Here is a 144,179-nt window from a genome sequence, read left to right on the forward strand (position 1 = left end):
CTGCGCTGTTGGATTCGCGCTCCCGGGCCGCGCAGCCCCCTCCGCGGAGCCTCTTCCTCTGCCCGAGCCCCTCCGAGCTGCTCCCGGGGCCGCGCAGCCCCCTCCGTGGAGCCGCTGCCTGAGCCCCTCCGAGCTGCTCCGGGTCCCGCCGTGCGCGCTGCAGCCCTTAGGGAGCTCGGCGCACTCTCCTGGGCGCAGTTGCTCTGTTACTGTCCCAGGGAACCCGAGGGCATCCTCGCCCTTCTGGGTCCTGCTCCACCTCCCTGAGAGCCCCTTTCCGCCCGGGAAGGTCGGTGCAGCTCCTGCGTCTCCGGGACGGGGCTCTCCTGTCCTGGAGACACTTGCCCCGGCCTCAGCCCGGCTCCTCGCGGGGCCCCTCCCCCTTGGAAGCCTCTTGTTTCTTTCTTTTTCCCCGTCTTCCTACCTTGATAGAAGCGCAAACTCTTCTCACTGTAGCATTCCAGCTGGTCTCTCTTTAATTCTCAGACCGAATTCATAGATTTTCAGGATAATTTGAAGGTTTTCTAGGTAATTTGGTGGAGACAGGTGATTTGGAGACCCTGCTCTTCCGCCGTCTTGCCCCTCCCACTCAGCATTGTGTTTTTTATGTTGCCTCCCCATGCAGACTGCTGTCTCTATGGGTGGTGACCCAGCTATTGACCACCACCACCCCCAAGCTCCTCCAGTACTAAGTCAGCTGACTTTTAATGATCCAGGCTCCAAGTCTCACTGGTTTTACAAACTCACAGAATTCAGCCCCTCTGGTTTATGTAGGATGAGGTGAGCTCAGGATCCTCCTGCTCTCCCATCTTCCCAAGTTCCCATCCATGCCAGTCTCTTTGGATGAATTGCTTCCTGATAATCCAGATGGGTTTCAGACTCTGTGTCTGAAATATCAGGCTTTTTTTTTTTAATGTCAGGCTTTTGAACAATAACTGCACACATTCTGATCCATGTAGCTCTACTGCTCTAGCTCTATTATCTTTTACTATCATAGAAACCACAGGCTAGTATCTCTCAATGATAAATGTACTCTGAAAAAATTCTGTCTGCCCATGAACACCTTCTACAGAAGCTCCTGTTCTCTGAGAAGCATGCTTTTATAAGCTTTCCCAAATTTAAATGGAAAAAGAATATTTCTTAAAGGTTATGGCCTGAAGATGTCCTCATTCGTTAGAAATTGTTTTTCCTATGATCTTGTTGTCAAATATGTCTCATTCAGCATCCTGCCTCCTGGGTTAAAAGTTCTTTTACACTGCCAGACATAAATCAAACAAAATTATGTGCTTGTTCACCAAAGACATGTGCAAGAATGCTTATAATAGCTTCATTCATAATATCCTCAAACTAGAAACAACCCAAATGTCCATTAACAGCAGAATTGACAAACATATAGTATATTCATATAATGGAATTCTACACATTCATGAAAGTAGACAGCCCATAGCCACATCAAACAACATAATGAATCTTACAAGTTACTAATGAGCAAAAGAAGCCAGATACAAAAAATATGTAAAGTACAATTCCATTTATGTAAAATTCAAAATTAGGCAAAGTTACTGTAGAGTTTTGAAATGGTTCACTTTGAGGTAAGAGGGAGGAATAGTATTTGGAAAAGGGCACGAGGGGGACTTCTGGGCATGCTGGTAACATATCTTGACTTGTTTCATAGCTATGTTCACTGGGTGACAATTCAGTAAGCTACTTATTTATGATCTGTGTACTGTTTTTAACTAAAAAAGGTTTTTCTGAGTAAAGTTCCCCATTTCCTGTGCTGTCAAGGTTTTTATGAAGTCCCACTTCCTCTGGAGAGCTGTTCCATACCAGGAAATTCCTAGGGGATGACTGGGTGGGGAGGTTTGTTTCCCCGAAAACCTGGTAATAGTGTGTACATAGCAGGTGAGGGGTATGGAATTGTACTCCTATTGGGGGGAAAAACAAGGTTGAAGGAAGGCAGACCCTTCCCCCAAATTTGAGGCCATAATTAGGCGATGAAAAGGAGGCAGAAATGGACAGGCTCAAAATCCAGAATGTATGAGAGGTTGTAGAGTGCAGTGGTCACCTGTGGACTCTATTTTCAGAATCCTTGGGTTAATCACCCAGATCCATTAATGTCTATTTCACCTCAGGAATGTTACTGAATCTCTCTGTGCCTCAAGGCTCTCATCCAGGAAATGCACAAAAGAAGTCAAAGTGTGATACTTGCCAAGCACCCCAAACCGTTCCTGTCCCAAGATGGGGACTCAACACATCTTGTTAGAGCTGTTACTGTGCCTGCATTAATTTTCCTTCTGCCCTCCATATGCTGGAGGATGGCTGCCCACAGCTCCCGATTTTTATAAGAGAGCAGAGAGACCATTCTGTCTCTCCCAGTGCTAGTTCTAGAGTCCACACATCAGATACCTGCCCTTGACATAAAAGCTATGAGGTCAAACTCTGCTGTAAAAATGATCACCCAAACCAAACTATAGAGATCGGGGTTATAAATTCAATAAAAAGGGGGGGTTGCAGGTCAGTTTTCAGAGAAATGGAAGCAAGGCATGACTTAAGTGGTAACTTAAGATGGCGTGCGGATGGCCCATCTTCATTCAAAAGTAACCCATCTCTATGTGCAGTGTCAGAGCGTACATTAATATGCCCCAGTTTTAAGTCTGTACTTGGCCAGATCAAGATGGATGTGTCTTCAGTTACAGAAAAACAAAAATAGGGGGCTGGGGCAAGATGGTGGAGGAATAGGGTCCTCAACTCACCTGGCCCCACCAACTTACCTGATAGCTTTCAAACCATCCTGAACACCTACAAATTCGACCTGAGATTTAGAGAACAGCTGGAATGCGACAGAGAGAAAGGTTTTTGCTCCTAACAAGGTAGGAAGGTGGAAAAAAAAAGAATCAAGTGGGGGAGGGCCCCCGTGAGGAGTGAGGCTAAGTGGGGCGGGGGGTGGGGAGGTGAAAGCCTGGAGGACAGGAAAGCCCAGCCCCGGAGACGCAGGAACTTTAAGTATTTTTTTTTTAATTTTTACTTATTTATGATAGTCACAGGGAGAGAGAGAGAGAGAGAGAAAGAGAGAGAGAGGCAGAGACACAGGCAGAGAGAGAAGCAGGCTCCATGCACTGGGAGCCCGATGTGGGATTCAATCCCGGATCTCCAGGGTCTCGCCCTGGGCCAAAGACAGGTGCTAAACCGCTGTGCCACCCAGGAATCCCGAAGCAGGAACTTTAAAAAATCCGCACCGGATTCTTCCCAGATGGAAAGGCGCTCAACAGGGAAATCAAGCAGGATTACAGGAGGGGAGTAGAGCCTCCAGTGTCCTGGGGTCACTAACAGAGGAGGGGCGCTCCGGGGGAGAGCGCACCGCACACCATGGGCTGAGCTCGGTAAAGGGCTGGAGCGCACTGGCGGGGCCTCAGGAGAAGCCAGTGGGTCCGGTGGGGGCTCTGTGGGGAGGGGGCTGCGCCCTGTTGCCTTCGAGAGCCGGGGCCCTGGGAGCGCGATTCCAGCAGCACAGGCCCCGGAGCCCAGGGCGCCGGGGAACACAGCCCAGGATCCTGCGCTCCCCCGGGACAGGCGGAGGCGGGAGGGCACAAGACAGTGAGGACTCTTCTGTCCCCGGGCGCCCCTGAGCTGTGCAGATCAGTGCCTCTTGCCCCCCGGAGCATCCAGGCAAGTGTGGACGGGGAGACCGCGGGAGTTACTGCAGGAAGCTGACTCCAGGGCTGGAGAGCTGGCCGCTGCCAGTGTGGTTGTTCCTCCCGGTGTCACCCTGTGCCTGGAATGGAGTGGGGCCACCAGGGAACAGAGGCCTCCGGGGTAAACAGCTCCCACTGAGCCATGCACCTTGCAGGGGGCGGGGCAGCTGAGAGTGCACACACCTGAGAATCAGCACAGCAGGCCCTCCCCCAGAAGACGAGCTGGAAGGACAGGGGAAGAGCAAATTCTGGGCCGAGCAGCGCTGGAAAGTTCCAGAGGAAGTCGAGAGATTTACAGTATAAAGAACCAGAGGATACCCCCTCCTATTTTTTTCTTCCTTTTTTCCAGTACAACTCGTTATTACATCAGACTAAATTTCCAATTTTTTCTCTTTTCCCACCTTAAATGATGATATTTTACCACCTCTTCATTTTTAATATTCTTCCTTTTTTGACTTTCATATTTCTACTATTACAGGTACTAGATATATTTTCCACTTCTAGATTCCCTTTAACAAACTCAACTTAATTTTGGGAGATATATAAAGTATGTTTTATTGTTTTGTGTTTATCTTTTCTCTGCCTCATTTTGTTCTACAATGGTAAAAATTAATACCTTCTAAAACATGACCAGCATGCACCCAGAACCAAGTGGTATACCATGCTGGTTCATTCTGTGAGACTCCTCATTCCCATTCTTCCCGCCCCCTCCGCCTTTTATCTCATTTATGTTTTGGTTGTCAGTGTTGGGGCCCTCTACAAGTATTTCTGGTTTATATAAATTTGGGACTGAGCATCTTCTAACATACGGAACTTAATAACTCAGAACCAAGAGGATCACCCTCTAGGACTCCTCAGGTAAACTACATTCTCCCTCCACTACAACTTCATCACCACCATCTCCCAGTCCCCCCCCCCCCCCCTTTTTTTCTTCTCCTTTTTCTTTTCTCCTCTTCTTTGGGATTCTTGGCCTTTTATTTTTTACTACTTTGTTTTAAGATTTGTTTTTCACTTTAGTGGTCCTTTCGTTTTATTTCATCCTGATTTTTATTTTCAATTTTTGGTCTCCGACCTCGGCAGAATCATCAAGGGTGAAACTTACTTAGGCTGTGGTTGGTATTCTTGACTCAATCCTCTCATACAGCCACTCTGAACTGAGCAAAATGACTAGAAAGAAGAACTCACCACAAAAGAAAAAAATCAGAAACAGTACTCTCTGCCACAGAGTTACAGAATTTGGATTACAATTCGATATCAGAAAGCCAATTCAGAAGCACAATTATACAGCTACTGGTGGTTCTGGAAAAAAGCATAAAAGATACAAGAGACTTCATGACTGCAGAATTTAGATCTAATCAGGCCAAAATTAAAAATCAATCAAATGAGATCCAATCCAAACTGGAGGTCCTAAAGACGAGGGTTAATGAGGTAGAAGAAAGAGTGAGTGACATAGAAGACAAGTTGATGGCAAGGAAGGAAGCTGAGGGAAAAAAAAGAAAAACAATTAGAAGACCGTGGGGAAATAAATGATAGCCTCAGAAGGAAAAATCTATGTATAATTGGGGTTGCAGAGAGCGCCAAGAGGGACAGAGGGCCAGAAAGCATATTTGAATGAATCATAGCTGAGAACTTCCCAAATTTGGGGAGGGAAACAGGCAATCAGATCCAGGAGATAGAGAGGTCCCCCCCCAAAAAATCAATAAAAAACTTTCAATACCTCGATATTTAATAGTGAAACTTGCAAATTCCAATGATAAAGAGAAAATCCTAAAAGCAGCAAGAAACAAGAGATCTCTAATTTTAATGGGGAGAAATATTAGATTAACAGCAGACCTCTCCACAGAGACCTGGCAGGCCAGAAAGGGCTGGCAGGATATATTCAGGGTCCTAAATGAGGAGAACATGCAGCCAAGAATACTTTATCCAGCAAGGCTCTCATTCAGAATAGAAGGAGAGATAAAGACTTTCCAAGATACGCAGAAACTGAAAGAATATGTGGCCACCAAACCGGCTCTGCAAGAAATATTAAGGGGGAACCCTGTAAAAGAAAGAGGAAGCCCAAAGAAATAATCCACAAAACCAGGAACTGAATAGGTATTACGACAACACTAGATTCATATCATTCAATAGTAACTCTGAACATGAATGGGCTAAATGATCCCAGCAAAAGACATGGGGTTTCAGACTGGATAAAAAAGCAAGACCCATCTATTTGCTGCTGTCTACAAAAGACTCATTTTAGACCTAAGGACACCTCAAGCCTGAAAATGAAAGGTTGGAGAACCATTTACCATTCAAATGGTCCTCAAAAGAAAACAGGGGTAGCAATCCTCATATCAGATAAATTAAAGTTTATCCTAAAGACTGTAGTAAGACACAAAGAGGGACACTATATCATACTTAAAGGGTCTATCCAACAAGAGGACCTACCAATCATAAATATTTATGCCCCTAATGTGGGAGCTGCCAAGTATATCAATCAATTAATAACCAAAGTAAAAACATTCTTAGATAATGATACACTAATAGTAGGAGACTTCAACATGGCACTTTCTGCAAATGACAGATCTTCTAAGCACAACATCTCCAAAGAAACAAGAGCACTAAATCTTAAAGCTTTAAATCCACACAATGGACCAGATGGATTTCACAGATATATACAGAACTTTGCATCTGAACACAACTGAATCCACATTCTTCTCAAGTGCACATGGAACTTTCTCCAGAATAGACCACATACTGCGTCACAAATCAGGTCTCAATCGATACCAAGAGATTGGGATTGTCCCCTGCATATTTTCAAACCATAATGTTTTGAAACTTGAACTCAATCACAAGAAGAAATTTGGAAGAAATTCAAACATGTGGAGATTAAAGAGCATCCCGTGAAAAGATGAATGGGTCAACCAGGAAATTAGAGAAGAATTAAAAAGATTCATGGAAACTAATGAAAATGAAGATACAACCATTCAAAATCTTTGGGATACAGCAAAAGCAGCCTTAAGAGGGAAATACATGGCAATACAAGCCTCCCTCAAAAATTGGAAAAAACCTCAAATACACAAGCTAACCCTGCATCTAAAGGAACTGGAGAAAGAACACAAATAAAACCTACACCAAGCAGAGGAAGAGAGTTAATAAAGATTTGAGCAGAACCCAATGAAATAGAGACCAGAAGAACTGCAGAAGAGATGAACAAAACCAGGAGTTGGTTCTTTGAAAGAATTTATAAGATAGATAAACTATTAGCCATCCTGATTAAAAAGAAAAAAGACTCAAATTAATTAAATCATGAATGAAAGAGGAGAGATCACCACCAATACCAAGGAAATACAAATGATTTAAAAAACATATTATGAGCAGCTATATGGCAATAAATTAGGCAATCTAGAATAAATGGATGCATTTCTGGAAAACCACAAACTATCAAACTGTAACAAGAAGAAATAGAAAACCTGAACAGACCAATAACCAGGGAGGAAATTGAAGCAGTCATCAAAAACCTCCCAAGACACAACAGTCCAGGGCCAGATGGCTTCCCAGGGGAATTTTATCAAACATTTAGAGAAGAAACAATACCTATTCTACTAAAGCTGTTCTAAAAGATAGAAAGGGATGGAATACTTCCCAACTCATTTTACGAGGCCAGCATCACCTTAATTCCAAAACCAGACAAAAACTCCACCAAAAAGGAGAATTATAGACCGATATCCCTGATGAATACAGATGCAAAAATTCTCAACAAGATACTAGCCAATAGGATCCAACAGTACATGAAGAAGATTGTTCACCATGACCAAGTGGGATTTATCCCTGGGATGCAAGGCTGGTTCAACACTCATAAAACAATCAACATGATAGATCATATCAACAAGAGAAAAAACAAGAACCATATGATCCTCTCAATAGATGCAGAGAAAGCATTGGACAAAGTACAGCATCCATTCCTCACCAAAACTCTTCAAAGTGTAGGGATAGAGAGAACATTCCTCAGCATCTTAAAAGCCATCTATGAAAAGCCCACAGCAAATATCATTCTCAATGGGGAAACACTGGGAGTCTTTCCCTTAAGATCAGGAACACAACAGGGATGTCCACTCTCACCACTGCTATTCAACATAGTACTGGAAGTCCTAGCCTCAGCAATCAGACAACAAAAATAAATAAAAGGCATTCAAATTGGCAAAGAAGAAGGCCAACTCTCCCCTTTGCAGATGACATGATACTGTGTATAGAAAACTCAAAAGACTTCACCCCAAGATTGCTAGAACTCATAAAGCAATACAGCAATGTGGCAAGATACAAAAGCAATGCCCAGAAATCAGTAGCATTTCTATACACTAACAATGAGACTAAAGAAAGAGAAATTGAGTCAATCCCATTTACAATTGCACCCAAAAGCATAAGATACCTAGGAATAAACCTAACCAAAGAGGTAAAGGATCTATACCCTAAAAACTACAGAACACTTTTGTAAGAAATTGAGGAAGACACAAAGAGATGGAAAAATATTCCATGCTCATGGATTGGAAGGATAAATATTGTGAAAATGTCAATGCTACCCAGGGCAATCTACACTTTCAATGCAATCCCTATCAAAATACCATGGACTTTCTTTTTTTTTTTTTCATTTATTTATGATAGTCACACAGAGAGAGAGAGAGAGAGAGAGGCAGAGACATAGGCAGAGGGAGAAGCAGGCTCCATGCACCGGGAGCCTGATGTGGGATTCGATCCTGGGTCTCCAGGATCGCACCCTGGGCCAAAGGCAGGCGCTAAACCGATGCGCCACCCAGGGATCCCCTTCTTTTTTTTTTTCCCATGGACTTTCTTCAGAGAGTTGGAACAAATAATCTTAAGATTTGTATGGAATCAGAAAAGACTCCGAATAGGGGAATATTGAAAAAGAGAACCAGAGCCAGGGGCATCACAATGCCGGATTTCAAGTTGTACTACAAAGCTGTGATCATCAAGACAGTGTGGTACTGGCACAAAAACAGACACATAGATCAATGGAACAGAATAGAGAACCCAGAAATGGGCCCTCAACTCTTTGGTCAACTAATATTCGACAAAGCAGGAAAGTCTATCCACTGGGAAAAAGATAGTCTCTTCAATAGATGGTTCTGGGAAAATTGGACAGCCACATGCAGAAGAATGAAACTAGGCCATTCTCTTACACCATACACAAAGATAAACTCAAAATGGATGAAAGAGCTAAATGTGAGACAAGAATCCATCCAAATCCTAGAGGAGAACACAGGCAACACCCTTTTTGAACTTGGCCACAGCAACTTCTTGCAAGATACAACTATGAAGGCAAAGGAAACAAAAGCAAAAATGAATTATTGGGACTTAATCAAGATAAAAAGCTTCTGTGCAGCAAAGGAAACAGTCAACAAATCTAAAAGACACCATACAAAATGGTAGAAGATATTTGCCAATGACATATCAGATAAAGGGCTAGTATCCAAGATCTATAAAGAACTTATTAAACTCAACAGCAAAAAAAACCCAAACAATTCAATCATGAAATGGGTCAAAGACATGAACACAAACTTCACCAAAGAAGATATACACATGGCCAACAAGCACATGAGAAAATGCTCTGCATCACTGGCCATCAGGGAAATACAAATCAAAACCACAATGAGATACCACCTCACACCAGTGAGAATGGGGAAAATTAACAAGACAGGAAACAGCAAATGTTGGAGAGGTTGTGGAGAAGGGGGAACTGGTACAGCCACTCTGGAAAACTGTGTGGTTTTTCAAAGAGTTAGAAAATAGAGCTACCCTATGACCCAGCAATTGCACTGCTGGGGATTTACCCCAAAGATGCAGATGCAGTGAAAAACCAAGACACCTGCAACCTGATGTTTCTAGCAGCAATGTCCACAATAGCCAAACTGTGGAAGGAGCCTCGGTGCCCATTGACAGACGAATGGATAAAGAAGATGTGGTTTATGTATACAATGGAATGTTCCTCAGCCATTAGAAATGACAAATACCCACCATTTGCTTTGACTTGGGTGGAACTGGAGGGTATTATGCTGAGTGAAGTAAGTCAATTGGAGAAGGACAATCATTATATGGTTTCATTCATTCTGGAAATATAAAAAATATAAAAAATAGTGAAAGGGAATAAAGGGGAAAGGAGAGAAAATGAGTGGGAAATATCAGTGAGCGGGACAGAACATGAGAGACACCTAACTCTGGGAAATGAACAAGGGGTGGTGGAAAGGGAGGTGGGAGGGGGGTTGGGGTGACTGGGTGATGGGCACTGAGGGGGAACTTGACAGGATGAGCACTGGGTGTTATGCTACATGTTGACAAATCGAACTCCAATAAAAAAATACAAACAAAAACAAAAAACAACAGGTCATGCCTCACGAAATCAACACTTTTATTTTATTTTGTATCTCACTAGGTTTTTATTCTGCTGCTTTTATCTCTATGCTGTTTCTCGGCGTTTTATCTCAGAGTTTTTGAATGCTCTCCTCTAACCACCAATAAAAACACAATAAACAGCGTAACAGTGAAGAACCTTGATATAGACGTGGAGGCACATTAGCAGCAAGGCATCCAAGGACACCGAGATAAAGCGGAGAGAAGCATGAAGTGGCTGGCAAGCGGGGCTCAGAATGACAAATTTACAGTGGTGGAGACTGTGGAGTAGAGGGTGGGTAGGCTGTGACCTAAATTCAGTCTGCTAAATTTCAGATGTTCTTGGACTACCAAATAGGTGTGTTCATATCCAGTTACAAATATAAGAAATGCTTAGGATGGTTTCTTAAACGGAGTAAATGTTAAATGCATATTCTTCAAACAAACCAACGAATGAACAGAGGAGAAATCAAGTATCTGGTATCAGCATATAGAAATCATGAAATCTTCTAATTTAAAGGGGACCTGTAAAGTCCCTTTGTCTACCCCCTCATGAGTGATTTCAGCTTGAGCACCTCAGAGTTGCAGGATTGAATTAGAAGCCAGTTAAGAAAGACAGAAAAAGGAGCCAACACTGATACATAAATTTTTCTAAGGAGTACAAAGTGTTTGAGAATAACGGCTAGCTGAAGGATGGGTTTTAGCAAAATAATTCTCTCCTATCAAGGGAGAACTGGAAAGGACCCCAAAGAGATCATTCATCATGTCATCTCTCCTCTGGCTGTAAAATACAGAAGTTACTAGTTAATACCAACAATATTCTGTATTTGTATAGTACTTTCAATTCTCAAAGTGCATTCCAAGACATGATCTCCATTAATCCTCGCAAGGCAGTAGGTATTATTTCCTGAGGTCAAAAGAAGGAACTAGTCCAGAAGTGACGGTTGCCTGTTGACTTATAGAAATTCAGTGACCTCATGTTAGAAGTATGGAATGCCCTAATTAAAGATTGTTCCATAAAAGTACACATTCATTCATGGAATGAATATATCATGGGGAGAGTTGTTGAGAATTAATGGATACCTTGCCTCTTTGAAGCTGTAATTCATCAGTATTAATTTGGATAGTATCTTTCTCTCTTCCTCCCAGGATGATAGCAAGGACAGACACAAAGGTGCTTCCAGACAGTTATCCAAGTGGGGAGGAGAGGGAAAGTGGAGAGTGGCTCTTCCTTGGCGATGATTTCTTAGGTGTGGGGTGCCTATGTGTTCTGGGCTATGCCTTGCACCTGTGCACTACTTGTAGGTAATGTTTGAGGACAGGCCTTAGATAGGGTTGCAGCTGTCAGGGGCCAGAGTGATGGCTGTGAGAGGGAGAGGGATAAGCCCACGCTGAACAGCAAGCTAACTGGTGGTGAAAGACTGGCCCAAGGGACACCTGGGTGGCTCAATGGTTGAGTGTCTGCATTTGGTTCAGGGCATGATCCCGGGGTTCTGGGATCAAGTTCGACATCAGACTCCGTGCATGGAGCCTGCTTCTCCCTCTGCCTATGTCTTTGCCTCTCTTTGTGTGTCTCTCATAAATAAGTAAATAAATTAATAAATAAATAAATCTTAAACAAGAAAAGAAAGACTTGCCCAAGAGCCACAGTGGACAGCATAAAAAACAAGGGTATAAGGGCCAATGGTCTTTCACTTCCATTTCCCTCAACCGCATAACCTCATAGCTCTGGGATTTGGATACAGACCATAGGAGATGAAAGGATATTTTAAAAAATAATTTTAAAATATTAGACTTGTGGCAAATTTTGATAAGTGGATATTTGATTTGATTTAGAAATATAAACACGTGATGTTTCTTGCACTTGGGGTGTCAAGGGGGCAGTTGTATGTCCGTTAGGCTCTAGTCAATAAGTATTTGCTGAGTACCTACTAAGACAGGTGTTGGGGATGTAGCAAGAAAAAAGGCAGAAATGGTTTCTTTGAATAGCTTGTTACATCTGCCAGGGAAGACAGACAATTAAACAAAGGATAACAATGCAATGTGCTGAGTGTTATAATAGAGAACTACAGGGATCTGAGACATCGGAGAACAGGGGTACATAACACGGTCTAAGGGCCAGGAAGGCATCCCCACAGAAGCCACATTTAAGCTGAGATGTGAAGCCTTCCATCCTGTATCACACAACACTTCATTTTCAACACTACTAAGTTATGCACATAATACAGCTGTGCGGGATTTGCTTTTTTTTTTAAAAAAAGGTTTTATTTATTTATTCATGACACACACACACACACACACACAGAGGCAAAGGCATAGGCTAAGGGAAAGGCAGGCTCCTTGTGGGGAACCTGATGCAAGACTCGATCCCAGGACCCGGGGATCACGCCCTGAGCCAAAGGCAGACCCTCAACCACTGAGCCACCCGGGCACCCTGAGAGTCACTGTTTAAAAATCTTTCACTCAACACTGAGCTCCGGGAGGTCTTGGAGCATGGTGTAATTTATTATTATTATTATTCTTTTCTTAAGATTTTATTTTTAAGTAATCTCTACACTCAACAATGGGGCTCGAACTTACAACCCCAAGATCAAGAGTTGTGCGCTTCCCGGACTGAGTCATCCAGGTACCCCTAAATTACTATCATTTTAAAAAAAGGGCTGTGTCCCCAACATCTCTTGCCAAGCTTCTACAAATAGTAGGCTTTGAAGTGAAAAAAAAAAAAAAAAAAAAAAGAACGAATGAATGAAGGTATATACGGCGGAAACGCCAGCGCTCATCTCAAAGGACTCAGGTTAGATGCTGCATCCTAGGTAACAGGGCCACTGCAATGCCCACTTGCGCGCAGCCAGGTGACAAACACCTGCTTATTGAGGCTACACTGCCCCTGTGAGGGCAAGCCAGGTAATGCCAGGTTGGGCCCGACACCAATGCCCGCTTGGCGCTGGCTCCAGGCTGCTGAGCGCTCTAGCCAGGCGGGCTCCCGGATGAAGAAGAGAAAGTCCCCGCATCCTCACGGTCTCTTTACTCAGGCAGCCACCAGCCTTACTGCAAAACAGTTTTCTCTTATAAGTGGCAGGTCAGTTGAGAAACTGAACTGCATTTTCACGGCATAACTGTAGGGATGCAGAGAAATTGTGTCACATCCCTTTCCTCATAACTAGGCTAGAGAGGAGGGCTCTGGCCCTGCCCTCCTGCTCCCATAGCCCTAAAGTAGCCTCGTGTTGTCAGTTAGGGCTACTGTAACAAGATGCCAAGGATGAGGCGACTTAGACAGCAGAACTTTGGGGTGCCTGGGTTGCTTAGTGGGTTAAGCGTCTGCCTTGGACTCAGACTCCTGGGATAGAGCCTTGTGTCAGGCTCGACGGGGAGTCTGCTTTTCCCCTCTCTCTCTGCATCCTGCTCATGCTCTCTCACTCGCTCTTTCTCTTTCCCTTAAATAAATAAATAAAATCTTTTTTAAAATGCAGAAATTTCTTCTTCACAGTTTTGGAGGATGAAAGTCTAAGATCAGGGTGCCAGCATAGTCCTTTTCTTGGATTGCAGATGATCATCTTCTTGCTATATCCTCATTGGAGAGAGAGGGAGAGAGAGATGATCTCTTTTATGTCTCTTTTTCTTTTTCTTTCTTTCTTTATTCTTTTTTTTTTTTTTTTTTTTTAGAGAGACAAGGGAGGGGCAGAGGGAGAGAGAATCTCAAGCCGGCTCCACACTAGGTCACTAGGTGTGGGAGACATGGGGCACAATCTCACAACCCTGAGATCATGAATGGAGCCAAAATCTAGAGTCAGACATTTACCCAACTGAGCCACCCAGGTGCCCCTTAGATCTCTTCTTACAAGAGTACTAAGCTCACTCACGAGGGCTCTAGCTTCATGACCTAATCAACCTTCCCAAGGTCCCAGCTCCCTTTTTTTTTTTTAAGATTTTATTTATTTAATTCATGAGAGACACAGAGAGAGAGAGAGGCAGAGACATAGGCAGAAAGAGAAACAGGCTCCCTGCAGGGAGCCCAATGTGGGACTTGATCCCGGGACTCCAGGATCACACCCTGAGCCAAAGGCAGATGCTTGGGCAGCCCGGGTGGCACAGGGGCTTAGCGCCTGCCTTCCCGCCCAGGGTGTGATCCTGGAGTCCCAGGATCGAGTCCCACGTCAGGCTCCCTGCATGGCACCTTCTTCTCCCTCTGCCTGTGTCTCTGTCTCTCTCTCTGTGTCTCTCATGAATTAAATAAATAAAATCTTAAAAAAAAAAAGAGGCAGACGCTTAACTGCAGAGCCACCCAGGCGTCCCTAGGTCCCAGCTCCTCATATCACCACACTGGGGAACCACACTGGGGATTAGAGCTCCAACATATGAATGGCGGGGGGGCGGGGGGGGGGCAGGGCGGTGGACACAAACGTTCAATCCCTAGCAACCATCTTGTATGAACACTGTGTTGATGCACCCAGCTCTCACAGAGTGTGGACTCCCTTGCCTGAGACCTTCTCATCAGTGTCACTGCTTTTCTCCCCTCCCGGGGGCTTTCAACTGGTAAGCTCTGTTAGACCCTTGGAAGGGAATAATGTGCCAGCACCCAGGGCCCCTTCCTCACTGAGTGTTGCAGCCAAAGTCCCCCAAACTTCTGCTCTGACCATGGTGCTGTGGCTTGATAGGAGCCAGAAGAACTGGGTTCTAACCCTGCTCTCCTGATTCTATGCATTAGACCTCAGGTTAGTTGATTAATTTCTTGGGACCTCTGTTAGCTCATCTACAAAATAAATATTAGAATATCTTATCCATCTTGCAGGACTGTTGAAAGAATCAAATGGCATACTGAACGTACTTTGTAAACTTTAAAGCCCTATACACGTGCAAAGTATTTTTACCAAGTGCTGCATGCTCCAACACATATGAAATTATGATTCCACAGAAATGTCCCTTTATGCTATGGAATCCTTGTCTCTGCTTGCCAAACCACCTACCTGGGGGAATTACTGGCTTGTGTCCCTTTCACCTCATTCCTTCATTTCCTTCTGATTAGATCATCCAAACATCAGTGATGAGCAAAATTCAACATCAGAAAGTATTTATCTAGCACCTTCCATGCGCCAGGAAATTGTTCTAGGTGCTGGAGAGAGCAGAGATAGAGGTAGCTAAATCCCTGCCCTCATGCTCTGGGACTGGAGCAAGGGGGTAAAACAGACAGTCCCTGCCCACTCGGAAGGGACTTACAGTCTAGTCAGGAGGCAGGAATTAAACAATCATGCAAAATGTAACTCACGTTAAGTACACAGCAAAGAAGGAAAATGTTTCATATTGTCAATCATTTCTATCCTTGTGCTCTTACGAATCCCCAACTACTAGTCAGTGGGAACATTAAATGTCCAATATCTTTAAACACCTCCAAACCCAATATTTTAAACAATGCTCACTTTTCCATCAGGCCATTCTCAGAATTGCCAGTAAAATGCTCAGCTTTTGAGATTGTCCTCTCCTCCCTCTGCTTGGGTTTCAAAACAGGTGCAGAGGTGCAGGATGTGAGTGAGAGGGAAAGAGTTGAAGTCCTCAAGCTGCGTGTCCTCTCCCTCTTTCATCTTCAGATGAATGTTTCTTATCCTCCTGTGTGCTGCCAATGACCAGGGCTAGTGTCACTCTGACTCAGGTCTTTCTCTTGTTCCGTCAGACCCTGGAATTAACCCCTGGCTGGCTGGGCCTCCCCCCTCCCTCTGCTAGCTGCAGACCCTGGGTCTGGGCCACATTCTCTCTCCAGCCTATTGGCCTGACAGTCTGCTCCTGATTTCTGTTGTGAGGGTCACCCCACCCTGCCATGGCTGACCCACTGGAAGACCCACTGGCTTCATACTTAGTGTCCATTCAGCATGAAACAGAAAGGGCTCTGGAAAGTTCAACATCAAGACCTCTCTCTGCTTGACCATACCACACTACTGGATTTATGAAACCTGTCCCAGAGACCTAAATGAGAAAGGGCAGTAAATACTCTCACTGACCTAATGAGTCATCTCCAGTCCAGCCACAAATGAAGACACTCGGGACATGTACATATTGTTCTCCTCTTACTCTCTACCTTTGCTTCTTCCCACCAATGCTCAGGGCTGAAAAATGGGTGGTTTTTCTTGTACTTTCCATATATGATATATGCCTAATTTTACTGCTGGTGAGTCTCACGGCTTCACCAAACATCCTTCCTGAGAACGTGGATGCTAAGTCCCTGCCCCTTGTGAATTCTCTATTCCTGCCGACCCCCTGGACTCCTGCCACCACCAGGCTTCTCCACACTGCTTTCCACGTGTCTGAACCCCAACCCCTCTGCCTCGCAGCCTAAAGCACAACTAGCCATGCTTCTTGTGTGGAACAGATTCTTCCTGAATGATAGAAGATGATGACAAGGGGATGAGGCAAAACACAAGATGGGAAACAATATGAAATCAAAAGGTCAAAGGCACAGACTTTAAAAACACTCTGCTGTCCCTGCCACAATGATTATTTCACTTCTGGACATTCTCAGCTTTTTAAAGCAGCTCTGGTTGCCATCATTTCCTAGACTTGCTTCATCTCCTCCCAGACAAGTGTTTCTCTCAACTCTATCAGCATCAAACACACTCATTACCTGTCCTCCAGGCAGCTGGTCTGTCAGTCTGTTATGAAGAGAAATTTAGTTCTCCTTTTATCTGACACTAAGCTAAGAAGTAGCACAGGGTAATGATGGCAATCAAGGGTTTCAAAGGCAGTCTGCCCCGGTTTCTTTTTCTTTTTTTCTTTTTTAAATTTTATTTATTTATTCATGAGAGAGAGAAAGAGAGAGAAAAAGAGAGAGTAACAGAGAGAGGGAGAGGCAGAGACACAGGCAGAGGGAGAAGCAGGCTCCATGCAGGGAGCCTGATGCAGAACTTGATCCCAGGACTCCAGGATCAGGACCTGAGCCGAAGGCAGACACTCAACCGCTAATCCACCCCTGCCCCAGTTTCAATCTGATCTTCACAGCTGACTAGCCGTCCGATCTTAAGAAGTCACTCACTCTCTCTTATAATTGTCCCATCTGTAAACTTGGACTAATCACAGCCCCCAGTGGCTGCGCTGATCATGAGGGTAATATGAGGAATATATGCGTGTAAGATGCTCACATCTGCTCTTGGTCAAAAGTTAGCACCCAATGAAAGATAGGTGTTATTCTCTCTCAACTTCCTCCTTCCTAGACTAGCCTAGAACAGCAGGTCTTAAACTTTAACACACATCAGAATTATGTGGAAGGCTTATTACGTGACAGAACTGAGGGGACCCAATCCTAGAGTTTCTTAATCCACAGATCTGGGATGGGGCTGCAGAATTTGCATTTCTCACAAGTTCCCAGAAGTTGCTTTGAAGAGAGTCCAAGAATCATACTCTGAGAATCACCAACCTGTTATTTTTTTCCACTTAAAAAATACTATTTATTTTCTTAACATAAGAGCCATCAATCCTTGCTTTCCACCCTTAGGAATAAGTAGAAGTTTCAACTTGTATTTTGTACAAAGCCTTCCTTGATCAAATTCCACAAGCAGAAGAGAATATATTTACTATGCTCCCTGTTCTGTAAGAAAGAAGAAGAAACACAAATTTAGACACATATCTCCACTTTTTGCAAAAAAGAAACTTAGGAAGGATAAACCAGAAACTGATAGAATTATTTACCTCGAGTGATTTGGAGAGGACAGTAGACAGGGTGACATTTCTCTGAGTATATTTTTGCGTATACTTTTGACTTTTGGAAGCATGCTAGTATATTACATATTTAAAACATTAAAGTCAATCAACAAGTTTGGGGAGAGAAGCCTAGAACCGAATAAAGACAGAAACAAACAAAACTAACAATATATCAAGTGGTTGACAGAACTACACAGAAGACGAAAAAGGAGAATAAATCCAAGTCAGCTGGAAGACAGAACTTAGATATATACCTTGAATCTAAAGGGGAAAAGAAATACAAATGTTTTGATAGTGCTATGGTGCAGCAATTCTGAGGCTATTTTGTGTATATTTTAGGATTGAGCAAATGAACAAATATAATGATGCTTCTGGGGGCCAGATTTTTCACTGTGGAAAAAAGGTGATACAATTTATGGAATAGGGGGGAAATTAGGTAGAACCTATGACATTTGCTTAGCAGGTACCAGGATGAAATCATGATTAAAAAAAAAAAATTAAAAAGTAGGTAGGGGCATGTGGGTGGCTCGGTTGGTTAAGCATTGACTCTTGATCTTAGTTCATATCTTGATCTTTCAGGATCGTGAGTTCAAGCCATGCATTGGGTTCCATGCTGGGTGTGGAGCTTACTTAAAATACACACACACACACACTGGAATATTACTCAGCCATTAGAAATGACAAATACCTACCATTTGCTTCAACATGGATGGAACTGGAGGGTATTATGCTGAGAGAAGTAAGTCCATCAGAGAAGGACAAACATTATATGGTTTCACTCATTCAGGGAATATAAAAAATAGTGAAAGGGAATAAAGGGGAAAGGAGAGAAAATGAGTAGGAAATATCAGAGAGGATGAGAAACCATGAGAGACTCCTAACTCTGGGAGACGAACAAGGGGTGGTGGAAAGGGAGGTGGGTGGGGGGTAGGGGTGACTGGGTGAAGGGCACTGAGGGGGGCACTGGATGGGATGAGCACTGGGTGATATACTATATGTTGGCAAATCGAACTCCAATAAAAAATATACAAAACAATAAAATAAAAAGTAAATAAAAAATAATAAAAAATTAAAAAGTAATATATGTGTATGTATATATATTTCCTTGCCCTGCATGCTGAAAGTGTCCTGAAGTAAAGTTACCCCAGTAGCAATTGAACAATCTAGCACTAGAGCTTTTTGTGTCAATATCACTCCCTGTTTAGAATAAAAATAGCTGATTTTAAAGTATGAGATACGATTAGAACGTTTTTTTTGTTCCAGAAAATAATGAAATGCTTAAAAAAAAGGGAGGGTGGGGAGGGTCAAAAAGACAGAGGAAAAATACCTGAAGGGAACTATTAGCCAAATCACTGACGATTTGAGCAAAAATAATACGAGAGAATGACAGAAATGAATTATGGCACTGGAGGAAGAAAACACAAAATCTGTGAGTCCTTAATGATACTTAAAAAGGGGGAAAAGAAAGAAACATTTAAGGATGACAGAATAGCTTTTCTTTACAGTAGAACACCAACTAATAAATATAGAGGTAATAATAGAGTTAGAAAATCACCATTTTGGGGCACTTGGGTGGCTCTGTGGTGGAGTGTCTGCCTTTGGTTCAGATCGTGATCCCGGGGCCTGGATCCCTGCTAGGAGCCTGCTTCTCCCTCTGCCTGTGTCTCTGCCTCTCTCTGTGTGTCTCATAAATAAATAAAATCTTAAAAAAAAAAAAAAGAAAATCACCATTTTAAACCATTATAGTATTATTTGGTTCAGGTAAGAATCATCAAGGGATACTAAAACCATTAGATGAAAGTTTGTTGGGGATGAGCATATTTACAGTCTGACAATTTGTTCTCCTAGATTCTTAACTACAAAGGGAAAGAAAGTACTTTTACAGTAGACAACACTGTAGCTAAATGATCACAGACCAACTGGTATCATGTTTTCTGAAAAGATACTCTCAGAAGGACAAAACACCACTTATGTAACATTCTTGCCAAAAATGTATAATCTGAATCTACATAGTTGACAAACTGTTCTGTACTTTTCAAAAATCTCAACCTCAGAAGAGACAAAGAAATGCTGGGGAACCATTCCAGATTAAGGGACACTCAAGAGCTAAATGCAAAACATGATTATTGATTGGATGCTCAATAGGAAAGAAAAATCCAACATAACTAAAAAAGATATTATTGGAACAAAAGAAAAAAATCTGTAAATGAACTACATATCACATAATACTATTATATCACCATTAAATGTTCTAAATGATGAGTGCTCCCTGTAAAAGAATGTCTCTTTTCTTAAAAGATAGATGCTAAAGTATTTAGTAGTGAATGGACATGATGTCTGCAACTTATTCTCAAATGATTTAGCAAAACTAATGACAATGACATAGTAATATATGGAGAGAGATGAAGCAAATGTGGTAAAGCATAGCAATTGGTCAGTCTCAGTGAAGGCTATACAGAGTTCCGTGCTCCAATTTGCAATTCTTTTGTAAGTTTGGAACTTTTGCAAATTAATGATGTGAAACAAATTTTTTAAGTCTATAGGTGAATTTCTCTTCCTAACTAGCTGGCATAAAAAATTATTCTTCCTTTAAACCCAGTATTATTTTATCATTACCTTTTTCTGTTATTATTAACATGAGAGAGGAGCTCAAAGGAGAGTTCTAGGCTAAAGAAATGGGATTGTTGGAGTACCTGGATAGCTCAGTGGTTGAGTGTCTGCTTTCAGCTCAGGTGGTGATCCAGGGTACTGGGATTCAAATCCCATATCGGGCTCCCTACAGGGAGTCTGCTTCTCCCTCTGCCTTTGTCTTTGCTTCTCTGTCACCTCATGAGTACATAAATAAAATCTTAAAAAAAAAAAAAAAGAAATGGAATTGTCAGATGGTGTTACCCCTTTGAGAATTTTGGGAGGAGCTTAGAAAATAAGAGTGACACTTATGAAGGACACTAAGAGTGAATGGTGGGAGAACCCAGAGGAGCTACGTCCTAGAAGAACCCAGAGTGGGTGGGGGGTGGCGGCGAAGGACAGAATTTCAGTATGCAAGCCATGGTCAAGCCATGGATGTGAAATGCCTCAAGGAGTAAAGCAGACACCTACAAAATCCACTGAATTTGGTAAATAGGTGGTCCTTGGTGACCTGTGCAATAGTAATTTCCAGGAGACGTGAGCAGGGTCAGTGATGAAACCACACTGTGCTGCATGAAGGGGTAATTAGTAGGGAGTGAAATGTGTTGAGTCCACTCTTCCTATAAGCCTATTTTGAAAAATAGGAGAAAATGCAATAGCATCTGTCACAACAGTTGGGCAAAGGCAGAGTTTTAATTTTTGATTTTAAAAAAATGTTTATTTATGAGAGAGTGAGCATGAGTATACACACACACACACACACACACACACACACGGGGAGAAGGGCAGAGGGAGAGAATCTTCAAGCAGACTCCCTGCTGAACGTGGAACCTGACAGGGCTGGATCTCACCACCCTGAGATCATGACCTGAGCCGAAACTAGGAGCTGGATGTTTAACTGACTGAGCCACCGAGGGAAATGTGATTAGGTAGCTTTCGTTTTTCATTTCATTGTTGTTGTCGTTGTTGTTGTGTGTGGGTTTGCTTGTTTGTTTTGGTCCGCTTGTAACTATTGTGGCAAAGATTCATTTAGCAGTTATTCATCAAAGGCGTACCACGTGGCAGATCCTCTTTAGGATGCGGCAATGTTCCAGTGACCAGGAGACCCAGCTGTGGCCAAGAATGTTCTCTACAGCTGCTGGTAGGGGACTGGGCAGCTACACAGGATCACGTGGGTTTTCCTGTTTGGGGGCAGGGGGGTGGGATAGCCCATCCACACAGACATCGTGGACTCTGGCTGTAGTTTGAATTGTAAAACATGTCAATGGAAATCAGTTGGCAAGGATCACAATGAGATAGATCCCTGTTGAGAACAGTTTTATCGGAATCTAATTTTCCACTAGGTGACAGCAGAGCCCGTTGCATTATTTTAATCATTCCTCTTGAACAAATAGTGTTTGAGAACCTTCTGAAAGAAGAAAATCCTGTCTTTCTGGAGAGAGTATTTATTGCTAAAACTGTGATACAGGCCCTGAGATGTCATTGTTGCTCTCTCGAGATAACTAAATCCCAGATTTTTAAATGGATTTTAGTTTTTGACATACTAAGTCACTTGAATTTATAGACAAAACTACTAACATTTATTAAGCATTTACTATGTTCAAGCACTGTTATAAATGTGCAGACACTGTTTCTTAGAGATGTCCTCTAGTGAAGGGCTAAGGCTTCCCCAGGCCAGCTCCTGTAACCATAGCTCTAACTACATGAATATGTGCTCACGGCTTAACCGCACTGCCCAGGAGAGGAGGAAACTGATAAAGCATAGGCATGGTTTAGTCAAGGGCCTTTTACAGGGTTTTATTTTATTTTATTTTAAATATTTTATTTATTTATTCATGAAAGATACACAGAAAGAGGTAGAGACACAGGCAGAGGGAGAAACAGGCTCCCTCCGGGGAGCCTGATGTGAGACTCAGTCCCAGGACCCTGGGATTACCCCCTGAGCTGAAGGTGGATGCTCAACCACTGAGCCACCCAGGTGTCTCTTACAGGGTTTTAGAAACAATTTTCGGTTCCAATTGGCCTTTTTTTTTTCAGTGCATTTATCTTCTTTTTTAAAAAAAACTTTCTTTCTTTAGACTCTATTTTACTTTTCCCATTGGTGGTTCACTTATCTTGGGAACATCTCATGAGCTTCTGGGTGACCCAAAGTAGTCTTTTTTTAGGGTCCAAGACTGAGAAGCCAGGTAGACTGAGTGTGATCATCACAGTACAGAGTCTTAACCATCAGAGGTCAGTAGGAATTAGAGCAAATGGTGGGCATAGGACTCTGTCTCCAGGTCCCTAAAGACTTGCCTTGATCCTGAGCAGAGCAAGCCAGAGGAGTAAAATAGCAGGGCTGTCTGAAACAGGCTGATACATAGGCCTGCTTAGTTTTTTCCTGTCACAATGTTACATAGAAACTGGGATGCCTGAGTAGTTCAGTGGTTGAGAGTTTGCCTTTGGCACAGGTCGTGATCCCAGGGTCCTGGGATCGAGGTTCACATCAGGCTCCCCTTAGGGAGCCTGCTTTTCCCTCTGCCTATGTCTTCTCTCTGCGTCTCTCATGAACAAATAAATAAAATCTTTAAAAAAGCAACAACAAAACAATGTTGCATAGATACCAGAGAGCCATTCTAGCTGGTTCCTACACAGCTCTTTAAATTTTTAAATTTTTTCTATCTCTGAAAGAAGGCTATGAGAAGAACATAAGCAAAATTTCAAAAGGGCATATAGTTAAAAAGTAAGGTTTCCCTCCTATACCTGTTAACAACAGGAATCCACTGTAACCCAGTTACCGGTTTCTAATGCTGCCCAGCTTTGATCCCCAGTGTATCAAAGGTATACTGAGTATGCTCTGCTTGGTGGAGCCTCCGTGAAGTTGCTGTCTCCTGACACATAGCTCAGGTAATGGAATTTGTTAAGCATGTGACACCTCTTGATCATTCTCAAGGGCCAGGAAATCATACCATGTGGGAAAATGAGCCATGGAAAATTGGCAATTAATGACAAGGTGGCCTTATTGGTGGTACTCATAGACTAGTGTGGCCCAGGGAAACTCAGGGTACTATTATTATAGAAATGGCATATGTTCTCAGATGAAAGCTTAAAAATACAGGTAAGTATATCTCCTCAAGTAAGTGCATATATGTGCACAAATATATATGTGTATGTGTGTGTGTGTGTGTGTGAGAGAGAGAGAGAGAGAGAGAGAGAAAGAGAGAGAGAGAGAGAGAGATACAGTTTTTCCTTCTGTATGGAGCCCAAGCTCCAGTCTCCAAGTCTTAGAGCAAGCCAAGTATTAGCAAACAGTATCTCCATGAGAGAGAAGCTGAGACTCCTAAGGTCACCCAGAATCATACCCCACAATGTCAGCTGGGACCATAACAAGAAGCCACCATTGCAGTGGCAGTCGGCCTCAGCCAGCATACCCCAGTCCTTGGCCCTGGCCCAAAGTGCATTCACAAGAGAGCACGTGTGCTGGTTGACCCAGAAAGTCTGAGTTGACATCGGGTATGCTTATTGTCAATAAATTATATCATCACACTAAATATGGTTCCTCTGTGCTTCAGCTCCCCTAGCACACCTTCCTTCAGGTGGTCAAACAATTACAGACCTCTGAGCTAGGATGGGCTTTCTCACCCTGGGGCTTCTTCTGGATCTAAAAGACCCCCTGTTTCTCAGGCCATTGACCACAAAACGGCCAATTTCACCTTCAGTCCGGACAAGGGAAGTTCCTGGGCCTCCCTTCTAAGACTGTCTGCCCTTAATCCCTACCTTCCCTTTCCACAAACAAGATCAGCACTCAGTAGCATGAAGGTAGTTACCACTGAGAAAGGTAATTTCTCAGGATAATTATTTTGGCCCCTCTCTCATCCCTACAATATCATCTGCAGCACAAGAAAAAGAGGAAACTAACACTCCCTCATAATCCCCAGTTAGAGATTTCCAGTGGTTAATATTGTTAAAGCATATCTTCTGGATAAATGTGTAAAATCTTTCACTGGAGCTAGCTGTTTTTCACTGGAATTTCATAGCTTTCTGGGAGAGACAACCTGGGTTTGCAACTAATAATTACATTGACACTTGTCTGATACTTATTTATTTAATCTTTGAAATATTCTTAGACTCTAAAACTTCTAGAATAAAATTGAATAATAACTGATAACAAGCTTATCTTCCTCCTGATTTAGTGGAATGCCTTGAGTAGTTTGCCATAAAAAATATCTTAGGATAGGAATTTGGGTGAAGGGAGTATCCTTCTAAGTTTATCAAAATAATTGTTGTATTTACAGGATACATTGTCAGTTTTTTTATTTTCGCTTTGTCCAGATAAATGACACTGGTACTAGACTTCACTCAAATGCTCAACTTCTTTATCTCTTTCTCTTTTTACCTAACATAAAATATTAACTCCATGAAGAATAAAAAGAATTAGCTTTGGAATAAAACATGCCAGAGTTTAAGCCTGGTGTGGGACTTTGTTAACTGCTCTGGATTTCTTTAGCTGCAAATGGAAATAATCATGTTGATTCTGCAGCATTGCTACATTAGTTTATCACATTGCCTAGAATGTAGCTATTACTCAATAAACATGTTGTTATTATAGTTCTTGTTATCCTTCAGTAGATTACAGAATGGAAAATTTCTTTAGAAATTTAGAAAAGTCTTTAGAAAAGACTTTTGAATGAATTAAGTGTTAAGTCCAAGACTGTCTAATGATAATTCTAATCTAAAGTCACTGCTCTTTTCTTTAGAGGTGGTAGGATGAGCTGCAGTCCTCAGTTGACCAGGGTGGAGGGGCTTCTCAAGATAAGGCACTTCAGTACTAAAGGTGGGAAAGTCCTGGGGAATCAAGACAAGTTTGTCACCCTGGACTGTGGTGTTGGCTCTTTGCCTGCTTTCTTCTGATCAGTCAGGCTTCTCTAGAAGACAAAGATAGACTTCAAAAAAAAAAAAAAATCATTAAAGCTCTGCTGATTGAGCAGATGTTATCATCATCATTCTCGTTCTCACCCTAATCATAATGACAATAATTTAAAAACCCTCACATTTAGGAGGGAGCTCCATTTCTTTAATGCATTTGCTAGCAAATCAAGGAAAACACGACTGGGATGGTTTTAACAGAAAAATTAGAGCACTAAGGATTGGCATCAGGAAGCTGGCTATTCCAGTGGGGAAGGAGGTAGGAAAGAGAAGCTGGGCTGCTTGACATACTTCAGGTAGTACAAACCTGGTACTCCTAATCCCCAGAGGAGAGTGTGGAGGCGGCCAGCCCCACGTGAGGCGTGAAAGGAACAGAAAGAGGTGTGCTAGTGAAGTATCTATTCTCCTTGTAGAGGGGTTGGAACAAGCCTGGAGGGGATACTGTCTTTAGCCAGGACAGTTGCTGCCCACCTGTGCCCAACCTGGACCCAGACAAGTCATCCCCAGACTACTCTGATGGGTGGGAGTGACACTAGTTGAGGAGACTCAGAAAGGTCAGGGTCAGATATCGATTTCTGGGCTATGGCACTGCTGGGAACAGAGGGTGAGGAGCCAAGATCAGAGGCATCGTGGGCCATAGGGGTCACAGCTGGGTAAATCCAAAGGGTTTAAGACACAGACTATGGATGTGGCCAAGGTACCAGGAACTTATTCTTACCGGGTGTTAGGCAAGTTGTGGTGGGAGTCAATCAGATAATGCAAATAAATGCATAGTGTTGTTCATGGCATACAGTTAAAACTTAATATATGGAAGCATTTTTAGGTTTTTGCCCCTTGAAAATCAAGTAATTAATTTCCCTTGGGAGAGAAGCAGGAGAATAAAAGTCAAAGATTTCTTTACACATGTTTGTGTTATGTTTGTCCCACCATTTTTCATCTATGAAAACATGTAGTATGGAAAGATAAGCATTTGTGCCCACAGTGGCTATTAGAACAAGCAATGATATCAAGAGCATGTCTTCCAGGAAAAATTTCTAAATGTTCTTTTTTTTTTTTAAGCTTTTATTTATTTATTCATGACAGACACAGAGAGAGAGGGAGAGGCAGAGACACAGGCAGAGGGAGAAGCAGGCTCCATGCAGGGAGCCTGATGTGGGACTCGATCCTGGGACTCCAGGATCATACCCTGGGCTGAAGGTGGCGCCAAACCGCTGGGCTATTGGGGCTGCCCGAAAAACTTCTAATGACCCTTTACAGGCCTCCCAAGATGGGATCATGACCTCAGTATATACCCATAAAGACCAAGAATGCTAATTTTGTCCACCGATGGAGATAAAACTTATCTCTAAGGATTAGTTCCATACATTAATCAAATTTACTAGAGAGATACAAAAAACAGTGTATCTTTTATTGGTAGCTTTTAATTTTAATCATTTTTATTTGTCTATAGTGTAATAAAACACTGATAAATAGAAGGCCAAGCATGGACCAATGGTGACAGTGTGTGTCACTAAATGAGGATATTGCCAAAACAATTAGCAGTGTCTGCTCCAACAGGGTGTTCATTAATTTCTGATAAGAAATTACTATCTAAATGCTGGAGTCCTTATGATCAGTACCAAACTCTGTGAAGTGTCCTGATCAAAACCAGAAGCCTGTTAGTCCACTCACAAGCAGAAACTACTGCTTAGGGACAGAATGCAAAATTCCATTTGATCAACAGAGTCATCTTAAGACAGAAGCTTAACCATAAACAAAAAGGTGGCTCCAAATGCAGAGCATGGGAGCTAAGGGGAAAGTTGACATCAGGTCAATGGCATTGAGTGAAGAATGCCTCACTCCCAGAACCAGAAATACTGGCCAGGTCACTGACTCTTGTAAGGCTGAGATGGGTGTTGCTAATATCTGCCTTAGTGACTTTTTCTGGTTGCTTTTATTCCCTATGTTTTGTTAGCTGACAAAATCTTTTTCTCACATATGCATTCTCTGTTTGGCCAAATTAATATATTCATTCCTGTTACAGATAAGTTTTATATGGTCATAGGTCTCTTTGCCCTAGAAACAGCTGTGTAGTGTGGAGCTGCTTCCCTATCCTGTATTCTTACTGCTTGTTGTTTGCTTACTGTAACATTTATGTCTGATATTTGCTTAGCACACCTCTCCATCTGTTTCTGAGCACTGTAAAGAGGAAACAGTTCGCTGAGTGACAACACCAGGTACTTAACTCTTCCTCTGAGTTTTCAGAACCAGAGCTGTTGTGCAGCACAGAATCTATGACTGATGTGTTAGCAGTGCTCTTGGAAAATATAATGCACTGTTAAAACTAAAAATATCTGGATAATTTTCCTTTATTATTGGGCAGGTGGCTGCTTAAATGGTCTTGGAAAGAGGATGAGTTTCAAAAAGCAGCGACTTTACCAGATCCACAACTCCTCCAAAAAGTGAGGATATTGGCTCATGCCATTATGTCCCCGTGAACAGTACCAGAGATGTGGATCTGCCTTGCTTGAATAAGGGATGAGAGTGGCTCTCTGGGCATGGGCTCTCACATTGGAAGGAAACCAGTGCTATGAGTGCAGTGGCCAATAACCGACTATTCAAACTGGGACACCTGAAACAATAGAGTAAATTGGGACTATCTCTGGCAAATCAGGACCTCAGAGCATACATGGGTGATCCACTGGGGATGGAGTCAGCAATAGCCACTTCTTTCAACTCCAGGTGACAAAAGAGAAGAAGTGAGTCCTGAAAGCAAGTACAGAGATACTTTGATGTGCTGAATTAATCCCAAAGTGACTGATTGGGATGAATCCAATAGATCCCTGCTCTGAGACTTAATGTAAGAGCAGCCTTCTCAGAAGAGCAAGTCATGCTTTGCAGTGACTGAGAGTCAGTCCTCTCCTATCCCTGTGATGATGGGTAGGCATAGCTCTGCCTGAACTGGGGCTGCTACCTGAACTATATATTCCCAGAATATATAGTGTACACTGTACTTTCCATCCCTGCCACTTACTTATAATTAGAATTTTATACTTCTTAATCCTCTTTACTTATTTCACCCATGCCCTCACACTTGCTCTCTTCTAGCAACCATCAATTTATTCTCTATATTTATGAATCTGTTTGAATTTTGTTGTTGCTGTTTGTTCATGTGTTTTCTTTTTTAGATTACACATATAAGTGAAATCATGTGGTATTTGTCGTTCTCTGTCTGACTTATTTCACTCAGCATAATACACTCCTGGTCCATTCAGGCTGCAAATGGCAAGATTTTACTCCTTTTTATGGCTGACTTATATTTCATTGTATATATGTACAACATCTTCTTTATCCTTTCATATGTCAGTGGACACTTACATTGCTTCCATATCTTGGTGATTGTAAATAATGCTGCAATAAACATAAAGGTGTATATATATATATATATTTATATATGGTATGTATGGTATATATTTATATATGGTATATATAAACACTAATTTGAAATATATATATATGTATATATATATATATATTTAATAATAATATATATATATATATATATATATATATATATATATATATATTTCAAATTAGTGTTTTTGTTTTCTTTGGATAAATACCCAGAAATAGAATTACTGGATTATATGGTACTTTTATTTTCAGTTTTGTGAGCAACCTCCATACTGTTTTCCGGAGTGGCTGTACCAATTTACACTTCCACCAACAGTATACAAGGGTTTCTCTTTTTCCACATCCTTGTCAATTCTTGTCATTTCTTGTCTTTTTGATACAAGCCATTCTGACTGGTGTAAGGTGATATCTCATTATAGTTTTGATTTGCATTCTCTGATAATTAGTGATACTGAACATCTTTTCATGTGTCTGTTGGCCATCTATATGTCTTCTTTGGCAAAATATCTATTCAGGTCTTCTGTCCCTTTTTAAATCAGATTATTTGTTTTGTGTTTGTGCATGTGTTGAGTTGCATGAGTTCTTTATATATTTTGGATATTAACCCCCTATCAGATATATATCGCTTGTAAATATATTTTCCCATTAAGTAGGTTGACTTTTAGTTCTGTGGGTTGTTTCCTTTGCTGTTTGCAAAAGCTTTTTAATTTGTTGTAGTCCCAACTGTTTATTTTTTATATTGTTTCTCTTGCCTGGGGACATATCCAGAAAAATATTGCTAAGGCCATATTAGTGTGTGAGTTTACTATCTATGTTTTCTTTCAGGAGTTTGATAGTTTTGGGTCTCACATTTAGATCTTTAATCCATTTTGAGTTTTTTTGTGTGTGTAAGACAGCTGTCCAGTTTCATTCTTTCACATGTAGCTGTCTAGTTTCCCAGCACCCACTTGTTGAAGAGACTTTTTTTGCCCATTGCATATTCTTACCACCTTTGTCATAGATTAATTAACCATTTAAGCATGGGTTTATTTCTAGACTTTCAATATTGTTTCATTGATCTATGTGTCTATTTTTATGCCAATATTATGCTGTTTTGATTACTATAGCTCTGTAGTATAATTTGAAATCCGGTATTTCCAGCTTCGTTCTTTCTCAAGATTGCTTTGGCTATTTGAGGTCTTTGTAGTTCCATACAAATTTTAGGATCTTTTTTGTTTTAGTTATGTGAAAAATACTATTGGAATCTTAATACGGTTCGTATTGATTCTGTAGATTGCTTTGGGTAGTATAGACATTTTAACAATATTAATTCTTCTGATCCATGAGAACTGTATATCTTTCCATTTATTTGTGTCATCTTCTATTTCTTTCATCAGTGTCTTACCATTTTCAGAATACCTTCTTTCACTAAGTTCCACTTGGATAGATCTACTCTCAGGTAGTTTATTCTTTTTGATGCAATTGTAAATAAAATTGTTTTCTTTTTTTAAGATTTTATTTATTTATTAGAGAGAGAGTGAGCATGAGCAGGGGGAGAGGCAGAGGGAGAGAGAAAGGGAGAAGCAGACTGTCCACTGAGCAGGGAGCCTAATACAGGGCTTGATCCCAGGACCCTGAGCCAAAGGCAGATGCCTAGCCAGCTGAGCCACCCCAGCACCCCTAAAATTACTTTCTTAACTTCTTTCTCTGCTATTTCATTATTAGTGTGTAGAAGAAACACAACAGATTTCTCTATACTGATTTTGTATCCTGCAACTTTACTGAATTCATTTTTTAAAACCCAGTTTTATAGGGTTTTTTTTGGTGGAGTCTTTAGGGTTTTCTATATATAGTATCATGTCTTCTTCAATAGTGACAGTTTTATTTCTTCCTCATCAAATTGGACACTATTATTTCTTTTTCTTGTCTGATTGCTATGGCTAGGACTTCCAGTACTACATTGAATAAAAGTGATAAGAACAGATATCCTTGTCTTGTTCCTGATACTAGAAGAAAATCTTTCAGCTTTTCACCATTGGCTATGACAAAATAGCTGGAGAAGAATTTGTATTTCTAACAAGTTTCCAACTAATGCTGCGGCTGGTGGTCTGAGGACCACACTTTGAGAACTACTGTTATAGAATATAGAAATTCCATCATGCTCTTTCATATTATCTTCTATAACAATGATTTTTGAACATTAATGTGCACACTAATTACCTGTGTTCTTTTTCTTAAAGATTTTATTTATTTATTTATTTAGAGAGAATATGAGTAGGGGTGAGGGGGCAGAGGAGAGGGAGAGAATCTCCAGCAGACTCCATACTGAGCATGAAGCCCTGATATGGGGGTCAACCTCAAATAACCCCAAAATCATGATCTGAGGGCAGCCTGGGTGGCTCAGTGGTTTAGTGCCATCTTTGGCCCAGGGCCGGATCCTGGAGACCTGGGATCGAATCCCATGTTGGGCTCCCTGCATGGAGCCTGCTTCTCCCTCTGCCTGTGTCTCTGCCTCTCTCTCTCTCTCTCTCTCTCTCTGTGTGTGTGTGTGTATGTCTCTCATGAATAAATAAATAAAATCTTTAACAAAAAAAAATCATGATCTGAGCTGAAAACAAGAGTCAGACACTCAATGGACTGAGCCACCCAGGTGTCCTCCTGGTGTTCCTTTTAAAGTAAAATTCTGATTTATTAGATCTGGAGTCTGAGATCTGCAGTTTGAAAAGATAAGGATGCTCTTGGCCCATGGACCTGACTTTGAAAAGTCAATAGAAAGTGATACTGCCCAAGCTCTTTTACTGTCCAAGTAATGAGGCATCTGTCTAGGAAGAATTCTGGGAAGTGTTACTGTAAATTCAGAGTTTGCTAGCAAAGTAAACTGTTTTCCTTTGTAGGTCTGGATAAGCACATATAAAATTTCACACAGAATTCATGTGAAGGAAGGTTTCTGCTGACATTTTCTGTTAGGCTAACACAGACTTGAGTAAGAGTCTATAATCTTTTCTTCATATGATTTAGGCTAAACCTTGTAGTCATCCCAACAAAAGCTTATACTCATTAGCTGTGTGTGATAGAGATCCAAAATACAATGACTTAAGTAAGATTTCCTCTCTCATAAAAAGTCCAAGATGAAATAACCAGTTTTTTTTTTTTTAAAGATTTTATTTATTTATTCATGATAGTCACAGAGAGAGAGAGAGGCAGAGACACAGGCAGAGGGAGAAGCAGGCTCCATGCACTGGGAGCCCGATGTGGGATTCGATCCCGGGTCTCCAGGATCGCGCCCTGGGCCAAAGGCAGGCGCCAAACCGCTGCGCCACCCAGGGATCCCGAAATAACCAGTTTTAATCTAGGAAATGATCAAGGGCCCAGGTTCATTCTGTTCTGTTGACTCACCATCCCTAGAATGTCTCCAGGGCAAGACTTATATGTTGCACATATTCTTTGATCATATCTCATTGATCAGAGTCTAGTCATATAGCAGAGATGATGAGACTGTCATGTGTAGAGCTAAAAGTTGTATTTCAAGAAAAGAAGGAAAGAGACAATGAATAGTCTCTGTTATAGCAGAAATCCAAGCACTAGCCAGTAACACCAATTCCTGAAAGGCCAGGGAAAATTAGGGCAATTTGCTTGAGGAACTATCACTTAAGGCATAAAGATATGGTTATGCATTACTCTAGACATGGTGGAAAGATTCTGTTGCAAGGCACCCCATTTCCTGGTTTGTATTTCTTTCTCAACAGTAACAGAAAATAGCTACAAGGATGATAGATGTTTCAGCAACAAATTATTAAAAACACAGTTAAAGGGGTTTCAAGAGTCCTGCAAGGAAGGAGCCTATCCCTGTGAATAATAGCAGTTAACAATATGCTCTTCCATTGGTTTGGACCCAGTATATAGGAAAACAGCCTTTTTTTTTTTTTTTTAATTCTTTGATCACTTAGTTAAATAATCTGGAATTCAGCCCAATTTTGGCTAGAAGCTTCAGGGCACACCCAAAGAAATCAAGCTGTGAAACATGCATAGCAATTATATATTAATAGCAATTACTATTTAATGCAGCATGAGGCTGTTATTTATGGTCAACTCCAGGAAGTGCCCTCTTCTGTGTGGAAAACCTACACTCTTCCACCTCACCCCATGAATGGAAAGTCCACTCTGTCTTCATCTCTACTGTCCTCGTCCAAGTCCATGAAGGTATGAAGCCAGGTAAATTTTACCCAGAAAGCTCTGCATTGCAGAATCAAGTTTTGGCAATTCAGATTAAAATAAAATATAAATTAGAGCTTTATTTAAAATATCCTAAATATTATGATATAAATAACTTTGTTTTTTATTTCCTTAAAGAGCCACATTTGAATGATCTCTGGTGAAGATAAGGTCAAACTTGTTAGATGATAGGGATGCCTGAGTGGCTCAGCGTTGAGCATCTACCTTCTGCTCAGGTCGTGATCCTGGGGTCCTGGCGTCCAGTCCCGCATCGGGCTCCTTGCAGAGAGCCGCTTCTCCCTCTACCTGTGTCTCTGCCTCTTTCTGTGTCTCTCATGAATAGATAGATAAAATCTAAAAAACAAACTAACAAAAAAGCTTGTTAGATGATAGAGAGTCTCTTGACACAACTACTGGAGGAACAAAGGATAAATTAGGGACCATCTATATCTATCTATCTATATATATTTAAAGGATTTTTATTTATTCATGAGACAGACACACACACACACACACACACACAGAGAGACAGAGAGAGAGAGAGAGGCAGAGACACAGGCAGAAGGAGAAGCAGGCTCCATGCAGGGAGCCTGATGGGGGACTCAATCCTGGGGCTCTAGGATCATGCCCTGAGCCGAAGGCAGACGCTTAACTGCTGAGCCACCCAGGCGTCCCAGGGACCATTTATATTATGCAAAGTGAATTCTTCCTTGGTCAATCTCTCACTTCTCTGACTTAATGTAATAGCCCATTTTTAAGTAGTCAACCAATGATCTAAATTATTATAAAAAGGATGCACTCTATTGACAAAATAAAGTCAACACGCTTAGATATTTTCTTGAAAGATCAATGAGCAATTATGTGTTATTATGACTGAAAAAACAAAATTGATAAGAACAGTACCATATAAACAGAGAATCATGTGACTGTCTCCCTGCCTGGCCTTAAATGAAACAGGTTGGTGACATTTTCTTTTTAAAATGGTACCTTTTTCCAAGAACTTGTTGTCTTAATAACTTCTGAGCACATGAGCTAGAGTGCAGTCCTCTAGCTGGAACTTCTGAGTAGAACATTCTAACTTCCACGTCACTCCTGTTTATTACCAGAGAGCAGGTTATATGGCTAGTGTTTATTTCCTCTAACAAAGCCCACTGGGGACTGACATCTCTTAGGCAAATTTCCTTAATGAGAAATGGTTCTATTCCTCCCCAACGTGGCTGGTATCACTCAACAGTGTCATTTAGTTGTGAGCAAGTTCCTCAAATCACCATGGAAAGTGTTCCAGGTAGTAGGAATTCTAAGATTTCTTATGTATGACATGTGTCTCAGGTGACCTACTAACCATAAGTAAGTCTTTCACACTCTCTTTCAACTGTGATGAAAAGTAGGCTATACAAAAGCTACCAGATACAGCCCGTCGGATTAAATCTCAAACCAACCTTGATGTTAAAAGCCTGAAACAAAGAGGACTTACCAAGTTAAACTTACATGTGAGGATCATGAATACTTAGTGTCCTGAGAAAACTAGGCTTTATACTCAGCGTGACAATAGTTTCATTAGAAGACAAATCAAGTTGAATAATTTCCATGTAGGTTAATGTATCACCAATACGTAGTACTTCAATGGAAAGAAGTGAATTTTTGGAAGGACTTTTTTCTTTTGAGATTGTAGAAGTACACTTGGGATTTATTTAAGCACAAGGTTTAAAACCTTTTCACCATTGAAGTTAAATAATAAGAGGAACAAATAACATGTGGGAAAATACTGTGTGCTTCTTAGCACTAGCCATAAGTCACTTTTTCTATCACCCTTCAAAGAGTAATATTTTCAAAGGACAGTGTTAAACTTGTTGGTAGTGACATTTATGTCAGAATTAAGGTCCAATAGAGAAGCTCAACTGCCTGATTTCATGATGATTTTCCTAATCTCTGATTAGCTATATAAGAATGGATAGGCAGACACGTGCAATGCTCTAATGACTAAATCACACCACCAACCAGTGGTCAGCAGTCTGCAATGGCACCCACAACCTGCTAGCTCAGGAGCTTAGGTCAAAAGATTGTGAGGTAGAGTGGTATAGAGCATATATCCAAGAGTCATAAGTGAAGTTAACTACCAGCTGTTGGATTTTGGGCAGGTTGCTTAGTCTATCTAAGTTTGTTTTCTCAACTAAAAATTGAAGTAGGTGCTCCTGGGTGGCTCAGTTGATTAAGCATCTGCCTTTGACTCAGGTCATGACCGTAGGCTCCCTGCTCAGCAAGGAGTAGGCTTCTCCCTCTCCCTCTTCCCCTCCCTACTGCTTGCTCTCTCTCTCTCAAATAAATAAATAAAATTTTAAAATCTTTTTTAAAAATAAAATAATATAACACCTACCTCACAGGGCTGTTGTGCAGGAGAAATAAGATAATTCTGAATCACACTTAGCATGGGGATTGACTCAATGAAAGTTGGCTTTCTTGCTATTATAGTCATTATACTCTTAGTACTTTTAACAAAATTAACTAGACCACTCTGATGTGAAAATTCTTATCTCCTTTCCTTTTCTGTATGACTAATAAGAAAAGGTGAAGAACAAGAATCTCATTAAGGGGACTAATCTGAACTAAACTAATTCTGCTCTTACCATTTTACTCTGTTTTTAACCCTCATCCCTGCCTCACTGCCAAATGGCAGAAAAATGGAGCCTCGATGGACAATTTTTCCCAGATAATTTATAGATATGATGGCACAGCCCTAGGACAGTATACCCTTAGTAGGGTTCTCCTGGGACTGGCCATGGAAGAGAAGATGAGGGGGAGAAGGATTATAGAAACTTCTGTTCCCAATTGGCCCTGAAGAAAGGGGAAGGGGCTGGAGATGATAGATGGCTATGGAAGGTGAGGTAACATATGACAGGGGCCTCTCTGTTGGCACCCTCATACCTCTTCATTTGGCATGCTTTATGTTTATGGTCAGAGGGCTTTGTGTTTGGCCAAAATCAGGGCAATAGCTGCTTCAGTAACTGCTGTTCTCCTATCAATTATTGGCCTGTATAAATAACCATCCATCACAAAAGTTATTGATGTGGTCATGAAAGCTCATAGGACTCTAAGATTGGAAAACTTTCTGGGATGGGAATGTGATTTCTCATTGCCTAAATAAATGTTTCTGGAGGCAGAGTAGTTGGATCTTTAGCAACCACTTAACTTCTCTCAATCTAGATTTCTTCATTTGTAAAATGAAAACACTACTTGAAATTGTTTTATTTTTTTAGAGAAATAAATGACATCACGTATGTGCATTTATAAGGGTCTATCTAGGAAATGGCACACACACTCACACAAATTGTTAATTGAGGGGCGGCCAGGTGGGGGAACTATTTTCCAATGAGATGGGCAGGTTTTTAGGAAAATTAACAGGGATGAACGGGCAGTGGGGAGAAGTATTCCTGCCTCTAGGCATGTACAAGCAATTGGAAGGAGTGTTTGGAGGAACCCTAAGGAGGGCTGCCCCACGGAAACTGTGGCTTTCATAGAGGGATGAAGCCAACTTGTAGTGATGCAGTAAGGAGGGCACCACAGGAGTGAACTTCTCAGCAGCTTGACCTCTTCTGATCTCCTTCCACTACCTTCAACCAACACACCTACCTAGAGGCCAGAGCTCTAGAAGTCCATTGAAGCATTCTGTACAGAGTAGTTTTACAGAGCCCAGAGAAAAAAGGAAAAGAAAGGAAAGTAGATCTGGAGGGTAAAATGGGAGACAACTAGAAAACATTATCACGTAAATAGTATTTTGCCTGACAATAGATAGTAATTGTAATTACTGCAATAAAGGAATAAATATACAGAACACATTTTAAATTCTAGTTCCATCTTTGGGGGTTGGGTAGCAGATCATTCCAGAGCTTTTTAGAAATGTTCAAAGCTTTATAAGTATAAAATTTCTAAACATTTTATAAATATGTTTCAGTCTGCTTATCCTCTAGAGGATTTTTCCAATAATATTGTTTGTATGCTCAGTTGTACATGTTGCAAGTACAAGTTTAACAGTTGTGCTCCAAATTACTGAGGAAAAAGAAAACATTAAGTGTGTTAAGTCTGGGAATAAATGTAATTCTGTCAACCAGTTCTTCAATTTAACTTCCTTTTTCTCTGGAGTGTCACACTTCTCTAGAGAACCCTCCTCAGGTCAGTCAGTGAAACAAATTAGCATTTCAAGTCAATGCTTTTAATAAATGTCACATTGTGTGGAGAATTTAGCTTTTCCTAATTCAAATGAAAAAAAAAGACAATTTATAATTGGTGATGAAATTTTGCACATAAATAATTTTAAAGAGGGATGGAGTAGTGTTTGGATAAATTAATATATTTTAAGCCTACTTCTTATAGGTCAGGAATCCATTAACAAGAAGGTTCCCTCTTATTTTGACTATAAAACTTCAAAGGACTTTTTAGAAAGTCTGCTTTATTCACAGTCTTTCTCAGTCATTAAAACTTTAAGTTCTGATACTGTTGTCTCTCTAGTCATAGGGCTGGTGGCATTAAAAACAACTACACAGAGGGGTGCCTGGGTGGCTCAGTTGGTTAAGCATCTGACTCTTGATTTCAGCTCAGGTCATGATCTTAGTGTCATGGGATCCAGCCCTGAGTTGGGCTCTGAGCTAAGCACAGAGTCTGCTTGTCTCTCTCCCTCTGCTTCTCCCCTTTGTTCTTTCTCTCTTTCTCAAATAAATGAATAAAATCTTAAAACAAAACAATCCAACTACACATGGGGAAAACATAGGCATATTGAATTAATAAACTTCACATTATATATGACTTTTGGGATACTTGACTTAATCAAAATTAGTAACTAGCAGGGACCATGGCTTTTTCTCTTTTCTTTCTTTCTTTCTTTCTTTCTTTCTTTCTTTCTTTCTTTCTTTCTTTCTTTCTTTCTTTCTTTCTTCTTTCAAGATTTTATTTATTTCTTAATGAGACACACACACACACACACACACACACACACACACACAGAGGCAGAGACACAGGCAGAAGGAGAAGCAGGCTCCATACTGGAAACCTGATGCAGGACTTGATCCCAGGTCTCCAGGATCAGGCCCTGGGCCAAAGGCAGACGCTAAACCGCTGAGCCACCCAGGGATCCTGGCTTTTTCTTTTTTTTTTAATTTAGTGTTTATTTTTATTGTGAACTTAAAGAATCAAATAAGACATAACAAAAAACAACTTCTGGCCCCTGTTTCAAGAGGCAATCAATCACTTTGAACCTTTTTTGGTAGTTTCATTTGGTACTTATCTCCATATTTTTAAATAATATACTTATAGAACTATTAATTTTTCAGTTTTAGAAACTATGTTCTCACAAATATGAAGGTGACAATTTAGTATTTTGCATCACTTCTTACAGAGCATTTCTCTCTGCTCCAACCACATCTTCAAACAGAACTGTAACACATTCTCTGTTATAGTTATATTTAATTTTTTTAGTATTATAGTTGCGTGTATTATTGATTGCCAAGGAAAATGGTGCATGGACTATACCTATATTTCTTTTAATAAATTTTTTCTTTTAATAATGTTCTGTTTATGGAGTATCCCTTCCTGGTACCTTCTGTCTTCCTGTTCCAATTTTAACTAATTGTTCTCCTTGGCCATCTGCACAAGTGTGATACTGGAACTTCTTTTTGGGATCCTCTTGGGACTTCTCTCTCCTATGTTAAATCCCTGGTTTTTGGATCCCAAGAATCCTTATTTCTAGGTTTACTCCTTAATTTTGATAGAGCATTTCTCTACTGCTTACTTTATTTTTTAAAAAGATATTATTTATTTGAGAGAGAGAGTGAGCAAGAGAGAGAGAACATGAGCACAAGTGGGGGGAGAGGGAAAAGCAGACTTTCTACTGAGCAGGGAACCCATTGAAGGACTTGATCCCAGGACCTTGGGATCATGACCTGAGCTGAAGGCAGATGCTTAACTGACTGAGCCACCTAGGTGCCACCTAGGTGCCCCAGCCTCTACCACTTTCTGAGAAAAGGAACATGAGAAGTAAACAAAACTTTTGTATAGAGCTTATATAAAGCTCTTTTGAGCTCCCATGTATCTTAAAATATGTTTATTTTACCCTTTTACTTGATTGACAATTTGGCTAGATACAGAATTCTAAGTTGGACATGTTTTCCTTCAGAAGTTGTAATGCAATGCTCCATTATCCTCTAGCCTCTGATGTTGCTACTGAATTTCAGTATCAAATTGAATGTGAGGGGATCCCTGGGTGGCGCAGCGGTTTGGCGCCTGCCTTTGGCCCAGGGCGCGATCCTGGAGACCCGGGATCGAATCCCACGTCGGGCTCCCGGTGCATGGAGCCTGCTTCTCCCTCTGCCTGTGTCTCTGCCTCTCTCTCTCTCTCTCTCTGTGACTATCATAAATAAATAAAAATTAAAAAAAAAAAGAAATTTTATTAAAAAAAAAAAACAAATTGAATGTGAGCCCCCTCCCTTTTATTTTTTTTAATTTCAAGAAGATTTTAGGATATTCCTTTTATTCTCAGTGTTCTAAAATTTTATAATGGTATGTCCTGACACACAGAGAGACAGACACAGGTCTGTTTTCATGTTGTATTGGTCATTGGTCATTCAGTGGATCCTTCTATTCTGAAAACAAATGTCCTTCAACTCTGAGAATTTGTACTATTGTTGTACTATTACTTTGTTTTACTATTACTTTGGTTTTTTCCCCTTCTCTCTCTTAGCCCTTAAATTTCTGAATTAAGATCTTAGATCTGCTGGATGGATCCTGTAATTTTCTTATTTCTTCTATTTTCCTTTCCTTTGCTTCTTTGTTCTGCTTTCTGTTCCCTAAACATTTTTCTATGGCATTCTATTCTTGTTTTATGTTTATTAATGTTTATGTCATGTTTCCTCAGTTCATTAACAGAATGGAGAAGTCACATTTAAGCAGATTTTTTAAAAAGATGGTGAGAGGCTTGTCTCCATATCCACTGAAAACATAACAAAGTAAAACAGCCTGAAGATACATGATGAGTAATAGTTTACATAAAGGGGAATCAAAGTAGGGTGGACACCTAGGGTTTGGTCTGCTCACCCTTCTCCTTTTGAAAACTATTCCCCTTTCTACAGTCATTCACATGGTTCCATCAGTACCTACCATGATATATGACTTTCTCCACCTCTTACTTTAAACTAGTCTGGGATAGGGACCTGAGCCAAGGTAATTCAATCACAGTTTTTCTCTGGGAAAGTTTTAAATTAAAACCAAGAAAAAGAGACCAGTATTTTTCTGGACACCTAAACCATAAGATATAGAAATTCACAGTTCTTAGGAACCATGCTTCCTGCCATGTGAACCTGAGAACCAGAGGGATTTTGTAGCAAAAACTAGCACAGATGCACAAGCAGATACACACAGAAAGGCAATTAGTGGAGAAGGAGTTAGAGTCTCAGAGGCATCAGGATCTGCTGTTCCTGAGCGAAGTCACATCTCTGTCCTGGGGATCTCAATATCCTCATTAAATTCTCCTTTGGCTTAAGCTAGTTTGAGTTGACCTCTCTTTCAATCATAGCAAAACCTTCCGAACTGATATGCCCTGTTTATTTGATGCTTTCTATGAACTAGACAATGTATTAATATTTCTATACTTTGTCTCATTGAATCTTCACAACAACCTGTGAAGTTGGTAAAGTTATTTTACACATGAAGAGGTTTACAAATCCAACTACTGTGTAAGAGACACCACTATCTAGATGTTCCCTGGTATAAATCAGCATGTCAAAAACATACCATTTCCCCATCTATAACATGGGGAAAACTGTTCTCACTGCCTGAACTGCTCTTCTCCCTACATACTCCCACCCAACTCCTTCTATCTTGAGGTGTCATCTTAAATATTCTCAGAGAAGACTGTCCTGCCTACCCAATCTAAAATAGATTCCTCAATAACACCTTATTTTCTTCACCAACAATGTAATTATGCCATTAGTATTTTGTTTAGTTCTTTTTGTTTACACTCTCCTGTGCTAGACTTTGAAGTCCATGATGGCAGAGACTATACTAACATTGTGTGCTACCATAGCCCCTGCATCTAGCATAGTCCCTGGCACATGGAAAGTGTTCCATAAATGTGTTTGGATACATTAAATATTTCTAAATATTTTCTTTTATGTACCTGTGAAGCAATAGTCAACAACTTTCAACATCTATTCTTGAGTGAGTAGAACATGCAGGGCACTCTGCCAGGGCCTACTGAAACAAAGATACAAACAGAGATATGGTTTCTGTCCTACAGGGGTTCACAGTATAGCGAGAGACTCAAGTAATTATAATACAAGGGGAGAAGATTTATAATAGAGATATGAACAGGAGGAAATAATTGGGATATAATCCAGGAAGTTAAAGTGAGGAAAAGAAAGAAAGGAATCTCCAGAGTTGCCATTCAAATGGTTACATTCTTTATGTTTCTATTCTGATACAGCTTTTCCCCATAACCCCTTCCAATTTATAATATCTGGAGCAGAAGTGACAGTAAGTATCTTCTCAAGTAGTGGTATATGAAAATCAATTTTTTTTAAAAAAAGATTTTATTTATTTACTCATGAGAGACACACAGAGAGAGGCAGAGACATAGGCAGAGGGAGAAGCAGGCTCCCTGCGGGGAGCCTGATGCAGGACTTCCATCCCAGGGCCCTGGGATCACGACCTGAGCCAAAGGCAGCCGCTCAACCACTTAGGTGCCCCCAAAACCATAATTTTCTTGAATCTTATGATTATCCCTATCATTTGGCTTGTCTTCGTATCACTGTGCAAAGACACTGAGTCTAGCTGCCTGTGGTGGCTCAGGCTTCTCCAAAGAAGCCCGGGCCTGTATTATAGGTCAGGCTTTTTTTTTTCCCCTCCACACTACCAGATCCGCTTTCCTGATGCTGAGATTAGAGGACAATGGCTTTTGATCCCTTTTAGCACTCAAATAATAATGCTCTGTTACAACAGTGTCCCAAGTATTCTCATTACAATGTGTGGTTTCATGGACAATTACCTGTCTGATGCCTGTTTGCTTTCCCACTCATCTCTAACCCAGTATTCCAGAAATGCAGATTAGGGAATATCCCTTTAGCTATGATCTAGAATAGAATTCTTCTCTATCTCCCCTACATCTTTGTTACTTCTCAGGGACATTTCAAATCAAATCTTTCTTTGGGATTGGCATGTGTATGTGTGTGAGTGATCGGGGTTGATGTGAGGGAAAACAAATGGTTTTAGCAAATTATCATTATCACTAGTAAAAGCTACAAAAGATGCAACAGGAAGAAAAATGTAGATAATATGTAACTGTGACCTTTTTAATCTCAGAATTTTAAATATTTAATATCATCATCATGTAGTTTTATCACTGGTCCTAGAAATGAGACCCCCTCCTCAAAAAAAAAAAAAAAAAAAAAAGACTTTCCTAAAAAGACCCCACTGCAATGGAACAGACCAATAGAAAAAGTGTTGTCTAGTGTCCCGACTTCAAAGCACTATGAAATGAAAAATAAATGAAAGCATTTTCAAAAATAAAATATTTTCCTTTCAACCCCAAAGCTTGCTTCATTTATTGATTCATCAAATCTTAATTGGTACACACTGAAGAGGTCAGCTTTGTATATTGGTTGAGAGCCCTAGCTCTGGCTGCAGATAGAATTCCATCTTTGCCATTTATTAGTTCAATGTCCTTGGGCAAGTTACTTAGCTTTGTGTGCCTTAGTTCCCTTACCTGTAAAATGGATATAAATATTAGAATTATCTCACAGGGGACGCCTGGGTGGCTGAGTGGTTGAGCATCTGCCTTCCGCTCAGGGCGTGATCCTAGGGCCCAGGGATTGAGTCCTACATCGGGGGGCCTGCTTTTCCCTCTGCCTGTATCTCTGCCTCTCTCTGTGTGTCTCTCATGAAAAAGTAAATAAAATCTTAAAAAAAAAAAAAAGAATTATCTCACAGGATTTTCATCAGAATTATGTATAGTGCATAAGAATATTTGACACCACATCAGTATAATTATCCTTAACCTTAATTTTCTTTCAGCCCTGAGGTCAATATCCAGTATCTTTGGAGAGCACTGAAAAATCCTTGAAGTGAAGCTATTTGATTATATTAAATCCTGAACTCGAGTGCATCCTGTATCCCAGGAAGCGGCCGAGGAAGGTGGCCAGCGTAACCAAGGAGTCCGAACTCCAACACGGTCAGGGACGACCCTCCTCCGCATTCTCCCGGAGCCCCGCCGAGGGCTGAGGTCTTGCAAGCAGACGCCGCCGCAAATTGCAGCTCGTGTGGCCTTTAAAGTCCTCCGGGGGAGCTGCGGGCCTGGGGCCCCGCCGGACTCTCAGCCCCTACCTACCCCGGGGATCTGCAACGCCCCTGGTCCGCGGTTATCCCGCCCTCTTCCGCGGGCCCGCGGGTCCTCCCGGGTCTCGTCCCGGCGCCGCCGCCCCCGCCCCAGCGCCCCGCGAGCCCCAGGGGAACGCCAGCCCCGGCGGCGAGGCGGCGCGGGCCGCGGCACTGCGCATGCTCCGGAGCGCGCGGGTGGGGTGCCGGGCGGGGGCGGGGGCGGGGCGGCGCTGGGCGTGGGTCCCGCGCGGCCGGGAGGCCTCCGCCTGTCGCGGGCCACGCAGCGGCGGGGGAGCGCGCTCGGGGCGGCGGCGTCCTGGAGACCCCCGAGGGATGGAAGCGGCGGCGCCGGCGGCGGCCGAGGCGGCGGGGCGCGAGGAGCTCGGTGGGTGCGGCCGCCGCGCGGGGACTGGGCCGCGGGGTGCGGCGGGTCGGGGGCGGGCTCGGGCTCGGGCTCGGGCTCGGGCTCGGCGCCGCGGCCGAGGCGGGGGAGGCGGGGGAGGCGGGCGCATCGGCGGCCGGGCCCGGGGGGGGGGTGGGCGCGGGGCTGTCGCGGTGCCCGCCGCGTCCTGGCGGGGGCCTCGGGGTGGCGGGGCGGGCACGGCTTTGAATGGAAGGCCCAGCGGAGCAGCCGTGCCGGGACGGGGCCGAGCCGGGCGGGGGCGGGGGCGGGGGCGCGGGCGCGGGCGCGGGGCCTACGGAGGGCGGCGGCGGGGGCGCGTGCGCGCGTGCCGGGCGGGGTGCGCGGGGTCCACGGCGGGAGGGAGGGAGCCGCGCCCCGCCCCGCCCCGCCCCGCCCCGCCGCGCCCGCGCCCACCGCCCCTCCCCGCCGCCCACCGCGTCCTCCGCAGGGCTCGCCGCACGCCGCGGCCCCCCGGGTCCCGTGCATCCCCGCCGGAGCCCGACCCCGAGCCGACCCGACCCCGGCCCCGACCCACCCGGGACTGCGGACCCGGCGAGACGGACCTGCGGCTGCCTCACGCGCGAACTTTGTCTTCCTGCTTCCTCCGCTTTCTGGTCTCCCGGGGACGGGGAACGCAAAACGTCGTCTAGGGCTTCGTGCTGTCGACAGGAAAACAAAAGCAAGGATGGGATCGGGGTAGTAATGTCATTGCGGGTCGCTCGCCCCGCCCGCTATACGCATTATATTCAGGAATATTTTTAATTCGATGCTGAAAGATTAAATGAAATTTTTTAAGTTGAGCTTTAAAGCAGCACTTCATTATAGTGACTAATATGTTGGCGTTCCTCTAATGATGGGCAGGGCACCTTGCAGGTAGTTTCTCTCAAGTCGTAATAATGGTAGAAATAAACCTGGCATTTAATTATTTGTTTACTGTGTGTCAAGCAGCGCGCTAATTGCTTTACTTATGCATTGTTTCCTTTAATCCTTAAAACGATTGGGTAAGGTAGATTATTATTATTATCCTCATTTTATAGACTCAGTAATTCTAAGTTAATTAATGGCAGAACCCAGAAATGAAGTCAGGTGTATCTGACTGTTTCGAATTCCCTAATAACACATCTTAGGATGTGGGGAGCTGTGCATTCTTATGTGTTGCTGGTAAGAGCAATATAATGTACTTATTCTTAAAAATGCACATATCCTTTCACCCATCAATTTTACTTGTGGAAGATTTCCCAAGGAAATGAGTTATGTGACAAATACTTATCTCAAGAGGTGTTCACCATGTTATTTGTAGTTGAGAAAAATCTGGCAACTGAACATCCAGTTAAAAGAGATTGTTTAGGTGAATTGTGATATAGCCGTATAGTCTTGTACTTCATAGCCATTCAAAGTCGTATGGGAAGATGTTTGCCATATACATTTTTATTAACTGAAAAAAGATTCCAAATTATTTTTTAAAAGTTATGTCTGTTCATTCAACACATAAACATTAAGCTTCTCCTGTGTGCCAGACACTGTTTTAGGCACCTTGGAATACATCTGTGAACAACACAGATCAAGACTCCTGTTCTTGTGGGGCTTGTAAGAGGAGGCAGACAGTAAACAGGAAAGACAGCAATCTGTTATTTAGATAGCATGTTAAGCAAAAAATGCTATGGAAAAAAACCAGCAGAGTAAGAGAAATCAGAAGTCAGGGTGGGGGCTGGACAGTTATAGTATTTTATAAAATGGTCAGGATGGATCATATTGAAGAGATTTGTGTAAAGACTTGGAAGACACAAGAGATTTAGTGAAGTGGATATCTGGCGAAAGACCATTCCAGGTAGAAAGAACAGCCTAGATTAAAGACAAATGGCAAGGAGGCTAAGGTGGCTGAAGCAGAATGATCAAGGTTGCAATGAGGCCAGGTCATAGAAGATCTTGGAGGTCATGTAAAGCTTTGGCTTTTATTCTGGGAGAATGGGGAGCCAGTTAGGGATTCAACACAGAAGTGACATGATCTGACTTACTTTCTAAAAGGATTACATGGGCTGCTGTGTGAAGAATAGACTGCAAGGGGCAGAAGTAGAAGCAGAAGGTATTTCTGAAATGCAGAAAAGAGACGTACATGTTCCTCACAGGAGTATGGTTGTAGCAATGTGAGTGGAGAGAAGTAGTTAGACTCTGGATATACTTGAAAGTTGAACCAGTATGATTTCCTAACAGAATGGATAAGGGTTGAGAGTAAACCAGGAAACAAAGATGTCTCCAAGGACCTGAGTATCTAGAAGGATGAAGTTGCCATCAATTTGGATGTTATGGTGGTTTTATAGAATGTCTACAGATGTTTTTGATGCTTGTCTCTTCAAGAAGAAGAGCTCGATTTTCTTCCTTTGGAGTGTGGATTGGATTTGATAACTTGCTTCTAATGGATAGAGTATGGTGGAAGTGATGGTGGGTGACTTCGAAGCCAGATCCTAAAAGATACTGTGCCTTGCTCTCTCTTTTTTTGATAACTCACTTTGGGAGAAGCCAGCTGCCACGTTGTGAGGATACTCAAAGAGATGTTGAGTAGGCAATTAGATTTATTTCCAGAGTTAGCAAGAGGCCTGTTCTAGAGATAGAAATTTGGAAGCCATCGGCATGTAGGTAGTATTTAAAGCCCTGGGACTGAACTCACACAGGAGTGAGTGTATTGTATATACTCTAAAGTATCACCAGTGTCTATTTTTGGGTGGTGAGGTAATTTTAATTTCAAAAATGTTGCTTAGTTATATATATTCTGATTTTCTAAAATGACCAAATATTATTTAGCTTTAAGAAGACTTTTAAAAATTGGATGTCTATGAAAAAGGCACCAATAGAGATGTAAAGATACAGGTTTCCTTAAACTATATAAATAGCCATGTGTATAACTTAAGATCTACACTTCATTTCATAGGCAGTACAGACCTCTGGAAGGTTTCTTGTTGTGCATATCTTTACCACTTCAGAAATGAGTAAATGAATAAGATAGTTACTGTTTCCATCTTACATAATCATTTGTAGATTTAGACAGCTACATTATGTTATATCAAAAAAAGAAATTATTTTTACTTAGTTTTAGTTTGTCCATTGTCAAAATATAAGTGATTTCCTTTACTTTGCTATTATAAAAGTAATGCAAGCTTATTAGTTTCTTTTTCTTTTTTGCATTTTCCAGAGAAAGACAGTAAAAGGTATTTAAGATCCCATTGCACAACCCTATCTTTGTTAACTTATTCCCATTTTAAAAATATATATTTGTTTTAGAGAGAGAGAGAATGAGCAAGCAGGAGGAGGAGCAGAAGGAGAGGGAGAGAATCTCAAGAAGGCTCTGCACCAAGCGTGGAGTTGGACTCAGGGCTTACTCTCACCACCCTGAGATCATAACCTGAACTGAAATCAAGAATTAGGCACTTAACCAGCTGAGCCACCCAGGTGCCCCTTATTCCCATTTATGATGTATTTCCTTGCTTGCATTTTAAATTAACTTTTTAAAACATCATTGAATTCATACTTTGATTATCCAGCTTTTTCACACTCAGCATGATACACTTTTCCTTGTTTTACTCAAGACTTCAAAACTATAATTTAACGTCAGCATGTTTTATAAAGTGGAGGTCCAGTAGTTAATTTAGCAATTTCCTGATTGTTGCGCATTTAGGTTGTTTCCAAATTTTCAACATAAATAATGTTTTAGTCAACATCTTTGTGCAGAAATCCCTTTTTTTCTACATACTAACTTGTCAGAAGTGGAATTATGAGGTGAAAAAATAAATGTTTTTAAGATTTCAAGACCTATTGCTAAATTAATGTGATTTTCTTTCATTCTAACTACAACGAGAAATTTAGGTTGATTTTAGGTTGGGAGATTGAGGTTGAGACAATTGTCTGGGCAGGATAAGAGATGATACAAGTATTGCCTAGTTTAAGAATGTTATAGTTTTATTTACCAATAATGTGTATGTATCGGTATATCATGCATGGTGTATAATACTGAACGAAGCCAGTGTTTCTTATTCATCTATAATCTTTCCATTTGTAAACAAATAACTGTGTTTAGGTAGTTTGATATCCATTGCTTAGTAGTGTAACTTTTAATTATGTTACATCAGTGTTCTGATTTTATTCCCTACCTTCTTAACTTTGTTAAAGCTTTTACCATGTTAGGTTTTTGGGTGTCTCTCCATCTAGTCTCCATTTCCTCCTGGCTGGCATAACACATTTTGCCTACTCAGTATTATAGCACAGTTTGTAGCTCATAAATGCTTAGAATTATTCATTGTTGGTAGTAAATTAACTAATTTCTTGTCAATGATTTATATTTAGAATCCTATGCAGCATAATTTGCTTCTAGTATGTCATTGTGGGGTGCCTGGATAGGCTCTGTTGGTTAAGCATCTGACTCTTGGTTTTGGCTCAGGTGGCGATCTCAGGGTGGTGGGATTGAGCCCATCAGCAGGCTCTGCACTGAGTGCATTCTGCTTGAGATTCTCTCTCCCTCTGCCCCTCCCCCACCGCCTACCCTGTGCCTGCTCGCTGTTGCTCTCTCTGTCTCAAATAAAAAATAAATAAACAATAATCATTGTGTAGAAAGGGGCAGAATGAGAAATGAGAAGATAATAAATGCTAAAAAATTGTATACTAGTATAAATACTATAAATATAAGTACTATAAATACTATATAATATAATACTATTTTATAAACTATAAAATAAGTACTATAAATACTAGAAAACTAGTATTTATTGATGACTTCCATGCCAAGGACTAGGCTCTGTGCTTCCTAAATGTTATCTCATTCCGTTATCATAACACTCTTATTAGGTAGAAGTCACTACTCTCATTTTACACTTGAGAAGGTAGGCCCACAGTAATCCTGGTTAAAATAGGAATCAGATCATAATCACTCCTCTGCAGAAAGCCCTCTATTGCTTTGTTGTCTTTAGCCATATGTGCTTTGGAAATGTGGTTTGTCCAAATGAAAATATGCTGTAAGTGTAAAATACACACTGGATTTCTAAGACTTAGTATGAAAAATAGAATGTAAAGTACTTTGTTAATTTTTTATGTTGATTGCATTTTGAAATGATAATATTTTGCATATATTGAGTTGCAGAAGATACTAAATTAGTTTTACCTGTTGCTTTTCTTTTTTTAAAAAAATTGTAACTATTAGAAAAATTCAAGTTATATTTGTGGCTCACGTTACATTTCTGTTGTTCAACAGTGTTGTAGGTGGGTCTCATATCACTCAGAATGGTCTGCAGAGCTGTATACCATCTGTCCTCTGTTACTTTCAATCTCTCCTACTACCTCCTCCTTCATCTCTCCTCTCTGGTTACTCTGGCCTCCTTCAGACTGAAGTACACCAGGCTATCTACATCCTCAGTCTTTGTCTTCGCCTTTGCTGTTCCTGCTGCCTCATTGCTGTTCCCCCAGATAGCCACGTTATTCACCACTCTCCTCCTTCAGGTCTTCTTTAAAATCCTTCTTTCTCAATGGGCCTAATTTTGTGCTAACTAAAACTACAGGCTGTCCCCTGCAATCCCTATTTTCCTTCTTAGCATTTACCAATAGCATACTCTCTATCTTACTTATTATGTTTTTCCTTTACTAGAATTCAACCTCCATGAGGGCAATAATTTTTTTTAGTTTTAGTAATTGCTTTATTCCCAGTATCTAACAATTCCTGACACATATTGGGTGTTATATTTGTGAAACTGAATGAAAAAAGATTGCAACCTCTTGTACGAGTACATTCAATCAGAAGGCCTTTCGTGATGGGGTCTCCTGTTGATAAATGTTGGTGAGAGGCCATAACAGTCTATTTTTTTTTTGTTTTGTATTTGTTTTCTTTTTGTTTTGTTTTTTTTTCATAACAGTCTATTAACAGAGGCACTTGAGAAATCCATGGGAGACTCGGGCATCTGCATAGCTCCTGCCATGTGCTCTGCCTGTAGGGCTGCTGTGCACAAAGCTGTCTTAGCACTTGCCAGTCTCTCCTCTAGTAGATCCAAAGGCAGGCCATCAGAATTTATTGTGCAAAGAAACACAACTCCTGTGTCTTACTCAGCTCAGGCTTTTATAACAAAATACCTTAAGTTGGCTGACTTAAACCACAAACATGTATTTCTCATGGTTCTAACAGTGGGGAAGTCCGAGAACCAGTGCCAGCTGATTCACTTCCTGGTGAGAGCCCTCTCTGGTTTATAGATGGCCATCTTCTTGCTGTGTCCTCACATGGTAAAGAGTGTCCTCTCCTAATAAGGGCACTAATCCCATCATAGGGGTCTGCCCTCACAACTTTATCTAAACCTCATTGTATGCCAGAGGCCCTACTACCTCCCAGCACTATCCCATTGGAGGCTAGGCATTGTTTGTTTGTTTGTTTGTTTAGGCTAGGGGTTTAATGCAGGAATTTTAGGAGTACACAAGCATCAGTCCAGAACATCCTACTAACTGCATCCACGTACACATCTCTCTGGTTTCCTGCAAGGGAATGGTTGCAGGAGAGAGGAGAGAAGATGAACACTAATTTTCTCACTGCCTCCATCTCTCTGAGTGGGAGTGAACACTCAGAGTAAACAGTGGGAAGATTAGTAGGAGATGAGGTCACAGAGGAACCAGTGACACAACAGTGTGAAATAGCCCAGGGAAAAACACGGTCAGTGGTGCATCCTTGAACCTAAGCCAGGAACTGCTCACCAGGAAGGACTTGTAGTTCTTGACAACTTTAATCTTTTGTTTCCAATTTTAGATATCTGTTGTACCAAACTCAGGAGGCTTTGATCATTCCTTTTCGGTTTCTTTCACCAACTTTTTACGTGAATTTAAAATGTTAGTGGATCCCCATTATTCTGTCTTCGGCTCTGAGTGACCTCACATCCTACCTTTTGATCCCAATTATTAATTACTTACATTCTGATGTAATTCTCAAATCTTTATATTTAGCCCCAAATTTTCTCCTTACTTCCAGACCCTGTTTCTAACTGCTTATTCAGGGTATAATTTCAGGTTACATGACTTAAAAATTAAATTTACATTTCCTCCTTAACATTCTGCTATCTCTTTTACATATTTATTTGTTCATTTGTTGAGCATCTACCATGTTCCGAATATTGAGGCTATGCTGGCAGATGAGTTGGATATCACTGCTGTCACTTCATGGAGAATGCAGACAAATAGAATGGCCCATTACCATACAGTGTATTGCAGGAGGATTGTAGGGTGCTGTGGGAACACCCCGGAGGCAGACAAGCCAAACTTGGGGTAAAGGAAGCAACTGGGAAGAAGTGGTATCTAAGGGAGACTTGATGGATGAGCAGGTAGTAGATAGGGTTGCAGGGGAAGGATGGAATGGGTGAGTAGAGTATGATTCAGGAGGGAACAGCATATGTAAAGGCCAGGAGAAAGAGAAAAAAGGCCACTAGGGGAATAGAACTCATTCCCTATGTCAGAACTGAAGTCACAAGACTAGCTTAGATTCCCAGACCTAGTACTGGTAGGATTGGGATACTCTCCCAGGCTTTTAAGTTTGTGATCAAGGACTCTGGACCACACCCTGCTGTCTCCCTGTGTCTCCTTTCTCCAAGACAGTCACTTAGGAAGCATCCTCTGCTCCTTTACCTTCCACATCTCATTGGTCAATGAGTCTCACTGTTTCTGTCCTCTATATAGCCATTCTTTTCTCTGCAACAAAGTTAATTTAAGCTTTCACCAGTTTCTTGCCTGGACTGTGTTCTAATTGGTCTCTCTGACTCTAATGCCACTACTTTTCCAATTGATCCTTAACGCTGCTGCCGAGGGGATAGATTCAAATGCAGAACTGATCATTTCAACCTTAATTCTCTCTCTGGCTTTTCACAGCTTAGAAGATCAAGTCCAGATTCTTTAGCACAGTTGAGAAAATCCTTTCAAGCTTTACAGCTAATCTGCCATATACACATGCATTAAATAACTAAACATAACCAAGGAGGTGCATGTTCTCAAGCGTGGAACGTCCTACTCATTCTCATGGCTGATGCCAATGCTAAGAACTCTCCTGAAAAATTAGTTAAATATAAGAAAATAATATTACAATATTTCCTTGACTACATGACTGACTTTAGAACAAAAACGTAATTTCTCATTTTATATTTAAGTATTAACTGGAGGGCAGCCTGGATGGCTCAGTGGTTTAGCGCTGCCTTCAGCCCAGTGCCTGATCCTGGAGACCCTGGATCGAGTCCCACGTCAGGCTCCCTGCATGGAGCCTGTTTCTCCCTCTGCCTGTGTCTCTGCCTCTCTCTCTCTCTCCTCTCTGTGTATTCTCATGAATAAATAAATAAAATCATTAAAAAAAAGTATTAACTGGAGCTTCGAAAAGTTATAAACGACTGGTTGACTCTGTTTACTGATAAATCTCATCCTCAGAAATCCAGGCTTCAGTGGGCTCTTACCATTTAAAGATGCAACTTCTTGGATATGTATCAGTTTTTTAGATATTTGTAGTTAGGTGTCTTCAAATGTTTTCTTTAGATTCAATAACTATCTTGTATCCTTCAAGCTAAGTTATATATAATCAGCCCTAAAACCTGATTTCTTCACCTACTCTCAGTTTACTTATTTAACAAATACATATTTCTTAGTATGTAATGTTACCTAAATAATATAGGCTAAACCACAGAGAAAGTCTTAGTTATTTTTTTAAGTGCAGTTTTAAAAAATACATTTAAGCATGAGCTTAGAATTTAGCTAATAATGTGTCACATTGCTTCTTTTTTTTTTTTTTTTTTAATTTTTATTTATTTATGATAGTCACACACAGAGAGAGCGAGAGAGGCAGAGACACAGGCAGAGGGAGAAGCAGGCTCCATACACCGGGAGCCTGACGTGGGATTCGATCCCAGGTCTCCAGGATCGCACCCCGGGCCAAAGGCAGGCGCTAAACCGCTGCGCCACCCAGGGATCCCTGTGTCACATTGCTTCAATGGCTGATTCGAAACCATTCATAAATGTGTACTTCTTAAGTTTCTAACGTTGTTAAGAATAATTTTTATTTCAAATAGTTTCAACTTTAAAAAAAATTAGCCCTTTAATCTCACTGTTAGAGTTCACGAAGCTTCCTAGAATTATTAAATTTTTATCAGGGTTTAATAGTGCGGGGTGAGACAAATGGATTTTGACCAAAGAAATATATGAAGTTATTTTTTCACAGTACATCATATTTAATGTTTCCTAGACCACATAAAATTGAGAAATAATGAATTTAAGAACTAGGGAAAAGTTTAAACCATGAGATATCACACTGTTTACTCAGTGTAAATTTGTTGAGTAACTTAGATCCCAGATAACTTTTAGTTGGGAATTTGAGTGCACCTTGTAAACCCATCTTAAAAACTTGATTCTGTGAATTATAGAACTAGTAGAATTAATACTTATAGATCACTTTGACACTTCTAGATATTCAGGTTTAACTAAAAGATTTTTAAAATAAATTATCTGATTATGCCATTAACAGTAAACTTATCCTTTAGAGTTCAAATTTTTTTAAGTTGTGAGAAAACTTTTTTTTTTGACTTTCCATTGCTGCTGTGATCTCTTGGGAGATATGCTTCAAATAATAGATTGTTCAGTTTTTGAAATATTGGTAGTGATAACTATCATTATGGAGAACCTAAATACTGTACTTAGTAATGCACAAAACATTCTGTACCTCCTCTGGCAGAAAGAAATTAGAGAGTTCAAATAATTGACAATTTGAATAGCTGAATGAATAGAAAAATGCAGGTGAACTCAAGAGTCAACAAGGGCAATGGAATAAATTTTGGAATGAAAATATTAACACGTTTCTGCTTAAAGGTGACATAACGAATAATGATGATTGTTATCGATTAAATTCATCAATTGAAGTCCTAACCTTTGGTCCCTATGTGACCTTACTTGGCAATAGGGTCATTGTAGATATAATCAGTTAAGAAAAGGCCAGACGGGGTAGGGTGGGCCGCTAATCCAGTAAAACTGGTGTCCTTATAATAAGAGAGAATGAAGACAGACTCACACAGGGAGAATACCCTATGAACTTGAAGACAGCCATCGATAAGCCAAGGAACAGATCCTTCTTTCCTAGCCCTCAGAAGGGACCAGGCATGACAACATCTTTATTTCGGACTTTAGCCTCCAGAACTGTTAGATAATAACTTCTATCGTTTGAGCCACCCACGTTGTTGGACCTTGTTAAGGCAGCCCTAGCAAACTAATACTATACTATACTATAAAATAAAGTATCAATTTTCTTTGTATAGAGTATAACAGAAAAGGATGTAGAATCTGTTCAAACAAGAGATGAACATAATTTATGATAGTAATAGGTACCAGAATAAATGTAATTTAGTAGATATCCCAGTATTAGCTCTCTAATACTGAGAAACACTTAATATTCACTGTGCACAGGTTTAGGGTGAGCCACTTTTGATACTGAAGAAAAAGAAACTAGGAAATCCTACAAAATAGTCTGTGGAGAATACCGTAAAGATCAAAGGGTTAGAAAAACTACCCAAAGGCAAAGTTAGGGAATTTGAGTTATAGAAAACCCTCATTAATTTAGACTCTAGGCATTTGGAACTTTTGATAAGTCACTAGATTTTACTCTACACATACTAGTAACATTATTAGAGAAAGAATATATTTTTAAAAGATTTATTTAGAGAGAGAGCGCATGAGTGAGTGGGAGGAGGGGCAGAAGGAGAGGAAGATAGAGAATCTCAAGTAGACTTACCACTGAGCACAGAGTCTGATATGAAGCTCAGTCCCACGTCCCTGAGCTCATGATCAGAGCCAAAATCAAGAGTCAGATGCTTAACCAACTGAGCCACCCAGCTACCCCTAGAGAAAGAATATTTAAATGACTTAAAAATAGACCATATTCATGCTTTTTTCCAATATCTTGCTTTTTAAATTGTAGTGAGCACTTGTCATGAGATCTATCCCCTTAACAGATATTAAGTGTGCAATACAGTATTGTCATCCATAGGTACAGTGTTGTGTGTCAGATCTCTAGAACTTACTCATCTTGCATAACTAAAATTTCATACATGTTGATTAGTGGCTCCCTGTTTTCCCTCCGCGCTGGCAACCACCATTCTAGTCTTTGCTTCTGTGAGTTTGATCATTTTAGATTCCTCGTATAGGTGGAATCATGTGGTATTTGAACTTCTGTGGCTAGCCTATTTCATTAGCCTAATGTCTTCAAGGTTCATCCATGTTGCATATTGCAGAATTTCTTTTTTTAAGGCTAAGTGATATTCCACTGTGTGTATATATCCTGTTTTATCCATTTATCTGTCAGTGCTTGCTGTTTACACAAGCTGGCTATTTGTGAATAGCACTAAAATGAGCATGGGATTACTAACATCTCTTTAAGTTCCTGATTTCAGTACTTTTGGGTAAATACTTAGAAGTGAGACTGTGGGGTCATATGGTACTTCTGTTTTTAATTTTTTGAGGAATCTCCAAACTTTTCCTTCACAGCTCTAACATTTTTCATTCCCACCAATTGTATACAGGTTCCAGTTTTGCCACATCCTCACCAATACTTGTTGCCTTTTGTTTTTTTTGATAATGGCCACCCTAACAGGTATGGAGTGTTATTTTATTGTGGTTTTAATTTGCATTTCCCTCATGATTAGTGACATTGAACAGCTTTTCATAAACTTGGCCATTTGTATACCTTTTTGGAGAAGTGTGTGTTCAAATCTTTAGCCAATTTATTAACTGGATTACTAGGTTTTTTTGTTCTTGAGTTGTAGGAGTTTCTTACATATTTTGGAAACTAATCCTTTATCAAATATATAGTTTGCAAATATTCTCTCCCATTCTGTAGGTTGGCTTTTCACTATGGTGATTGTTTCTTTTGTTGTGCAGAAGCTTTTTAGTTGGTGTAGTCCCTTGCCTAGTTTTGCTTTTGTTGCCTGTGCTTTGGTGTCATATCCATGAAATAAATCATTGCCAAAACCAATGTCTGAAGCTTTTTCAAATATTTAAGTCTTTAATACATTTAGAGTTGATTTTTGTGTATGGTATGAGATAAACTTTCATTCTTGTGCATGTGGACATTCAGTTTTCCTAGGACTATTTGTTGAAGAGACTTTTCCCAATTGTGTATTCCTGGCACCATTGTCAAAGATAAGTTGCTCATATATACATAGATTGATTTCTGGGCTCTCTATTCTATTTCATTGGTCTCTGTATCTCTTTTTATGCCAATATCATACTGTTTTAATTTAAAAAGACCCCAAACACCCAAAACAATCTTGAAAAAGAAGCACAAAGCTAATCATACTTCCTGATTACAAAATTATGTATTATAAAGCTGAAGTATTTTTTAATATCTTAAAGCACAAATTTACTTTTATAAAAAATTGTTGTCATGAGTTCCAGTTAGCACTGGGACAGTGGAAGCTACCTAAATCCTAATCTCTCCACATGTCCTCACCCAAAAACCTGTTGATTTAAAAAAGGAGCACAAGTAAACTGAAGATATTCTTTTATCATTTGTAGGAGACCAAGATACCACAAACCTCAAATTATCTATAAGCAGAAGAATAAACAGTAAATTTCAGAGTGCAAGACCTCTCTAAAGAAGAGCCTTTAGGGGATCCCTGGGTGGCGCAGCGGTTTGGCGCCTGCCTTTGGCCCAGGGCGCGATCCTGGAGACCCGGGATCGAATCCCACATTGGGCTCCCGGTGCATGGAGCCTGCTTCTCCCTCTGCCTGTGTCTCTGCCTCGCTCTCTGTGTGACTATCACAAATAAATAAAAATTAAAAAAAAAAAAAAAAAAAAAGAAGAGCCTTTAGAATCTCTGGAAAAGAGGAGGGGGGATTAGGAGGTATAGAAGCACAACAGCCTTGGCAAAACTTAGCTTCTGGAGGAAAAAGAGATAAAATGAGCAGTTGAGATGTCCCTATGATACCTGGAGGTTAAGAGAAAGAAGGAAGGTAGGGGGTGGGAGGTGGATAGGGAATTGAATATCCTGCAGAAATGAAAGAAAACCAAAGATATACCAATGTTTTCCCAGTAACCCAGTAAGTCAGCATCATCTGTTACTTAAAGGGAACTTCAGTATGCCAAAAGAAGGCACTACGTTCAAATTGTGCATGAAATGCCTAGCAGTAGGAAAAATCATAAATTATAATAAATATAAAGTGTCCAAGGGAGAACATATTGAAATAAAAATTTAGTGGACTCATTTAATTTCAAAGAAGATTTAAATAAGGTAAAGACATCAAAAGGGTCAAAGAAAAAGTGGCTGAAGTGGAAGACAGGCAGAGGAGATCTGACATATAATTGGAATCTCTAAAGGAGAAAAACAAAATATTTGAACTAACTATTCAAAGCTATAATCCAAGAATAATTTCCAGAAATAAGAGAAAACCTAAATCTACGTATCAAAAAGGCCCACTGTGTTCCTGGGAAAATTGACTCAGAATGCTTAAACCGAAGATAATAGTAAAACCATTAGATCTTAAAATCAAAGAGAAATTTCTCAGGATCTCAAGCAAAAAGGACAAAATATGTAATGGCTAAGAAAATTAGTTTGCCCTCAAACTTCTCAAGAGTAGCTTATAAAGCAAGGCAAGAGTGGAGCAGCATTTTCAAGAAACTCAAGGATAGAGAGTATGAGTCAAAGGTGTTATTATCTAGCTGTCCTTCATATCAACGCTATAGAAAAACAGTTTAAAGCATGTGAGAACTTAAGGAATCCTGTGCCCCATGAGTCCTTCCTAAAGAATCTACTAGAGCAGTGGTTCTTAAAGTGTGGTTCCCAGACCAGCAACATCAGAATTACGTGGAGACTTAGAAATGCATATTCTCAGGCCTACCCCAGGACTGCTGAATCAGAGGCTTCGGGGTGAGGTACATCAATTTGTATTTTATCAGGTCCTACAGGTCATTATGGTACATGGTCCTCAAGCGAATGAACTTCCTCCAGCCAAGAGATGACTGAGAACACTTTGGCAGAGGACTGATAGCAAACATTTAATATACTAATTATAGGTGTAAGTCTAAGACATGGGTGGAGACATGGTTGGAATAACAGTGGATAAAGCATCATATATATTGCCAAAATAGAAAGAACACAACTAAAAAGTGAGAGAATAGGGGCACCTGGCTGGCCCAATGGTTAAGCCTCTGCCTCTGGCTCAGGTCATGATCCCAAGGTCCTGGGATCAAGTCCCGTGTCAGGCTCCCCACAGAGAGCCTTCTTTTCTCTCTGCCTATGTCTCTGCCTCTCTCTGTGTGTCTCCCATGAAAAGATAAAATCTTTAAAAAAAAGAGAGAGAATAAAATAAAGGCATTTCTGGGGGGAAAAAGCAGTGTGGTTTTCTGGAAAATGAATGAATGAACGGTAAAAGTAGAATAAGACATTAATTGTTGTATAGGTATTAGGTGGAATTCAAAGGATACTATTTTTAAAAAAGATGTATTTATTTCATTTGAGGTAGAGAGGGGCTGAGGAAGAGGGAGAGAGAGAGAATCTCAAAGCAGATTCTCTGCTGAGTGGGGTACCCAGTGCAGGGCTGGATCTTATGGCCCTGAGATCGTGACTTGAGCCGAAATCAAGAGTTGAATGCTTAACCAACTGAACCACCCAGGTGCCCCAGAGAATATCTGAGAAACCTGACAAACAAGATTGTCAGAGATTAAGGAAGAAAAAAGGAAAGATTAAGGGCATCATAAAAGACATAATGACAAAGGTAACCAGAATAACTCAATTAAATGCAATACATGATCCTGTGCCAAAAACAATTGCTGAGAGAACGTTGTTGATACAATTGATGAAATTGGAATGTGGAACATAGATTAACATATTGCATCAATATTAAACTGAGTTTGATGACTGTGATGTAAATATTCAAGAGTCTCTTCTTGTTCTTAGAGAATACATGCTGACTATAGGGTAAAGTGATATGATACATGTAACCCATTCTCAGATAGTTTTGAAAAAGTGATACACATTTGAGAGAGGAAAGGCAAATATGGCAAAATGTTAAAACTTGGTAAGTCTATAAGGATACATAGTTTTTTTGTACTATACTTGCAAATTTAACGTAAATTTAAAATTATCCCAAAATAAAAAGTTTTTAAAAAGTATATGTCAGTCAGTCCTTCCTAACTGTTTAAGTTATCCCAGTTGTCTGTTTTGTAGGTTTATTGTATGTATTTGAATGGAACAACCTTTCATTTCTTTAAAATATCCTATGCTTCAGACCTTGCTAATATGTATCTGTCATCTCAATAAATTTGAATTGAGTGAATTTTAATAGAACAAGGTATACAGTGATGTCTAATGTTGTCATCATCAATCTTGCTAAAAATTTTTAGATATGAGTACATTTTGGGGGGTGCCCAGATGGCTCAGTAGGTTAAGCATCCAACTCTTGATTTTGGCCCAGTTTGTGATTTCAGGGTCATGAGTTGGAGTGCCATGTTGGGCTTCACGCTGGGCATAGAGCCTACTTAAGATTCTCTCTCTCTCCGTCTCTCTCTGCCCCTCCCCCTACTTCCACTTGCACATGCTATCTCTCTCTCAAAAAGTACATTTTGATACTAAAATTTTAAAGATTATAACAGCTTTATAATTTTCTTAAAGTATTTAAAAAATGATTACTATTTATGTATGTGGTATGCTTGAAGCTAAAAGAGATAAAAATTCATTTGATTATTCACATTTTTTATCATAACTCTGATCATTTGCTATAAACCTCATGTAGACAAAGCAGAAAAGTTTTGCATTGCATACTTAAGGTTTGTACTTTGCATTGCTTAGGCCAAGCAAAATATCCAGCAAATATGTCAAGTTATTTTTTTTTAGTTATTTTTTAAATACACAAAAACTCAGAGTATTAATGTGAATTACCTTAGGGTGGAAATAGTAAAGATAAGTACAAGTGGTATGTCCTTCTATTAAAAAATTCATTTATACCAGCTTTAACTCAGTGTTAAAAAAATCATAGTGAAGTGCTTTGTTTTTTCCTTTTGAAGATATGGACGTAATGAGGCCCTTAATAAATGAACAGAATTTTGATGGGACATCAGATGAAGAGCATGAGCAAGAGCTCCTTCCTGTTCAGAAGCATTACCAGCTTGACGATCAAGAGGGTATTTCGTAAGTGTTATGAGTTATCTGTCTCCTTTTCATTTAGAATATGTTTTGTGCTCTTCTATAGGTAAAACACTTTTCTAGATACTACAGAAGATCTGCAGATGAGTAAGATATTGTCCCTACCCTCAAGGTATTTATAGTCTATTTGGAAAAGAAGAAAAACATCTAAAATAAGGGTAGCATGTGGGAATTACTGCAATGATGGTACACATCCTAGGCTAGGGGCCTTGCAAGAAGGGAGATCTGATTGAAAGGAATAGAAATTTTAAGAGCAGAGGCTTCTGAAATGGTTAGGAATTAGATGGTGGGAGGTATTTAACGCTCCTTTATGCTGAGTGAATGTTGTAAAACAAAGTCACGGCAGTGGAAAGGCAGTGGAAACTTGCAGGATGTTTTTTGTTACTTTATCGTCATTAATAGAGTTGAATAAGTTTTTACTGTAATAGTAACTTAGCCATTAAACAATGTTACATTTGTTTGATCAGAAAAGAATAATATACAGTAAAAAAAATTTAGGCAAGCATGTTCGTTTCATACGTTTAAAATTTGAGTTATTCTTCCTAGTTTAATTTACTTTTTCTTTGTCAAGAGACTTTCTTCAAATGCCTCTTGGAAACTTCGGTGAAATTCCTTAGGGAGTACACGATGTCTAAATGCTAATTAGTATTTACCTTACCCGATGATACACTTGTTTTAAAACTTGTGCGCTTTTTCTTTTAATTAACTTCCTGTTAGGTTGATAGTCATAGATCAAATGTGTTTTGTACCATGATTACATAGACAGTGTCAATAAATTGCTCTGTCTTATCAGCCTAGCTGTATGTAATCTTCAAAATAATTCTGAATGTTGTAATAGCAAAGAATCTTAAGAGACAATTACCTTTTCTGTGTTTCTTTAATATGTACAAAAATACTTTCCTTTAAGTATCTCATTTAATCTCTATAATAATCCTCTGTATTCTGCTTTTTAAATGACAAAGGTAGCACTTGAACCAAATCTGACTTCTGGCCTATTCAACTTCTGGTTGAGTGGAAATGTTATTTGATTCCTTGCCTAGATTGATTTTTAGTTCTCTTTTAATGCTAAATCCATGATCACATGATTTTATTAGCTTTTTTCCTATAATGTTTAAATCTAACAACTTTTACTTTTCAGATTTGTGCAAACTCTTATGCATCTTCTTAAAGGAAATATTGGAACTGGCCTTTTAGGGCTTCCACTGGCAATAAAAAATGCAGGCATAGTGGTAAGACTTATCTTTGTGTACTCTAGCTAAATTACAGTTATCAGTCTTAATTACAGCAAAAATTACAGGCTAACCTCTGGCCTAGTCATGTATAACCTGACCAGGTGACAATGAAATTGTTCTAGTAAGATTGTGTGAACAATGATAGTAATATTTAACAAAAAATGAGAATTAATTACTCTTTTCATTCTGTTTAATTACTTTTTTGTAGTATTTGAAAGAAAAATCCTAAAATAGTATTTGATTTTTCCAAGTGTGGTTATATCCTATTATTCTTTTGGATTTTCAGGGATGTAGGCAAAGTAGTCATATCAACAAATATGTTTATAGAGTAGATTATTTATATTGGTGAAATTTTACAGTTTTTTAGATTCATAATAAAATATGTGGTGTTCAGATTTAAAGCGTAATCATTAAGAAAAGGAATAACAATGTCTTTTGAAAACAAATGTACAAAGTGTTGTTAGAACTAATTATTGTCTTTACAAAGAATCTTGATAAGGGAGAATTTACTTATGAAGTAATAAAATTATATTTAATCATTTTTTAGAGGTTTAAAACCTTACTAGTTTTCTAAGAACAGTTTTAACTATCATCTTTCTCTGCATTTAACTTGTCTACCCAAATTAATTAGGGAAATTAAACATTTTGGTTATAAAAATACATTTTGGCAATATTTTGTTGGGGTCTCAATAACCCAGGCATTATTTTAGTTTTAGTAAACGAATACCTGAAATTTTTTATGTACCGCTTTTTAAAAAAATTTTATTTATTTATGAGAAACACACAGAGAGAGAGACAGAGACACAGGCAGAGGGAGAAGTAGGCTCCCTGTGGGGAGCCTGATGTGGGACTTGATCCAGGACCTCGGAATCACGACCAGAGCCAAAGGCAGATGCTTAACTACTGAGCCACCCAGGTGTCTCTATGTAGCACTTTTTATAATAATCTTTTCCTAGGCCTACTTCCTTATACATAGTAAGTACACAAGCACAATTCCAAATTAGTATAGTGCTTTTTAGTCATTCAGATAATGATTCATAGTTGCATTTAATTAATCATGGCTTCCACTGGCAATAAAAAAATGCAGATATAGTAGTAAGACTTACCTTTGTGTACTCTAGCTAAATTACAGTGATAGTCATAGACTTGCTGTCTGATGTTAAATGTGATGTTGTATTCTATCCTACCATATTGCATAGCTATACTCTATGTTCATAGGTTTGGCTAAGCAAACTGATGAGATGGAATCATATGTGTTTGTCTTAAGTATATTGTTGAAATTCTTTCAGTATCAAGTTTATGAATTTTCCTATATGCAACTGACTAATCATTTTGTCCAACCAAATTGATTCACACAAATGAGTAGTCCATTGTCTCATTGCTTATAAGGTAACTTAATTTTTGTTAAACTTAAATATTTAACCTTCTACATTTCCCCCCCCTCCCTCCCCACAGCTTGGACCAATCAGCCTTGTGTTTATAGGAATTATTTCTGTTCACTGTATGCACATTTTGGTACGGTGCAGTCACTTTCTGTGTCAGAGGTAAATGAGGATTTGTTAAGTGTATTTTATTTGTTTTAAAGCTATGTATTTATTTACGGCATCAAATAGTCTTAAACTGTGCTTTGCAACTAACAATCCTATTTCCTATAATCTGTAATGTAGACAAGTCTAAAATCATGAATATGGAAAATATGGAAAAAGATATTTCCTGTGATTGAAATCTGGTCTGGATATATTTACTTCTTTTAAAGTATAGCCCTGTCAGTGAAATGGAATGGTTTCTTTCCATATAAATTAAAAACTCAGGAAAGACATGGGGGGGAAATGGAGACCACAGCACTACTTTCAGTTATAGACTAATAGTCTTCAATTGTTAGGAATTCATTTTAGGGTATGGTGCCTTTGGTGTTCTTGCTGATAGGTGGGCTGATGAATAGTCAATAAAATAATATTCTTTTGTTTCTTTGTTTCTGTTTCATGAAATGTTTCTACAGCACAGTGGACTATTTAAAAAATAAATATCACCTATTCTAGTAAACTAATATTCTAATCCTAACACTTTTTGTTATTGTTAAATGTTCTTAAAACTTTGGGCAAGTCATTTATGATCTTTAAATAACAATGATACTTGAAAAAAATGTGGGAAAGAGAACAGGGAAATAATGCCTATCTCTTGGGGCTGAGTATTAAGTAAAATAGCTTATATGTAAATATGTTATAAAGCTGTGTGCAGATGTGTAAAATAATGTTCTTCCAAGAATGAATAATTTAGACATGAACAATGTAGGTAGTGTTTTTAGGGAATTTAAATATGTAAATCAATGAAACACAAATATTGCATTAGATGATTTCTATAAATATGTAAACTTTAATAGTAGATGGAAACTAATATATGGGTAAAAAGAACAGATTTAAAATTTCATGAGATATATCTTAGCCTATGCAGATCTTGAAATTTCAAAAACTCTTCTGTCAGTGCATAGACTGGCATTTATTAATTCCTATTTATTTGATGTTCTTTTCAAGCATTGGATTTATGAACCAACCTAAAATTTTCTTCTTTCATATGCATGTATGTCCTTAAATTACAGGTTTAAAAAGTCAACATTAGGTTACAGTGACACTGTGAGTTTTGCTATGGAAGTAAGTCCTTGGAGTTGTCTTCAGAGGCAAGCAGCATGGGGAAGGTAAGCTTTTGCTATGTTAATTAATATCTGCTTACAGAAATTATATTATTTTTTAAGAATTTTAATTTAATAAAATACATGAGATGAAGTATGATAAAGCTGGGGGAATAAACATAATCTTTAGAGAGATATATATAGACTGTATATACTTAAATATAAAACATTAAATATTTAAATTTTATATTTAAATATGTATATATATACACACACATATAGACTTGGATTCAAATCTCAACTCTACCATTTTTCAGTTTTATGACCTGAGTCAAATGATTTATCATTTTGTTTTAGTTTTCTCACCATCAAATGACTTCATGGTGATACTTATTTCACCAGATTACTATAGTAGTTTAAATAAATAAAATTATATTTATAAAGCATCTGGCTAACTTGTGACATAATTGTGTTAATATTTTTATAAGGAAAGTAGAAAAAAGCAAGAAAAATGTTGTAGTCTCATTATTTTAGATAAAATTGTGGTGTTTAGCTACACATAGGATGTATGAAGTGTGTATTTTAGCACAATTTCATTTTACTAACTTGTTTAAATGTAACTTTATCATTGGTAGACATGACTGATCAAAGTCAGATGAAACAGGACTGGAAAAATAAGCATAGGTTGTGTCAACGAATTGCTCACTATGGTACAAGTGATATGTGCAGTGGAAATTAAAAGAAGAAAAAGAACGATGCTAGTAGAGTTTATGGTTAAATATGGCCTTCCTGGGGATTTGTAAGAAGTTAGATTTGTTTATGAGCTGCTCAGAGTTCTTGATAAACCAAGGAGAAGAAGGAAAAAAAACAGCCTCATGCCCTGGGATGTGCTCCAGAACCCTGTCTTTTTCCTTCTGCTCCAGAATAGAGGTAGCTTTATCTGTTTTTCCCATCAAGAAGAATGACTTTCAGGTAGATGTGGCTGGAATGATTGTTGGTAGGATACTAAATTCTAAGGTGGATAAAAAGATCTTAAGGGAATACTTAAATGTAATTCTTCAGAGTGAAGAAACTTGAATTCATTTCAGGGTACCAAGATTATTTACAAAGGAGATCCCTGAAGAACTTTAAGAGCTATAGTTATGGCAAGAATGAAGATAGGCAAGGACCCTTCCAATTTCAAATGAGAGAAGGAAGGTCTGTAGGTTTGTAGACCAGATTGTTTGGCAGCTTGGCATTGATGGTAAAATAAAGACTGTAATGAATCAGTAGGTGCATGCTGTTGTAATCACTCATTGTCCTCTGAACAAAATAGAGTAATATGGGCTACAATTAATAACATGTAGGCAGATTTATAACTAACTACTATACCCAAACTATGCTAATCTGGTGACATCCCCTTCCCACTTGTTTTTTTTTTTATTTTTTTTATTTTATTATTATTTTTTTAAATTTTTATTTATTTATGATAGTCACAGAGAGAGAGAGAGAGAGAGAGAGAGGCAGAGACATAGGCAGAGAGAGAAGCAGGCTCCATGCACCGGGAGCCCTACGTGGGATTTGATCCCGGGTCTCCAGGATCGTGCCCTGGGCCAAAGGCAGGCGCTAAACCGCTGTGCCACCCAGGGATCCCTGTTTTTTTTTTTAATTAAAGATTTTATTTATTTATTCATGAGAAGACAGAGAGGGAGAGGCAGAGACACAGGCAGAGGGAGAAGCAGGCTCCCCTGGGGGAGCCTGATGAGGGACTCGATCCCAGGACCCCAGGATCATGACCTGAGCCAAAGGCAGATGCTCAACTGCTGAGCCACCCAGGTGCCTCTCCCTACCCACTTCTGTATGCTATTTCATGTAGCTAGAATTTTCTTAAGTATCACATTAAAAAATAAGAATAGAGCTAAGCTATTGGTGGGGTCTTTGGTCTTATGATTTAATCCTCTCTCATTTCATGTTCTTATTAGTGATTTGGATAGTGGAGAGCATGCTCACTCATCATATTTGCAAATGACAGGAAGCCAGGAGGGCTGGAAAATACACTGGGGTAATCAGAAAAAGATCTTGAGAAGTAGGAGAGATGGGCTTAATCTGAAAGATGAAATGTTTTCATTATATCATTTTATAAGCAGATACTCAAACTGTTGAATTTCAGAAATAAATGAGAGGGAAATCTTGGCCTTTTAACTTAACAGGACATCTTTTTGTTCAGTAATTGTAGGGACATACTGATCATAAATGTGTGATCTTTGTAGAAAATAAGTACATCATTTCTTATTTTAAGGAAGTAAAAAGAATATAAGCTATAATAAAATGTTTGAAAATAGTTTAAGAAGAAAAAATATATTGATATATCAGCAGCTCTTATTGATACTTATTTGTGGGTATCTCTTTTCAGGAATGTGGTTGACTTTTTTCTGGTGATAACACAACTGGGATTCTGTAGTGTTTATATTGTCTTCTTAGCTGAAAATGTAAAACAAGTAAGTATTTTGTCCAGTTATTGAGATCAGTTTCTTCCAAGTCCATAGTTATGGCATCATATTTCCCCTGAGTAAGCCATGGTTGAATATGGAAATGTGCTCCTTTCTTAAAACATGATCCTTTGTAAATTTTCCTTTAGTCTCCTTTTTTGCAAGTTGGATTTTCCGCCACTAATATTGACTTTGCTTTTCTTGCCATTGTATACCAATAATGTTTGTTCTGTCAGATATGACTCTTAGATAATTAAAATTCAGGTCCCAAAATCAGATACACAAATGTCTTGGGAGCATGTTTTTATATTGATTTTTTTATGAATAAATATATAAGGCTTTAGCCAGCAGCCTAAAAAATGAAGTAACGAAGTGGACATTAGTAAAATCCAAATAGTTATTGCTATTGTCTAAAAAGATACTGTGTCCAAAAATGAGGAGTGTTCTGTAATTCTCTCCATATTATAAGAGTTTGCTTTAAAAGGAAGTGGTTTGCAGTCTTGGCAGAGACTGTCAATTTGAACAAACATGCAAAGCACTGAAATAAAAAAGCTCCCCTATCATAAACAATGCTGAAACACATTTCTTCATGCGCTTTAGCTTGTAACTAGTACATTACTCCCTGTTCTTCTTTAATCAATAACATTTAGTAGCTCTCCACATATGCAGTGTGTAATAGTAGATATTTACATAACAACACATAGTACTTATAGGTGTTTTAATGCAAAATGATGATGTGACTATGCTTTCTAAAGAACCTAGTTGTAGATATCAGTATATCTTTGACTCTCTTTTTCAAGTATAAAGTATGCTTTGTTTTATATTTAGACCAAGAATGGCAAACTTTTTCTGAAAAGGGACAATAATAAGTATTTTCAGTTTCTCAAGCTATATGGTCTTTTTGACTTAGCTATATAAAATAATATATAAATAAATATATATGGCAGTATTTCAATAAAATTATATTTGCAAAATTAGGTGGTAGGCTAGATTTGGTGTATGGGCCATAATTTGCTACAGCCCCTAGCCTAGATTTTTAATGTTGGAAAGGCTCATTGAGTCAACCCTTCTATATAAATAAGAGAGTTGATGCTTTCATTAGCATTACTCATTATAGATGATGTACTTTTGATTTATAAGTATATAATTCCACAAGTTGCATGTTCTTTGGACTATTAACTCAATCAAGAGGCTATCTGTTGTCAAAACTGATAAGACACACCATTTACCAGTCATTTACATAGAATACAGTGGAAATGGTCCCTTTCTAGAATTATGCAACTTGGTAGTAATATATCTTTTCTAAGCTACCAATAAGCTTGATTTGAATTTATGGATAATATTAATAATGCCTTATAATATTATGTTAATAAGGTGTGACATTTTTCATTTAGTCTTTACAACTACTCTGTAATACATTACAATGCTTATTTTTTGAACATGTAAACTGACTCTCACAAAGCATGAGCAGTGTGCCCTAAGTCATGTGAATTAAGCTGAGATCTAGGTCTGTGATGTAGCTGCCACCCAGTATTTTATTGTTCATCAGTGGACAGGACCTTGTCTGATTTTAGTTGTGTGTATGCATATGACATGAGTGCATACAATAAATATCTGTATAAGCTTAGGATTGGTAACTTTCTCCTGCAAAATATTATCGGTTGCTTCCAAGGTTGATTGGAAGTATTTAACTCATTTGCACATATTCTAAGAAGACCAGGTAGGAAAAGTGACTCTCTGGGAGATAAGGAGAAGGCCTGCTGTAGGTAGAATGACACAAGTCCTTTTGACGCATGAAAAGCAACATGGAAAAAGACATTCAGACTTGGGAAAGTTGAAAGCAATGATGAACACACCTTGGGAGAACAGACAGATTGTCACTAAAACAGCAGCAGATGTTCATTCCCACATTTTATAGCAGTCTCCAATAGTAGACATACTGGTCGATTATACCTTTCCAATTACTACTACTGTTAAAGTTAAAAACTGTAAGTTTATTACTGCGTTAATCTACATAAAATCAAAGGTGTAATATTTTATCAAATCAAAGAAGGAAGAGTTTAGTTGCCATACAGATGTGTGAATCTCTTGCTCTGTAACTGCCACAGGTTTGTTTTTGGTCCCATTAAGTCATTGTGAACAATAGGCAGGGGGAAATGGATGGGTAGTGGCTCCAATGATTCTAGTCCACCGTGGTTTATAGTAGCTCCTATCTGTTCTCTAAGAAACTCTAGAAAATTTTAGATAGATAAAATAGTATATATGGGCATGAAGAGTGAGGAAGGGATATTACATTAACAGAAAAATATGTATAATGGTACATAAGACCATGGCTTTAGAGACAGAAGATCCAAATTCAAATTCCTACTCTCTCAGTTTTAAATCACACATTGGGCAAGATCTCCTTATCCCTGGTCAAGCCTTGGCTTCCTTACAAGTGAGAATAGCAACAAATCTCCCATTGTTCCTCCTTAGCTTATCCTGAGACTCAGCTGACAAAAGGTTTGTGAAAACCTTGCAAAATGTAAAGTAGTATACAAATACAGAGTGTTAAGGCTTTAATTCTGCATTTATTTTAGCTTTGCTGAAGAACAGTCTACCTTGGGATTTTAATCATTAGGTTACTGAATCATTGAAAACTAATAAGTAGTAGATTTTAGTAAATTTAAGCTTTAAATGGAAACAACTGAATTTAGTAATTTTATTTTATAATATTTATTTCAGTGTTTTGCATTTTGGTAAACATGTGAGATCATAGGAAGTCCTATTAGATAGCCAATATCTGTCTCTAGAGGGCACCAAAGGACTCAAATGTTTACCTGAATCTTGCTCTGGGTATGTATCTATACTTTATTTTATTTTTTAATCCTGACAATTTTAATAACCATCTTTCTGCCAAAGAATACTAAATTATTATAGTTGTGATAGAATTAATTTCATATTCTCAACCATCTCACCATTCAAACCACCCCTTTTTAAAATTGGTTGTGTAACTGATTTTCTCTTGCTGGGTATCCTTGTTAGAGCTTAATTTTGATCATTACTTAATCTGATAATTGGTGGTACTTCTTGGATACAGAAGCAATTGGCTATAAATAATTTTGTAACTGGAAAAATGGAGTCAACAAAAAATATATTTTTTTACAAACCAAGTAATGTGAATTATCAATCTTGCTTCTACTTCAAGTTATAAAATATAAAATACGAAGTTTTGTTGGTCAGTTACAAGATAAACGTGAGGTATGCATTTCTTAAATGGTTCATGGTGTAAGCTGAGAGTTTGTCAGTGCAGTATGAATTACAAGTTGCCTATCTAGCTTAAAACTAGTAAATAAATTCCTTACAGTTTCAGATGATGTGTACATTTATAGTGACACTAAACATTGCTTATCATAAACTATAAAATTAAAAGAAATGCTTGAATTGTTAATCATACTATAATTCTGTTCTAAACTTCTGACTTGTAGACCTCTTAATATGTAACTATATCGAGAGAGATGTCAGAGTAGAGGCCAGGTGGCTACTTGGGCAGGGACCCCTTGTAGGATTGGGGTATTTTGGTCCAGTTAACATGCAGCTGTCACAGGCTAAATTCTAGTCTCACACCTGGGCTAGAATCCTAGCACTACCACTTACTGGCTTGATATTATATAAGTTTTTTTTTTAATCCTCCCTAAACCTTTCTCAACTATAATATAAAATGAATACTACCACCCACCTCAGAGGGTTGTTTTGAGGATTAGATGGGATGTTGTATATAATGTAGTTAGTTCAGTACTCAAAAAAATGCTTCCTATTATTACTAAGGATCTGATTCTTAAGAATTGATGTATCCAGAGACACAATCGTATCATCGTGCTTGGGGTGGGGGGGTGGGGGTACAGTGCCTGGGGGCAAATAGATTTTCACTCTTATTTTAAATTATCTGCCTCTGCTGTGAGTTTTTTAGTATATGTGCTGCCAAAGCAAGTACTCTGCTATGAGTTTTTAAGAGTGTTTTAAAAATACTCTAAAATTTCATTTCTATTTTAGTAAGTTGGATTATCTTGTTAATTGAATAAGACAATTTTTAATAATATGGAACCTATAAATTATGTATTTCTCTTGAACACTGAATGTTGATTTATAAATGTGGCTGAATAAATTTTAAGGTAAAATTGATTTATTGAAGTTTTTTGCTCTAGCAAAAATGTATTTACTTCTAACACATGGCCATGAATGAATTTAGTGGATTCTTAATAAATATTTATTGATATTTATGATAGTTTATAAACAGTTGTCTTATAAAACAGTTTTATTTTATTTTATTTTTATTTTTTTTTTAAAACAGTTTTAAAGTTAGACTGTGACTTCTGAATTTTATTTTGGCAACTGTACATTTCTCAGAGGTGCTTAGAGGTGCTTAGAGCTTGTTTCCTCCTCTGAAGAAAGTAAGTTGGAGTAGGATATCTGGAGTAGAATATAGTCATTCTCAGCGAATATGCATCCACTTTTGATGATCTCCAAAACAGATTGAGCCTTTTAAGGGATCATGAGCACAAAGCTTCGAAATAAATTCATAAATTCATCCTCATAACTTTCTAGTGAACTTTATTTTTACAGCATATGGTAAGTTATTTTGCAAAGAAGATTATCCTAAAAAAAGATTATCCTATTTTAATTATCCTTCAATTTGATACATATATATGTTTCTAGGAAGCTAGAATATCTTGAAAAAATGTAAACATTCTTTATTGTAAAGGAATTTATCATAGAGTATATAGATAATAATTTTCTTTATTTTTTTTATTTATAAGTTGATGGAAGTTTTTTTTCTCCCCCTCTTTCTTATTCTCATGGTAATCCTATTATAGGTTCATGAAGGATTCCTGGAGAGTAAAGTGTTTCTTTTGAATAGTACCAATTCATCAAATCCATGTGAGAGAAGAAGTATTGATCTAAGGATATATATGCTTTGCTTTCTTCCATTTATAATTCTTTTGGTCTTCATTCGTGAACTAAAGAATCTATTTGTGCTGTCATTCCTTGCCAACATTTCCATGGCTGTCAGTCTTGTGATAATTTATCAGTATGTTGTTAGGGTAAGTATAACATGTTTTTAACTGAGTGTCATGTGTTTCTTAATAAGTAAATTCTTTACTTTGAAGGTAAAAGTAAAGATATGTAAAGATTCCTACTTCATTATGTGGCACACAGGAGATAATCAGTCAACTTGGGTCTCCTTTTGGGGGATACCGCTCAGCTGGAAAAGTATGTGACACAGCACAGGCTTTGTATTCAGGTCTGGTTTTGAATCTTGGTAAATATGCCTCTAGGCTTCATGACATCACTGCAGAAGAGAATACCTACCTTATTAAGCTGTGAGATTTAGGATCGTACCTCAGTACAATGTGATGTGAAACAGAGACCTCATTAGTGTTTTGTTTATTCTTTGAAGATTTGAATCAGTCTCCAGATGGGAGTATAGATGTAATTTTGTAATTTTCTTTTACTTCTGAACCACCGTTTGCTGCTACCACTTCAGTTCACTGCCAGTACCCTAGTCCATAACCTCTGTCTAAAGTATGCAACCTCAACTGATTTCATTGTCCATAGTCTGGGGATCCTAACCATAAAAGAAATATTCCTTGAAAAATTGTGGGTTTTTTTTTTAAAAAGGTTTTATTTATTTGAGAGAGGGAGAACATGTGAGAAAGAAAAAGAGAGAACACAAGCAGGGGGAGGGGCAGAAGGAGAATCATACACTCTGCTGAGCAGGGAGCCCAATGCAGGGCTCTATCCCAGGACCCCAGGATGGTGACCTGAACCAAAGGCAGACATTTAACTGAGCCACTCAGGCACCCCTAAAAAACTGATTGATGGGATTCAGAGGATCTACAACCATTCAAAATATTTGCAAGGCATATGTTTCTGTCTGTATATATGCATTCCCCTACTGAGCAGTATATAGCTTTCATTCCTCAAAGGAGCCAATGACTCAGAAAGGTCAAGCATCCTTGTTCTATTCTCTATTCTTTTCTGATCCAGTCCATTTTATATATTACTGCTGCAATTGTTCTAAAATCTCCACTGGCAACTTACTAAAAACTCTGTTATGATGGGTCTGTTTCATACCCCACCCCCCCGAATTCTAAAACCTGTAGACATTTTCTTATTGCAAATAACAGTGGAAGGGGACAGGCAGGAAGACCTCATAAGGCTTTCCGTATTTCATGACCCCTTAGCTGAACGTGTATGAGTTAGTAGGAGCAAAAAAGAAGGTTATTTAGGTAGAGGAAACAATGTGAATCTTAAGTAACAGTTTGGTGTTATCAGATGACTCAGACATTGACTGCCCTTTTCATTTTGACCAAGCTTATATTTTCCACCATGTATCACCATCCTATCACACAAGTCTCTCTGTGCTTCAGATGTTCTAGACCTATTTCCCAAATTATCCATGTGCTTTCACACTTGTTTCTTTTTTCATCTTCTTTCCTTGACCCTGATTTCCACTTCCAATTAGGTAAGGTAGAGAACACAGGATGGTGAGCAGAGTAGGAACCAGTCTTGGGGTAGCTGGAAGACATAGTCATTGTGGAACCAGAGAACTTGAAGAAGATGTGCAGTTTGAGTTTCCAGATAGTGAAAGTTGGAACAAGGCTACGAGTCAAGACCAAGAAATCAAAGCCAGAGACAAGGAATATGTACAAATAATAAGGGTAATGGCAACTGTCTAGGTAAAGAGTCAGACCCTGAAACCAGGAGGAGACCTGTACTAGGAAGCAGAGTTATGAGGTAAAAAGCCAAAGTCAGGAACCACGTACTGTGGAGACTGAAAGAGAAATGAAAACAGTAGAAAAGGGATTTCATTGGACCCCATGAACAGTGGCCGATACTGACTCTATGGCTCCAGCTCAGACTGAGTATGCTTATGTATTTCCTGTTGTGACAGGAGCCATACCCAGTGTGAACAGCCCAGGACTTGAAAGTGCAAGCAGGTAATCAGGAGCATTTAGCTCAGATGGAATGTGTGAGCATGAGGGAAACAATGGCTTTGGCAGTGAAATCCTAACTGCTTGGCCATATTTAACATAGGATGCTTAAAGTGTTTATTGAAAGAATTCACTTTTATAACATACATCTGCTGCTGTGAAACTCAGAAGTATATGATTTCGCTCTTTATTTTACATTTTAAAAGAAGTAAAGAAGTAACTTCTCTCTCTCTCTTTTTTTTTTTTTTTTGTTTTCTTTTTTTGTTTCTCCAGAATATGCCAAATCCCCACAACCTTCCAATAGTGGCTGGTTGGAAAAAATACCCACTCTTTTTTGGTACTGCTGTGTTTGCTTTTGAAGGCATAGGAGTGGTAAGGATTTATTCTTTATTATTATTTTTAAAAATTTTAAGTCAACACAAAGACTTACGTAGTCAAACGATATTTAAAAATGCATTTTTCTTTTTTGTTTCCATTTTCTTCATTGCCAGAACATTATTTGCAGTTTGGTAGGTTACACTTGAATTATAGTTTAGTTTAGATGATTTTCAGCATTTTGTTATGGAAAATTTCAAGCCTAATACAAAATCTATAAAACAGTATGATGAGTTCTTGTGTAAGCGTCACCTAGCTTCAAAAATCAACTTATGGTCAATTTTGTTTTATCTCTCTTCCATCTACTTACCAAGCTCAGGTTACATTCAGACAGACCCCAAACATCATATTTTATAGACTAAATGATTTAAAGTGAATTTAAATTGTTACAAAGTTATAATTACATAGAAGAATAAAAAAAAATCAAATATAAATTCTCCCTCTAGATTTATACATATTTGTTTTGAGAAATGATGTTATTATAAAGCTAATACCAAGAAATACAAGCACCCCGAGGATTCTAAGATCTTAAACATTTCCATTTAATATGCCTCCAGTTTATTTAAAGTCTGGAATGTGTAGATTTGGGGAAAACAAAATATCACTCTCTACTCTGCTCTATAACTTGTTTCATTGTCTGTTGGTTTGGTATGGGAGCGAAACCACTTATACATACCTATTTGAACCACAGATGAAATAGGCCTAGAAGATAATTTTATATCATTTTACTTGGGTTCTTGCTTTCTCTGAATTATCCATTACTCCATTAGAGAAATCTCACAAATTCCTATAGTTCCGTTTATTACTGTTCCAGACATAACTGTAGATTTTCGTTTCTGTCTTTAACCTGTAAACTCTAGTAGTTAACTATTGGACATTTCCAGTTAAGTTGTTCCTCTAACATTTCAAGTTCAGCAGCTCCAAAGTCTAACATAATCTTAATCCAAAACCTGTTTCACTTTCTCATTTCCCTATTTCTTTTAGTTTTATTTTCAGTTGCTCAAGCTTGAAACATTAGAGCAATTTCTTTCACTTTGTCATTCATTCCCCCGTTCCATCAGTAATTAAGGCATGTTTATTTTTCTTTCATTTTCCCCCACAAATGAAATTACATTTAAAACACCCACAGTGCTGCTAATCACAGAGGGAGCCTACAAAAATGTGAATTTCCTTCCTCTCCCCCTTTTCTAGCTGCACTGGCACCATTTTTAATCATAGCCCCCTATTTCAGGTCTGGATTATCTCCAGGGCATCCAAATGGTTCTCTCTTCTATTAACCAGTTAATATTTCCATATGGACCTGACTTACCTAAAAAGTGGAGATATTACTGGAGTTATTATCTCATACGGTTATTGTGAGGACTACATGAAATGCTGCATGCAAAGCATCTAGAAAAGTACCTGGCAGGGGCGGTCTAAGATGGCAGTAGGGGAGGATCCTGAACTCACGTTCTCCCATGAACCCACTACCTCTACAGCTACCTATGGGATAATTGCCTCTGAGAAATAGCTGAAAACTATCCGGATAGCTCCTCCACGACAAAGAATAAAAGGGCCACATCAAGACGGATAAGGGATACAAGGGATGAGGTCTCACCAAAAACTGTACCTCTGGTGCAGCAACCCAATATAGGGAGGGATCTTACAAGTCTGGAGCTTTTCCCAGAGGAGCAAGGGGTTTGTGCCCCACATCAGGCATCCCTTCTGGCCCTTCACACATGCAATGGCATACCCCTGTAGGATCCAAAGGCTATAGGAATCTGAGAAACTCCTTTTAAAGGACTTGAATATGGACTCACTTGCCCCAGAATCTAGCATAAAAGCTTCAGTTTGAGAAATGCCTAGACTATATGTGAAGGGGATTCATGCACTGATCTTAAAACATCTACTGGAGGGGCAGGGACAAGCTGGGACTTTTTCCAGGGATGGAGGCACTGGTGAGCACCATACTTGTAGTCTCCCTCTATGATGCTAGCACAGATAGACAGTCACAAACACAGCAGTGTCCTGCTGCCTTGCTAACACTGGTGGGCATGCCCTGCCTTACTAAAGCTGTAGGCAAGTGTAGTCCACACAAGGAATGCCCCTTGATCACCTGGCTCTGGTGGCTGAGAGGGTTTGTGTTCCAGGGCCCCTTGGGACTTTATCAATGGGAAGGACAGTTCTTGACAGGCTGCCACACCGAGGCCCTGCACAGACAGCACACTGATAATGCACCCCAAGTATGCCAGTGAAAAAGCCCTGTTTATTGGTGCTGAAACTTTAACCTGAGGGACAGGCTTCAGGTTTGTCACACATCTCAAGGCTATAGAAGCACTCTCAGGGAACATAGAGAAATACCATCTTGTGCCCTCCTTTGATCTTGCTACAGCTTGCTGATACCTTCCAGAAAAGAGCTTATACAGTTATCTGAAACCTTGAATTTTAGAACTGTTCCCTAGGAGACCCATCCAGATCTCCTGGTCTAGAGGCCAGCAGGGTTTACAATTGTGGTTCCATAGGACTCTATATTTCCATACTTTAAAAGCTGCTGTCTGAGAAGCTGACTTCCAGTCATCCTGAAACTTGGTACTGACTGAGATCCCCACACTGGAGCACTGGTAGGTCTTGGCACACGCTCAATAGCTGAAGCTTATCAAGAATAAATCAGGCTACTTAGATAATCACAAAGGTCCAAGAGACAACCACAAACTAGGACAAGGTTGAATGATAAAGTTCATCTCCTTCACAGGGTCACTCCTTCAAGACTGGGAGATGTAGCTGTTTCAGCTAATACATAGAAACAAACATAGAGAGTCAAGAAAATTGAGGTGTGGGAATATGTTCCAAATGAAGGAACAAGACAAAGCTTCAGAAAACGACCTTAGCAAAGTGAAAATAAGTAAGCTACCTGATAAAGAGTTCAAAGTCATGGTTATAAAGATGCTTATGGAACTTCGGAGAAGAATGGATGTTCTTCAGCAAAGCAAAAGAAAAATATAAGTACCAAACAGAAGTCATAAAGCTGAGGAATACAATTACTGAACTGAAAAATATACTAGAGGGGTTCAGTAGACCAGATGAAGCAGAAGAACTAGCCAGTGACCTTAAAGACAGGGCAGTGGAACTCATTCAAACAGAGCAACAAAAAGGAAAAATAACGATAAAGTAAACAAAGCTTAAGGGACCTATGGGACAACACCAGGCAGAATTGGTATTCATTTGCATTATAGGGATCCTAGGATAAGAGAGAAAAAGAAGAATAAAAATAATAAATAACAGCTGGAAAATTCCCTAACCTGGGGAAGGAAACAGACATGCAGGTCCACAGATATTCCAAATAAGGTAAACCCAAAGAGATCCATGCAGGGATTTAATTTAATTAACTTTTGCATTTAAATGCAAAAGTTAGAGAGGGAATCTTAAAAGCAACAAGAGAAAAACAACTTGTTTTGTACAGAGGAATCCCAATGAAGCTGTTAGCTGATTTTTCACCAGAAACTTTGTAGAACAGAAGAGAGTGGCATGATGTATTCAACATACTGAAAGGAGAAAACTTCCAAACAGAAATACTCTATCTACCTGGCAAGGTTATCATTTGGAATTGAAGGAACACTTAACCTAATTAAAAGTGTGAGTATAAGCATCCTTGACTTGTTTCTGATCTTAAAGGGAAAGCTCTTAGCTTTTCACTGCTGGACACTAGCTGTGGGCCTATTATATATGGCCTTTATTATGTTGAGTAATGTTCCCTGTGTACACACTGCATTGAGTGTTTTTATCATGAACAGATACTGAATGTTGTAAGTGCTTGTTCTACATCTACGGAGATGATCATCTGATTTTTATCCTCCATTTTGTTAATTTGGTGTATCCTGTTGATTCATTTGTGGATGCTGAACCATTCTTGCATCCCTGGAATAAATCACTTGATCATGATGTATGATCCTTTTAATGTATTGTTGAATATAGTTTGCTAATACTTTGTTGAGGATTTTTGCATCTATGTTCATCAGGGATGTTGCTTAAATTTCCTTCCTTCCCTTCTTCTCCTCCATCTCCTCCTTCTTCTTCAGTGCTCTACTCTAGGTTTGGTATTAGGGTAATGCTGGCCTTGTAAATGAGCTTGGAAATGTTCTCACCTCTTCTGTTTTTTGGAAGTATTTGAGAAGGATAGGTATTTAAAGCTTTTTTTGAATGTTTGGTAGAGTTTGCTTGTGAAATCATCTGGACCTGGACTTTTGTTTGTTAGGAGTTTTTTGATTCCTGATTCAATCTCCTCATTACTAATCTTTCCGTTCTGATTTTCTATTTCTATAAGAAATAGATTCAGATTCTGAATCATGAATCATTCATTGTATTGGAATATTCTATATTTTAAGGAATTTATCCATTTCTTCCAGGTTGTTCAGTTTTTTGGCATGTAATTTTCCATTGTAGTCTTTTATGACCATTTGTATTTCTATAGTATCAGTTGTAACTTCATTTCTGATTTTGTTTGAGCTCTCTTTCCTTTTTTAGTTGGTAAGTGTAGCTAAAGGCTTGTCAAATTTGCATGGCAACTATAGGCAATACTACTTTATTACATCTTTGAACATTGCCAAGAGAGTAAATCTTTAAAGTTCTCATTACAGAAAAAAAAAATTTTATTGTGATGGATGGTAACTAGACTTATTGTGGTGATCACTTTGGAATGCATGTAAATATCAAACTCTTATGTTTACACATGAAACTAATATAATGTTATATGCCAATTTTATCTCAATTACAAAAGAAAAATACCTGGCCCCTCATAAGTAAATACTTGCTGTTATTATTTCTTAATATCTTTTACGTATGGCCAAATCATATGGCCAAAACCTCTGAAGATTGGCCTAAAAACACTTACTCTTCAATTAGCCTTTTTTCCTTTTCTTTAAAGGTTTTTTTTTCCACATAATAATAATAACTTTTCATCTCACTAAATTGACAGACAATATATACAGATGGATAGATATAGAAGCAGTTATAGACATGGCTATACTTGGGTTATTATGCACACATGTATTTTCTAGTACTTCAGCTAAGAGATACACAGTAGCTACAGCCACATCCAGCACCCAGATCTTGACTTCTAAATACCATCTACAACAAAAGAATCAAAGTTCTTTGGAGAAATATCTGATTCTAGGACTGAAACAATGACATTTAAGATGAGTCTGGAGCATCTTATAGCACCAGAAAGTGTGGAAATGCTCAAAAAACGAAAGAACAGAGGCATACAAAGGAATACAGGAAGCAACCTGGTGGAATTCACAATGACCGAAGCCGGAACAATATGAGCAACAAAATCAATAAGTGTTTTTGGATTCATATTCACAATATAAAACAAATATACATGAATGCATACTAACATAAGTAAGTGATGCAATAAATATGTACATGGGAGGATTCCCAAATAATTTATGTAGGTACTTCCCCTCCAGGAGCTGTAGCTTAATCCCCAGTCCCTGGAATGTGGGCTGCATTTAGTGACTTGCCTTCCAATGAACAGAGTGTGGTAAGAAAGAAGAAAAGACCTTTATTAAGTAGAGAAACCTGGCAACATTGCCTTAACCAAATGATGAAAGTTAATTTCACCAGTGACAAATCATGTTGATAGCATGTGTGATGAGAAGGGGATTTTACCTCAGTGGTATCTTGTTCTAAAACCTATAATCCCAGTGTACAAACATCAGACAACATCAGACAAACCCTGGTAGAGCGACGTCATACCAAATACCTAACCAGTATTCCTCAAAACTGTCAAGGTAATGAACAATGAGAAAGGATTGTGAAGCCATCGCAGACCAGAGAAGACCAAGGAGATATGGTGACAAAATGCAGTGTGGCATCCTGGAAGGGACCCTGGAACAGAAAAAAAGGACATTAGTGGATTTAATGAAATCCAAAAAAATTTAGAGTTGAATAATAATATATCAATGTTGGTTCTTGGTTGTAACAAATGTAATTTGGTAGTTTAAAATGTTAACAAAAGAGCAAACTGGTCAGGCGTATATGGGAAATTTCTGTTTACCTTTGCAACTTTTCTGTAAATCTAAAATTATATAATAAAATAAAGTTTATTGGGGATCCCTGGGTGGCTCAGCGGTTTCGTGCCTGCCTTTGACCTAGGGCATGATCCCGGAGTCCCTGGATCGGGTCCCGCCTCAGGCTCCCAGCATGGAGTCTGCTTCTCCCTCTGCCTGTGTCTCTGCCTCTCTCTCTCTCTCTCTCTCTCTCTCTATCATAAATAAATAAAAATAAATCTTTAAAAAAAATAAATAAGTTTATTTTTTTTGATCTGACAGGTTTGCCTGCTAAGATCTAATTTAAGATCTCTTTATTTTAAGGATTTGAACATCTATAGTGTAAAATATATATATATATATATAACACCAAGAAAAATATTCAGCAATTTTAAGTTTTATTTTAAAGGAAATTTTAAAAAAGGAAATAAAATTTGCATATAAGCTATAGGAAGATTAATTTGTGTATATATAAGATGGAATACTAGATTGTTTTAAATTACTTCTATTATCTGCATTCTCTTCTTAGGTCCTTCCACTGGAAAATCAAATGAAAGAATCAAAACGCTTTCCCCAAGCATTGAATATTGGCATGGGAATTGTTACAACTTTGTATGTAACATTAGCTACCTTAGGATATATGTGTTTCCATGATGAAATAAAAGGCAGCATAACTTTAAATCTTCCCCAGGATGTATGGTAGGTATATATGAGTTTCTTAATCCTAGTTTGTATATTTCACACATATAGCTTACTGGTATTTGATATTAAAGGTGTATTTTTGGATTTATGGTTTAAACATTTAGAATTTTTATTGTGATTTCTTATTTGTGTAACCTAGAATATTTTTATACTTTTCAGAGGAGACCGTCTATGATTTTACAGTTTTTATACTTTTCAGAGGAGACCGTCTATGATTTTACAGATTCATTTGGGATCCTTTAAAATGATTAAAAGTTTTTAAAAAATTAAAAATTGTAGGATGTTCCAAATTTGAGTAACATATGAAAGTAAAACATGAATTTTTTTAATATAGACTCACTATAATAAAAAATGTAATACTTGCTGCCAAAAAATCCAACACTCTGGGTTCCTGATAAAATGATAAAACCCATCATTATTAAAAAGACAATATGGTGCATCAAATATTCACTTAAATTTGGAAACCATATTCTGCAAAATGAAGCAATATAGAGGGTTTTTCCTTTTTCCAGAGATTGGTCTCTGGAGATTTTAGAAAGGTATTGGCAGCAATTACCATGGAGATGTCCTCCCTTATTCGTTAAATTGAAGGTAACTCCTTAGCTTTGAAAATACAAAGAAGAAACGTTAAATTGCTGATTTAATTAATGTCACACTGCTCCTTTAGCTGCTTGGATAGAAGTCTGTGAAACTTGAAATGTTTTTGAATATTACATGTTCTGACTGGCTTCCTGTTGATAGTTTGAGAGTTTATCTTTGGGTTTTTCCTGGAGTTGAAAATGCTGCAAGAACAAATCCACAAAGGAAGGCATTTGTGATAGAGAGAATATACGTAGAATAGTTTTCGGGCTGCACATTTGTGGTAGAGAGAATATACCTAGAGTAGCTTCCAGATTGCACAATGGGCACACATGCAGTGGGTTCATTTTTTTTTTAATTATAGTTCTACTTTAGCTATGGCACGTTTTATAAATATAGTATTTCACGATGGGAAGGTGTCAGATATCATACATTTGTTTCAGACTAGAGACATGCCTACAAACAATTTTAAGCATTTATTTCATTAACTTACATTATGGTTGATTATATAATTTTGTTTCCTCCAAATATGCCCCTTTTTGTAGTAGTTTAATACAGGCTAGAAGCTTAAATGGCTTAAGAGAGTCAAGGTTAAAAATTATGGTAGCATGGCATAGTTCTTTTTCTCAAATATTGTATAATATCTAGAAAACAGAGTGGTATTTTTCCCCACTTAGAATAATGGTCAGAATAAATCTGAAGAATAATTTTATAAATAGAACTGACAAGTACTTTTAGTGTCAAATATAAAATGTAGATGGAGGGATCCCTGGGTGGCTCAGCAGTTTGGCACCTGCCTTTGGCCCAGGGCGCGATCCTGGAGTCCCAGGATCGAGTCCCACGTCAGGCTCCCAGTGTGGAGCCTGCTTCTCCCTCCTCCTGTGTCTCTGCCTCTCTTTCTCTCTCTCTCTCTATCATAAATAAATAATAAATAAATGAATAAATAAATAAATCCATCTTTTAAAAAAATGTAGATGGAAACAATCTCAGAATTCTTTTCCACAGAAATATTTGGAGAGAGAAAGGAGTGAAGAGGGGTACACATGCATGTCAAATTGAGATGTTCCTATCCCCAGAGTTAAGAGCATGGTGAAGGAACAGCGGGAGAGACAAGTAGGAAATGCTTTCTGTATTCACAGCTGAGCCTGGAGGGCACTCCACTACCCGTGCATTAACTCTGTTAAATCCTTGCCTTGTTTGGCATCCCCTTCGTGCCTCTCACCTTATCCCTCATTGCTGTGGCTTTACACTTTGAACAGAGCCAGTTGCAAGACTTGATTAAAAAGGGACCATCATCATCTCTAATCAAAGAAGTCACCTGCTTTTCATTTAGAGGAAAGGATAGTACACATATCCTAAAAAACACAAATCTGGAATAAAACAGAAAGCACGTCAAGATAGATCAAATTCCCTCAGAGAACTTGTGTTGGCTAATTCCTTTTCCTTTTGGAGATGAGGCTTCTGTGGCCTACTGTCCATTTATTTATGGCCTCTGCATCCGGGCTGCTTAAATAACAGCCATGATTGAGGAATACTGCAGAGGAGATGCTTGTCCTTTTATAGTGATAGTCTTCTGTAAGATGAGAAGTTTGAACCGGAATGATCACTGGATTATGTCTAAGATTTCTTTCTTGATGTACTATGTATGAGTCTCTTCTTCCCTTCCCTCTTTGTGCTTCAGGTGATAGGCCTAGGAAGTAAGAGAATGTGCAGTATACTCGTTACTCTTGATATAAAAGCCAATGGTGGTCACAAGAGCCGAGGGAGCTCCTAGCTGCTGGCAATGGGAAGCAGTAAAGGGATTTTGATGCCATGTGACTTACATTCTCAGAATTCGTAAGGGGTATTCCTACAAGAAAATACTGAATTAGAAAGTAGCCCCAAGATAAAGCAAGTATGGATTAGAGAGGCTCCAAATTATTAACTATTTATTGATTGAGGTGTCATCTTTTAAAACTAGTTATGAGTAGTAGTATTCAGTGTATCACATTTAGGTTTTGAAGCAAAGAATGTTTTAAAGATGATACTGAAGTAAATTTGCAGCTCTGAGCTAGGACATTAGCACCTTGATGGGGCAGGAATTGCTATTTCAGTTCCACCCACAACCCAAACAGCAGCAGAGAGGGGGGAAAAAGCATTCTCTTGGGAGTCTTGAGAATAGGCTTGACCAAATAGCCTGCCTCAAGCATAGCATCAGCTCATAAAAAGTACACCTTTTACATAATCATAATCTCGATGTTGCTTTTTATATAAAAATAATTCCTTCTCAGAAAAAACGTTTGAGAGAAATTGCTGCTCAGAGCCATCCACTGTGTTTAGCCTGTCCTCTGAGAGCCCCTAGCCCACCGTCACTCCCCAGGAGGGAGCAAGTACTGAGTAAAAAGCAAAGGCACAGTACACTTGCAAGCCAAATAACCAAGAAGAAATAGCCTTTTGAATACTGGACTTAAAAAAAAAATCTATGCAAATAAAGTCATGATAGTAACCTAACAAAGATCAAAGATAATGTTTCTTTCTGTCTGGATTGATATGAAGAATTCTTCATATCACTTTATGTAGATTCTGTTCTTTCACACAGTGCTCTCAGGCTTCGATGTAAGTTCCTATGTACTACTTTAATTTATAGAATCTCCTTACTATCAAGGAGGTCCTAAATAGGAAACGTTTGCATGAAGGGAGTCTGAAGGAAAAATAGGAATGTGGACTTAGGCAGACAGATGAATAGCACTTGTGTTTGAGCATGAATGCCACATCATTGTAAGATCTTCCAGGTGAGTGTATCTAGATTATGTCTTTAGTTTATACGTCTCTCCAGCTCCTCTAATAGCAATTTTGGGAATTTAAGCCAATAAGATGAAGGTTTCTAATTGTGTCATTGTCATAAGGGAAGATTGGAGGAATGGAGATTTGAGGGTAATTAGTATTAATGATGGTATAACAAGTTTACAAGAGGACTTAAAATAGCGAATAGTATTTATTTGGGTTCCATCTTACTGTCTTACTGAGTGGTGGTGTGTACATCATAGGAACAAACATCTTTCTTGTAGTTGTGGTTTCCTTTGTTCAGTTTTGTTGTGTTGCTTATTTTTCTGAAACGCAAGATCTGTTCCATATCCCTTTGTCTTTTCCCCATCACAGTTACCGTGCCTTCTTATTTGGTTCCAGTTAGTGGCTTTTTAACTTTTTAAAACTACAACCCGGGGACCCCTGGGTGGCGCAGCGGTTTAGCGCCTGCCTTTGGCCCAGGGCGCAATCCTGGAGACCTGGGATCGAATCCCACGTTGGGCTCCCGGTGCATGGAGCCTGCTTCTCCCTCTGCCTATGTCTCTGCCTCTCTCTCTCTCTGTGTGACTATCATAAATTAAAAAAAAAAAAAAATTAAAACTACAACCCATAGTAAGAAAGGGAAACGTTTTATAGAAAAAACCCTTATAGAAATACATGTACACATGTCTGTATGTGTGTTTTCATGGTACACACCACCCACACAAAGTAATACAATAAGTATAAATAAAATGTTACATAAAAACCCATATTTTCTACTGCCCCCTGGTATACTGTATTCCAGTTCGTATATTAGGAAAAAAAAGTATTTCACACTCACTCAACTGATATCACCCACTAATGGGTCATGATTAGAGTTTGAACAATACTGGCCTAGAATGAATTCACATGTGACTCATTCAGTCTGCACACAAAACACGTCTACTCAGAAATATTGAGGGTATTAGATTTTCACACACAAATACTGAGAAGCAGTAAGGTGCTTCTGCTTTCACATGTGTTCTTTGTGAAGCATGTATTGGATAGGAAAAATTCATTAAAAAAAGAGAACCATAGAAGAACAGGGAAAGGATAAGATAAACTTTTTAATTTATTAAGATAAGTGAACTGCTCCTTCATTTTCCCCCCAAAACAGAACAAACCGCAAGTCTAAGTCCATGTTTGTAGCATACAGGAGCTAGGAGCCCAAATATTCTAGGAAATAAAGCTGATGAGTAACAGCAGGTAATCAAGCTATCTCTTAATTTATCCCAGTAGGCAATCAAGGGGTAGAACTCCAAGCGAGGAGCTTGTTACCTAAAATGAAAATATTCAGGCAAGAACGTGCCCACTGAGAGGCACAATAAAAAAGTAGTAAGAGAAATAAATTGAATAAAACTGGGAAAAGGGTCTGGGTGGCTCAGGGGTTGACAATCTGCCTTTGGCTCAGGGCGTGATCCCAGGTTCTGGGATCAAGTCCTACATCGGGCTCCCTGCAGGGAGCCTGCTTCTTCTTCTGCCTATATCTCTGCCTCTCTCTGTGTGTCTCTCATGAATAAACAAAATCTTAAAAAAAAAAATGGAAAAAGAAGGTTCCTGTCTCCTGGACTATTCCCTCTGTTCTCTCCCTCACAAATTCTGTGTGGTTGTTTTTATGTTTTTTTTTTCTCATTAAGTTTTGTTTTAATGGATCTCAAAATGCTATGACAGACTTACCTCCTTCCAATATTAAAGTTACCTGTAACCGGGAATCTTGGCCCAAACTGCCCCTGACTTTCCTCATCAGAATGACTGTCCTTAATCATATTAAATTCAAAATGAAGGGCATCTAACATATTTATTATATGCCTTATGTCCCAGCTCCTGTTCCAGACAGTAGAGAAATAGCAGTGAGCAGATGGAAATCTTTTCCTCATGGTGCTTATAGTCTAGTGAACATGCTCCAGAGTGAGTGGTTCACAGCATTCAGTCTAGTTGTAAATACTAGATAACCCTCATTGTGTTATGTTTTGGCTTAGAATGAGGGAGGTTCCTGGTAAGGACCATAGCTAGGCCTCAAACAGACTTCTTGCTTCTTAACAAAACTAAGCTCAAGAATTTTAACGTATCATGAAGGGTGAGTTATCAGTAGCTTCTGTGTTCAACCTAGAGAGAAACAGAGTCACTCAGCAGGTTGGCTTTAAAAAATTTAAGATATTCATATCTGTACATTTAGGTTAAATATTGTTTTATTAGGGGGCACCTGAGTGGCTCGGTCGGTTCAACATCTGATACTTGGTTTCAGCTCAGGTCATGATCTCAGGGTCGAGAGACTGAGCCCCATGTGTGGCTCTCCACTCAGCATGGAGTCTGCCATGAGATTCCCTCTCCTTCTCCCCCTGCCCCCTCCCACTGAGGTTCTATTTCTCAAATAAACCTTTTTTTTAAAAAAAAAAAAGTATTAATTTGTTAGCCAATGTGGGGAAAAGAGTAGCAGCATTGCAAATTTTGAAATCCTGTGTTTTAAAACTAATGTTTTCATTGAACATTTAATTGTCCCCCCTCCTGCCCCATAATCTGATTTCATATATTGATGGCTAAATAATTATTTTAAAAATACACTTGTTTCTTTTTTTAAAAAGATTTATGTTTTTAAGTAATCTCTACACTCAATATGGGGGCTCAAACTCATGACCCCAAGATCAAGAGCCACATGCTCTACTGACTGAGCCCAGCAAGACATCCCTCACTTATGTTCTTTACTAAGATACTAGATGTCTTTGCTACCGGTATAATAAATTTTGTTTTCAAGCAAGAATTATTTTATTTTTGAAGTATATTTGTGGTCTTAAGTGGATATAGTTCTTACGAATTACCTACCCATACCCATTTCTTATTATTAATATTTACTTAATGAGTATTTCTCACCTTCTGTGTGCCTTAGGGAGTATACAGAGAGGAATAAAACACAGTCTCCAACTTTTAAGAACTTTGGCAGTGAGTTTTAAAATAGTTTTTCATGGGCCTTAAATATTATTTAAAAGTTGTTTATGTTCTTTTGTGTCTTCAAAACAAGTTCTTAGAACTTTAAGAAAGTTTTTTATCCCTTGGAGAGATAATTTACAGGGTAGATTCTTGTTTCAACTCTTCAGTTTTTAAACTGAGTACATAGCTGCCTGCTTAAAACCAAAATGAGGGGCAACCTGTGTGGCTCAGTGGGTTAAGCATCTGCCTTTCAGCTCAGGTCGTGATCCCACCATCCTGGGATAGAGCCCTGTGTGCTAGGCTCCCTGCTTGGCGGGGAGTCTGCTTCTCCCTCTATCCTTTTTCTCTGCTCATGATCTCTCTCTCACACATTCTGTCTCAAATAAATAAAATCTTTTTAAAAAATGTGCCAAATGCTGATAATATCTATAGAAAAGTTGATTAGAGAAAAATAGAATGATTGAAAATATAGATGTCAACCATAGAAACTAGTAGGTTCTTAAAACAGAAAAGTCAAAAATAGAACAATTGATCAGTGCTTTTCTTAAACACCTTTATTTCTATATTACTTTTCTTTGATAATTAGCATATATATTAGCTTTTAAAAGACTCATACCATTTTATTTCCCATTTGTACTCTGTAATACCTAATTAATATTATTGACTTGCTTTAGTAATAACCAGATTCTTAGCCTATATAACTTGTTTTAAATCGATAGAAAAGTAATTATCTTATATGCATAATGATGTATTTTTAAATATATTGTTAACTGTATTTAAAAACCTGTAAGTTAAAATACAACTAGAACAAAAGGAATGTACTAATAATAAACTGATATTCATTTGTCTACAATTACATATCAAATTATATGAGGCAGGAGTCTTGGAGTTATTCTGTGCATTGCAGTAACTTGACCATTTATATTTAGACTTTAAGCCTTAAAGCTGAGAAATCTATCCTGAAATCGTTTTAAAATTAGTATTTTATTGTTGCTAGCCCTAAGGGGTTCCTTCTTTCTTTAATTATGTTTGTGATATTTTCAAATCTATTTCAACTCAACTTTTTTCCTTTCTTTTACTCCTATGAGGCATATATTATAGGAGGAGACTTCAGGAATTCCTTCATGCAGGGCCATAGTTTAGAGAACTGTTGATAATCTTTGCTACGTTAGGTCTTAAGACACCAGAAATAAGCATAAAGTCCAATGTTGGCCTTTCTTTACCAAAAGTGGAATATTTCATGTCACTTTAAAATGATTTTTTCTTAAGAAAGAAACACCCTTCCTTTGCATAGGCCTTGCAGGTGGGAAAGCAAGACTCTTAAGGGAAATTAGGGCTCTTGAGGAAATTTCTGCCTCGAGAGGATGTGTGTGTTAACCACAGCCCCAGTACAGCGGAACATTCAATCCATGGTCTCTTGGCCAGTTGTTTCCTAAAAGGATACAAGAGAAATTTTTTTTTTCTTTTTAAGCTGTTGTAAATATTCCAAATTTCAAAAAAAACAACATAATTTATTATCTGTAACCCAAGAGAGTAGATTCTTTTTTTTTTTTAATTTTTTATTTATTTATGATAGGCACACAGTGAGAGAGAGAGGCAGAGACACAGGCAGAGGGAGAAGCAGGCTCCATGCACCAGGAGTCCGACGTGGGATTCGATCCTGGGTCTCCAGGATCGCGCCCTGGGCCAAAGGCAGGCACTAAACCGCTGCGCCACCCAGGGATCCCTCAAGAGAGTAGATTCTATAATGTTCTGAGTCCTGTGATTCTACATTTTCTGTCATTATCAACATTTAAAACGTATTATTTTGCCAGACAAAAGGAAGTTAACCAAAGTCTCTATTCAGACGTGTATACTGATTGTGACAAGATGTCGTCTACAATGGAGAAATCTAAAGATATTTATAAAACTGAACGTTGCTGTACTGTTGTGAAATACTGGGCATCAACCCAACCTAATAAACTTTATTCCCCTATTAATGTAACTTTAGCATAGGTGGAATTCCTATAGAATCTGGAGAACTTTTTAAGTTAAAACCATTTAGATGCCCTCCTTTTGGACCTAAGAACAATGACATTTTTGGAACTAATGACATATATACCAAGATTTTTAAGCAAAGAGAACTGTAACTCCGAGTCCAATGTGAAGTTTTCTTCTATATATAGATCAATAAGTTTTCAAAGAGATACAGGATGCTCAGTTATTGAAAGAAAGCTGATAAAACATTAACTCTTCATGGGACACAGCCTAGCCTTTAGAACACTGGTTTAGCCTAAAATAGAATCTTAGCAATAATATTCCCAAACCTTTGCATTGCCACATGCAAGCTCTCTAGGCTTGTCAAAATGAACTGTTCACCTGTCATCTAAAAATTGAGTAGCGATCCGCTGGATTTATTTATTTTTTAATAAATAAGCATATAATTGGTAAGATATTGGCCTAAGTTTCTTTTGGATGTCTTGCCTATCTAAATATTACAGATAAAAGAAGAAAGCCAGATTCATGTTAAGACAACAGTGTGGGTGAACATGGAAGGTATTATGTTAAGTGAAATAAGCCAGGCAGAGAAAGAAAGATACTGTGTGGTATTACTCATAGGTGGAATCTAAAATTATATATATATGCCTGGGTGGCTCAGTTGGTGAAATGGTCAGCTCTTGTTTTCAGCTCAGATCATGATCTCAGGGTCCTGGAACAGAACCCCAGGTCAGGCTACACACTCAGCAGGCAGTACTGCTTGAGGATTCTCTCCCTCTCTCTCTGCCCATCCTCCTGCTCACATGCACTTGCTCTCTCTAAAATAAGTTTTTAAAAAAATTTTAAAAATATGTAGAGCTCACAGAAGCAGAGTAGATTGACAGTTGCCAGGGGACTGGTGGATGGGGAAAAAGAAGAGAGTTTGATAGAAGGGTGCAAACTTTTAGTTATAAAATGAATATGTTCTAAGGATCTGATGTATAATGTAGTGACTATTGTTGATAAGAATGTAGTGTATAACTGAAATTTGCTGAGTAGAACCAGTGTTCTCACCAAAAAGAGAAAAAAAAAAAGCAAATATGTGAGGTGATGGATGTGTTAACTCGGTAGTGGGAATCCTTTCCCAGTGTATACTTCTATCAAATCATGTTTTACACCTTACCTATATTACAGTTTTGTCAGTTATACCTCAATAAATCTGGGGAAAAAAGAATGACTGAATTCTGAAATATTTTTTAACAGGTTATATCAATCAGTGAAAATTCTATATTCCTTTGGCATCTTTGTGACATATTCAATTCAGTTCTATGTTCCAGCAGAGATCATCATTCCTATGATCACATCCAAATTTCATGCTAAATGGAAACAAATCTGTGAATTTGCAATAAGGTCCTTCTTGGTTAGTATTACATGTAAGTATGACTACATATTTATATCATAATTTTTTCTTGTTGAATTTCATATAATGAAGCTATTTAAAGTATATTTTTTAATATTTTAAAAACAATTTTATTTATATAGCTGAGATACTTTCTGGGTTAAAATTTTGTTATTCTATTACTGTAAAAGAAAAATATAAACCAGATATTATCATGATTAAAGGAAATAATCAAATTATTATCTGGAAAACTACATCAGTGGTGATTAAAATATAAGTATATTTAAATTAGATGCATAAGGGACTCATTGTTGATACACATTTTACTTGGGTTTTAGTTTTCCTCAGGTTTTTTATTTCTGCTAACTTATATATTTAACAGTTTAACTCTCCATGACTACCTATAGAAATGGGTTTGGTTTTGTTTTCATCTTTAATAATTTCAGTGGCTAATTTTACTTATTATTTAAAGCAATGTGTGCAATCTTGTCTTAAGGTTTCACATTATAAAATGCTTCCACTGGAGAGCACTAATCACAGAGACCTATGGAAAAGCTTGGTTTTGGTTGGAAATAGTGGGAGTTTTGAGGTCACAGCAACCTGATGATTCAAACCTGCCACTCACCTGCTGGTGTCTTTAGACAGGTTACATACCATCCATAAGCCTCTCTTTCTCAACTGTGAAGTTCATGGCATTTTTATAGAGTTTAAGAATATTAACAAAGTAGCCAGAAGTTATCATTGTCACATTATTACTGTAACCAAAAGTATAAGATGACCATAATCCTGAACAAACGATTACCTTGAATGATACCAGAAACATTGGAAATTGGTCAGCTTTCTGTGCAAGATAGGAGTAACCATCGTGGCCCAGTCAAGGCAAGAGAATGAGAGAGCTAGGAATTCAGGCCAACTTATAAATACCAGTGAACATCTTAGAGTGGAGCTTATGGCCTAGATTTAAAGAAATGGCAAAGCTGAGAAAAGTAAATTAAACCTACTTTCCAAAGTAATCATTTAAATGAGTTATAACAACAATAAGGTAAATCATATTGAGGAGTGAAGACACAAGCCCCTCCTAGGGTGACTAATAAAACATTCAGTGGGAAAAAGTTATTTTAAGACTTTTTGAAATACTTCTTATGCATTGTTTTTGTTGATATTTTGACAATTGTACTAAATAAAAAGGCTAATTTCATGAGTCCTTTTATCATAGATGTAAGACCATTCTATTCTGAAAGTGTATCTCCTTTTAAAATTAGTTATGGAGGTTCACTTGAAGGAGCTTGAAGAATATTAAAGGGATTTAGTAACTTGGGATGTTTCAGTAACTTCTCCCACTTCCACGCTTTATTATGTCAAAGCTACCCGTGTGCTGAGGCACAGACCACACCACACATCTGCTACTGCCAGTTTATTCCCAGAAGCCTGGGCCTTTTCTCAAGAGCTGAGTTCATGGCACAGAGAATGGCCAGTTTTTCTTCACTTCTCTCTTTTAGTTAAAAATAGTTAAAGCTATTCAGCAGCATATGAGGGTTGTATTTACATCATGCTTTGGACAAAGAGAACACAAACCAGGTTGTCTTCCCTTCTACTTCACTGGGATACATCATTGGACACTGAGCCTCATTTGAGTCTTTGGCACATTCTTCCAAATTAAAGTAAAAGCCAGCTGATATGCATGACAGGACTGTTGTTTATCTGTTCATTAAAGCACTTGAGGAGAGGGCGGGGCAAGATGGTGGAGGAGTAGGGTCCCCAAGTCACCTGTCCCCACAAACTTACCTAGATAAATTTCAAAACATCCTGAACACCTACGAATTCGATATGAGATTTAAAGTGAGAACAGCTGGAACGCTACAGACAGAAAAGCTTTCATTTCTAACAAGGTAAGAAGGCAGAAAAAAAAATTTTTTTTTAAAGAATAAAGTGGGAGAGGGGAACCACAAGTAGCAGGGCTAGAGCGGAGTGGTAAAAGCCTCTAGGGCAGGAAAGCCCAGCCCTGGGGAAGCAGGAACTTTTAAAATCCACACCAGAGTTTTCCATGAAGGAAAAGTGCTCAGCAGGGAAATCCGGCACAATCACAGGAGGGGCAGTGAGGCCTAAAGATTCCCAGACTCACTATAAGAGGAGGGGTGCCCAGGGGGAAGCTTACCACAAACCGCGGCCCAGTAAACAGCTGGAGCCCCGCAGCCCTCAGGGCATTTGGGAGAAGCCCATCCGTTAGGCGGCCCTGGACAGAGGTGGCTGTACCCTATTACCTTCAGGACAGGCAGTCCACAGGAGTGTGGGTCCAGTGGCACAGAACCCCAGATTCCAGGGCGCCCAAATGGACAAAGCAAGCAATCCTGTGTTTCCCTCAGGACAGGCAGAAGTGGGGAGGGCACAGGAAAGCAAGAACTCTCCTGCTGCTGGGTGCCCTGCAAGCTGTGCAGATCAGGGCACCCACACCAGCCCCCAAAGCATCTAAGCCAGTGCAGACTGGGAGACTGCACACTCACGGGGAGCTCGACTCCAGAGCTGGAAATCTGGCCACCACCATTGTTGTTTTTCCTCTGTTTCACCTTGTGCCTGGGAGAGCCGGAGTCACCAGAGAACAGAGACCTCCTGGGGTCAACAGCTCCTACTGAGCCCAGCACCTGGGAGGGGGGCAGGGCAGCTCCCCCAGGTACACACACCTGAGACTCAGCACAGCTGACCCTCCCCCAGAAGACCAGGGGAAGAGCAAGTTTATTGACCAAGCAGCTCTGGAAAGTATATAGTTCTAGTATATAGAACTGGAGGGCCCATTTTCCCCCTTTTTACTTTTTATATTACAACTCCTTTTTATATCAGACTAAAAATTTCCAATATTTTTTCTCTTTTCCCACCTTAACTACAGTATTTTACCAGCTCTTCATTTTTAAGTTTTTTTCCTTTTTGACTTTCAAATTTCTACAATTACATGTCTTAGATATATTTTTCACTTCTGGATTCCCTTCAACGTATTCAGTTTAATTTTGGTAGATATACAAGATAGGGTTTTTGTATTTTGTTTTTTCTGCCTCGTTTTGTTTTACAATGGCGGAAGTTAGTACCTTCTAAAACATGACCAGCATGCACCCAGAACCAAGTCGAACACCATGTTGGTTCATTTTGTGAGATCATATTCTCTCTTCTTTCCAATTCTGCCCCCCTCTTTAGTCTTGTTTATGCTTTTGTGGTCAGTGTTGGGGCTTTATATAAATATTGCTGGTTTATATAAATTTGGGATTGAGCATCTTCTAACATACAGAACAAAATCTACTCAGAACCAAGAGGATCACCCTCTAGGACCCTCAGGTAGATTACATTTTCTCTCCACTACCACTCCCTCACCACCACCATCCCCCCTCTTTTTTCTTTTTTCCTCTTTACTTTTTTTTTCTTCATTTTTGGGTTTTTATTTTTACTACTTTGTTTTAAAATTTGTTTTTCACTTTAGTGCTCCTTTTGTTTTGTTCTTCTTTTTCTTTTATTTTCTGGTCTCTGAACCAGAAAATAGGATATATTTTACTTAGGTTGTGGTTGATATTTTTGATTCAGCCCACTCGTACAACCACTCTGCACTAGACAAAATGACTAGAAGGAAGAATTCACCACCAAAGAAAGAACCAAAAACAGTACTCTGTCACAGAGTTACAGGATTTGGATTTCAATATGATGTCAGAAATTCAGTTCAGGGCAGTCCTGGTGGCACAGCAGTTTGGCGCCGCCTGCAGCCCGGGGCATGATCCTGGAGACCCAGGATCAAGTCCCACGTCCGGCTCCCTGCATGGAGCCTGCTTCTCCCTCTGACTGTGTCTCTGCCTCTCTCTCTGTGTTGCTCATGAATATATAAATAAAATCTTTAAAAAAATTAAAAAAAATGGTTTAAAAAAATTCAATTCAGAAGTACAATTATAGGGATACTGGTGGCTCTGGACAAAAAGCATAAAGGACTCTAGAGACTTTGTTACTGCGGAATTGAGATCTAATCAAGCCAAAATTAACAATAGATTATTAAAAATTAAAATAGATTAGTCTAAAACTAGAGATGCAGTCCAAACTGGATGTTCTCTAAATGCTAGTGTTAATGAGGTGGAAGAAAGTGAGTGACATCTAAGACAAGTTGGTGGTAAGAAAGGAAGCTGAGGAAAAAAGAGAAAAACAATTAAGAGCCCATGAGGAAGGGCTTAGGGAAATAAATGATAGCTTGAGAAGGAAGACCAAGACATCCAATTGGGATTCCAGAAGAAACTGAAAGAGAGAGGACCACAAAGTATATTTGAACAAATCATAGCTGAGAACTTCCCAAATCTAGGGAAGGAAACAGGCATTCAGATCCAAGAGATAGAGAGGAACCCCCCCAAAATCAATAAAACCCATTCAACACTTCGACATTTAATAGTGAAACTTGCAAATTCCAAAGATGAAAAGAAAATCCTTAAAGCAGTAAGAGACAAGAGATCCCTAACTTATAGGGGGAGAAAGATTAACAGCAGACCTCTCCACAGAGACCTGGCAGGCTGACAGGATATATTCAGGGTCCTAAATGAGAAGAACATGCAGCCAAGAATACTTTATCCAGCAAGACTGTCATTTAGAATAGAAGGAGAGATAAAGAGCTTCCAAGATAGGCAGAAACTGAAAGAATATGTGGCCACCACCCCAGCTCTGCAAGAAATATTAAGGGGGACCCTGTAAAAGAAAGAGGAAGCCCAAAGAAATAATCCACAAAAACAGGGACTGAATAGGTATTACGATGACACTAAATTCACATCTTTCAATAGTAACTCTGAATGTGAATGGGCTAAATGATCCCAGCAAAAAACACAGGGTATTGGACTGGATAAAAAAGCAAGCCCCATCTATTTGCTGTCTACAAGACTCATTTAAACCGAAGGACGCCTCCAGCCTGAAAATGAAAGGTTGGAGAACCATTTACCATTCAAATGATCTTCAAAAGAAAGCGAGGGTAACCATCCTCATATCAGATAAATTAAAGTTTATCCCAAAGACTATAGTAAGAGATGAAGGGGGACACTATATAATACTTAAAGGGTCTATCCAACAAGAGGACCTAACAATCATGAATATTTATGCCCCTAATGTGGGAGCTGCCAAATATATCAATTAATAAAGTAAAGAGATGCTTAGGTAATAATACACTAATAATAGGAGACTTTAACACGGCACTTTCTGCAAATGACAGATATTCTAAGCACAACATCTCCAAAGAAACAGGAGCTTTAAATGACACAGTGGCTCAGATGGATTTCACAGATATATACAACACTTTGCATTCGACCACAGCTGAATACACATTCTTCTCAAGTGCACATGGAACTTTCTCCAAAATAGACCACATACTGAATCACAAGTCAGGTCTCAGTAGATACCAAAAGATTGGGATTGTCCCCTGTATATTTTCAGACAACAATGTTTTGAAACTAGAAATCAATCACAAGAAGAGATTTAGAAGAAATTCAAACATGTGGAGGGTAAAGCGCATCCTGCTAAAAGATGAATGGGTCAACCAGGAAATTAGAGAATAATTAAAAAGATTCATGGAAAAAAAATAAAAAGATTCATGGAAACTAATGAAAATGAAGATACAACTGTCCGGAATTTTTGGGATACAGCAAAAGCAGTCCTAAGAGGGAAATACATGGCAATACAAGCCTCCCTCAAAAAATTGGAAAAACCGCAAATACATAAACTAACCTTACATCTAAAGGAACTAGAGAAAGAACAGCAAGTAAAACCTACACCAAACAGAAGAAGAGAGATAATAAAGATTCAAGCAGAAATCAGTGAAGTAGAGACTAGAAGAACTGTAGAAAAGATGAACAAAACCAGGAGTTGGTTCGTGGAAAGAATTAATAAGATAGATAAACCACAAGCCATCCTTGTTAAAAAGAAAAAAGACTCAAATTAATAAAATCACGAATGAAAGAGGAGAGATCACAACTAATACCAAGGAAATACAAATTATTTTAAAAATATGAAAAAAAATAAAAAATATATTATGAGATGCTATATGCCAACAAATTAGGCAATCTAGAAGAAATGGATGCATTTCTAGAAAACCACAATTTACCAAAACTAGAACAGGAGGAAATAGAAAACCTGAACATGCCAATAACTAGCAAGGAAATTGAAGCAGTCATCAAAAACCTCCCAAGACAACAGTCTAGGGCCAGATGGCTTCCCAGGGGAATTCTGTCAAACGTTTAAAGAAGATATAATACCTATTCTACTAAAGTTGTTTCAATACTTCCAAACTCGTTTTATGAGGCCAGCATTACTTTGATTCCAAAACCAAAGACCCCACCAAAAAAGGAGGTTTATAGGTCAATATCCCTGATTAACACATATGCAAAAATTTTCAACAAGATACTACCCAATAAGGATCCAACAGTACATTAAGAGGATTACTCACCATGATCAAGTGGGATTTGTCCCTGGGATGCAAGGCTGGTTCCACTTAAAATAATCAATGTGATCACATCATCAAGAGAAAAAACAAGAACCATATAATCCTCTCAATGATGCAGAGAAAGCATTTGACAAAATACAGCATTTGACAAAATACAGCAGCCATTCCTGATTAAAACCCTTCAAACTGTAGGGATAGAACATTCCTCGATATCTTAAAAGCCATTTATGAGAAGCCCACAGCGAATATCATTCTCCATGGGGAAAAATTGAGAGCCTTTCCCCTAAGATCAGGAACACGACAGGGATGTCCACTCTCACCACTGCTATTCAACATAGTACTAGAGGCCCTAGCCTCAGCAGTCAGACAACAAAAAGAAATAAAAGACATTCAGATTGACAAAAAGTCAAACTCTTCCTCTTTGCAGATGACATGATACTGTGTATAGAAAACCCAAAAGACTCCACCCCAAGATTGCTAGAACTCATACAGCAAGCAATTCAGCAATGTGGCGAGATACAAAATCAATGCACAGAATTCAGTGACATTTCTATACACTAACAATGAGGCTGAAGAAAGAGAAATTAAGGAATCAATCCCATTTACAATTGCACCCAAAAGCATAAGATACCTAGGAATAAACCTAACCAAAGAGGTAAAGGATCTATACCCTAAAAACTATAGAACGCTTCTGTAAGAAACTGAGGAGGACACAAAGAGATGGAAAAACATTCCATGCTCATGTATTGGAGGAATAAATATTGTGAAAGTGTCTATGCTACCCAGGGCAATTTACACGTTCAATCCAAGGCCTATCCAAATATCATGGACTTTCTTCACAGAGTTGGAACAAATAAGATTTGTATGGAATCAGAAAAGACCCTGAATAGTCAGAGGAATATTGAAAAAGAAACCCAGAGCCAGGGGCATCACAATGCCAGATTTCAGGTTGTACTACAAAGCTGTGATCATCAAGACAGTGTGATACTGGCACAAAAACAGACACATAGATTAATGGGACAGAATAGAGAGCCCAGAAATGGGCCCTCAACTCTGTGGTCAACTAATATTCGACAAAGCAGGAAAGAATATCCACTGGGAAAAAGACAGTCTCTTCAATAAATGGTGCTGGGAAAATTGGACATCCACATGCAGAAGAATGAAACTGGACCATTCTCTTATACCACACACAAAGATAAAATGATTGAAAGATCTAAATGTGAGACAAAAATCCATCAAAATCCTAGAGAAGAACACAGGCAACACCCTTTTTGAACTTGGCCACAGCAACTTCTTGCAAGATACATCTATGAAGGCAAAGGAAACAAAAGCAATAATGAACTATTGGGACTTATTTTTTTAAGATTTTATTTATTTATTCATGAGAGAGAGAGAGAGACACAGGCAGAGGGAGAAGCAGGCTCCATGCAGGGATCCAGATGTGGGACTCCATCCCAGGGCTCTACGATCATACCCTGGGCCGAAGGCAGGCTCTAAACCACTGAGCCACCCAGGATCCCCACTGTTGGGACTTAATCAGGATAAAAAGCTTCTGCACAGCAAAAGAAGCAGTCAACAAAACTAAAAGACAACCTACAGAATGGGAGAAGATATTTGCAAATGACATATCAGATAAAGGGCTAGTATCCAAGATCTATAAAGAACTTATTGAACTCAACACTCAAGAAACAAAAAACCCAATCATGAAATGGGCAGAAGACATGAACAGAAATTTCACCAAAAAAGACATACACATGGCCAACAAGCATATGAGAGACTGCTCCACATCGCTTGCCATCAGGGAAATACAAATCAAAACCACAATGCACAATGAGATACCACCTCACACCAGTGAGAATGGGGAAAATTAACAAGACAGGAAACAACAAATGTTGGAGAGGATGTGGAGAAAGGGGAACCCTTTTGCACTGTTGGTCGGAATGTGAACTGGTGCAGCCACTCTGGAAAACTCTGTGGAGGTTCCTCAAAGAGTTAAAAATAGAGCTACCCTAAGACCCAGCAGTTGCACTGCTGGGGATTTACCCGAAAGATACAGTGAAACACCGGGACACCTGCCCCCCAATGTTTCTAGCAGCAATGTCCACAATAGCCAAACTGGAAGGAGCCTTGCTGTCCATCGAAAGATGAATGGATAAAGAAGATGTGGTCTCTGTATACAATGGAATATTACTCAGCCATTAGAAACGATAAATACCCATCATTTGCTTCAACATGGATGGAACCAGAGGGTATTATGCTGAGTGAAGTAAGTCCGTCGGAGAAGGACAAACATCATATGGTTTCACTCATATGGGGAATATAAGAAATAGTGAAAGAGATTATAAGGGAAAGGAGGGGAACTGAGTGAGCAAAATTAGCAGGGAGACAAACCATGAGAGATTCCTAACTCTGGGAAATGAACAAAGGATTGTGGAAGAGGAGGTGGGTGGGGATAGGGTGACTGGGTGACGGGCACTGAGGGGTCACCTGATGGGATGAGCACTGGGTGTTACACTATATGTTGGCAAATCGAACTCCAATAAAAGCAAATGGAAAAAAAAAAAAAGATGAAATGGACAGTTACAGAAAATTTCCCAGAAAGGCTTAAGCTACCAAATTTGAGTTTTAAAAGAGATAAAAAAAATTAATAATGAAAAAATGTATTGAAAGCATAATCAGTACCTACCTTTCCCCCAAAAATTCACAAGATCCGGTTTTCCTGGTCAATTATACCAAATTTAGGAAAGAATAGATAACATCTAGGTTCTTTAAATTTATGCAGAACATAGGAATAGATCAAAAGCTTATCCGCCATTGAACCAAAATCATTATTGGTTCACTACGGATACTCTAATTCATGAGTAGAAACTTTTATGACAAACAGATATCAGCAAATCAGGCCTAGGATTCTACCATGTTAGGGTTTATCACAAGAAAGAAAAGTTCTATACTAAAATATCTATTAATATAATTCAAATAATTAACAGATTGTCTTTAAAAAATGACTGTGTTGATCAATGCTAAAGCATTTCATGTCATTTCCCCACATGGTGGTTCTAGTCTGAGTCACTATCTGTAGCCACAGGGTTCAGGATGATTTCCACAGTGTTGCACAACATGGGTTAAGGAGTGCACTTCTTGGGAGAAAGGGGCAAATATATGCCAGTAGTTAGCAAGAGGAGAGAGGGCATAGACACCCCTAACCCTGCCGACATGTCACAGGGTGGCCAACCAAGCCAGGATACTGCGGGCCCAGAGGACCCTACCCCCTGCTCCCCCACCATCTCCCCGTCTTCATCTCTTATAATTCAAGCATGAGAGTCAAACTTGTGGGTGGAGAGAACACTCAGGCTACTTAGCATTGGATTCTCTGGATTTGGAGTGAAAGCAGTCCATGGGAATTACCTGGGAAGTTTAGCCATCTGTTGTATAGAAGACTTTGGGGCAGCAGGATGCTGCAGGTCCTCTTGTGCAGGTCGGGTGGCAAGGGGGTAGGAGCTGCATTTCAGTGAGTTTTCTCCCCCTGAAGTACAAGCATCCTTTTCCCAACTAGCCTGATGTCCAAGCCAGCCAGCTGGAACAACATCAGCTGAGGACGTCAGTGGACAATTCTGCCTGTTGCCTCACAAAAATTTAATTCCTATGTATGTCTCTTCAAATCTTCATAAACATGGAATAGAAATAAATCTGTTACTTCATTGGGGAGAATCTACCAAGAACCTGAAGCAAGCCTCGCATTAATAATAAAAGGTCAAAGGCGTTCCTTATTTAAAACAGGAAAAAGACAAGAGGTCCTTTTAACATTTCTGGATATACTTTTTAATATAGTAGGAGCAAAAAAAGTATTTTTGAAAGACATGGTTGTCAGATTTGAAGATATGATTGACTACCTAGAAAATAGAGGTTTCTGAAATAGTGATAATTTTATTTTTTGACCTAACTTATGGTTATATGGTGTAATCTTTATAAAAGTCATCAAGGGATACCTGGGTGGCTCAGTCAGTTAGGTGTCTGACTCTTCATTTCAGCTCAGGGCCAAGGGATGGATCTAGCCCAGCATTAGGTCCTGTGCTTATAGAGGAGTCTGCTGGAGATTCTCTCTCCTTCTCCTTCTGCCCCTCCTCCCTCCCCCATATGCACACATTCTCCCTCTATCTCAAATAAATAAATCTTTTTAAAAAATAACCAAAAAATAACTTGACAAGCTTTGGGGGCAGGCTCCTTGCTGATGAGGATGTGGGCAGCTGATGGGACTTTGTAATGTCCACAGAGCAGGCTGTACGACACTAGCGATGAGAGTGGAGGCTCAGCTGGATGTGCTTTGAAAACTGAGTATCTTTCAGTGTTCCGTAATCCTTTCCAAGTACCGAATCCAGGTTTGTAGTCTCGGTGTTCAAAGTAGTGAGTTTATCAGCTTAGATCATACTGGTTACATCCAAGTCTGTTTAACATTTGAATCGTCATTTCAAAGTATCTTCTTAGTGGAGCTCAAAAGCTTGGAAAGGTGGGTCAGACTCTTTCTACATGTTTCCTGTAAGGCATTTACTTGCTAGACAGGCATCTTACAGGTGAGGGAGAAGAGTGAATGGAAGCTGGCCAGCAGCCACCATCAACTATTAGTTTTTATAGACCCTCTGTCAATATCTTTGGTAAGACAAGGGTAAGTAGGATCAAGAAAGTACCAGATCAAAACTTGTCAGAAAGCTTGCCAGTAGTTTGGAAGATTTTGTCGAGAGTAGTGGTACATTTTTTTTTTAAGTTTTCATTCTGAAATAAATAGAAAAGTTATAAAAGGAAGTAGAGTTACCATAAACTCTTTACTGAGCTTCGCCTAATGTTAACAGCCTGCACCCCACATCAGGTGTCAAAATCAGGACATTAGCATTGATACAATGCTATTAACTAGTCTGTAGATCTATTCTGATCTTGCCAGTCTTCTCACTACTATTCTTTTTCTGACCCAGGAACCCATCCAAGGTCCCACTCGTGTTTAGTTGTCATGTCTACTTTTGTTTCCCCCACTCTTGAAAGTTCTTGTCTTTCTCTTTGTTTACCTCGACATTCTTGAAGGGCTGGCAGTTTTGTTGAATTCCATTCAGTTTGGATTTGTGTGATGTTTTCTTAGGATTAGATTGAGGTTAAGCATTTTTAGATAGAATTCGGCAAGTGATACTTTGCATTTCTCAAACACACGGTGGCATCAGTATGACTTATTACTGGTGATGTTAACTTTGATCACCTGATTTGGGTGGCATCAGACAGACTGCTTCACTGTGCAAGTACTCTTCTTCCCTGTAGAGAATTAACAAGTTGCAGGACATATTCTGAGACCATGCAAACATCCTCTTCTCCTACAGTTTTTGTCCACGAATCTTAACATACTTCATTGACTTTCCTGCCACAGTTATTACTGGGGTGTTCACTTAATAATGATTTTCTATTTCCACTGCTCCTTCTGTTTTGGTTAATTGAAATTCCAGCGTAAGGAATAGCTATCTCTTCTCTCATTTATTTAATGAGGATTTCGTATCCTGCCACCTTGTGTTTTGCAAATTCTAGAATGAGCTGTATGGTAGAGTAATGGAACTGCTTTGGAAATAAACTGAACTTTTTCACCCAGAATTTCACAGCAAAAATTTAAGTCGTTGCTATAACAAACTCTGTTGAAAGTCATGATTCAAGAAGTGTCACTCACTGTTTTGGTTTCTCTGTGGGTTTGTTAGTTCAGAACAAAATATGACAGATTCTGTAACAGGCAGTAATTTAGTAGTACCTACTTGATTAATTTTTAAATATTGAAACATCTACATTTAGTACTCATTTAAGTATTAAGTATTTAAATAAGGACAATATGTATTTTCATTTTCCAGGTGCTGGAGCAATTCTGATTCCTCGTTTAGACATTGTGATTTCCTTCGTTGGAGCTGTGAGCAGCAGCACATTGGCCCTGATCCTACCACCTTTGGTTGAAATTCTTACGTTTTCTAAGGAACACTACAATATATGGATGATCCTGAAAAATATTTCTATAGCATTCACTGGAGTTATTGGTTTCTTCTTAGGTACATATGTAACTGTTGAAGAAATTATTTATCCTACTCCCAGGGTTATAGCTGGCCCTCCACAAAGCCCTTCTCTAAATTTGAATTCAACATGCTTTACATCTGGTTTGAAATAGTGGAAGCAGAATTATGAGTCTTTTCCTTTTGTCTTAATTCTGAAAATGATGAAAATAATAACTAGTAGATTACATTGCCATAAACTTAAAAATAGAACCAAATTTTCTTTTGGCACGTAATGGTATTTCAGTAGTAAGCTGTAATTCTTTACCAGTAGTGGTAAACTATGACAGATTTTTTATTTTGGGTATTAGCAATAATTTAAAAAAATTTAGTTTTGAAAATTTTTTAAATTAAAAAATTAAAATATAGAAAACTTAAAGAATAAAAAGAAAAAGATTTCCATTATGCTTCATTCAATCAGAAATACACCAAGATTCTCTTTTACACCCATGCTTCTCTTTCCCCACCCAGTTGAGAAGAGAACAGGGTTCTGACAGTAAAGGAATCAAAGAAGAACATAGTTAACAAAAATCTTCTCACTATCTAGGTGAATGTCAAAGTGTACTTTGTGTATAACGTTAAAATGTCTTAATCATGTTTTTATTAAAAAGCAAAATACCTATGATTTGTCCCTGGAAGGATAGAAAACTCATTAACCTGGATGCAAGCATCAGAAATCCCTACAACCAGAATTATTCTTCCCTAGTCTGTGATGGTAGTTGATCTGCACAGTGAAAACTCTGAGATACTGTGCAAGATCCTGACTTAGTGTCTCAGTCAAATTTGAAAGAGACTTTAAGGCTTATCTAACACAATTCCCTTATTTTTTACCTGAAGAAATTGAGCCTGAAAGGTTAAGTAACTTGGTCAAGACAACTTAGCTTTGAGATCAAGCAAGAGAACCCGATCTTTTGACTCCAAGTCCAGGATTTTTTATTTTTCACATCTTACCAAGGAAAAGAATAAGAATAAGTTATGTCCAGTTTAGACTTTAGCATTGCATCTATTTAATTATATTTTAATATTTGGAAAGCCACTGATCTTTGAATAGGACATGTGACCTGACTATAAAATCAGAGAACTCTAAAAAGCATTGCATTACAGCCATATCAACCCCAACAAGAGAAAGAAGTTTGTTCAGTTTTAAAGATTAGAAACCACTTGCTGGTTTAACTGCTGGCTAGTAGAAGGTACTCAGCTATTCTGTTTGTGGCTCCAACTCTTCTAATTAGGTCTTTTCTTTTCAGGTTTTGTAGTCACCGTCTTTCTCAATGGCAGAAAATAGGTATCTGACAAAATACAGGATTTGTGTATTCCTTCCAGCCCTGTGGCTTTCTTATCATAGCCTCTTACTAATCTAAATGGGCAGAATTAAAAAAAAATAAATTTATGCAGAGGAAAAATTGAGACAATAATAGACTACTAAATCTTGAGACACTCCAGGTTTCTTCTAGAGAAATACCTTTTATTACTCCATATTTGGCAGGCTCAGTTATTAACCAAAACAATCTCAGTTGACATGGAAGATGAAAATTTTTAAGTTTAAAACATTAAGAATCTTGACTTTTTAAAAGATTTGTACTTTAACACACGTTGAACTTTTTAATCAGACTGGTTGTACTCTAATTTGTAATATATTAAGATATCATCGAGATCACTGTAGTATATGTATTGTGTATTTTTATATATAAATGTTAACTTAGTTCAAGTATTTTTTTGCTTTGCATCATTAATGAATCAAGTACAATTCTAACAAAGTATCAGAAGCTTTATTTTTGTACAAATTCATAAGACTCAAACTTTTTTTAAACACTTACATTAGATATCACCAATAATTGTGATACTTTTATATCAAAGCCATTATGTTAAACTTTTAGTCATACTGAGAGAATGTGGAAGAAGTTAGAGGAAAAGTGATTGTCATTGACTGTTAGATAATCGTGTTTCTAAGAATAAATTAGATTTTTTTAAATATATAACTTGGTATAAAATGACTTAAAAACCATTATAATAGAAAGCACTATTATTTTGTCAGCTGTCATCAGATATTTCTAGTCTATGCGTGAAATTTTATTTTTATACTTTGACCTGTTTATTTTCCTTATTAATTCATCAAATTCAGTGAATTTTGAATAGTTGATCATAGCAATAAATAAATTTTAGGTTCAGCATGAACAAAATGTTGAGTGCATTATCAGCCAGGCTTCCTTATGCAGCAATTGCTGATTCGACAGCCAATACTTAGTCCACTAAATTATTGATACTTTAAATACAAGAGAAAAGTTGAAATCATGAAAAAGGGAACTAAAAGGGGAGAGAGGTTAGTTTTCATTCTTAACAAAAAAACTAGGAAAAAAAACTATTTAGATGTAAAGTATAAATACACCTTTATCTAAAGATTGTTGATGATGTATTTTAGTTGCAAAAAAATCAGTGGCAATATTTTTCCTCTGAAAATTGAGTTTTAATGAGTCAGGCATTTCCTAAAGATTTTTGGAGAAGATATTTTGATGAGACCAGCTGTTGCTTTTATTTTGGGGCCTGGAGAAATGAAAGCAATTGCACCTGTCAAATTGTGTATCTGGTATCTTGGTCTATTACATTATGGCTAAGATGACTTCAGCATTTCATTTGCCACAATGAAGAACCCTGTTTTCTGAGAGCTAATCAGGTGCCTGAGAGCCTTTCTATCACTGAGGTAGGGGAGAGAAAGGAAAGCTGCTTTTAGCTCTGCTGACCTCTGTTTGAAGTCAGTCATCATTAGTCCCTTACATTTCAAAAGGGTTTTGCCAGTTTCAGAGTCAACCTGTCAAAACACTGGTTTTCAGATACTTTTTAATCAGAGGATCTTCTTTTTCCCACATGGTCAGATTTCTCCACATTTAAATAAGAACTAGTTTTTTTTTTTTTTTTTTCTTGGTTAAAGATCCAATTTGTATGATGTTATCAAATTAAAAAGTGTACTGGATTAGAAAATGCCACATTATGTTTTAATTCTGTCCCTGCTGGATTCTCCTTTCTTAAAACCATTTCTGCCTCTCATCTAGGCACTGCACTTAACGTTTTTATAAGTATTTTATGCAATGTGCATGTTGTAAATTTCCTAACAGGGCCTAATTTCATTCAGTATTTTCAGAATAGTTACAGGAAAGCTGTCTAACTGCAAAGTACTATACAAATATTAATAGAACTGTTAATTAAAGCTCCACATTAGTGCCATTTCTAGCTGTGGCAAAGCACAGGTCTTACTGTAGCTTACCTGTGGCACTTCTTCACTGTAAGTGTCAGCCAATACAGCATCTGAATAGTACATTTGTTTACTGATAGTATATACTCACATTAGGTTTTGACCTCAGTTCTCCCTTCTTCATTTAAAAAGGAGAAGATACAGAACTGAGATAATGGAAATGATAAATAAAAATTTAAAAATAATACCAGCAGCTCAATGAATATTTTCTGTTGAGGAACAAAAAAAAAATTGGTAAAAATACAGACCATTGATCATGTAAAATGAGTTTGTTTTTTTCTAATGAGTCTATTTTGTTCATTTTGGCTGAACTAGCTTCCCCCTTCATAAGAAAATTTGGGAACTTCAATCTAAAAGGTGTGACAAAACACTTCCTAACATTAAATGGCTGACTGCAATGGTTAATACTTTGGAAGTATTATGGATAATTTTGTTTATGCCCCTAGTGCTTACTTGGCTAACTGCTTTAATGAAAGTGGTTTGTTTTCACCTAGGAAATAAGAAAACATGCTTAAGAAACAACTAGAGGGCAGCCCTGGTGGCTCAGCGGTTTAGCGCCACCTTTAGTCCAGGGGCGTGATCCTGGAGACGTGGGATGGAGTCCCACATCGGGCTCCCTGCATGGAGCCTGCTTGCTTCTCCCTCTGCCTGTGTCTCTGCCTCTCTCTCTCTCTCTTTGTGTCTTTCATGAATAAATAAATAAAAATCTTTAAAAAATGGTTAAGATGGTAAATTTAAAAAAAAAAACTAGAAATGCTATTTATTACCCTATAATAAATGAAATCACAACTTACTCTCATTCTTAAAATGTCATATTAAAATAAGCTAGTTCTTATGTGTGTGAGTGTACACACACACCAGTAACGTATATTAACTTACCATTTAAATTGGGTCCAGAAAGATGATGTGTTGAAAGGTCACTCCAAAACTTATTCCATTAGAGTTTTCTTGATAACAAATAGGAAAGTAAATGCTTCTACCGTGAATAAATTAAGCTCTGGGTTTTTGTGTTTTTCAAAATGATTTTGTTAGTCTGGAAATGAAATATCATTGCACTTGAGTCAATTATTTTGCTTTTAACTTATTTTTCTTTACAGTATGAAAAAGTCTGTCTTAAAGTACTGTAGCTCTTCTGAATTTTCAATAAAATGTAATTAATTTGCTTGCAAATGCCTTTTTAAATGAATTGTCTTCTATAAGGTTAAATGATATTGACAAATGTCATAAGCTGAAAATGGCACTAGTATATCCTCATAATAGCATTTTAGTCACTCTCTGATTAATTCTTTGTCATGTGATCTTCAAACTTGGAAGGTGATATAATGTACCTCTAAGATGTAAGAGCAGATGTTGATTAAAATTGAAGGGACATACTCAGAACCGTGACCTGACCTTCTTACAAAGTAAATGCAGAATGAGCAGCCTGCAGATGCTGTATCTGTGATTTGATTTACCACTCTCTTCTGATTCTCTCCAGGTCAAGAATATGTATCAGTTACACTTTAATATGTTTCACTTGCATTGTGCCAACTCCCCATATCAAAGATCATAAACATATTTATACTTTTATGTTAATCATCCTGCTCTTGTGAACCTAACCTAAGGGCATGCCACGGTTCACCAGAACTATGCCTGTGCCTAAAAGTGCATCAGCAACATTTCAGTAGTGGAAAATTGGAAACAACTTTAGTGTTCAACAAAAGGAAACCATAAATTGTGATGTATTAACCTAGAACACAATGAAGGTGGTATTAAGGTTAATAATTTGGGAAAGAATAAATACATATAATTAATTTTTAATCACAGCTTTGTAAAAAGAATTGCTTTTGAACCTACACAAGATACACAGAAAGTAGAACCATAGTGTTAGGAAAAATATAGGTTTGGGCCCCTGAGTGGCTCAGTCGGTTGAGCATCTGACTCTTGGTTTCATCTCCAGTCGTGATCTCATGAGTGGTGAGATTGAGCCCTGCATCAGGCTCTGTCCTCAATGGGGAGTCTGCTTGAGAACTCTCTCCCTCTGCTTCTTCCCCTACTTCTGAGTGCTCACTCAAATAAATCTTTTTTTTTTTAAGGTGGGTTTTACAGTTTTTGAATGAATAAGTGGAAGACTTCAAGAGAAAGAGGAATAAAGTTATAAAGCCTTAGTAGGAGAACATGCTCTTAGTAAGCAACAGAAGGAACAGAAAAGAACATAGAGTAAGAGTACAACTAGAGAAGAAATGTGATGAAAAATCCACAGAATACTTGCTGAAGGAAAACAAATACAGCCACTTTGTAAAATTAATTTTAGGGTTTTTATGCAAAAGATTTATTAGAGTGGTAGTTTTAACATACATACGTGGTCTCAAAATTTTGCACATAGTTCTTTGACATATCAAAGAACTGCCTTGATTCAAAGTTTCCTTTTAAGGGTAGATTTGTTTGAAGGCTTAAAATTGTGAAAGAGAATCAGGTCTTCTGGTCTTCAAAGTTTTCTGGTGCCGTGAAGCCCAGACACTAGGTACCAGATGATAGAATGCTTCTCAAACTAAAGCTAATACATGAATCTTGCCAAGGAATCAGGGAGTGATTTAATTCTTCCCCATCCTGGATCTTGATCTGGGCTGGAGGATGGGGACCAGACACAGGAACACCCCACCCTGCCTAACCTGCACTAAGCAGGAAAGTGGTGTTGAGCATGGATCAGTCTGTGCATGTCAAAACTGAACAAGAATAGACCAGGAACCTGGGCAGTACAGAAGGAACACTGTCACATCACAGACTACGTACCTTTGTAGCTCCAGCCCCTCAGTCTCCACAAGGCAAGAATAGGCACTAGGAAATCTGTTATCATCACTGTCCTGTCTTAAATCTTTTCTCCTTCTGCAATCTCAGCTGTACAAAGATCATGCTTCTTAACGTGGTTCACTGGCAGGCCTCACTCCCTTGCCTTCCCTACAAGGTACAGTAACACCAAAGTGTTGGTTGCCCCACAAACATACGGCACGTTGTCTGGTTTTCACCTGCGGGACTCCATCTCATCATGTTGATACAATCTCCTTCTACTTCTGCCCCTTGTGTTTTCCTGGCAAACCCTTAGCTATTGGTAAGATTCAGCCTACCCAGTGGCTCTTCTATCCTCTCTCTTACCCTGAGTGAGTTGTGTCTTCTTTCACGCTAGCAAATGACCTTGGATTTGTGATCACACTTTCCATATGGTTTAGTAATTCAGTTTCTGTGTCTGTCTCCACTACCTTGGAGTTCCACAAGTATGCTATATGTATTCATTGTTTGGTTTCTTCTCTGTCAACCCTTAGAGACTATAAACTCCACAGAGGAAGTGATTTTGTCAAAGGTCTCCACAACTGAAAATCCAGTGTCTAGAGGAAGGCTGGGCACATAGTAGATGCCCCCAAAATATTTGTTGAATGAATGTATGAATTGAAAAAAATAACAAGGAAAGACCCATATTAGAGCTCCAGTACATGATAAAATCTTTAGGCACAGGGGCAGTCATGCATTTTCTGCAGTCCTCTGTACCCCATGCCTATTTGTTTAGTCACTGTAGCCAGCTCTCTCCCATTTGGTAACCCACCAGGCTGCGATACTGTAAAGCAAAGACTACCAAGTCTGAGCGTCTTTTAAAAAATCCTATGAATCAGTCAAACCTTAAGAACATATTCAGGAGCTCCTGGTAGTACAGGTGAAGTCTCATAAAAAGGAAAAAACTGGGGAGGAGCAAGATGGCGGAAGAGTAGGGTCTCCAAATCACCTGTCTCCACCAAACTACCTAGAAAACCTTCAAATTATCCTGAAAATCTATGAATTCGGCCTGAGATTTAAAGACAGACTAGCTGGAATGCTACAGTGAGAAGAGTTCGCGCATCAAGGTAGGAAGACGGGGAAAAAGAAATAAAGAAACAAAGGCCTCCAAGGGGGAGGGGCCCCGCGAGGAGCCGGGCTGAGGCCGGGGCGAGTGTCCCCAGGACAGGAGAGCCCCGTCCCGGAGGAGCAGGAGCTGCACCGACCTTCCCGGGGGAAAGGGGCTCCAGGGAGGTGGAGCAGGACCCAGGAGGGCGGGGATGCCCTCGGGCTCCCGGGGACAGTAACAGCAACTGCGCGCCCAGGAGAGTGCGCCGAGCTCCCTAAGGGCTGCAGCGCGCATGGGGGACCCGGAGCAGCTCTGGGGGGCTCGGGGGCGGCTCCGCGGAGGGGGCTGCGTCCCGGGAGCGCGAATCCAACAGCGCAGGCCCCAGAGCACAGGGCGCCGGGACACAGCCCAGGATCCGGCCTCCCCCGGGACAGGCAGAGGCCGGGAGGGCCCAGGACAGCGAGGACGCTCCTGCCCCAGCTGAGCAGAACAGCGGCCCCGCCCCGGAGCCTCCAGACCCTGAAGACGGAGAGCTCCGGAGTTCCTGCCGGAGCTGAATCCAGGTTTCCAGAGCTGCCCCGCCACTGGGGCTGTTCCTCCTGCGGCCTCACGGGGTAAACAACCCCCACCGAGCCCTGCACCAGGCAGGGGCACAGCAGCTCCCCCAACTGCTAACACCTGAAAATCAGCACAACAGGCCCCTCCCCCAGAACACCAGCTAGACGGACAACATCCAGGAGAAGCCAAGGGACTTAAAGAACACAGAATCAGAAGATACTCCCCGGTGGTTCTTTTTTGTTTGTTTGTTTTTGTTTTTGTTTTGTTTTGCTTTTTGATTTGTTTCCTTCCCCCACCCCCTTTTTTTCCCCTTTCTTTTTCTTTCTCTTTTTTTTTTTCTTTTTTTTCGTTTTTTTTTTCTTTTTCTTCCCTTTTTTTTTCTCTTTCTCTTTTCTTTCCTTCTTTCTCTCCTCTCTTTTTCTCTTTTTCCCAATACAACTTGCTTTTGGCCACTCTGCACTGAGCAAAATGACTAGAAGGAAAACCTCACCTCAAAAGAAAGAATCAGAAACAGTCCTCTCTCCCACAGAGTTACAAAATCTGGATTACAATTCAATGTCAGCCAATTCAGAAGCACTATTATACAGCTACTGGTGGCTCTAGAAAAAAGTATAAAGGACTCAAGAGACTTCATGACTGCAGAATTTAGATCTAATCAGGCAGAAATTAAAAATCAATTGAATGAGATGCAATCCAAACTAGAAGTCCTAACGACGAGGGTTAACGAGGTGGAAGAACGAGTGAGTGACCTAGAAGACAAGTTGATAGCAAAGAGGGAAACTGAGGAAAAAAGAGACAAACAATTAAAAGACCATGAAGATAGATTAAGGGAAATAAACGACAGCCTGAGGAAGAAAAACCTACGTTTAATTGGTGTTCCCGAGGGCGCCGAAAGGGACAGAGGGCCAGAATATGTATTTGAACAAATTCTAGCTGAAAACTTTCCTAATCTGGGAAGGGAAACAGGCATTCAGATCCAGGAAATAGAGAGATCCCCCCCTAAAATCAATAAAAACCGTTCAACACCTCGACATTTAATTGTGAAGCTTGCAAATTCCAAAGATAAAGAGAAGATCCTTAAAGCAGCTAGAGACAAGAAATCCCTGACTTTTATGGGGAGGAGTATTAGGGTGACAGCAGACCTCTCCACAGAGACCTGGCAGGCCAGAAAGGGCTGGCAGGATATATTCAGGGTCCTAAATGAGAAGAACATGCAACCAAGAATACTTTATCCAGCAAGGCTCTCATTCAAAATGGAAGGAGAGATAAAGAGCTTCCAAAACAGGCAGCAACTAAAAGAATATGTGACCTCCAAACCAGCTCTGCAAGAAATTTTAAGGGGGCCTCTTAAAATTCCCCTTTAAGAAGAAGTTCAGTGGAACAGTCCACAAAAACAAAGACTGAATAGATATCATGATGACACTAAACTCATATCTCTCAATAGTAACTCTGAATGTGAACGGGCTTAATGACCCCATCAAAAGGCGCAGGGTTTCAGACTGGATAAAAAAGCAGGACCCATCTATTTGCTGTCTACAAGAGACTCATTTTAGACAGAAGGACACCTACAGCCTGAAAATAAAAGGTTGTAGAACCATTTACCATTCGAATGGTCCTCAAAAGAAAGCAGGGGTAGCCATCCTTATATCAGATAAACTAAAATTTACCCCAAAGACTGTAGTGAGAGATGAAGAGGGACACTATATCATACTTAAAGGATCTATTCAACAAGAGGACTTAACAATCCTCAATATATATGCTCCGAATGTGGGAGCTGCCAAATATATAAATCAATTATTAACCAAAGTGAAGAAATACTTAGATAATAATACACTTATACTTGGTGACTTCAATCTAGCTCTTTCTATACTCGATAGGTCTTCTAAGCAAAACATCTCCAAAGAAACGAGAGCTTTAAATGATACACTGGACCAGATGGATTTCACAGATATCTACAGAACTTTACATCCAAACTCAACTGAATACACATTCTTCTCAAGCGCACATGGAACTTTCTCCAGAATAGACCACATATTGGGTCACAAATCGGGTCTGAACCGATACCAAAAGATTGGGATTGTCCCCTGCATATTCTCGGACCATAATGCCTTGAAATTAGAACTAAATCTAATCACAAATCACAACAAGAAGTTTGGAAGGACCTCAAACACATGGAGGTTAAGGACCATCCTGCTAAAAGATAAAAGGGTCAACCAGGAAATTAAGGAAGAATTAAAAAGATTCATGGAAACTAATGAGAATGAAGATACAACCGTTCAAAATCTTTGGGATGCAGCAAAAGCAGTCCTAAGGGGGAAATACATCGCAATACAAGCATCCATTCAAAAACTGGAAAGAACTCAAATACAAAAGCTAACCTTACACATAAAGGAGCTAGAGAAAAAACAGCAAATAGATCCTACACCCAAGAGAAGAAGGGAGTTAATAAAGATTCGAGCAGAACTCAACGAAATCGAGACCAGAAGAACTGTGGAACAGATCAACAGAACCAGGAGTTGGTTCTTTGAAAGAATTAATAAGATAGATAAACCATTAGCCAGCCTTATTAAAAAGAAGAGAGAGAAGACTCAAATTAATAAAATCATGAATGAGAAAGGAGAGATCACTACCAACACCAAGGAAATACAAACGATTTTAAAAACATATTATGAACAGCTATACGCCAATAAATTAGGCAATCTAGAAGAAATGGACGCATTCCTGGAAAGCCACAAACTACCAAAACTGGAACAGGAAGAAATAGAAAACCTGAACAGGCCAATAACCAGGGAGGAAATTGAAGCAGTCATCAAAAACCTCCCAAGACACAAGAGTCCAGGGCCAGATGGCTTCCCAGGAGAATTTTATCAAACATTTAAAGAAGAAATCATACCTATTCTCCTAAAGCTGTTTGGAAAGATAGAAAGAGATGGAGTACTTCCAAATTCGTTCTATGAGGCCAGCATCACCTTAATTCCAAAGCCAGACAAAGACCCCGCCAAAAAGGAGAATTACAGACCAATATCCCTGATGAACATGGATGCAAAAATTCTCAACAAGATACTGGCCAATAGGATCCAACAGTACATTAAGAAAATTATTCACCATAACCAAGTAGGATTTATCCCTGGGACACAAGGCTGGTTCAACACCCATAAAACAATCAATGTGATTCATCATATCAGCAAGAGAAAAACCAAGAACCATATGATCCTCTCATTGGATGCAGAGAAAGCATTTGACAAAATACAGCATCCATTCCTGATCAAAACTCTTCAGAGTGTAGGGATAGAGGGAACATTCCTCGACATCTTAAAAGCCATCTATGAAAAGCCCACAGCAAATATCATTCTCAATGGGGAAGCACTGGGAGCCTTTCCCCTAAGATCAGGAACAAGACAGGGATGTCCACTCTCACCACTGCTATTCAGCATAGTACTGGAAGTCCTAGCCTCAGCAATCAGACAACAAAAAGACATTAAAGGCATTCAGATTGGCAAAGAAGAAGTCAAACTCTCCCTCTTCGCCGATGACATGATACTCTACATAGAAAACCCAAAAGTCTCCACCCCAAGATTGCTAGAACTCATACAGCAATTCGGTAGCGTGGCAGGATACAAAATCAATGCCCAGAAGTCAGTGGCATTTCTATACACTAACAATGAGACTGAAGAAAGAGAAATTAAGGAGTCAATCCCATTTACAATTGCACCCAAAAGCATAAGATACCTAGGAATAAACCTCACGAAAGATGTAAAGGATCTATACCCTCAAAACTATAGAACACTTCTGAAAGAAATTGAGGAAGACACAAAGAGATGGAAAAATATTCCATGCTCATGGATTGGCAGAATTAATATTGTGAAAATGTCAATGTTACCCAGGGCAATATACACGTTTAATGCAATCCCTATCAAAATACCATGGACTTTCTTCAGAGAGTTAGAACAAATTATTTTAAGATTTGTGTGGAATCAGAAAAGACCCCGAATAGCCAGGGGAATTTTAAAAAAGAAAACCATATCTGGGGGCATCACAATGCCAGATTTCAGGTTGTACTACAAAGCTGTGGTCATCAAGACAGTGTGGTACTGGCACAAAAACAGACACATAGATCAGTGGAACAGAATAGAGAATCCAGAAGTGGACCCTGAACTTTATGGGCAACTAATATTCGATAAAGGAGGAAAGACTATCCATTGGAAGAAAGACAGTCTCTTCAATAAATGGTGCTGGGAAAATTGGACATCCACATGCAGAAGAATGAAACTAGACCACACTCTTTCACCATACACAAAGATAAACTCAAAATGGATGAAAGATCTAAATGTGAGACAAGATTCCATCAAAATCCTAGAGAAGAACACAGGCAACACCCTTTTTGAACTCGGCCATGGTAACTTCTTGCAAGATACATCCACGAAGGCAAAAGAAACAAAAGCAAAAATGAACTATTGGGACTTCATCAAGATAAGAAGCTTTTGCACAGCAAAAGATACAGTCAACAAAACTCAAAGACAACCTACAGAATGGGAGAAGATATTTGCAAATGACATATCAGATAAGGGCTAGTTTCCAAGATCTATAAAGAACTTATTAAACTCAACACCAAAGAAACAAACAATCCAATCATGAAATGGGCAAAAGACATGAACAGAAATCTCACGGAGGAAGACATAGACATGGCCAACATGCATATGAGAAAATGCTCTGCATCACTTGCCATCAGGGAAATACAAATCAAAACTACAATGAGATACCACCTCACACCAGTGAGAATGGGGAAAATTAACAAGGCAGGAAACAACAAATGTTGGAGAGGATGCGGAGAAAAGGGAACCCTCTTACACTGTTGGTGGGAATGTGAACTGGTGCAGCCACTCTGGAAAACTGTGTGGAGGTTCCTCAAAGAGTTAAAAATAGACCTGCCCTACGACCCAGCAACTGCACTGTTGGGGATTTACCCCAAAGATACAAATGCAATGAAACGCCGGGACACCTGCACCCCGATGTTTCTAGCAGCAATGGCCACGATAGCCAAACTGTGGAAGGAGCCTCGGTGTCCAACGAAAGATGAATGGATAAAGAAGATGTGGTTTATGTATACAATGGAATATTACTCAGCTATTAGAAATGACAAATACCCACCATTTGCTTCAACGTGGATGGAACTGGAGGGTATTATGCTGAGTGAAGTAAGTCAGTCGGAGTAGGACAAACAGTATTGTTCTCGTTCATTTGGGGAATATAAATAATAGTGAAAGGGAAAATAAGGGAAGGGAGAAGAAATGTGTAGGAAATATCAGAAAGGGAGACAGAACGTAAAGACTGCTAACTCTGGGAAACGAACTAGGGGTGGTGGGAGGGGAGGAGGGCGGGGGGTGGGAGTGAATGGGTGACGGGCACTGGGTGTTATTCTGTATGTTAGTAAATTGAACACCAATAAAAAATAAAATAAATAAAATAAATAAAAAAAAAAAAGGAAAAAACTGAAAACCCTTTCTCACAAGCCCTGATGTCTTCATGTTTGTATATGAACAGATTTTTGTAGGAAAAAAAATCAGAGGTTATACTCTCTACCCATTGTTAGAAAAAATTACATATGATCTAGAATGCAAGTCGTCCATTTCTGTCTTAAAAGTATAAAGAGAAGTAACTATCTAAAGTATGACATTGGGGCACCTGGGTAGCTCAGTTGGTTAAGCATCTGCCTTTGGGCTCAGGTTGTGATCCCAAAGTCCTGGGATTGAGCCCCACGTCAGTCCCCCTGCTCAGTGGGGAGTCTGCATCTCTCTCCCTCTACCCCCTCCCTGCTGTGTGCTCTCTCTTTCAAATAAATAAAAATAAAAATATAAAGAATGACATCTAGTCCTGATGTCTGAGAATACTTTCCTGAATTTGTCAGGCCTAAAGGTTCCCTGCTTGTAAAAGAGTAATACATTCAGTAATTGGGGGAACCATCTCACAAAGGAGAGTATTCTCTTGCTGTTCTGAGAAGCTACCTATTGTTAAAGTGCGTTATGGTATATAAGTGGACCCCAGTAGAAATCAAGAATGGGAATTACAGTGTTGGGAAAAGTGACTGCCAAGACGATCATGTTGCAGAACTAGCTAGGAATGAAAAGTGAAAATAAGAATAGCAATGGATATCTAGAAATTGGAATTAATTTGATTGAAGATCCATGGCTCTATACATTGTCTTTTATGAGACATCATCCATGTTTTATTTGCAGAGTTTGCTCTAGGACCACAGTCATAACTTTCACTGTAAAATAGATGATTTTTTTCCCTGGGTGAAGACAAGAGGCCTCAAGATTAAGTTCTTCATGTTGTCCAGGTCACCTTCTTAGGATGTGCTTGTAAAAAAAAAAAAAAAAAAAAGCTGTGCTTGTACTAGTAGTCACCCAATGTTAATGACTGCTCAATATCTATATTAAAAGACAGTGGTGTCAGAAATCACATAGTACCAGTGGTGTGTGATGTGGAAGATATTCATCAAATATTGCATGCCGGGAACGGTTTTATCTTTCAGCTAATGCTGTATAGTACATATATGATGAAAGTGCTTGGTGACTTTTGGTTATTGTAATACAGAAAACCCATAACACAGAAGATATTTTTAAATGATTTTGGAACCATTATATAGACTGGAGATGTGTTGTGCTCAATTCTGACAGAGGCCCAGATTGTTACAAGATTAGAAGAATAGGGGCAACCACCATGGCTCAGCGGTTTAGCGCTGCCTTCGGCCCAGGGCGTGATCCTGGAGACCAAGGATTGAGTCCCACATCAGGCTCCCTGCATGGAGCCTGCTTCTCCCTCTGCCTGTGTCTCTGCCTCTCTCTGTGTGTCTCTCATGAATAAATAAATTAAATATATTTTTTAAAAGATTAGAAGAATAGATTCCCTAAATGCAAATCCACACACTGGCTTGGTTTTCAGAGATGCATTAGCCATCTACCATAATGCCTTTTGATTACAGTTTTATGTCTAATGCGATAGTGAAAATTATACTATGATCATCTCGCAGTTCTTGAGTCGTATACATTGTTAGCATGTTCTGCCAAGAAGTGTACGGTGAATATAAAACCCTGCTTTCCTGGCTGGTAAATGCTGGTTGGCAGAGGAAAATGTGCTCTCAGGAGCTATGAAATAGGGAGGGGAAATCCCTCCATGACATCGATAATACCAATAAAGACCATTTCTTTCTATCATTTCAAATTTGTGCGGCATCTTAGCAATATCCTCAATTATCTTGACAAGCCTGAATTTATCACTACAGGGATGCATTATTGCCAGTTTTCAATGTGAAGATAAGGTGTGAGGATCAAAACAAAGCAAAACAAGCTGTGGTACCAAGACATTTGTACCCTGGTCACTGATGATTTTCCTTCTCAGTGGAGAAAAGACGGCAAAGAAATCGTGGGTATGTTTAAAAGCCACATCAGGATGCTGCAATAAGACATGAAGAACTGTTCAACAGAATGCAATGCAATCAAAGAGTAGATTAGGAATTTATCTGTCACTACTCCTAACCAGACCCAAACCCAGGTTTCATTTGGACTTAAGAGTTTTCAAGGTACTATACTCATTAAATCTCTCCATTAAATTCTGGGTCCATGCAAACATGGACAGAATTATCCGACAGAGCCATCAAACATCTGCTGAAATTCCCAAACATCTATAATTTTAAATTTAATCTTCCAATTTAGCAGCAAAAAAAAAAAAAGAGAGAGAGAGAGGCAGGGAAGAAACATATTGCATGTAGAAGCTAATGCTTGAATTATTGAGCCAAAGCTTAGTGAAAGGTTAGCAATGAGATCACCTCTCTTCCACTGACATGAAAGAATTATTTTTTACCATTAATATTATGTTCCACTTTTATAATTTAAATACTTATCATATTTCTTCCTAGTCACTTAAAATTAATGGTCCAAGAGTACACTGAGCAAACCATTAAGTAGTTTGGGGATAACAAAAATCTGAGAATGGTAATGAGAGATTGTTGGTGGAATGAGTGACTGAGGGAATTGTCTAGGATACACAAAGCCTACAAATGGCAAAAGAGAGCCCTCAAGGGTTTCTTTCTTGTCATGGCCATGGAAAATTGGGAATAAATATTGAGAACTGGTATAAGAGAGAGAGTATGACAAATCCTAGGATTTGCATTTGATGAATACAATAAATACGGGGATGATTGAATCTTTTAAGACTCTTAAAACACAGTAGCTCTGCTACCCCCGCTTGCTTCACCTTGGAGGCTATGTTCCAAGACCCTCAGGGGATGCCTAAAACTATGGAAAGTGGTGAATCCTATATATACTATGGTTTTTCCTATACATGCATATATATGATGAACTTTAATTTAGAAGTTAGGCACAATAAGAAATTAACAAAAACTCATGATAAAATGGAACAATATACTGCAATAAAAGTTATGTGAATGTAATTTCTTTCCCTCGAAATACCTTATTGTACTGTACTCACCCTTCTTGTAATGATGTGGGATAATAACAGGCTTTGGTGATGAGATGAAGTGAGGTGGATGACGTAGGCACCGTGACATAGCGTGAGAATACTCTGACCTTCTAAAAATATGTCAGAAGGAAAATGACCTGCTTCCAGGCCATGGTAGATTGCAAGTGTCTAAAACACTGGAAAGTAAATCCCTGGACATGAAGTACAGCTACATAAAGGATGGAAATTATGATATTGGCATAAAATGTTGCATCATGAGTCATTATCTTTCAATAAAAAATGAGACACTGAAAGGGTGACAACAGGTCAGAAACCCTTTAACTCTGCTAAATGAAGGATGGAGCATTTCCTCTTGGCTGAAATCTCAACCCAAACCATTGCAATTTTGCATGGTGTTCTGGGCATCTTCTCTATGATTACCCTAATAGAACTCATTGAACTTTGCGGGGGAAAGAAAGAAATAAAAGAACAACTGGTTTTGATATCTACTCATTTTTTGTGAGCTTGGGGTCTAGATGTATTATAACAGCAAGAAAGAAGAGAGAGATGGCCTAGATACTAAATCTGATAGTGTCATTCTTCGATTCAAAATTGAATCCATGAAACTGTACCTTGTTGAGTATAGCTGGCAAGGAAATATTGTTCTCATGGTATATTAGTCAAGTAGTATAGCTGCTATAACATACCACCCCTAATGTCTTAGTGACTTCACATAATAAAAGTTTCTTTCTTTCTTGTCCAAGTCACAAAGTGCTATATGGACATACCAGGATTCTGGCTCTTTACATCTTGTGTCACTATCATACTAAATACATAACTTCCATGGTCACCCTGGAAAGGAAAGAAAAAGCATGGGCAACTGTGTATGGAGTTTTATGGCCAGGCCTAGAAGAGGGGTACATCACTGCCACCCACACCCCATTGCCTAGAACCTGATCAATTGGCCCTATGTTGCTAATTGCAAGAAAGGCTTGGAAATCAGGAATTTCTACATGGCCAGGAAAAGGAAATGGGATTGGTAAATATCTAGCAAGTCTCAGCAGGAGATGTTAACTGAAAATACTATTACACACACACACACACACACACACACACACACACACACGGCCTCTGGGAATTCATCTGAGTGTAAAACAAGCCCTTCCTCTGGGGGGGCACTCAAACCCCAACACGGAATAGGAAGCTCAGAGATTAACTGAGAAAGAGAGTGAACGGATTGCACCTCAGACCCCAGCAGGGGGAAAGCACGTGCCCTCCATGACCCTGCAGTCACAAAGGCCCCATATAAATATTGACTTCCTTTTCCCATGTCCCTGCTCTTCCTGACTTCCTATAGAGCCTTCCCTCCCTCCTACCGGAGGCACTTGGTTCCTTGATGGTTCCTTGCCCGATCAACCTTCTTTCCTCCCCCTCTCACCTTCCCATGCAAGGAGTGAAGAGGGGAGGGAGGTTGCAGGTGGGACAGCATATATGCTTATATGCTTATATGCTATAAGATCCAAAGAAGGATGTGAATTTTTAAAATATAGCACAATGCCTTCAGGAAATTTTTAGTGTAAGGATTTCAAATTGGGTTAAACTACAGACACCTGAGAAAACACAGTCACATGCTGCCGTCCTAACAGGTGTCCTAGTAAAGAAGTCGGAGAAGTTGGTAGCCATGTTTTCAGACCGAGCTATCCATACATTGTCATTTTCAGCTTGGTCATCGACATCAGAGTGATACTGATACATAACCTGCACACTTCAGACAAAATTTCTTCTCATACATTCCTCCCCATCCCCTTAAGGGAGATACTTGGCTCCCGTGAGAGACCCAAGGGCTGAGCTGCTGATATGATTAGCATTGTGCTCAGAACCAAGGGACCCCAACATGGGCACGTAAAGAGAGACAATTGATGATTAACTGCAATTATAAAAAAGGTAAAAAAAAATAAAAATAAAAATAAAATATTTTTTATTTTTATGAAAAGGAAAGGAAAGGAATCCAGTCTATTCAGCTGTTAACATTAAACATCAGCAATGGAACAATATGAAATGGTATTTCACTTCTGAAATTTGCATGCACTTTTTCTCTTCAGACCTTAATGGTCAAAACTGGGCAAGCATCTTGCATGGAAGCAGCCAGTGAACTATATTTAAAAGTCCCTTCTGAACACAGCAAGGTATCAAACATTTGATGGATTGAAGAACAGAGGTAAAGAATGATATTGCTGTACTGACAACTCCTGAATACAGCACCCTATCATTTTTCATTAAAAAGAAAAGTCGATAATTAAACTTGTATAAGGAGAATTTCATGAAATGATGATAGTACTAAATATGTAATTATGATTTGACTATAAGTAAATAGTTACCAAAAGCTTCATTTTTTAAGTAAAAAGCATAGCTTAGCACAATGTGGGAATAAAAACCTCTGGACATAATAGATAAAAACAAAAAGCTACCAAACCTTTATAATAGAGTGCAGACTTCATCAAATCACAGATTAACCCTTTGTGGTTTGCAAGGACTTTCCCCCCAGACTGTACACTGCTTTCTCTCCCTTTCACGGGATATTTTGCAGAGCAAAGTTTTTGAATTGAAGCCCAATTTATAAACTTTTCATTTTATGCGTCATACTTCTGGTTTCTAGTCTAAGACCTAAATCCTAAGGACTTTCTCCTACCGTTTAAAAAAGTTTTAAAAAGATTAAAAAGTTTTATATTTTTATGTCTTACATTTAAGTCCATGATCCATTTTGAGTTAATTTTTTTTTAAGATTTTATTTATTTATTCATGAGAGATACAGAGAGAGAGGCAGAGACACTGGCAGAGGGAGAAGCAGGCTCCAAGCAGGGAGCCCGACGTGGGACTCCATCTCGGGTCTCCAGGATCAGGCCCTGGGCTGAAGGCAACGTTAAACCACTGAGCCACCCGGGCTGCCCAGAGTTAATTTTTATTTAAGGTGTGACACATAGGTCAAGATTTATTTCTCCCCCTTGGATGTTCAATTTAGCAAAAATTCCATCTTTCCTCCATTGAATTGCTTTTGCACCTTTTTTCAAAAGCATTTGGGGTTATCTGTGGGTCTATTTCTGGGTTCTCTATTCTGTTTCACTAATTTATGAGTCTATTCCTCCACCAATACTCACACTGCCCTGATTATTGTAGCTATGGAATATGTCTTAAAATTTGACATACAATAATTTCTACAACTTAATTTTTCTTGTACAAAATTGTTTTTGCTATTTTGTACCTTTACTTTTCCACACAAATTTTAGAATAATGCTGTCTGCGTCTACTAAAAGTCTTTTAGTAGATTTTTTAGCTCAGTCGTCTGCTCACAATTTTATTTTTTATTTTTTAAAAGATTTTATCTCTTTGTTCATGAGAGACACAGAGAGAGAGGCAGAGACACAGGCAGAGGGAGAAGCAGGCTCCCTGCAGAGAGCCTGACGTGGGACTCCATCCAGGGTCTCCAGGATCATCAGGCTGAAAGCGGCACTAAACCGCTGAGCTAACTGGGCTGCCCTGCTCACAGTTTTAGAAACAACAAATGTGAGAGGTCATTGTGCGATCATTTTGTTTCCATAGATTATTCTCCCTTATATCTGGAGGGTTCCAGTTTCATCCTCTGGTTTCCAAGCTGGGTAGCTATTATTATTAGAACATATGCAACCCAACTATGTGAGAGCACAGAGTGATGCTAGCAGAAAGAGATGGAGGTCCTCATTCTTAATGCTTCCAACGGCCTCTCACCCCGGAGAAGTTGCCTCCTTCGGCAGCCTGACTGTAGTGCTGTCTCATCCCTTGGATTGTGTCTTGCCTGCTACTCTATACTGCCACATTGCCTCTCTACCAGGCTCCATTAATGGACATCCAAAGCAGAGAAAAAATATTCTAAGAATTATTCCAATTACTTCTGATAGCCACTTTGCCAGTGGTAGCTGACAGTTGCCACCCAACAAACATCATTGTCTGAAGATCTTTCACAGTGAAGCTTAGCAGGACTTAAGGTCACTTGACTTCTGTGAAATGAGCAAAGCCAGAAGTAATTGAGAATAAAAATTGTTTAGTTTATAAAGACATTCAATGTATTCTCTCTTCTTCTGGACTTAAAGAAATATTTTTAAAAATAAATAAAATCCCCATCATTGCTTTCAAATTTGGCCACATAGAGTAATGAGAATATACAGATTTTCTCTTAAATAATTCATAAGGATAATTATCTATTACATAACATCTCATTGCTCAGCTTTAACAAAATTGGCCTATTGTAGTTAATAAACTATAAAAACAAAAAAAAATAAATAAATAAATAAACTATAAAAACAAATAGTTATGAGGCACCTATTATGTGTGGAGCCCTTTTTATAGGAAGTATCTGTTTAAATCTCACAGCCATACAAGGAGGCAGCATTATTATCCCAATTCACAAAAGAGGAAACTGAGGTTTAAGAAAGTTAAGCATTGTACCTCAGGAGACATAGCTAGCAAGTGGTAAAGCCAGGATGGAGACTCAGTTCTGACCAACATGAAACCCCATGCTCCCAACCAATACACTACATATTATATATTTGATTACTTCTTTGTGGAGGTAAATGACACTGAACAGTTAAGAATCAAATTAATTATCACCCTATGACATTATTCAACTTTAATGATAATAACTCTTGGCATTTTTCAAAAGTCAGACAATGAAGTAGTAACTTCTTTAGGCAATTATGTGAATGCTTCCAGGCTGTTTTACTCTCCTTAAAAATGTCAGGAGACAAAAGAAAGGAGACAAGCTCAAAGTGGAGCAGGTCAGATGTAAAAAAAAAAAAAAAAAAAAAAAAAAAAAAAAAAAAAAAAAAAAAAAAGAAATTCCCAATAGCGTAATAGGTATGGAAATGTTTTACTGAGAGAGGAAGTGCAAAATCTTAAGATGTCCACAAAAGGTCTAAAGATTTCAGCCTAGAGCAAGAGGAATTGAATTAATTATTTCTGAAAATCTTAATGGGTTTTCATTATTAAGGACATTCTGAACCTTGAAAACATATGCCATTATTAGGGACATTTCAGAGCCTTGAAAACATATGCCTAAAATATATATTTTTTTAAGATTCATTTTATTTATTTATTTTGGAGAGAGAGAAAGAGAGAGTAATTGAGCACGGGGTGGGCAGAAGGAAAGAGAGAGAATTTTCAAACAGACCCTTGCTGAACACAGAGCCTGATATGGGGCTAATCCCAGGACCCTGAGATCATAATCTGAGCTGAAATCAGGAGTTGGATGCTCAACCAACTGAGCCACCAGGTACCCCTCTTTTTTATTATAATAAGGGAAGACCAATAATCTCAAATATCTGAATTTGAGCACTATTTAGACAATTAAGATTTTGAAACATTCTATTACTAATTAAGACCTCCAAAGAAGAGCAAAAAGTCAAAGTCAGTTTTGCAAAGACAATGTCCCCCCCCCCCCTTCTTTTGAACACTCATCTTAATGAGAGAAGATATTAGTCAAAAGAAGCTTTCTATACAGGGTAGTTTCAAAGATTTAGGCATGCAGTCCTTTATGCAATGGGATTTTTCAATGTTAATTCAATATGGACAACATCTTGGACACACACACACATGGAAACAAAGGCAGAGAAAGAATTTCCTTAAATAAGTAGAAGGAACTTCCTGGAAAGAATACTGTCACTTTGATGTAGCCCTCTTTACCCTGGTACTTATTAAGCAAGCCAAATAGCCAATTCCTTGCCCAAGAACCCAAAAGTCAATCTTCTCAGGTAACCTCTCAGATTACTGCCCTTCTTGGATGGTCTGCCCACATACACAGAGCTCCCAGATAGCCTTTTCATTCAAGGGAGACTTTTTTTTTTAAGATTTTATGTATTTATTCAAGAGACACACATAGAGAGAGAGGCAGAAACACAGGCAGAGGGAGAAGCAGGCTCCATGCAGGGAGCCTGATGCAGGACTCGATCCTGGGACTCCAGGATCACACCCTGGGCTGAAGGCAGACGCTCAACTGCTAAGCCACCCAGGTGTCCCCAAGATTCATTTATTAGAAAAATGGATCTCCTATACAATGGCAAAGAAGCTTTCACCATCTACCTCCAACAATCATTCTTAAATATGTGTGAACAACCAAGAGTCATCAAACAAAGAAAACATCAAGATGGAAGAGGAAGGCCAACATAAACAAACGGGGGAAAAAACTGAACCTCGAAGAAATAGACATAATTCTGAGATCTGAATACAGATCATACTTTAAAAAAATCTAGTTGGTGTTCTTTAGAAAGATTTGATAAAATACCGCTGCCACAAATGGAGAATGGGATGTTATGAAAAATGATAAAGAATAAAATAAATGAAAAATGACTCCCAAAATAAAATAATTCATCAGAAGGACTGCTGAAATCCAGTAAATCTCACAGATCATGAAACAAAAAAGGATAAGGAAACAAGAGATACAAGAGAAAAAGTAAAAGATATAAAAGAATTTACCCAAGGGCACTTGGCTTTCCCCACCAGGCAGCCTGAGACTGAATAACACAGGTGACACAGTTAGTTGGCATTCTCCATCCCTCTGTCCCCACCCCCATCAGAGAAGCCCAAAGGGGAAGAGAACTTCCACCCTCCCCCAAAGGCAATGAGACAGTGAGAGTCAAGGCTTCAGTTGCACCAGGAAGTATCAGTGGGGACAAATAGGGAGCTGAACTTCCAGCCCCATCTAGGCCCCTACGCTACATCTGAATGAGATGATTTCCTGCAAAAAGAGATCCAGGATCTCAAAACATAATATCCAAACTGTTTAGGGTACAATAAAATCACTTGTCAAACGAAGAACCGTTTCAACTTGAACTGGAAAAGACAAATCAAGAAATGCAACACAGGGCAGCCCGGTGGCACAGTGGTTTTGCGCTGCCTTCGGCCCAGGGCGCGATCCTGGAGACCCGGGATCGAGTCCCACGTCGGGCTCCCGGTGCATGGAGCCTGCTTCTCCCTCCCCCTGTGTCGCTGCCTCTCTCTCTCTTTTATTTTTTATTTTTTTTTTATTTATTTATGATAGTCACAGAGAGAGAGAGAGAGAGAGAGGCAGAGACACAGGCAGAGGAGGATCCTGGAGACCCGCGCCCTGGGCCGAAGGCAGCGCAAAACCGCTGCGCCACCCAAGAATCCCCTCTCTCTCTTTTCTGTGTATTCTCATGAATAAATAAATAAAATCTTAAAAAAAAAAAAAAAGAAAAAGAAGAAGTTCCGGTCGCCTGGGTGGCTCAGTGGTTGAGCGTCTGCCTTTGGCCTAGGGTGTGATCCTGAGTCATGGGATCGAGTTCCACATCAGGTTCCCTGCTTCTCCCTCTGCCTATGCCTCTGCCTTTCTCTCTCTCTGTGTCTCTCACTAATAAATAAATAAAATCTTAAAAAAAAATTAAAATTAAAAAAAAATTCAAAAAAAAAAAAAAAGAACTGCAACACTGAGATAATACAGATGTTGGCATTAGCTATGAAGGATCATTGAGTAGTGACCATAAAATGAGTAATTACAGCTATGTTTGAAACAAAAGACAAAACAGCCTCAGCGAAGAAATAGAAGGTGTAAGGAGAACAAAATAAAAGTTTTAGAACAGAAAAATATAACTGACATTTGAAAACTCACTAGGTAGACTCAATGGCAGAATGAATATAACAGGAAAGAATCAGTGAACTTGAGGATAGAACAGGAAAAAGATGGAAAAAAAGTGAATGGAACCTCAGAACCCCATGGAACAATGGATCTAACATTTGTATAACAGACACGCAGAAGGAGGGACAGAAGAGTGGGGCTCAGAAGAGTTGAAGAAATAATAATAATTCAGACTTTTTTTGAGCAAGATATATATTTTTAGAACATCAAAAATTTCCAGAAGCCACCTCTTTATAGTTGCCATACTTCTGACTTTTATCTATAGGAAAAATGCAAATAGCAAAAAACTAAAATAAATTCAGCCATTTTAAGTAAATTCACTCTGTGTTATCACTACCACCCTAGAAATTCGCAGACATGGGTCAATGAGTGAAATACTTAGCCCTCCAAATCCTAGTCGATGCACACCATGGCTTGCAGGTCTGATGACGTAACTGACTTCTGGGGATGGTCACGGGTTTGTTCATTTGTTCTTCATTCAGCAAATACTTCCTGTTCCCTTATTCTGGCCCACATAGTGGGAAGTGCTGTGCTACAGCAAGATTTCTGTGTTGAGTTTTGCTCTTTAGCAACCTACCCAGTGTATTGTGCTGTTCTAGAAAATGTCTTCTCGTGGCTCTGACCAGAGTATAGCTTGTTGTACATCTGGTGAGAATCTACTTAGCTTTTTGGGTTTTTGTTTTTTGAAATGCTATAAATCTTTTTGTATGGTAGGAGCCATTTTGCTGTCTGCCATGAAATGTTTTATAACCAAGCCTACCTTATAGTTCGTATTCGTCTTTGTTTTTGCTTTTGCAAAGTCTTGTATTTATTCAACTACTCACCAAGATCTCAGTCTCATTCTGAATGGCTTTCTATCTCCCTGTGACAACAGAGGTCTACTTAGCTATTACCATCACTGTTGTAACCACTCTCAACAGGCTTAACATAGGAGCCCATGAATTACTATCAGATAAATTAGAAATTTGGGTGAAAGGAACTTGTCACTACTTGGATTGGATTTTAGGACAGCATTTCCCAGCATTCAAGTTCTAAATATCTTGTGCCTATCTTGCTATGCCAACCAAAATGACGAAAGGCCACATTTCTATCCCACATCTTACTGATTACTGAATTCACAATTCAGTACAATTACCAGTTAATTTAAAATCTGTGCAAATTAAATGTGAAGTCAAAGGGTAATTTTCAAAAACTGATAAGAATCATGGCTTTCAGACGTCAGACGAATATATGTCAAAAATTTTAATTCATTGTATACACAAATTGTAATGCAGTTAATAAATGCTGAACTGACCTTGCAAAACTTGTTCTGTGCATTAGAGCAATAGTCATTTTTATTCCAATGGGGGCACATCTAATTTATGTTCTTGCAGACAAGAATTGTTTTCACTGCTGTCAGTTTGCTACTAAGTTAAATCCTACCTCTCCAGGTTTACAAAATAGCCTAGTCAGAGTCACCTCCATATGGAATTAAATAATTCTGGAGGCTTCAGCCTTTCATTGAAAAGATATTCAGTAGTCTCTTGCTCATTCCCAAATCTTGAGTTTTTCTCTAGTGACAAAAACTATAATGCTGCCTTAGCACAGTTATGGAAGGCAGACCAAAGAACACAGTTGCCTGTGTACAAAGTACATAGAAAGTAATCACGGGATCCCTGGGTGGTGCAGCGGTTTAGCGCCTGCCTTTGGCCCAGGGCGCGATCCTGGAGACCCGGGATTAAGTCCCACGTCGGGCTCCCGGTGCATGGAGCCTGCTTCTCCCTCTGCCTATGTCTCTGCCTCTCTCTCTCTCTCTCTCTGTGTGTGTGTGTGTGTGTGACTATCATAAATAAATAAAAATTAAAAAAAAAGAAAGAAATCACATCTCTTTTTTCATTTTAATTCCAGTATAGTTAACATTCAATGTTATGTTAGTTTCAGTTATACAATATAGTGAGTCAACAATTTCATACAGCACCGGTGCTCACCACAAGTGCGCCCCTTAATCCCTATCACCTCTTTCATCCGTACCCTCACCCATCTCCCCTCTGGGAAATAGCATCTCTTTTATAGCTTGTGCTTAGTTTTTTTCTTAAACACATAAACAGGATAAAACAAATAAATGTTAACGATCTTGAGCAAGATATTGTAAATGTCACTTCACTTTGGTTTTATCTAAGATAACAAATAGAAATGCAATAACTATTAACTAAATGCAAAATAGAAATGTGGTTAATTTGTTTTGCTTACATACAAAGGGCATCCATCTAGCAAAGGAAAATAGGGATTTTTTAAAAGATGTGAATTATTCTCATCAATTATTTCCCCCTATAATGAAAAAACATGCTCTCCCATGTCAGTGAGTCAAGCCACAGAAGTGGAGGAAGATGGTCTGAGAAGGTGGGCTATTCCAATTTGATTTAAGTAGCCTAAAGAGGACATTCAAAGGCATCTGAGAAGGAATTTCCTTAAACTACTGGCATGCAATTGACTTACTTGCTTTTGGATGAATTTATTCCTTTGTCTGCAATACAAGTCCAATGCATCTTAATTTTCAAACAGTAGTTTGTTCAGCACACATTTATTTATGTCCTTACCATGTGCCCAGAACCATGCTAACCACTATTATCTTCTATCACTCAGTACTCTAAAAAATCCTACTAGTGAATCTGATTGTGAGCAGAACTTCCTTAGACTTCAAACATGAGTGGACAGGCTGGGCTGCAGAACTAAGATCAAGGCACAGTGTTTTAGCTCAGCTGGTGGGAGAGCCAAGTGGGGAAGGCAGGGCTGGAAAATGCTTACTTCTTGGACTCAGATTTCCAAAAAGCATTGATATCTAAGCAGCTCTGCCTCTCCTGCTATGCTGACTTACAAGGTCACAAGCTACCTAAAGTTCTTTGTATAGTTTACACAAATGTTTATTCATTTTTCCACAATTGTACCAAAACAGAATCCCAAACCTTGTTGTATTAATTTCCATTGCCTGAATCCCACCACACCTCCTCTAACTAACATCCTTCCCTCCTAGGCTGAGTTGTTTTGAGGGCAAGATTTGCACCTTGAACCTATGTAAGCCTCTCTGTATGTTCTTAGCACCTAGGGACTTCAGCATATGGCAGGTGCTTATAGTGCTTGTTGACAGAAAGAAGATAGAATAAATTGAAAAAAAAAATCAGAGATTTTTCTGGATTCTTAAATATCCTCCATAAAAACTCAAATTTCTTGGAAAGAATTAGAACTTCATCAGTTAGACTGATGCCTAACTGATTCTTTTCTAATACCTGGGTAAAATCAAGAAGACAGTGGACGTCTTGAGGGAGGAGCATAGGGAGAAGGAGGGAAATGTGATTTCTGAGCTGGGGTCAGGAAGGAAAGGATATGCTGAGAAGTGAGGGGGCGGTGGTGGAGGGGGATGCCTTTGAGAAACAATCTATTTTCCTTTAAAGCCCTGCCACTCACCTACTTGCCAGGGAACTGGTGAAGAGCCATTTCTACTTTGGACACCTGTGCCCAGCAGTAATGAAAAAAAAAAAAAACCTGCACTGTTACTCATCAGCCCATCATCCAACCTAGGAGGGCCAAGGAGGCCAGTGCAAAGACCAGGTTCTTGAAGCCTGTATGAAAAACTGCTTCTCTGGACCCCTCTCTTCCCCTGATTTCTGTCACCTACAGCGGGGCAGGGGGTGCGGTGGGGTGGGATGTCATCCAGGAGGAAGAGCAAGGATCAGATATGCTGGAAGAGGAGCCCCCGGAACTGTCAGCTTGTGGCTTGCAGGCAGACTTGCCTCTGACTCCACAGAGATGCCATGTGGGAACTCCCTCAGATTCCTTCTCCTCCCTTGTTAACACTCCTCACAGCAGCACCCGGCTGCATTTTTTCTTTCCGGGGTGCGCAGCTACAGTTGTAGACATGACAAATGCTGAATCTTGCAACCAAGATGGCCTTCGGTAGGCGAATAGATAGATCAACTGTGGTAATTCAGACAATGGGCTGTTATTCGGCACTAAAAAGAAATGAGCTATCAAGCTAGGAAAAGACATGGAGAAAGTTTAAATGCATGTTCCTAGGTGAAAGGAGCTGGTCTGAAAAGGCTACGTACTGTGTGATTCCAGCCATGGAGCAGTCTGAGTGAAGTCAAGGTAAATGTGGACTTTGAGTGATGGTGACACATCACTGCAGGTTCAGCAATTGTTGATGATGGGGAGGCTATGCCTGTGTGGGGCTCTCTGCACAGAGGGCACCCACCCTGGCAGGACAGCTGATGCCAAAGTGAGTGCAGGTCAGGACGCCCCAGGGTGCTTGGTACAAGGGGTGGCCTGGTGGGGTGGCTAGATCTGAGACACACACGAACCAGGGTTTCCCACAGTACTTTGTGCAGAGGCACCCTGTGGAGGGCAGCTGGAGCCTGAGTGGTGCGGGCCTGGAATGTTCCAAGGACTCTGCACCTGTCGCCTCGGTGCAACTCCTGGAGCTGTATGTGGTGAGTACTGACCAGGGGTGTCCCGCGTGCACTGTGCTGACGCCAGCTTGGTGGGATGGCTTGAGCTGGTGTGGGCTGGGGGCCCTGGGGCCCACTGAGGCAGCAGGCAGGCTGTGATGCCCGGAACCCTGCTCCTATCCACGCTATCAAGGCGGAGGGGCATCCTAAATCACGGTGCTTGCCGCCTCTTCCGCCCTCCACAGAGTTCTGGCCGCTCCCCAGCCTTTGGCAGGGCCCCAGGGCTGGTTCCTCTATGTTCTGGTTGCTCTCTTGGGTGCCCCCGGGCATCGGGGCCCGTGTGGGCGAGGGGCCCTGGAACCCCGCTCCCATTCATGTTATGAAGGTGAGGGAAGCAGAAACCACAGGGCTTGCCAGCCCCTCCAGGCCCGGAGAGAGTTCTAGCAAGCCCTCCCCTGTTTAGTGGAGGGCAAGTTCCCTTATATTCTATTTGTGTTTTTAAACCTCAGCTTTTTTCTGTGCCCCAGGGCAGAGGACTCTACTCCCAGGCCCTCAGTACCACCCCTCTCCAGTGCAGTTGGCGGGGTAGGGCTGGGGCTTTTCCTCCTCACCTGGCATGGCTCTTTTCGCCTTCTCAATCCGGCCTCTATGTTTCTTTGCGCAGAACCTATCTGGTCAGCCCTCAGTTCTCCATAAAGACCTGTCTGTAGAGGGGTGGATTCAGGGCCTTCCGGGGCCACCGTCTTGGACCGGAACCCCTCTGGATCCTCGCCTCCCAAACTGGTCCCAGGACCAGCCCCTATAGCAGCATTCCCCGAGGGCCTCAGAAATGCAGAATCGCAGGTTCCCCGGCCTACCTGCTGACCTGCAATCTTCACTTTGACCAGATTTCCAGGGAAGGAGGTGGACATCAAAGATGACTCAAGTTTTCAGCCAGCTTTGGAAAAATGGGATTCAAAGTAAAAATTAATGTCAGTTTTATTTATTTTTTTAAAGATGTTATTCATTTGTTCATGAGAATACACAGAAAGGAGAGAGAGAGAGAGACAGAGAGAGAGAGAGAGAGAGAGAGGCAGGACACAGGCAGAGGGAGAAGCAGGCTCCATGCACCGGGAGCCCGACGTGGGATTCGATCCCGGGACTCCAGGATCGCGCCCCCGGCCAAAGGCAGGCGCCAAACCGCCGAGCCACCCAGGGATCCCCTAATGTCAGTTTTAAACATTAAGGACATCATGTTCCTCAGTACCTTGGTAACTTCTGTTACTATTTTTTATTATTTTATTATCCATTTGTTATTATTTCATAGGTATTAACCTGATTAAATCCTTATAATGACCTATTAAGTAGGCTTTTATGGGTGAGAAAAAGAAGACCCAGAGAGGCACAGTCCTGACATTGATCCCAGAGAAGCTGTTCTTTGTCTTCCATTTGCTCACTTATGACATGAGCATATTTTAACATTGTTGGCTTTTGAACCAGCTGAAACTAATTTTGGTTTAAGAAAGAAAACAGGGATCCCTGGGTGGCTCAGCGGTTTAGCGCCTGCCTTTGGCCCAGGGGGGTGATCCTGGTGACCCGGAATCGAGTCCCGCGTGGGGCTCACAGCATGGAGCCTGCTTCTCCCTCCTCCTGTGTCTCTGCCTCTCTCTCTCTCTCATAAATAAATAAATCTTAAAAAAAAGAAAGAAAGAAAGACAGAAAGAAAATAAACACACACCTGACATTAGCCCCCTGTATCAGGAGCCTGTGACCAGGTCTGGCTGGCTGGGTCAGAGGCACAGCCTGGCAGTCTGTCACCCTCCAGTCACCACGTCTCCACTTGGGTCCCTGTTTCCCTACGCCAGCCACTGGGAATAGGTACCGTCTCTGCTGGTCAAGGACAGTGTCAACCAGGAGGTAACTTAGAGCCAGGCAGCCCTGGGTCAGGATTCCTCTCTCAGTAGGGCAACAGGACACACTCTGGTCCACACTTTGGTGAGCACGAGAGGCAGAGAGGCGTGGACACCATAGCTCACTCTTCACTCTGCACAGCACTGAAGTTTAAGTTCAAATGTCTATCTTTAACATTACCTCGGAGACCTGTGAAAAATGTCAACAGGAAAGGAAAACTTGGGATCCCTGGGTGGCGCAGCGGTTTAGCGCCTGCCTTTGGCCCAGGGCACGATCCTGGAGACCCGGGATCGAATCCCACATCAGGCTCCCGGTGCATGGAGCCTGCTTCTCCCTCTGCCTGTGTCTCTGCCTCTCTCTCCTCTCTCTCTCTCTCTCTCTGTGACTATCATAAAAAAAATAAAATTAAAAAAAAAAAAAAAAAAGGAAAGGAAAACTTACACATGAGTGTTTTTTCATAGCAGCATTATTTAAAGGATGCCCAAAGCGGAAACAATCTATGCATTGCTCAACTGATGAATGGGTAGTGGTTCAGCCTCACAGTGGGATATTATTCGGCAACAAAAAGAAGTGAAGCATCTATGCATGGTCCCTGTAAGGATGAACCTTGAACACATTATGTTAATTGAAAGAAGTGAGTCACAAAAAGTCTCATATTGTATAAGTCCAGTTGCATGAAGTGTCCAGAACATGCAAACTCACAGAAAATAAAGTAAATTAAACAATTGCCTCGATCTGTGAGGTTGGATGAGCTGGAAGATGATGATGAAGGTATGACAGGTTTCTTTTTGGGAAAATGCAGCTGTTCTAAAATTCACTGAAGGGATGGCTGCACAAGTCTGTGAATATCATAAAAGCCTTGCAATCCTATGCCATACAGGGGTGAAGGTAGAGATATAGTAATATCTCAACAAAGCTGTTGGGGAAACTGCCTGTGGGGAGTCCTCCTTAGCACCTTCATTCTGGCCTGCAGTGGCCGAGAGGTCCCAGGATGTGAGCCCTTTGAGGGAACCCTGCTGACCATCTCAGTTCAGATCCGAATGCTTGTAAGACCTTGGACAAGTTACTTCACTTCTCTGGCTGTGTTTCCTCCTCTGTGATATGGGGATGGTGTTATACATTCCCTGTAGTGTGACCACACGTGACCTTTGCCCAGTGCCTGGCAGATGAGAAGATTTGGATAAATGTGGGCTTGCATTACCCTCTGGGAAATGAGGATAATGCTACCTACCTCACAAAGTTGCTATGATGACAAAACGAGTTAATGTAAGGAAATTGCTTAACTGTGCTGGGCACATGGACAGTCACCAATAATGGTGGGTAGTAGGAATAGCTATCATCAGAGTTGACCAGATTATTATTTTAGTGTGATTTAGGAACAGGAAGTGTATGAGGAGAAGGAGCTTCTAAATTTCAGTTCCCACACACATACACAAAATCTGTTTTAACAGTCCCAACAAAGACCCCTGGTTGTCTTTAGCTTTAAATTAGGACCCAGCATCATCAAGCCCCCAGAGTCATGACCTATGATGAGTCCTGCTGGCTGCCCTGAGGCAAGGAGGCAGGAAAAGTCACAGTGTTGAGGATGATTCCTTCTTTAATAGTTGTTGAGTGGAAGCAGGGAGGTGGAAGCCTGGCCCTCAGAGGCAGGGTGCCCTCAGAAAGCCCTAGAGTGGCTTTGACTTTGACCAAGCAGTTCCCCAAGGTGAGCCAGCCCTGACTCCTCCTTGGGAGAGATTCTTTTTCTGCCTCTTGTTCCTAAATCTTCATTTTCTCTTCTGTTTCCTCTCCAGTGGCATGGAATCAGGGCGGAATCCCCCACAGGGAGCAGGCTCAAGCTGCCCCAACGCACTAGAGGCAGGGTACTGAGATGATTTGTGGAGCTGGGGCCCAGAGAAGCCTGGGCTTCTTTTCCAGGCCCTGGTACACATGTTCTCTGTGAGACCCTTTACAACCACAGGGACCAGCCTGGCAGGGTTGGAAGGGTCTGGAAAGATGAGCCTCCCCTGCCTCCCAAGCCACCATGCTTCTGTCTGAGCCTGACCCCATCTCTAGGTTTTTTTTTGTTTGTTTTTGTTTTGTTTTGTTTTGTTTTTGGTCCCTATACTCAGTGCATATGCCATTCCTATAAGCTCCATCTAACCCCGGTGGCGCAGTGGTTTAGCGCCGCCTGCAGCCCAGGGCGTGATCCTGGAGACCCTGGATCAAGTCCCACGTCAGGCTCTCTGTATGATGCCTGCTTCTCCCTCCGCCTGTGTCTCTGCCTCTCTCTCTCTCTGTCTCTATGAATAAATAAATAAAATATTTAAAAAAACAAAAAAACATGGCCCACATGTGGTCCCCTTTCAGCCACTGCTGCCACAGCAACCCACACCACCATCTCCACTCACTTGGATTTAAAAAATAGACTCATGAGGGGCACCTGGGTGACTCAGACGGTCAAGCCTCCAACTCGATTTGGGGTCAGGTTTTGATCAAAGGATCATGAGATGGAGCCCCGTATCAGCATGGAGCTTGCTTAAGATTCTCTCTCTCTCTCTCCCTCTGCCCCTCCTCATGTTCATGTGTGCTTCTCTTTCTCTCAAAAGCAAACAAACAAATAAATAAAATAAAAATAGACTCATGACTTTCCCAGGATCAATCTGGTCTTCCAACAGTCGATCATTGAGTTACCAGACTATTTTTTTTTAATTTGTATTTTGTTATGGGGAGTCTAGGTGACTCAGTGAGTTAAGCATCTACCTTCAGCTCAGGTCATGATCCTAGAGTCCTGGAATCAAGCAGCCACTGGCTCTGCTTCTCCCTCTGCCTCCCCCAACTTGTTTCCTTTCTCTTGCTCACTTGCTCTTGCTCTCTCAAATAAAAAAAAACTTTTTTTAAAAATGTGTATTATATTTTTTAAAATTTGTATTATTGGGCACCAGGGTGGTTCCGTCTTAAGCAGCCAGCTCTTGATTTCGGCTCAGGCCAGATCTCAGAGATTGGGATCAAGCCTTGCATTGGGTTCTGTACTCAGTGAGAGTTTGCTTGAGGATTCTCAATCTCTCTCTCTCCCATCTTGCACATTTATTTATTTATTTATTTATTTATTTATTTATAATTTATTTATTTATGAGAGACACACAGAGAGGCAGAGACACAGGCAGAGGGAGAAGCAGGCTCCCTGCAAGGAGCCTGATGCTGGACTGGATCCCAGGACTCCAGGATCATGCCCTGATGTTCAAAAGGGCATGATGCTCAACCACTGAGCAGATGCTCAACCACTGAGCCAAAGGCAGATGCTCAACCATTGAGCCACCCAGGTGTCTCACACGGTCTCTCTTTAAAGTGAATAAATAGGGATCCCTGGGTGGCGCAGCGGTTTGGTGCCTGCCTTTGGCCCAGGGCGTGATCCTGAGAACCCGGGATCGAATCCCACATCGGGCTCCCGGTGCATGGAGCCTGCTTTTCCCTCTGCCTGTGTCTCTGCCTCTCTCTCTCTGTGTGACTATCATAAAAATTTAAAAAAATAAAATAAAATCTTTAAAGTGAATAAATAAATCTTTAAAAATTATATTATAAAATCTGTAACATCTATGAGAGTATGATTTAAAGAATAAAAATAAACTGAATATCTCATAGATGCCACCAGCTTAAAAAATAGAACAGCCGACACTGTAAAAGGCCCCTGTCTTCCCTTCCAAATTACCTTCCTCCCCTCCCCTTAGAGGTAACCCGCATCCTGAATTTTGTGTTAATCATTATTTTGCTTTTTATTTTATTATTTTATTTTTAAAAGATTTTATTTATTTGAGATAGAGAGAGAGAGTACAAGTGGGGAGGAGGGTCAGAGAGGGAGAGGGATAAGTAGACTCCCCACTGAGAAGGGAGCCCAACGACACAGGGTTACGTCCCAGGACCCTGAGATAATGACCTGAGCTAAAAGCAGTTGCTTAAATGACTGAGCCACCCACACACCCCTATTTTATTTTTAAAAATAAAATTGCACCTCTATATAATAGATCCATCAGTATTGTTTGTGTTGGACTCATTTGTTCTTCCCTGATTTGCTTCTTTTTCATCATTATGTTTTTGAGATTCATCCATATTGATGATTTTAAAATTTAAATCAGAGTGTGTTATTCACCTACTCAAAACCCATCAGTGGTTGCCCACCCACTTAGGAATTAAGTCCAATCTCCTTTCTTGTGCTAGAAGTTCTGTACATGATTGGCCATTACTTGTTTCTCTTGTTTTATTTCCTATACTTGCCCCCTCACTTTTTCTGTTCCACCTCCCCTGACTTCCTTGTTTCTCAAACATGCCAACATTGTTTGTGCCTCAGGATCTTTGCACTGGCTGTTCCCTTTGCCTGGAATTCCCTCCCCTATTTCATATGACTTGCTCACCTACTTTGTTCAGTTGTCTTCTCAAATGTCACTTCTCAGAGGGCCCCTATTTAATTTATGCTACTTACATGTTTCCTGCCACTCTCTATACTATCTCCTTACCTTGATTTATTTTTATTTATAATATGTCACCATTTGTCCTTATGTTATATATTAATTTGTTTATGTTCAATTTCCCCCATTAAAAGTTGTAGGGCAATTATCTTGTTGTTTATCAGAGAATAGGATATATTAGCATTCAATAATAATTTTGTGTTAAATGATTAAATGAATGAATTAATGAGGGAACATAATTTCTATTAGTCCACAACCAAATCACCCAAATATAAGCAATCTAAGTGTAAATATTGTGTTTGTTTTGTAAATGCAGCTTTAACATAGACACCTGCTCCCACCCGAAGACCCACCCAGTATAGTTGTGCAGATTGCACACTGCACAATGTTAGAGATCACCAAGCATATACACTAGCAATTTTGGAATAGCCATTGTCTCATTATTCACTAGCTTATACGCCAATTGTTTCACATTCATACTTCACATTCATGTGTCTTTGCTTGCACATAATAGAAAATGCAATCCAAACTATGATAAATAAGAAGGGGAATTTGTTGGTTGGTGTGCCTGAAAAGTCCAGCAGAAAAGCAGGCAGCAGGGTGACTTACCCAACAGCTCAATAGTGTTATTGCATTTTCTATGGTTGCACTTTCTTTGCACTTCTTTCTGCTCTGCCAATAGGAGGGCTAGCTCCATGTACGAGTGTACCACAAATGATTAGAAGTTGCCCGATTTCTAATTCAAGACTTAAAGGAGGAAAGGCAGAGCTTCTGCCCTAGCATTCCAGCAGGAATCCCGATTGGATTAGAGTAGATCATGTGCAGAGTCTCAAGAAAATGAACACAGTGAACACAGTCTCATGGTTGCACGTGCTGCTCAGCCCTTGTTATCCAGGGTCACTGTGTCCTGGAGGCTGGTCTCCCCAAGCATCGTGTCTGTAAAAGGCAGGAGTAGAACCAGGGTTCTGTAAGTGTGAAGGCAGGTATAGAGGGAGAGTCTACAACAGATGCTGGGTGGACCCCTGTAAATATCCACTAAGTCACCTATATGGAAACTGTGAGGTTAAGGGAGATCATAGATCTATGATCTGGGAGTGATTGAATGAAGCCATGGGTATAAATACAATAATGCTCACTGTGAATTTTGTGAGCATTTCTTCCTAGAGCTAAGGGCAGTCACTAATGTGAGAGCCTGTTTATTTTCAGTTAGAGAGCAAAATCTTCATTTTTAGGTGTCAGATCTGAAACTGTGCCCTAGCTGAGTATGAACTTATGCCCTGGAGGGGTAGTTTCCTCCAGGGCTTTACACACCTTGGATGAGAGTGAGGAGGAAAAGAACATTGTGCTCTTGAGACTTCGATGCTCTCTGTGTTGGCTGATTTGCATTCCTGGGACAGATCCTGCCTCTTTGAAGTGAAGAACCACAAGATGTCAGTGGTCAGCGAAGTGCATATGCTAAGTGTCTGGCAATATCCTGACCTGGGAAAAGAAGCCTCGACCTTCCCCAACGTTGAGCATTTTTTCAAGAAGCTTGGGGCTCCTCCACCAGGTACCACCTATCTGCTTTGGGCCACTTAATGCTGTGAGAAGCATTTCACCTCATCATGACTCCTGGGTTTCCTCATTGTCCTTTACTAATACATGAAGACGAGCTGCAGGGGAGGGAAGTTAATAAACGTGAAGGAAAGAAGAGAACAGAATGGTTGGAGCATGTACTGGCATGCACTCCTGTGTTTGTGTATGTGTGTGAGTGCCAGTGTGCACGTGTGAGCGCATTACCTTTGTGTGGGGGTTGTGTGTGCATGCATGCATGTGTCTATGCATGCATGTGTGACTGTATGGGTGTGCTTGGACCAATAGAGGTGGAGTGATAAATGACTTCTCAGGTTCTAACTCTTTTTTTTTATTATTATTTTATTTATTTATTCATGAGAGACACACAGAGAGAGGCAGAGACACAGGCAGAGGGAGAAGCAGGCTCCATGCAGGGAGCCCAATGCAGGACTCCATCCCAGGACCCCAGGATCACACCCTGAGCTGAAGGCAGGAGCTCAACGACTGAGCCACCCAGGCACCCTCTACTTAAAGGCATATTCCAAAATCTTCCTTGTCCTTTTGTGTTTCCTTGGTCCTCTTCTCTCTGTCTGAAGAATCTGGTCTGGATATCTGAGTCCTCTGGACTTTATGTTTCTAGAAGGGTGAACAGGAGGGAAGCAGATGGAGTACACCATGTGGCGTCCACATGCACACAGTGCCTACCACACACTACCCACGGAGGCTCCTGCCTTTCAGACCCAGCCAGAAAGCTGCACTGTGCTGCTACTCATGAACTCCCATCATGCAGGGAGGAGGTTTAGTCAGGATTCAACTTACAAGGAACAGGAACTCTCTCAAGTTACTGCAAATAAAGAAGAATCTTCTAGACCCTAGTGTGACATACACAGCGATGCCTTGTGGGGTCTGGAAGTTTCTGGACAGCTTCCCTCTCCACCTTGCTCTCCATGACCTCAGGACCTCTTGAGTTCTCTCTGCACTTCTGCTCCTCCCTGCAGACAGCATTTTCTCCCTCCCATAAATTCAGCTTGGATACGGCTTGGTGAACCATGGTGTTACTTCTGATCCCAGCTCTTAAGACCATCTTAAGACTTAAGACCCTCTGCCCACACTTCCCACACCATTAGTTAGTTAGTTCTAGAAAGCAAGAGTATATGTATGGCCATGGTGGAGTCTCCTGGCACAAATGTGGCAACTTTGGTTCATCTTTTCAGTATGGGCTATGGGGACAAGGTTGTCATGCAATATTTGGAGACATGCTTGTACTAAAAACTAACTCCTTGTTTCCCTGAAATCCAAATTTGACTGAGTGCTCAATGTTTTTCTTTGCTAAATCTGACAGCGCTCTTTGGGGCACTCTGAAACAGTCTATTCTGAGGGCCAAGGAAATGATAATGATTACCTAGCACTGTTTTTGTCTTCCGGCACAGGTCTCAAATACCAGCTTTACCATTCATAACAAGTATGAAACATGTAGTCTTCTGAAGGTAAATTTCTAGACAGGAATCATTATCTTATTAATTAAAAACAATACGATAAGATTACTATTTACATCCTGCTTTGTTCCAAAATAAAATATGAAATGGAGTGGAAAATAAAGCTAGTATGAGTGCACCACAGATTTGTGTTCCAGGGGCCAGACTGAAGATTCCACCAGATAAAGTAAGTCAGGCTCTTGAAGGATGGTGGAGACTTGGTGATTTTTGGTTCCCTTGCAGGCTTCATTCTTCATTCCCCCTTTGTTAATCCTCCCTGTGGAAGGAACAATTCTCACAGCTCTCAGAGAAGTATCATCACTCTTTTGGAGTGGGGGGCTTCTTTTTTTTTTTTTTTTTTTTTTTTTTAATTTATGATAGTCACAGAGAGAGAGAGAGAGAGAGAGAGAGAGAGAAAGGCAGAGGGAGAAGCAGGCTCCATGCACTGAGAGCCCGATGTGGGATTCGATCCCGGGTCTCCAGGATCGCGCCCTGGGCCAAAGGCAGGCGCTAACCCGCTGCGCCACCCAGGGATCCCGAGTGGGGGGCTTCTAATCAGTAACTTGAGAAATACTAATTCATCGTAAAGTGCAGTTAATGCATCTATGGAATTCCATGGCTATCATGTTTTTAAAAAATACTTACAGGAATTACAAAGAAGATACAAGGATTGTTAAGGTGATGAGATGATGAGAGATTTCTTTATAATTTCATTTATGGTTAGTATACTGTCATTCACTAATGTGAATAATAATATGTCTTTCTGGAGGCATTGTATAAGACAGGACAATTTATTCAAAACAAACAAACAAAAACAACAAAATCTCCGTGTGTTCTTGGGAAAGGTTTCCAGCAGCTTCTGCTAGTCAGTAGCAGCTAGTTTGACAGATAAAAATGAAGAAATTGGCAAGCAATGCCATTATTTACAAAGATGACAGACTCCACAGTTGTAAGACCCAGAGCTGGAACAAAGGACATGAGGTTATTCCTGAGGCAACTTATAACATCTGAGCAAACACAAGTCTACAAGATGAGGAACCTGGCCTTTCAATCTCTCTGATTTTTACAGGAAGGGTAGGGATCTGGCTGGGCATTAGGAGTATCTGGAGTCTGAGACTCAAATAACAGCAGGAGCTGCTGTCTTTTTCTCAAGGTTGTAGTAAAATAAATGAGTTGATGTAAAATAGTGCTTTAACCAGACAAGTGTGTAGTAAGCTTTGTATGAGTATTAGCTATTCTTATGATTATATGTTGTGGATTTCCTGCCAACCTCACTTTCTGGTGAGAACTGTGTTTTCTACATAGTGTTTTGGTTTTATATCTTAGTATTTCACTGGAAGGGATTTTTGTCAAGTTCTAAATCCAGTTAGGAAAGTTCCACAGGTATAAGCAAAGAAAAAAGTAAACCAACCCTTGCAGGAATTGAACACCAGATCTGGGCAGCCCCCATGGTGCAGCGGTTTAGCGCCACCTGCAGTCCAGGGTGTGATTCTGGATACCCGGGGTCGAGTCCCATGTCAGGCTCCCTGCATGGAGCCTGCTTCTCCCTCTGCCTGTTGTCTCTGCCTCTCACTTTCTCTCATAAATAAATAAAATCTTTAAAAAAAAATTTTAAAAAAGGAATTGAACATCAAATCCTAGTCAACTGGATGACAAAGATGTATTAATCTATGGAAATGGGTTAAGATTATCCTGATTACTAACATCACTTGGCACCTGGCAGAAGCAAACAAAATTCCTCTCTGGAGGAAGATGACATAATTCTAGGCTTTAAAATATTACTCAAAAAAAGTTTGTTTTCAAATACCATGTCTAACACATCATCAATGCTAACCAGGCTTTCAAGAACATGAGATGATGAGAACAAATACCAGTTTAACAGCAGCCAATAGAGACAGACAAGCAGTGACTCCAGACACTAGAGTGACTTGATGTAAATGTCAAACTATGCTTACTATATTCATGAAGATAAAAGACAAGTTTGAAACTTTCAGCCAAGAACTGGGAGCTACAAAAAATGACAATCATTTTAAAAGGACCTTTGAGGGGTGCCTGGGTAGCTCAGTAAGTTGAGTATCCAGTTCTTGATTTCAACTCAGGTCATGATTTCAGGGTCCTGGGATTGAGCCCCATGTTGGGCTCCCTGCTCAGTGGGGAGTCTGCTTCTCTCTCACCCTCTGCCCCTCCCTCTCCCTCTGCTTGTGTGTACTCTCTCTTTCTCTCAAGTAAATAAATAAAATATTTTTAAAAATAAAATATAAAAAGGACCTATGGGGTGCTTGGGTAACTCAGTTGGTTGAAAATCCAACTCTTAGTTTTGGCTCAAGTCATAATCTCAGGGTCATGGGATCAAGTTCCAAGTAGGGCTCCATGTTCAGTGGGGAGTCTGTTGAAGATTCTCTCCCTCTCCCTATCCCTGTCCCTTTTCCTCTCCCTCTACCCCACCCCCACTCTTTCTCTCTCTCTCAAATAAATAAATCTTAAAATAAAAATAAAAATAAAAATAAAAAAGAACTCTATGTTTGGGTGGGATGAAATAAATAGCAGTAGACTAGCAGCCCCACCCAGAAATGGGAAATAAAGATACAATTCAAGTCATCTCCTGAAAGCAATGGGGAGCTTTGGAAGCAGAGAATTAGTGGGCCTAAGATTGAGAGTTGAGTTCTGAAAAAAACATTGAAAGTCAAAATAGGGAATTGGCAGAAAGAAAAGCTGCCAGCCTAGCATTCTATACCTAACACATTTGCTTCAAGAATGAAAGTGAAATCAAGGCATTTCAGATATACAAAATGGAGAGAAGACTCTAAAGGCAGAAAGAATATCATCCCTACAGAAGTTTTCAAATACTAGAATAAAAATGAGCAATGGGAAAAGGCAAATATATCAGTAAACCTAAATGAATATTGTTTTTATAAAATAATAATAATAGTAATATATTGTGACATATACCCATGTGTTAGAGAGTAGAAAGGAAGACTAAAAGGGAAGGAAGAGAAGAAAGAGAGGAAGGAGGAGAAAAAGAATAGATAGAAAAAATGTAAACATACAATAGCATATACACCAGCAAAAGCACAAAGTTGGGAGAAGGTAAAAAAGTTAAATTATTTTAAGTTCCTAGCTTTAGTGGGGAGAAAGATAACTGTAAATTAACATTTGATTTTGATAATTCAAGGATTCACAGTATAGTTTCTAAAAGACTAGTAAGTAAACATAGAAACATAAAAAATTATTTAAAAATAAAGAATTCCCAAAAAAAAGAAAAAAAGAGAGAAAAAAGGAAGTAACATTGAATAGGCAGGACCAATAGAAAATACATGCATATGTCTGTACCAATGTATATGGAGTAGATATAAATTTGAATGTATCAGTAAGTACATGTAAGTAGCCTAACCTCTATAAAAAGGCAAAAAAAGTTCAAATATTAAAGAAAAAAATCAAACACATGCTGCTTACCAGCAGCATATCTCAATACATGGATACAGAAGGTTGAATATAAAACAAACAAACAAACAAAAAACAAAAAAAATATGTAGCTATACTATTATCAGACAAAATTGATTTTAAAGCTGTAGGCATTACTAGAGATGAAAGAGAGACATTTCATGATAATAGAAGGTTCAATTCACCAGGATAATATAGCAATTCTAAATTTGTATGGATGAAATAACATGGCCTCAAAAAATATATATAGCAAATATAGAACTGATGAACTGATAGAACTGATAGAACTACAAGCAGAAATCAGTAAATTAACAATTACAATGGAAGATTTAGAATACTTCTCTCAGTAACAGAAGAAATAGACACTAATTATTAAGGCTATCAAAAATTTGAACATGATAAACGCCTTAATGGACCTGTCTAGAACATTGCACATGACAGCTGCAGATAGACCTAATGGGTAGTATAGCAAGTTGCAACACACTTTAGAGTTGAAATCATCTCCCTGCAGTTCTCCCTCCATGGTTCCTAGGAAGCGGTTTCCAAAGCCCTGTGAATTTCTGAAGTGTTGAGAGAGATAAGGGGTGTCTTGTTATGTTAACAAAGTGACTTTTGGAAAGCTTAAGGATGAGGACTGCTTGCCAGTGGAGCCAACCATAGGATTAAAGGATTAGATTTTTCAGTTTTACCCCTGATCTCCTGGAGGAGAGAGAGAGGCTGGAGATTGAGTTCAGGCACCGGTGGTCTATGATTTAATCATCATGCCTATATAAAAAATCCTCCAT

General features: G+C 39.5%; 1 protein-coding gene across 1 annotated transcript; it reads left to right on the top strand.

The window, feature by feature from the left end:
- Positions 1 to 43,462: 43,462 nt before the first annotated feature.
- On the top strand, positions 43,463 to 106,792 carry SLC36A4 (solute carrier family 36 member 4). The gene is made up of 11 exons (XM_025419327.3): positions 43,463 to 43,620; positions 59,672 to 59,795; positions 60,949 to 61,039; positions 62,498 to 62,586; positions 63,639 to 63,734; positions 66,061 to 66,145; positions 70,990 to 71,217; positions 73,384 to 73,482; positions 80,041 to 80,210; positions 89,739 to 89,908; positions 102,184 to 106,792. The coding sequence occupies exons 1-11, from the start codon at positions 43,569 to 43,571 to the stop codon at positions 102,489 to 102,491; spliced, it is 1,512 nt and encodes a 503-aa protein (XP_025275112.1). The 5' UTR covers positions 43,463 to 43,568; the 3' UTR covers positions 102,492 to 106,792.
- The last annotated feature ends 37,387 nt before the right edge of the window (positions 106,793 to 144,179 follow it).

The sequence above is a fragment of the Canis lupus genome, chromosome 21 (assembly GCF_003254725.2).
Source record: "Canis lupus dingo isolate Sandy chromosome 21, ASM325472v2, whole genome shotgun sequence".
Taxonomy (NCBI): Eukaryota; Metazoa; Chordata; class Mammalia; order Carnivora; family Canidae; genus Canis; species Canis lupus.

Coding starts and splice junctions, on each gene's coding strand:
- SLC36A4 (XM_025419327.3), top strand. CDS start 43,569: ATGGAAGCGGCGGCGCCGGCGGCGGCCGAGGCGGCGGGGCGCGAGGAG. Junction 73,483..80,040: donor CTTTTGAAGGCATAGGAGTG/GTAAGGATTTAT, acceptor TTCTCTTCTTAG/GTCCTTCCACTGGAAAATCA. Junction 80,211..89,738: donor AATCTTCCCCAGGATGTATG/GTAGGTATATAT, acceptor ATTTTTTAACAG/GTTATATCAATCAGTGAAAA.